The sequence below is a fragment of the Lycorma delicatula genome, chromosome 6 (genome assembly GCF_047948215.1).
Source record: "Lycorma delicatula isolate Av1 chromosome 6, ASM4794821v1, whole genome shotgun sequence".
In the NCBI taxonomy this organism is placed as follows: Eukaryota; Metazoa; Arthropoda; class Insecta; order Hemiptera; family Fulgoridae; genus Lycorma; species Lycorma delicatula.
This window is the reverse complement of record NC_134460.1, coordinates 102,302,471-102,446,649: the sequence shown is the minus strand read 5'-3', so window position 1 is coordinate 102,446,649 and position 144,179 is coordinate 102,302,471.

The following is a 144,179-nucleotide window of genomic DNA, read 5'->3' as shown; positions in this document are numbered from 1 at the left end:
ATTTTAAAGAATGTGACGAGGGCTCACCATAGAAGTCGATGCCCATGTAACAAAAAAAAAATAAAAAAATAATATTTACTAGTCAAAAGAATATTGTTATAGATAAATTTTAATAAAAATATGTTTTCTAGTTAATTTATTAATATTAAATCAAAATAAATTTTATTTTGGGACTTATCTAATAATATTGATATTGTATAAAAAAGTTCCGAAGAAACAGGAAACTGATTTTATAATTTAAATTGCGTATTTATGCAATGATGTTAAACGTTCCATGAAGAGTAAACACAAACGAAATCCTGGATATTACGTGTTTGCTTTGTTCTTGAGCACAGTAACGTTCTGATAAGACTGGACTTGGTTACGAATAAAAGAACACAAAAGCAGATAAACCTTTATGTTCTGTTCTGCTTTTGTTCTGTAACTACTCAAAATCGATTACACTGAGCTATATCATTCAGAATGTTTTGTATACGTTACAATCCAAGAATAATAATTATTGTAAAATATTTATTTTAAAGGAGATTTATTTATCATGATATGAAGCAACCTTTAAGATAAATAAATATTTTGGTTTATTGAACAATTTTATTTATATATATCTATGTATAAAATATATATTTTTTATATATACAGACATATATTTAAACATTTTAAACGCACACTTAGTTTGTATATATATATATTATATTTAATCGAGATAGAAATCAACAATCTTCCCACCAAAATCGATAGTAGAATAACGATTTAGACAAAAGTATAACAAATTCTGGGCATTTAAAATCTAGTTTATTTCGATCAACAATTGATTTAGTAATTTAAATTTCTTCCCATACAGAGATGAATGAATAATATAAATCGTTTCACAGTAAAAAAGAATACATTTAATTCATCAGCTTTTTTATAAGTTTAACGATTTGATGACGTATTAAACCGAAACTCCAGTTACTACTAAAATTCGTCATATTTCGTATGCCGTATAACAAATTGATTGACATGTTCATGTGCAGCAGTATACTTAACTCAATAAAGAAGACGCTGATAAACCACTTCATAATACTACACCTAAATAAGACTCGTATATTTGAGATCGGTTGTGCCATTTTTAGGAGTAAATGATGTGTCGAGTTATGTTGTCTATAATCATTTCTCTGTATTCTACATGAAAAATTTGTGATCAGGTAAACTTTATATTAAAATAACAATTTATTTTTTTATTTAAAAAATAAAAAAATAAATTTTTAATAGAAGGTTTTTTTTAATAGAAAATAATTAACTTACTAAGAATAACTTTTTATGTTATTTGGGGTCCAAAAAAGTAACTTTAATTTTTAAGATATTAAGACGTAGAATATTTTTTTAATATAACCTGTTGAAATATTAAAAAAAATTCTTTACTGAAAGCATGAGTGGGTAGAATACAAAAGGAAAAAAAATAAATTCAATTCTATTGACCATGAAATGTTGAAAAAGAATAAAGTTAATAATCAAATAGGAAAATTATTGAAAAAGATAAATTAATAAAAGTGTTTATTTATTTGGTTAGCAAAATTAAAAGAAGAAAAAAACTTTTGGGATAAATTTCTAGGTAAAATCCTGATTAGGGACGAATTTGTTAACAATTAACATCATTCAGAGAAGACATCATTACAAACCTAACTCTGAAATATAGCTCTCAACAAAAGCGAGATGTGGATAACAAGGATAAAAGAAAAAACTTTTCATCCTTTGAAATATTGTGCTATAAAAGGATGATAGGATAAAGCGGTATGATAAAATGTGTAGTAAGATTCTGAGAAGAATTAGAGAGGTAAAATAAATTTCCGAAAAGTTTAACAAAAAGGAGAAATTAATGTTTTAGACACATACTAAACAGAAAAGAAAAAATGTATTAAAATTAATTACAGAAGGATATGATGATGGAAGAGAAAATGCAGAGGGAAACCGTGTTTTAAAGATTTACAAGAAGTTATGAAAGGTACAGCTTGTGGAAATAAGGAATTCAAGGAAACATTATTAGAAAGAGCTATTTAGAGAAATGCTGCTAACCAATCTGTAAATTGAACACAAAAGAATAAAATAAGAAGATAAAAATATGCGCATACAGATTTTAAGTAAATTTTATTATATTGATGATCTTCAGTAAAGCACAGTAAACAGAAAAAAGATATGTTGGATTAAAAAATATAATAAACATGATATGTTTCAATTTCTGTATAAATATTTACAATTGGCGGATGTAAAAATTAGAAAGAGAAAATAAATAAAATTTTCATAAAAGATTACGGTAATTTTCTATCTATATGAATAAAATAGTTTCCCTTAGTTTACATAACAAATAATGGCGTGTGAATAAATTAAATAATTTATGTATTACGGTAAAGTTCATAGAATCCTTATTTTTATACACATATATTACTTTTTTTAAAAGCAATTTTTATAATAACCATAATCCTCTGCACCAATACAAATTAATTTATATTTAATAGATCAACCCTAAGTACAGAACAATTGAAATAAGATGATTTACCTTATTTCATTACATAACAGAAGCGCTTTCGGGAATTTGATTCAATCATCAGCTTCATACATTTTATATATATACAAAACCATCAAAAACTTGTAATCCTTGACTACATACTGTCCATTCACTAATAATTTTATGTTAAAATATTTTTAAACTAATTACATTTTTTTTTTAATTTTTAAATTAAATTTAACTTATACTTTAAAACCAAACAAAAATTTAATACCTTTTATTTAAATTAAAAATTATAACCCCAACAAGAATATAAAACTCCAAAATTATAACCCCAACTAAAATTAACCCCAATTTAAAACTTTTATAACCCCCAATATAAAATTTTTATAAAATATAATATAAAAAATTGTTTAAAATTACAAATATCAATTAATTAAAATTAACCAAGTCAAAATTAAAATATAACATTGTAATTAAAGCAAAGATAAAGTTACATAATTAAAAATTAAAACTTTTAAAATAAAAACAGAAACTTAAGCAAAGAAAAATCATGTGCTAGCCATTTCATTGATTTTACTTTACTCAAATATAACAATAACTATAATATTGAAGTAATATTATAATTATAATTTTTTAAATTAATATATAAATATATATATGTAATTAATATTAGAAAGAGTTTAGCCCGGGTCAGGGCTTACTTCATTGGCCCGAACGTGTAGTTAGACGGAGCCCCGACTCTTTTATTAAGTTAGTTGAGAGAATATTAAATATTTTACAGATATTCATTAAAGAAAAAATGATTAGTCATTTTACTTCATTATATTTCTGTTGCCATGGTGACAGAAATGTAGTGAAGTAAAAGATTTAATTTTGTTACATGAATGAATGTCTTTAATATATTTTGTATCCTAACACCCAAGGGAGCTAGACCCTCGATCTATGGCTTAAAACACTCCCTGGCATAACACGAATGTATTCTGAAAATTTGAAAGCAACCGGTCGGTTGGCTCCCACGTGATGCTGTTGCAAACAAATAGATAGATCCACAAACTTTCGCATTTATATATATATATATATATTGTTTTAGAAACAAGGAGAAAAATAAAGAAAAAGGTTTTAAATTTAACCTTGATGAAAGATAAAACTACATATTATGCGTTTAATTTGAAAATAAACCCTCATACTCTGCACAATTTATGGATTTTATAATATTTCTGATATTACTTATAACCGTAGTTATGTTGGCAGCATTTATTATTATCCTACTGGCAGAGGAGATGATTGTTAATATGATTTTATGGTGTTACTTTACGAGGGCGGATACAGACAGGATGCAAGGTTATAATGAATAGCAGTTGATCTTACGAACCAGCGGCATTTGAACACCCTAAGGTCTTAGAAGTTAAATACCTCAAGGCAAGAAAGGTCGGCAGCCTGCTTCCTACACAAACCAACTAATTGCTGTAACCGCTCAAAAGACTGAGGGGTACTATAGTACAGTCTTATTATTATAAAAGTCGTCCGCAGCTGTTCTATCTATCATTTAATTTTATACTCTGCAACTGCATAAAAGTAAATAAAAGATATCCTTAAATAAATTTTGTCACCCAATCTATATACAAGTGTAAAAGCAGTGTACAAACATCTTCTATGTTGATATATCCTTACAAAGCGTAAAATAAATTACATGCGGAACGTTCAGAGTATTATATATAAACAAGCAAAACGTTTATAAATTTCGTTGAGTTATATTTAAAATCCAATAACAATTTCACTTTTTAGTTTGAGTAAAGTCACCGAGCTGAATAAAGTTCATGAATATGTAAAAACTATGATTGTAAACGTACCTATTATAACCAATGAAATAGACAAGTAAATGAAATTTATATTTGTAAGTAATCGCTGTTTCCATTTTAGGTATATATTAATCGATGAAAATGATCTTTTCTAGTTTGTTGTGGTTGTGACATGCTTCTGAGGTAAATGCTTTCTCTAAAAGTAATGATGTTTACTACTCAAGTGTCTGTAATGAATAGAATGAAGTCGTCACTTGTAAGGTTGAGTATCATTTGTATTTTGGTATTCTTTGCATACAGATATGAATAAAATATTTGACTCAATTAACATGCCACAGGGAAATCACTTTTCCCATTGATTCTGGCATCGAATGCTTATTAAATTTTGGGTATGGCTATGTCATTTTTGAAATTTACTTATGTAAATGACTCTTGTCAGGCTATCTAAGACCGTTGTGGTTGCAACACTTAAAATATTAGATACCGTTTTAATGAATTTTATAAACTTACCTGTTACGATAGGGGAAATATTCAGGTAATAGAAGTGAAGGATATTTGAATCAATAGAGATTTCATATGAATATCTTATAAAATGATGCAAATATTTAATCAGAATCATTAATACAGCTATAAGTCTGCAACAGAATAATAAAGTAGAAAAACCCTGAACGAAAATAATGCGTTTTTCAACGTTATCTCATTTAAAACCTTAATATGGATTATAAGTACAAAGAAACGTAAGTAGACTGTATTATTTTAAAAATAATATTAAAAAAAATTTTCAAAATGTTTAAAAACTTGCTTTATACTTTTTAGTCATACCTTAATCAAATTATTATCATACATTGCATGAGTTTAATTAGTAAGTTAATTTGGATTTCCAAATTCCTGTACCAAGTTTTTGTCATTTTTTTATGTCAAACGGCTATCGGATTTGTCATCTGTGACCCCCAAAACACCGCATAGCCGATTTTGCAATTTTTTACACTCGCACCCTTAATCTTCACGCTTAATTTATTCCCGTACGGAGGGATGTTTACAAAAGTAATGGTGGAATGTATTATATTGTCACTCGACCTTGGTAACTGTGCAAAATTTCATCAACCGGCAATGTCAGGAAGTATGTTAAATTAAGGATACAAGATTTGAGGACAAATATGAAAAAAAACATTGTGAGTTAAAGAAAAGCAAGTAAATAATCGTTTCGCGTAAGTTATTTATTTTTGCCGTTAGGATTTTGCTTAATTCTGGAGGTTTCTAATTAATATCATTATTTTCTGATAGATTCGTACTAGTATATTTTAAGAGAGATTAGGCAAGCCGAGTTTATTTGATAAGCATTAAATCGTTAAGTTTGTCGTACAGCTACTAAAACAGAGGCTGAATTTCTGATGTTAGTCCACAGGCTCTCTCTGTACCAGATTACACTAAGGATGCACTGGATCGTGAGAACGTGGAATCTTCAACGTAGAGGGTTTATAGTGATCATTTATACACCTACGGAATGGAAGATTAAGAATAAGAGAATCAGAAAGAAGTATTGAGAATAAGGAAAAAAGAATAGAAGATAAGAAAAGGACAATCTGGATCTCTCTGTAAATATGCGCTGTTCCTTATGTAATACAGAAGATCAAGAGATGTTTTTCATTTTGTTGGTCGATACCCTGTCCTCACCAAGTGGAGGAGTCGCTGGCTAGGATCAATTGAGGGATTACGTATTTATTTAGAGACTTTTTGAAGGGAAAGGACTGGGATATAGCCTATTTCAGAAATGCGTGGCATTATAGATGGGAATTAATTCGAGAGTTCAATTGTTAACAGCTTATGGCTTCAACTGAAAATTATTATAATGTTATGTATGGTGGTGTAGCAATATATATCGCCTTTTTAGTTTCAATATAGATGTCGATTTTTTTAGATTACTTTCTGCCTAAGTTCCAGTTGTTTTAAGTTAAGGTGGATGAACTTGAATTTATTGAAGATATTGTCTTTGAATGTTTAAAAAGTAAATGTAATTGTAAATGAAAAGTAAAAGTAAATGTAATTTCTTAATTTTTATGTTCGTAGTTACTGTTATGTTATAACAATGAATTTAGTTAAATATGAACATTTGTTAAGTAAATTTTCTTTACAACACACCATGCTACTTTTTGAAATTTATTCTAATTTTGTTTGTTTCTGTTTTTTTTTTTTTTTTTTTTTTTTTTAATTGCATTAGATTATTTATAGTAAATGTGGTCGTTTTTGTATTAAAGGAAATTATTTCTTCTTATTAAGATAATTATAGCTAATAATATTATTATTTTTGTATTTACAGTAATATTTTACCTCAATTTATTATTCTATTACGATAACTAAGTAGTGTGTTCTTATTTCGCTGATAGTATTTTTAATCTTTTTTTTTTGATGAGTCGAAGGAACTAGAATTTAGGGGCAGAGTGTCAGGCTCGCTAACAGGTTCCGCAAGGTATTACTAAAAGTGCGTATGTATCCTGCGCCCTACCGACTAAACCTCCTATCTCACTGGACTACCCTCCCGGAGCTGGACTGCCAATTACAGCCCCGCATTACACAGCATTACGCATTACACAGCCCCGGGGGGGGGGTGCCTTCGGGCTCGAGGCGTCAGGAGTCTCCGTGCCTCATCACCGACGCCCATCCTCGCAAGCGTGGACGAACGGTGGCCCAGCAGAGGGCTGTCCGTCACTCCTTCGCCCTCCGACTTTGAACTTCTAAGGATTACCTTCAAGGTCACATCAATCAGCCTTTCATTCCCTGAGGTCCTGCACTTTGACTCTTAGAACTTCTTCGATGTACTTCTCACTATCTTCCCACTGTTTACGGCCGGAAAGCATGTAGCTGACAGCTGTCTCTGGTAATAACCTGCTTAGTCCTAGTCTTTCCTAGATCTGTACCCATCTTGGGCATCTAAAAAATGTGTGGGCAGCACTGACTTACTCCTCGTAGTAAAAATATGTCGATGAGTCTCTTCTCCAAAATCTATGAAGATACGAGCAGAACACCCCGTGCTCGGACAGGAACTAGGTAAGGTAAAATCTCACTTCCCCAAACCCCCTTCCGAGCCAGGGCCCTATTCAAGGTATCAACACCTTAGCCCATCTGCCCCAGCTAGTTGCTAGTATCTTATCTTAATACTCTAATTATCCAGCAGACGATTTTTAAATTAGGCTATAGAGTGTGTTTGTTGTATATTATGAAATTATAAGAATTATGCTGTAATAAATATTTATAAAAAAATTATTTTAAAACGAAAATAAAGCATTATTATTATTCTTATTAAATCTCTCTAAGAAAAATTCTCAAGACTATCCATCCAGACCACAATTCCTCGGGAGATCAGGGAATTTTACCCAGATGTAATCAGCAAATTCCTGATTAATTATTTTTAATTTACTAGCTTAAAAATATGCTGCAATAATTTTTTTCTTTTAGGATTTGAAAAGGCATTCCAGAACTGTACAGGATTTCTAAAGAACAAATTCTTTCACCCGGTGTTTTATATGAGAAAGTATCCAAATGTCCCATAAATCATTCAGTTAAAATTTACTGGAGGTTAATTGATAATATTACTTTTTTAATCAAACATTTTTTTTATAATTTACTTTATCTTCATGATCTTTTCACGTAAATGCTTGTTTAGAAAAATAAATCCGATAATTATAAAAAATTTTATTTTGTTCTTAATATTAGTACGTAATATTACACTTGTGCAGCTATGGATAAATAAAATTATATTTTTTCGAATCAGTCTGAATTAAGAAGTTGCTACAAACTTTTATCACAATAATATAGGGCTGTTAGAGGATGTACTGTCTTGAAACGGGCGGAAGCTTTTCGGCCGTAAATATAAGTATCAAAAAACCAACTCGTCTATTCTGAAATTAATTTAAAGATTTTGAAAGACAATATGGTAACCGGTAATTCATAAGTAGAAAAAAAAAACATTGCTTGAAAACTAGATTCGAGTAAGGTTTTTATTCAGCTGATTAAAGTCTTTATTCCTAATTAGTCCACTTTCTACTAGAACAATCTCTTAATTATTATACTGCATGAAATTGTAACTTAGAAGACAGATAGCACAACCTCATCTAATAGACAGCATACACATCTGGCAAGTAGCACGTGCAAGATCTCATTTTAATGAAGATAAGTAACTTATGCAGCTGGTTAGGAAGCGGATTCATCCATTTGGATGAATGTTTAAACCGGACTAATAATTTTAACGGAAACAAGATTTCCGATCTGTTTATATTAAATTAACCAGTACTATTAGGTTGTGTGAGAAATGAGCAGTAAAAATAAAATAAATATTTATCCCTTTTTTCTAAAAATTAACGATTTTTCGTGTGTTTTTGTTTATCACAATTTACTATTTTCTATTTTAGATAATATATATGTATTTTTAACATTTTCATAATTAATTTATATACTATCTACAACCGTCAGCGATTAATTTCATCCAAATTTTAACCGAAATGAAAAAGGGTTTTCAATTTCATCCCCCAAAATAATAAGAAGAGTCTTTTTAACGTGTTTATGCCTATCTTTATCAAATAGACTAAATGGTTCGTATTTTTTAAACAGAAAAGTAGGTGACTTGTAGTATGTGTACGATTTAAAGAATTGTTCAGTTTTGTTGGCATGATTCCTTAGTTTTGGATTTTTATAGCATAATTATGTATAATTTAATTTCATTCTGATATTCAGAAGAACAAGAAAATTAATTGTAAAACTTGAGATAAATAAAAAAATTATTTCGTAATAAATTCTAGCTCGTGCTCGGCAGTAGTTGCTTAATGTTCGTTTCCTTTTCACCCTTTATTTTTTACTTTTAGGATTTATCAATTTAAAATGTTTACTTTGTTTTGTTTTCTGTAGGTAGAAGAAAAATCTCTACCAGCCGCCTTCAGGCCACACTGACGGCAGTGCGGGGCTCTCACCCGCTAAAACCCTCCCCCTATTATCACGTAGGGGCTGGATCTAAACCATATGGTATGTACACAGCCCCTGAATTATCACCCGGGCACTCTACTATCCGAATCTAGATGACCGAAAGACGTCCCCAGGGGCGATCGACGAGTGACGACTCCGAGAAGTTCCCACCTCCAAAAGCTGGCCCTCCTTGATCACCCGTCATCGAACTCCATGTTTCTATCGATCCGCACCTCCTCAACTTGTCGTCGATCGCCGAATGTTCTTCAATCCGGCTCACTCACGAAGTAATTTCAGTACTCCGTCGAACAGTTATTTCCCAGTAGATATCCATAGCTCCGCTGCTTCTGTTCGCATTAAATTGAAAAACTCGCATTCAGGCGGATTTTTCATCACTGCAGTTCTCACCAACCCCTCCAACATGTGATTTCTCTTTGTTCTCTGTTGTAATTGGCCGTTGTTGACATCCACTGCTCTTATGACCCTCTCCATAAAATCTAAAACATAGTTTAGACCAGTATGGCTTTCTTTGCAGCTGTATGGCCATTCTGAAAAAGAATTAATAAGTAAAAAACAAACATATCTATTTTTAATTTCTGTATTGGGACCAAATTAAGATTAACTTATTTTAGATACTTTTAATCTGTGTGACTTCCAAAAATTTTAATTTAATGAATTTTGAAAGTATTATTTTTCGCTTTTAATGCTTTTTTAAGTCAGTTTTATATTTTTGTGTTTATTTTATAATATGCATTTTTAAAGAAAAAAATTATTATTGAGTTTATTTAATTTTAATTTGATTCAAATAGATGTTTGGAATCGTCTATGTTGAAGGCCAGAACTGTAATTTTTTATTAGTTTGATTTAAAAAAAATAAAGATTCTCTTTTTTAAAAAGGGACGATTCATTTGACCATCTTTCAATTCTGAAGAAATCTGCAGCATTGTGAAGTGAGTAAAATATATTTTTTTGTGAAAAGTATTTTTATTTAGTGGCTGCAGGTAGTCAACCTACCTAGATGTTCCAACTACTGTTGTGTTTTTTTTAACGGATGAAAAATGTTTAAAACTGTTATTATACAAATGATTGCAGATGAAAAGGGCGTTATTAGTAGCATAGAATGGATGGACTGAAGAGACGAGAAGATTTAGGTAGGGGTTTGATTCCTACCTGCTTTTTTCTTTTAATGACCATGCTCGTTGGTTCGGTTATGTCTTCAACCCCGCTGTGCCGCTATAACATACAACACATGGTGCCCTCGCCTAATTTACGATAAGGAACAGCTGCCTGAAACCTGAACATTAGGAATAATAACAACCCTCTGGACCTTACTTTTGAAGGAAGCTAGCTTGATATTCATTGTAAAAATTTACTACTCAATAATATAAATTGATTTTGAAGTACTATAAAAAAAACCCATAATTTATATATAGTTGAAGAACGTACAAGAAATTTTGTCTTTTATTTTAAGCTCTCGGGCATGAATTAAAGAAAAACAATGGTAGAATTGAAAAATAATTAGTATTAAGTTTAAAAGTTACGTATTTTTATTTATACATTTGTGAGCTCTACACACACACACACACACACACACACACACACACACACACACACACACACACACACACACACACACACACACACACACACACACACACACACACACACACACACACACACACACACACACACACACACACACACACACACAAACACACTCATTTAAAACGAATATAACGTTAAAAGAAATTTAATATAAAACAGAATCGGATATTTTATCCATTACTTTGAATGATACCGTTATTAAAATTTAATTTAAAAAATAATGATTTGTACAGGTTGATTCTATTTTAATTAAATATTAATTTAAAAAAATATTTTACATACAATTTTTTTTCTTTTGCACAAAGTTTTCAGTACCTGGGAGCGATTTTAAAGTTATTAAAAAAAAGTCTTTGATAGTTTAATTTGTATTATTTTTATCTATATTATCACATTCCTTTTATAATTTAATTGGTTATAATTATTAATTTTCTTCATTCAAATATTCCAATTTTTTTATTGGTGTAGTAATCTTAATATTAAGACTACTATTGTAATTGATGATGAGATTATTAATTGTTATGTTTATTATTTTCGTTAAGATCTTGGTATAATTATTGAAATTTTAATATCAAAAACTAAAAATTAGGTTTCAATTAAGAAAGAATGTATTGTAAAGGATTTTCTTGTTGATGATATTTTTGAGAATCCAAATTCATTTGGTGATTTTTACTCGTCTCATTTTTTTTGTTGAGATAGTTGTAATTAAAAAGTATAATTATGATAGTAGTAATTAGTATTATTCTGGTTAAATAGAGTTGCAGTTTAAAACTAAATCAATCCATAAAGAAAAGCTAAATTGCCATGTGAATAAATATATAAACACACGTGTACGCACATAGAAATTCATAACATTTTGCTTTTCTCTAACTGAAAAATCTTTCGTCGTTTTCATGACGTTATCAGTCAATAAATCATTTAAACACAAGTTATAGTATATAAAATTATAGTATTTTATATACTATTTATATTATAGTATAGTAATTATAAAAGTTATAGTATTTTTTTGCATGTTAAATTATTCTCTAGCTATTTGTTTGTGTGTTTTTTTTTTGAAGTAATATTGGAAATTATACCCAGCTTTAGGAATTATTTATTAAATTGTACTTTATTGATTAATTTAACGAATATTCCTTATATTTTTTTGAAAAATGAGTTTTTCTTGGTACACTAGTAACTCTTTTTATGATACATTTTTGAAATTTTACATATTTTATATTCTAAATAATTCAATAAAATCATTTTAACGGAACATGATCATGCTATCAATAGAAGAATAAATAAATAAATAAAAAAATGCGATTTTAATGTGTTTTTTTCTTTCCTGTTTAGCCTCCGGGAATGGCTGTTCATATATTACTTCAGAGGATGAATGAGAATAATATGAAAGAGTGTAAATGAAGTGTAGTCTTGTACAGTCTCAGTTCGACCATTCCTGAGATGTGTGGTTAATTGAAACCCAACCACCAAAGAAGTCTGGCATCCACGGTCTAGTATTCAAATCCGTATAAAAGTAACTGACGTTACTAGGACTTGAACGCTGGAACTCTCAACTTCCAAATCAGCTGATTTGGGAAGACGCGTTCACCACTAGATCAACCCGGTGGGTTTTTAATCTGGTTTGGATCTCGTTAATTATGATTAACGAGCTTTATTTTTTAAGAAAGTTAAAATTTTAATATTATAAAAGCACATAGTTTTCTCTGATTGGTACCTAAAAGATCGGTATCAAAAAGTACGATGTGATGTGCTACAATAAAGCTGCGTGAGATGTCACCAATAGCTAAAAGTAACATCTTTACATTTTTATATTAAAAGAGGTAAATACCCTGCGTTTTCACAATAAAAATGTAGAAGTCGGTACGTATTTAGATTTATGCACAACCATTTAATTTTTTGCATAATTTTAATAGAATGCTTATTGACCCGTTATCAGGAAACAAAATTTCCAAACAACATACTGTTTTATTTTACTTATGCATTTAAATTACTGTTTATATATTTTGAAATTGATTGCAAATACACTTTTCCTATTTGTTTACTAAATAATATAACACCAACTAACAAATAAGTAAACACTAAAAAAAAAAAAAAAAATATATATATTATAATTTATGTCGCTGAATTGTTCGTAAATGAATAACATAATTCCTGTAAAAATTTTTACAAGATGGAATTTTCTAAAGATGAAGTAGTAAATATCTTAAATATGCATAAAATAACAATGCATAAAGAAGAAGCGTAATAAGCATATATTCTATGAGATCTATCTTCTATATTGTTTAAAGAGAATATAAATAAAATAATAACTAATGATAAAACATTGTTTATTACAAAAGATTATTTTTTAATTATTTATTTTATTATTATAAAAGAATGAAAAATTAAACAAATATTAACATTATTATTATAATTGTTGTTATACGTAATTTGGAATTGATTTAATTAAAGTTAATGATTTTTACTTTACTGAATTGTAGTTACTATTTTTGTCGTATTATTTCCAGAGTACAGATTATTATTGTAAGAAAGAATTTTCTTTTTACGTGAAAACAAACCCTTTTCAACATTTAGTAACTAGTAGAGTTTTTTAACTGGTATGATAAAAGCTTTCATATGAAATAAATATAACAAAAAAAAATCTATTTCAAATAAAATAGTAATCACCTAGGTACACAAATACATAAAGCCAAATTTGAAATACTCAACATTGAAAGAGAAATCTAAATTTAATTAAGGTTAATTAAAGTGGAAAGCTGAAGCCAGTTGTGAGGTTATCTTGCAGATAAAATAGTTGATATTTTTGCAAAGATTTACTACGATAAAAACGATATGAAAAATACATTTTTGGTTGGTTATTGGGCGGTTGAATTGCTATTAAAAAAATTAAACAGTAATATTAATTATGCTGTAAGTTTTTTCTTTGCTTAATTTTGGCAAGGTTGCTATACATTTTTTAAGTTCATTGCCCAAATTTTATGAAGTAAAATGATCCGATGAAACATAATTTAACCATTTAAAAAATAAATATTAAATAGATAATTCCATATCCCCCTTATCTGAAAAACCTCAACAAAAATATTTATAAGATTATTTCATTATAACACTAATTTTAATTAAAAACAATTTATATATTATGTTTCATCTTTTTAGGAAATCGCGAAGTATTTTCATAGTTCCTTGAAAAGCAGACAAAGTATACAGGAAAGAGAAAAAAGAATGGTAATTACATAAAATATTATTAAATAATTTTAATAGATTCATACAATTTTAATAGACTATAATTTTATATAAAATTATATCGTGCAGTAGTAGCAGTAGTAGTAATAGTAGTAGTAGTAGTAATAATAACAGTAATAATTCTTAGTAGTCAATGCCCGTAAAAATTAAAAAAAAAAAAAAAAACAATAATAATAATAATACTGCAAAAGTTTATAATATGAATAATACAAAAAGCTTAAATATATACATTAAATTAACCAAAGAAATAGTTAAAATAAAGATAATTCTGAAAAAAAAAACATATTTATTGTTTTATTTTCCTGGCAAAATGATATTAAAAGAACGTATCATAGTGTATTTCTTGGTAAAAATGGAAATTTCATATAGCAGAGTTTATAAAATGTAATATTATACTAAGCCAACGGACATAAAATAAATAAAGTTTCTTTTATGATTGTTATTATTATAATAATAGTAAATATATACACATCTTTGCAAATTACTTATTTTACAGACAATTAAAATACAGACAGTTTTTATAATAAAAAAAAATATATATTTAAACAAAACAGATTTACCCGTTTTATATGAAACTAAATATCAAAGAAATATAAAGTATGTTAACATAAATAATAAAATTAATCTAAATTTAATTGTTTAAGGTTAGATAAATTAAGATTTTTGTTTAAGTATGATTTCTTATATTTAGAAGGAAAAACCTACCACCAAAAACTAAAATAGTTTAAACAATAATAACTTTTTTTTTACTAAGAGTGGGCATCAACAGCTATGGTCATTAGCCCGGTGGAAATTGGAAGCTTACGGAAAGATGCCATGCCTGTCCAGGATGGCATCTTTTAACATCCTACCAGTTTTAACCGGGATAATAACCATAACTGTTGTTGCCCGCTCTTTCATAAGAAAAAAAAAAAAATAATAACACATATATATGGATGAAAATTATTAAAAATATAATCTTAAGTTGTTATGCATTTTGAAAATAAAACGTTTTGATATATAAGAAAGCAATTAATTCATCTATTAACCGGAAGACAACGATTTTCCAATTTCCATCAGTGTCATGTATCATTACACTTTACACAACCACGAGAAACATCTTTCGTGCATAATTTTTAGGATACCAAAAATAAAACTTCCTTATCAGAAATTGAAAATAGTCAATTGAAAAACAGTTAGTTTAAATGAATGTATTGAATTTATTTATGAGATAATTTTTCATTAGATTGTTTTCTTTTTTATGGATTGATGTAGTAAAAATTCATTCAATATGAAATTTCTACAGTCAATATTTCTAAATTAGCAACTGAAAAAGTATTTTAATTTAAAAGTCATTGTTCCGTTCCACGTCGAGCGGTCCGGTGCTGCGATCTAGTGGGTGCTAGCGCTCACCGGTGAGTTAAGCCGTACGACTATTCTACGTTAGAATCCCGCTCGGTGTGATCGTGTTTTCATTTCAGTCCAAGAGGACTCATAGTTTCTTGATAATAGTCAAGTTCAATTATGACTAAAGTGTCATACATTCTTAAGTTTAATGTAACTATTGTAATTCAATCAAAATGTCAAGGGTGATAACAAATTAAATATAACGATTCAAGAAGAACATAGCGTTGCTTCATTTCATCAACTACCATCTCATCAAAAATACAGTCCACACTAGCTCTAAGTTCTACCAGCCATTGTTTTCAATAAATTGTGAAAAGTGCTTTGAGATGCTAAAAGTATCTTTAGAGTATTCCACACAGCATTAAATGCAATCAATTGCGAAATTTTATTTTATATTTTTTAATATAGTAGTAATGAGTTTTATAATCGACTTTGATCTATTATGAAGCAGATTTAAAAGCACTGTTTTAATTCTTAGTAGAGTTTGTTTGAGTCAAAATGTGGAATACATGTACGGTAATAGGATCGGTTAATGAAATTCCTCAAATATCCGGATAATCTAAGTAACAGACGACGTATATTAAAAAAAAATAAAACCGACATCAAGACCATGTAAAGATATGCACGTCTTTAAAATTATAAGAATTCCCCTGTCCCTATCGATGCTGTATATTATATATAATGTATATTGGGTCTGAAAGATTTAAGACGAGATATATCGATTTTTGAAGATTTTATTAACGGTGCTACATTTCTTGTGCAGAAATTTACATTATCTGTCCTACAGAAGACCACGTAACATCATTTAACGTGACACATACATATAGAATATCAGGATTCCAGTGTCCCTACCTATCAGCCGAACGACGAAAATCTTTTTTTGTCAATTTTCGCCAATTTTCTGTGTCTAAAAAATCTTTTCAACATCATGCTAGTCCACCGCGAAAAACAGCTGCGTCGATTGCAACAAAATTTATTTCAGTCGGATTAATAGGAAAATAGTTGTGGGTGAACGTACATTAAAAAAAATATACGGGTCGTATATATAATCTCCTCTTTTGAAGTCGGTTAAAAATATGTAATAGTGTATCTTCTTGAAAGTGAGAATCTTTTGCTCTTTTTTTTGGCAAATTACAGTATAGCAATTTAACCTTTCGATCTCTGTTCACGTACCCCATCAAAAATTAAGTCATTTATAGTCGTTACATAAGCAGCGGAACAAAGCAATATTCAAATCCAATGATTCTTTGTAAACCAACTACCTGTACTATATCTAATTAAAAAGGAAAAAATTAAAATTAAAAAATTAAATGGTCATTCAGGATCTTTTTTTATTAATACTAAAGTCAGTTTATTGGTATAAGAAGATAGAGTTCGATAAGATAAGAAGATAGACCAAATTCAGACTTCGGAATGAATTAGACGAGAGCATAAAGGTAAACTGTACAGACATGAAATCAAGTCATTTGCAGTAAACTTATAATTAACGCATTAATAATATACTTTGAAGAGACTGTACAGAACTATTGTAGTATCCAATTTATAATGGTATTGGTGAATAATTGTTTAACATTCGCGGCTTGCTAAACATCAATAATAATAATAATTATCTTTTAATCTGTTAACCGTGTCCATCGCAACATTAGCTGTTGTCAAGTTAGTCATGTTTTTCCAAAATGTAGCTGCAACGCTAATTAATTGGCTAAAGAGTATTATACAGTTTTTTAAAAATGTTTTTAAGTTAAACTACGTCTGATTTAAAATTGAACTGATATAATTTTAAGATACGTACTGATTAACCGTTCTTAGCGACAAAACTATTTCTGATTTATTTTAAGTTTCAGTGCTATTCTAATTTTAATAATACTACAGTTTAGTAAGTTTAAGGGAGATAGTATGTTATACAACACATGTATAATCATAGTTCAAATTTACTAAAGTACACTATAAAGATAAAGGGCGACTCAAATATAAAAAAAAATCCTGCAGTTCAAGGAAAATAAATAAAATCATGCTCAATAAAATGTTTTCGTTTCGTCATACGTTGGTATAATTACAAAAAGTATATTATAAACAGGTAAGCGTAGAATGGTTATTCACGGAGCTCAGATTCATTGTAGAAGAATCAAATGAATTATAAACAGAGAAGAATGCGTTCTTTCTAAAAATAGTATTTTTAAATAAGTTTTGGATATTTAACTATGAAACAAAACTTTATCAAGAGAACAACACAATTCATTTGGTAAAAACCACATTCAAACTGAAGAACCTGATTAGGAATTACAAGAGAATTTACATAAGAAAAATCAAACCAACATAATAAACAAATATACGCTCACCCTGAGCTAGCTTGGGATAAAAAATAAACAATGTTATGAATGAAACTGTTTAACAGTCTCCACGAATTTTTAACGAAGGAAAGAGACTTTCAACAAAAGGTAATTTACAATTATTCTCTGAAAAATCTAAAATGATGGTGAGAGTAATAATATCTACTGATTTATTTTCTAAGAAGATATTTTTCATGTTTAAATATGTACATTATATATTAACTAATAAAAAATGACACACACACACACACACACACACACACACACACACACACACACACACACACACACACACACACACACACACCTGAACCCAAGTAAACTAGATAACAGTACTTCACTAAATCAATAAAAGATAAATAAATATTAAAAAAACACGAGTGCCGGAAATAACATTCCTGACAAATATTACTCTTTAATGAAAGATAATTGAAAAGCGTGAGGAGACAATTTTGTATATATATATTTTTTTAAAATTTGTTAATCTATTTAACATATATTTATATGTATATATATATATACAAACACACACACACATATTTATATAGTCTATGACACTCCCGGTATCGTAAGGATTCCGACGCGTGATGGTACATCTAATTCGATTCAGCCGTTGAGCTGCAACGGTGAAACAAACTTTATCTGATAGATTTTTTCAATTTTTACTTCCTTGTGAAGAATTTCGGTTTCCAGATTTCAACTGAAATATCCATTTTGACTAGTTTCGGCGTGACGTCAGTACGTACGTATGTATGCATGTTTATACGTTTGTATCTCGCATAACTCAAAACCGATTATCCGTAGAATGTTGAAATCTTGGATTTAGGACTGTTGTACCTCCCAGTTTGATTGCAATCGACTGAACCAAAAGTGTCCAAAAAGCCGAAAATCCAAAAGAATTTGGATTTTGGACTTTTTCTAAACTGTAATAATAAGCCCTTATTGAGAGATTTTCAACGATATACCATAAGTGGAACTTATTTGCATTGGTTCCAGAGTTATAGCCAAATAAAATTTTAATTAATGAAATATTTGGATCTTAGGGGAAGGCAGATCGGTTCGAATTAAACTTCATCTCCTTTTCTTTTTTAACTGTTTTTTTTTTTTAATTTAAATATATTAATTTATTATAAACCTCTCATTGTAAAAAAAGAATACAATGAATAATAATTCAATAATAATAATAATAATAATAATAATAATAATAATAATAATAATAATAATAATAATAATAATAATAAAAAATATCAGAATTATTAATGAAATAAAATTTTATGTACTTTTAATTTAAAAATAAATGTGTAAATTTAATTTAATAGGCGTACAAGGAAGACATGTATTGTACACAACAGGTTTTTTAAAATCTATTTAAACATATACACGTATATACATATGTATCCAGCCTATAACACTACACGTAACGTAAGGATTCCAACGCGGGATCATACATCTAAATCGGTTCGGCCGTTGAGCTGCTGTGGTGGAACAAACATTTATACATACATACATCCCAAAAAAATTTTACTCCTTTTTAGGCAGTCGTGTAAAAAACTATCTCCGTGCGATAATACAAATATTCCAGATTAAGATTCCATAGAAGGTAGAATGCAATTAATTGGGGTCAAAGAAAATAATCCGCTTGAGTAAAGTGTTTATTACGTTATAATTTATAAATGCAAGAAAACTGAGTGTAAAGCAAACGGTTATTAAAATTTATTTGTATATATATATATATTTGTGTGTATATGCTTACACACGCGCGCGAAAAGGTTGATATGAGGATAAAAAATTAAATATAAACCGAAAAAGCTAAGAGTTAGGGGAATGTCAGCAAACGCATTGCTTCTCGCCGTTGATTGGTTGGCCTCGGGGGAATATCCACAAAAGTAAATACTCATGTAAATACTGTACAGGCTTGCGGCAACCCCTCAGATATTGTTAATAATATCACAGAAGTAGACCCTCTCTACTTCACTCACATCTTCCTCGTTTTCTCCCACAACGCTTGAGGCTGTTTTCTTTAGCCCTTTTGCAGTTCTAGAAATCATACAAACGCGTAAACTCTAACATTAAACACACTCATACAAATTTCAAACCATTTCATTATATATGAAAACAAAACAAATCTCGTCGGTTGTAACCCATTTGTAAATTAATTACAAATTGTCTATTTCCATTAACTAAAATAACAATTCCAGGAAATTCTAAACATTATTATTATTTAGAAATTATTCAAAATAACATACTAATTTAAATAAACAAATTACAAGATGTATAATTTTTATTTATTTCATGAATCAATGATGACCTTTTATACGACACTGTACATCATATTAAAGCTATATCATTTTGTATTCATTAAAATAGCTTCATTTACAAAATGTTTAGATGAAAAATGTTTTTCATATGTATATTTTATTATAAATTTTGAGGTGAATAATTTAAACTGCGTGTAAAACGTTTTTTCGTTATAGTAAAAATTATATATGTATGAAGAGCAGTTTATTACAAAAATTGAAGTAATTAAAAAAACACGTTTAGAAAGAAATTATTAAAAATAATTTTACGAAGTTTAGAATCTTCTATAAAATAGGAACAACAGAAAAGGCAGAACGAAGAAGAATGGAGGCTTGTAAAATAAAGAACTGTGTTCATAGGTCAGGTGTGTTGCACTCGTGTTAAATGCCATTACCGTAATGGTTGTGGAAATCTGAAATTAGCAATAAGTCATTCTAAGAATAACATTATTTATTATTTATATATTATTTAAGAATAACAAGCATTTCACACCGAGCTTACTAGAAACGCGTCGAGAGTATTGGTTTTCCATTTCCTCCCTCACTGCAACGAATATGATGAAGCCCACCGAATTCAACTCTACAAACAATAAATTTAGTTATTTATTGTCATTCATTTTTGCTTTGTCATTGTAAAAAATAGCTATATACACTGCTTCAATTCAGTAAGGAAAGTAAAGAAATGAGTATTTTGTACCAGAAGGTAAATAGAGTACAAATTTTTAAATGTACTGTTGCGCGAGGTGGAATTGAAGGAAAAATACCTGATGTAAAACAAAATAAAAAATATAAAAAAGTTTAAATAAAATCTGTGTTGTACTGGGTGAATATCAGATTGAATTTAGGAAAATAGAATTTGCGCAGAGAAAATCTTTAATCTCAAAAATATCATGTAATATTGTAAATGTCGAAATAGAACATATTTTATAACTTTCATTGACGTTTAAAAAGCATACGATTTGATAGGTAGACTAGGTTTAGATAAAAAAAAAAAAATGTATACTTAAAGCAACACTAACTAACACATCCCCAAAAATCAATTTTCTGAGAGAATTATCTGTTACTTTTCCCATTGAAACCAGGCATAAGACAAGGAGATGTACTTTCTCCACTACTTTTTAACTGTACTCTTGAAAAATTAGTTAGAGAACAGAACAAAAATTTAGTAAAAATAGTGGAGTAAGACTGGTACTAAAGGAGTAAAGATTAGATTTAAGATAAAGTGTAGCTTTAATGCTGGTGATATGGCATTATCAGCTAAAAATGGAAGAAACTGAACAACAAATTAAATAATTAGAAAAACAAGCTACCAAAATGGGACTAAAAAACGCGTTTGAGAAAACGAAAATTTTGACTAATGATAAAAACTACGCGAATTTCTTTGTATAAATAATAAAAAAATAGATAAAAAGGATAATTTAAAATATCTCAGAGAATGGATCAGTTGGAATTCTTTAAATAAAAAAGAATTAAGTTAGAGCTAATAAAATGGAATAAGCTAAACAAATTTACATATACAAGCAGTCTTTATCATGGAACTCAAACTTTCAACACTATAAAACTGTGATAAAGCCGGAAGCACTCTATGCGACAGAAACCCTAAGACGGTAGAACAAAGACCTACTAGAAAATTAAAAATATATAGGAAAATTATAAGAAAACCTTTAGGTCCTAAATTTCAAAATAATCAGGTAAATTTAGTTCCAAATAACAAACTTGTACTAAAACTAAAAACTGTCAGACACGATAAGGAAAAGATAAATTACATTTTACTCCCATTTATTTAGAATGAAAAACAGTAGATTGACCAAACAAATTTTTGATTTCTTGCAAAGTAAAAAAACTAAAGGCAAATGGTTAACACAAATCCAAGAAGACCTAAAAAACTGATGAAATAATTATAGGAGAAAGAGAAATTTTAAAGAGAATATTAAAAGATGAAAGATGTTTCTAAGTAGCGCCAAAACGCAAGAACGATAGAGCTGAACTTTCTGAAGAACGATGGAAAGAAATATCAGAAAGAATGAAGAGAAATACTGGGCAGATAAAAAAAAAAAAACATGAATAGAAAAGAAACAACCGCAAATAAATAAATTATATAACGTGTTCCAAGGTGAACTATTCGGAGAGAAAAAATCTGCGAATTGCAAATGTGACAGATGACAGATCTATGTATAAATAAAATAAAGTGTCTTAACTGAATGACTAATCAACACACAGGTCAATCATTCATCCTAAATAAATCAATTTTGAGGGTACATTGTTTTTGTAACGTAGGAACCCATTAAGGAAACATTTTGGAAAATTTCATCTGTAAGAGGGTGAAAAGGGAGACTAATATTTTAGTGAAAATTCTTTATCTCAAGAACTGAAGGTATTAAAATAATGAAAACTGGTATTTAAAATCTTCTTTAAAAATTAAATTGACACGTTTTTCATCATTTTTCAAAAATTTAATTTGGGGGTGAGGAAAAAAAGAAAACATTTCTCATGAAACTATATGAAGCCAAAGGTGTTATAATCGTGAAAATTTTTATTTATACTTTTCTTTAAAAGCAAAAAGGTACATGATTCACAATTTTTCTCAAATCCAATTCGGTGGGCAAAGTAATGGATCAAATTTTTGTTTGAAAATTCATTGAGTTCTAGGAGAATAACATGAACCACTTTCTTCATCGTTTTATAGTAAAAATTTGATGAAAAATAATGTTATTTTGTCGCTTAACCAATTTTTTGCGAGTACGCTTGTTTTAGTTTATTATTTTCTTAGTTTTTTCGTACGGTAAAATTTTCAATTCCACGGTACGATTTAAATTCATACATTTTTTTTTTATTTGCACACGAAAACAAATTATATTCGTTAAGTTACATGCTGTGCCATCTATGACTGTTCAAAACCTACATATTCGCACGATAAAAGATAATTTGTAGTAAAATTAATTTTAAATATATGATTAAATTTTTTTCTTTTTTTTAATGTTATTAAATCGATAATAATACGTTTTAAGTAGTAGTGACCAATGGGAGTCTATTTTTATTTTGTGAATACCTCTTTTAACATCAGAATTTCTTTTCGAGTTCAAACTTCATTTTTCTATAAAACTGTTTTGTCGTCATTACTATCAAGTCGTAGGGAGAGACTAGGAAGGTGACAGGAAGATACCTTAATCTAAGGAAACATTGCTTTTCTCATGTACAGTTTTATGTAGCTTGTTTCAGAGTGAATTCACCTAAATTAGATTTTTGAAGACTTTCCTACTTGCGTAAAAGAACTTATAGTCTGCAAAAACGCTAAACACGGTCGATCAATAAAGTCTGCAGTATACAAACATTCACAAGAACCCCAAAATGCTCGCTAAAGCAAATAAACAAGTTTGTAAATTTGCTCAGTAAAACGTCAACATTTAAATTGTAGAAGAATTTTAATTGCAATCTAATGTTTAATTTCTTTTAAAAACTTATACTAGATAAAAATCCAAAATTCACGGGAGCGAAGCCGCGGGCAACAGCTAGTGTATACACTTAAAAGTGAGAATAAATAATTTTGATGTTTTAATTAGAAAAAAACTATTGTTTTTTTTTTTTTTAATTGGAAAAATATCTGCAGAACAAGGAATTATACTCAGCATTAGAGTAATTAGTGCAATTACATAAAATATTCGCCTTGTATTGATTAGGTATTTTAAATACATTAAAATATTTCAACAAAAAATGTAAGAAATAGTTTGGAATTGGTGACGACGTGAAGTTAAAAAAGAAAAAATACTGAATAAAAATAAATGAATACAGTTTGAATATTATGTAAAGCAACTTTGAATTTTCAAGATAAAGTTATTAAAATTTCATTTCACCTTTTTAATTACAGCAGATAAAAGGTTATTTGAAAAAGATATAATTCTGTTTAGTATGTTATTAATTTTATAATTAATTATATTTCATAATTAATTTTATTTTGTATGTTATAAATTTTGTTTAAAAAAAAAACATGTTAAATATATGAAATAGACAATAAATATACAATAATAGATAGATAATATACAATGTTTAAGCGTTCCATATAATAAGAAAAAAAAATAGAAAAATCTGTAACAAAACTCTTACCGGCCCAATTTTGTTTTGTGTAAAACATATCTCATGTACAGAAATAATACAATTCTTATGATTATTCGTTGGTTAATAAATAAAATCGGGCCGGTAAGAGTTTTGTAACATTTTTTTTCAATTTTTTGCTTACTATATGGAACTCTTAAACATTGCTTATTGTCTATTATTGTATATCTATTGTCTATTACAAATATTTAACATCTATTTTATTTTAAACAAAATTGTAAATTAATAAGAGATTCTGATAATAGAAATGTAGTGTCTTACCTTTTTTTGATATCAGTATCATTTTGATAAAAACAGTTTTATTTATATTACAGAAGTTTTTGTTTTTTGAGCGAAAGAAATGATATCTGCGAGAATCTTGCTGTACGGTTTACAATTTCGCTGAAATATTTTTTGGATAACACTGCATTTTGTTAGATTATTCTTTTGTTTTTTATGAATTACTGATTGTACTCTTATGAATTTGTTATTAAAATTTATTGTATTTCTAGAACAACCAAATATACATTTTTTTATCTCTCGGCTAATTTTTTTTTGTTGATAGTCATATCATTCACTTCACAGCATATTTTTCTTTTTTTAATAAAACTAGTATGTATACCCTTCACGAATCAAAGATCCGTGACGTAATATTGCACTTATTACTTTGTAAGTATAACCCTCGATTTTTATCGTATCCGCGGACACACTTTTTATATTATTATTATTATTATATACATTTTTTTTATTTCTCCATCAATTAGTTCAAATAGTTCTAACTGTAGAATAAAAATTTTACCATTCGAATTTATTTCTGTTTTATGTAACAAATTTTTGTTGCCTCATTTTCCAACACAACACTTTCCTACTGTTCATATTTGTTGACTTTTATTATCAACTATAATCTCTTGTAAACTAATACTTTTATTTTTATTTTAGTCAAGGAAAAAGTAACATATTCGAGTCCCGCGGTTTATCATATGGAAGAAAAAACCTTTTCTGACAAAATTCGAGGTATCTTTTGAAAGTATTCTTTATTACAAATCTAACTGAACTGAAATACAATGTTTTCATGCTTATTTTTTAATTTTTTTCCAATTTTAATTTCACTTTTAGGTTAGGTCATGTTTGTAACTGTAAAAATAGTTCGTTGACTTGTCGTGCTGTCCAGTTCTGCGGACTCTTACCGGCGAAGTTCTAACGAACTTCTTGATCATTGTAAGTACACATTGAGGTCGAGCAAATATAAACATTCTCGTAATCAATTTTATTAATTCTTTCAACCAAGATTAGAAGAAATTTTCAAAATCCCGTGATTCATCAGCACTAAATAAGTATTTGGAGAATCAATATACCAAAAGTAACATAAAAAATTCAGTTTATTAGATATAAAGATCCAAATTACATTACAATTCAAATTATTATTTGACACTAGATTTATTTGAAAACAGAGAAACCAATTTTATAGATAAAAAAATTTTAAAGGTATTTCATACATTAATGTACGTGTATATTTATGCAATTTTTAAGTATTGTCGCATGTTTACTTAGTTTAAAAACAGAAGTAAAATAAGACAAATCAATAACAATGACAATAGTAATAATAATAAGCGACAATAACAAACAACTCACAATAGTAATTAGAATAATGACAATAATGGCAACAGTAAATAATAATAATAAACAGTAATTACATATAAAACAGAATTAATTGTCAGTAATTATCAGGATTTATTCACAGGTAGACAAATAATGATAACCAGAATTCAGTCCCACTGACAAAATACAATAGCATGACTGATAGTCTTAACACTTTTAACCACTACACTTGTATTAACAACAATAGCACTATAGATAAGACAAGTATAAAGGATCTTTGCATCGAGAAAATATAATTCACTAGGAATTCGTTTCTTCACTGACCTCCTAGCAGAATACTCTCGCTGACTGACATCTCGTAGACAATCATCATAACATCTCGCCTAGACTGATTTCGCAGAACTCTGTCGTTGCTCTTTCCCGCCGAACTGATTTCAACTGGTCTTCCCCGGAGTATTTATACTCCTATTCTCTTACCTGTCGGACCGGACGCAACTCGAAACGTGAGAACGATCGATCGAGCCCTTTTGTTCCCATGCATTTCTAACCTGGGTCCCGTAACTCTTCTCACGGAACAAACATTTGTTTAGGAGTGTCAGTGGGTAGTATTACAAAAGACGATTATTAAATGGTCCTGCTAACATCACTAAAAGGGTTTCTTTTAGCTCCTTTCTGGATTCTTCCCAATATTATATTTTCTACAACTTTCTTCTTAGTTGGCTCCGTTACTCAGGTCCGCTATACCGGTCGTGTTGCAGTATTTTAAAATATCTTGCGTGTATAGATTTTTTCTAGTTATATAAAACGATAAAGGTTACATTATCTTTGTTTAGTTAACCAGTAATTTAATCACTCTAGGATGGATAATTTTTAATGATTTGTTTTAATCATTTATCAATTACTTGCGATTCAATTTATCTCGGAACAGTTTATAGTTCTGTTTATTAAAAATATAAATAAATTAGTGTTTTTGAAGTCTTATAGCTAACTGTATATTTGAAAATCTAATTCATTTGACTAGAAAAGTTATAAGGGTTTCTTTTTTATCATCTTTCATAACAAAATTTATTGTCTTTTAATCGGCTGATGCTAAGATTGAATTAATTTAAAAACCATATTGCTAGTGGATTTTTTTGTTGTTGAATTTTTAACATTTTTCTTTTCAATAAATGGTTCATCCCTATTGAATAATAAATAATTATCAACCATATTTGTTTCAGAAATAATTAAATATAGTATAGTTATTCAGAAGTTACCTTACAGGGTTATTATAATGAAAATTCAGTCATTTTTCCAAAAAGTAAATGACGTTATTAAATTACTACAGAAACATGTAACCATAATTTTTTTCTCTGTATGAATCATTCATTGGATAATTATATTTTGCAAGACATTTCTCTTTCTCCTTTGATTTGCTTTGGTTTAATATGTTGCCAGCAGGCATAAAACTGCCTCTGTATGTACGGCTGTTCAACCCTCAAAAACCTTTCCCTTCTTTTCTATCATCATTTGTATATTTTTTTAAACAGCATTATACTTCCTCCCTATCAAAATACCACCAAAGAATAATTGAGATAAAATAACATCAATATTAAAAAAGAGGGAGAAACAAACGAACAGTTCATAATATTTTTGTTATTTGCAATAATTTTTTTTTTTTAACAAAAACTATTTAATTTAGAATTTTTTTAGTATTAAATGGTTAATTTAATAAAACGTTTTATCCAAATTATAAAAAATGAGCTATTTGTATATACAAAAATCAGTAAGTATAAAGGTAGATTAACAATTTAAATTTATCAGACTGATGTAGAATATTGAGTAAAATAAAATTTCCCTTTCCAAAAAAGATGAGTTAAGAATAGGGAAATAAAAATTTTAAATAATTTTGATCTTATTGTTGATGATGAATTTAATATTGTTGAATTTTATTACCAGTATTAAATAAGTGACTCACTTTAAAAATTTATTATAAAAACTGAAATAATAATTTTTGAGAACTCCTGATACCCTAGGGGAAGACACTGTCCAACTACCCTCTCCGTAACTAGCCCTGATGGGCTGATGGGTCATCTTATAAACCTCAGCATATGAGATGTCACAGTCGCCTCGGCCCAGGATACCACAGATGCGAGTGCCACAAGCAACATTCCCACCAGTGAAACGATTATTAAAACTAACAAAACACATCTCTAGTCTCAAGCAAGACTGAAAACTATAATCGTCGAAGGAACTGAAACACCTACCCGAAAGGTAAAGTGAGTTCACGTGCCACAAAAACGCGGAAAAACACCACAACAAAAACAAAGACACGAAAATAAAACTAATAACAAAACTACCTAAACCGATCTAACTAATAAAAAAAAAAAACAACACTAACAAGAAATCGTAAGCAGCACCCTAGATTCCCTCCGCAATCCGTTCCCTCCGCAGTTTTTAAGAACTATCCACTGATTATTTTCAGTACAAAATAATTCTGATTTAAGAAAGACTGTCCATAAGTCACCTGATCTTACGTCTCAATCCAACAGTATTGAGACAGTCAAATTATTGAAATCCAACGACAAAATAACACCATGTGTTGTTAAAAGTTTCCTTATATATATATATATATATATATATAAATAAAAAATATATATTATATATATATTTTTTTTCATTAAAAAAATCTAATTGTGTCTGTGATTATAGAATGTTACGATATTATAATCTCTAAATAAAAACTAAAAAAAAAATGCCCAAAGCGGTCTATTTGAACCAAAAAAGAAAAACTTCCTATATAATAGTCATATTTTTTTGTTTTAAATACTGCATAACGAAATACAAAAGAATTTGTACATTTTTTCAGAATTAAGTAGTAATAAAAAAAAGCTGACACTCAGTTGTAGGACTTTCCCGTCACGCGGATATTTTCTGATGCACGGCTTGAACACATACGCGCGCGCACACACACACACACACACACACACACACACACAAAACTTAATTAAAAATATTTACCATTATATTTAAATATAATTTTTTTTATTGTTTATTAGATTTAATGATTCTAACTAAAGCACGCGCGCATACCGTATTTAATTCCTGCGGGTGTGGCCGTACTAGCAGCCGCTTTAAATACTTTTTCCACATTAAATATTATCCATTTATTTAATTCTACTAGTCACTGGGAGAGTTATTATTTATTTAGTAATTAATTTTTTATTTAATTTTACGTCATAACATAGCAGACGACTACAGCAGCTATACGAGTATGTCAGTGCTACACTATCGCTACTTGTGGTGAGAATGGGTAATAATGAGACAGTATACCCACTTAGCCGCTAGTTTATTTTGAGAATTTTTTAGGGTGAGGGTGCCATTTTCTACATTTTTATTTTGAAATGTTTTTTTTTGTTAACAAATGTACCTAAGAAAATTAGACCTTAATTAGGCAAAATCTCGCGATACTGTAGGTGAGCTTGCTCTACAGCCTCACCCTCTTAATCTTTTAAGCTGAGAATTTAATTCCATAAATGCCCCATATATTAAAGTAATCTGGCCAAGTTTGGTTAATAACGGTGCAGTAGTTCTGGCGATATAAGGTGATTTAGGGTGACACAGAACACACATACATACAACATCTGGAAGATTTCAATCGAGTTTGAGTCCTTAGGTATCAAAACGTAAAGATTCGGTGAAAACTATATTTGCCAAAATTGGACTTTGAAACTGGAAAATGCTTTCTCTTCTAAACTATAGCGCTAGACGGGAAAGTAATAATAATTATTTTTTATAGATTAATGCATTATAAAATGATAATCTCAATAAATAAAAATTACGTGTTTTCGAAAAAAATCAACAAAATATTGTGAAAAGAAAGTAAATGGCTGAATTAGATTAGTGTATTAATTATAATGGTACTGCATAAATTTAACCAGACGATACATTCGGTTAGTATATTATTTTCTTCATTTTGTATATATTAGGTAATTACTGTGAATAATATACCTTTAAATCAGATAATTTATATGTTTTAAACACTGAAGTTAATTTAAAATAAAAAATATTTTTTCACCGAAATTAATCACTCATATAATTTTTTATTTAATGTCACGTCAACCTTATTGGTCATTAGTAACATCCAGTAGATCACATGTATATAATTTACACATATATATAATGCTGAAAATTCAAGTTCTTCAGATAATTTAGTGTTTTCTCACAATTTTTCACTGCTTTATATTCGTATTTTTTCAGGTATTTAGTGTTTCATTCTTGTCGTTTGGTAGTGTGGACAGTCTGTAATAACGTATTTTGTTGATATATAATCCTGGTAATATTCAGATAAATTTTGCTCCTTTTTCAATGTGAGATGTACGTGTCTGAAGTTAGCATGTTCTATTCTCAATCGAGTAAAAATGACTTAATGTTTCCTGCAATTGAGCGTGCAGGAGTTTCTTCAAAAATACTAGAAAATAGTTTCTTAAAATAAGTGAGATAATAAAATTAAAGGGAATGACGGTTATTTTAATTATTTAAAAACTGAAAACTTTTTATTCATCAAATTAATATATTTTATTTGGCGAGTTGTGATTAGCGAAAACTTAGAGAGCAACAGCCTACACATAATTACATTTTTCATGCAGAACCAAAATTTATAATCAGTTTCTCCTGATGAAATCATAAGTAAATAATATGATAAAAATATTACATAAGAAAGGGTTATCCAGTGATGACCCGTCCCGCAAAAACGAACAGTAAAAGATTGTAATAAAAAAAATGTTCATGTTAATAAACATACTTATAGTCCCAGGTAAGGGTCACTATTAGCACTAAATACTATACATTTTCCAATCTATAGACCACATGTCTTTTTTCGAATAGAAGATAAAAATAGGTAGTTAAATGAACGAAAGAAAAATTCTTAAACATTAATAAATAAACAGTAATACACACATCATACGTCGATCTAGGTGTAAGCTAAGGTATCTCACACCAGTTGTATGAGGAATTTCAACGTTATCCAAGTTGACTGAAGAGCAGCCTCCTTTCTTAGAGGTAAAGGTAACGTGGGTAGACTTCACCGGATTGAATTTAATATCCTACTAGTGTAGCCACTGACACGAGACGTCTCGGACGCGAGAACCGTCTGTCTAAGAAACTTGGCAGAATCAAATAAGGTTGAGGAAGGCAAGATTTCAATTTATTTTAAAAGATTTTAATTTTTTAAAAGCAGGGCTGATAGTGGTCGCAGTGGATAGTCGCATACAGTAATTTTTAGTATAACCATACTGTTGGCACCGCATTCACTGTACGCGGTATAAATCACAAGAGCATTGATAGTGCTCCTAACTTTATGACCTTTACTCTCAATATCTTCTTTCATTACCGTCAAAGAAATAAAATGGAGGTTTCTCACGACCACTCTAAATGCTTTCTCATCTCGCCTCGTGAAAATGTACCTATAAGATTATTTTCTCGGATCACCTGTATTTTCTATAGATTTCTATATTGTTATAGAAAAGCCGTAGCTGATTGCCATTTATAACTCGCACACTGATATTAACTTTTGTCACTTCGGATTCTAACAATCCATATAACTTTCTGGTATCAGTATTTCCGTACAGCACGATGAGAGGAGGTTTAACATGTTCTACCTGTTCAATGGTTGCGGAAGAATCTTCCTCGGTAGATGCTTGTAACGATTAATAGCGATAACGGATATTATCGCTAACATCATATAGCGACACGTTTGGATTCAGATTCATTTTCACTCCATGATGTTCCACTCATGTTGTCAACGATGTTATCCCTGATTAGTTTGCATCGAGTAATTTTCCTAAAATCCTTTGTAGAATAATTCAAGGACATGCGTTTCCTTGTGACTTGTGAAAAAGAGTTCACACACGCCATTTTGCAGTTAATCGGATCTACTCGAAGCCGTTCCATAGCAACAGTAGGCAATAGGTTATGTGGGGACCCTTTCAGGCATAAGGGGGGTCGCTTTGGTGCGTTGAGGACGTGGACTCCCGGTGCCTGAGGGCGTTACTCACGTTTTTAATGATTGTTGCTAATGGTTGCGTGGGTAAGTGATAAGTGGTAAGTAGTTGAGTTTTGTGTGTGTGTTAGTTGGTGGGTGTGTGTTTTGTGAGATCTGGGTGAGATTGTGGAAATTTAATAAACTTTTGATTGTACTTTGGTTAATAAGTTGTCTTGTAGCCATGTCTTCTTGATTGTGGTGCGCTTGTCTTGTGTTGAATTGATAGTATGAATATATAAACGTGTGTGGTACGTCTTAGTATCTGTTAGTTCTAATTTTTTTCCCTGAATGTTTTCCTCTTTAGGTATTTGTAGTGTGCAGTATGTGCGTGTAGTAATCTAGTATGGATGATGTTTGCTAGTGGAGACCGAATGTGTGTGTGGGCGCTTACCCCCCTCCTGAATTAATGCTTTATTAGCGGTTTCCCAGGAGGTGGAGTCGCCAGGGGAGGATGTTTAGTCGGTAGTGCGCAGGAATACATACGCATTTTCTGAAACAGCTTGCGGAACCTGTTAGCGAGTCCAACACTGCTTCGGAGCCCGTAAATGGGATTCCTCCATCTCAAAAAAAAAGGCAGTAGGTTATTTAACCAAAGGTTAACTCAATAAAAAAGAACTTACCTATATATTACAAATTAATTAACAGAGAAGATAAAATTGTTTATAATACAGTAGATAGTGGATAAAAAAAATTGTCCACAATTAAATTGAAATTAAATTAAAAATTAAATCTACTAGAAATGAAAGAACATATCAATCATAAAAATCAACAGATAATTGCTAAAAAAATATTTCAAATTTTTGAAGTTCTATAGGCGCACAACAGAGACGAGCCTCGATGTGGAATGCTGGTTTATAATAAAATAATAATTTCGAATAACATTTAATTTCGATCAACATTTGTATTATTCGTCAAAGTTTAGAAAACGTAATCACATAGTAGTTCTACCTGGAGTGTTTGAAGTCGTCTTGGAATTGCTAGAAATGTAGTAGAGGGGTTAGTGTTCCCCCGTAGGACGTCTTAGGTAGCAAGAAGCCTGTAGTCGGACTAGCAATCCATCCCTAACCTGTATATAAACTGAGCTTTATAAATTTTGATGAGAAATATGTTTTTGTTAAAATCCTTATGAAAGCATTCACCTGTCTGTTTCCCTTTTTCTATTCGATAGAAATTATTACTGAACCGATTTGCCTTGGAAAACGAATTTGGTATATTAATAAAATTATCATGTAAAAATTCACAAATAATTTCAAACACTAGAAATTCAAGAATATTGATCTCTAACTGATGGAATTTAAAATATTACAATATTATTTTTTAAGTAAATACATTTTTAACTAAATAAAAATAAAATTCTTATGTTTTTTATTATTAAATAATTTTCTATCATTCGTACATGGTTTTACAATGAAATTATTTTTTATCCTTAATTCACTTTTTGAAAAAAATAAATCTGTTAATAAAATTGGAAGTTACAGATGATTCCTTTTAAAACTCAATTTTTTAAGATCACATATGAACTTGATCTACCGGAGTTTTATATCCGTAATATAACTTTCTATTTAATCATTTTATCACGTTAATATTTTTTTAATAAACTAATGTTCAAAGATCATCTCTCAACACGAAGAGTTGCATTACACTAAATATTTATTTTTTAATTAGTAATGTTAAATATAGTAATTTAAAACAATAAACACCGAATGAAAAATGCTAATATTTTTTTCTTTTAGAACAGACACAAAAAAGATTACATGAACCTAAACGATGTTTGTTACCCACTACGAAGTTTCATTGCAAGCTATACAGTCAGTTACTAAAGTGTTATGTACTGTCTACCACTTAGTATGCCTTATGTATTGATCGTAATCATGTTGCCATATGTACTGTGTAGTTTTGGTTATAATGGTACAGATACTATCAAAACTAAGCCACCAAAAACTATTATTAGAAGAGTGTTAAAATTAAATTATCTTTATAAATGAACTTTGTAAAATGTTTTATTTTTAAATAAAATAAAAATAAATGTAATGTATTAAAAATAAATTGTAAATATCTTTATTTTTAATTACTTTTTTAAATATATATTAGTTTACGTACTTAAAGAAACTCAATTAATTGTATAAATTAAATTTCCACTTACCAAAAATTTAAAATGTGTAAATCCTAATACTTTCAGAGCTGTTACTTCATCTTTTTCAGAGCTGTAACATCTTTTAGAAAATCAGAGGGATTTTCTAAAAGATGTTTATGTAATTTCAAATCAATAATCATTTTTAAATTAAACTGATATGTTCACAATAGTCAGTCGTCAAGAACAAAATTATTATGAACCGATCGACTATTATAAACATAACAGTTTAATTTAAAAACGATTATTGATTTGAATTTAAATTAACATCTTTTAGAAAATCCCTGAAGATGGAGTAACAACTCCGAAGGTATTACGATTTACACTTTTTAAATTATTGATAAATGGAAATTTAACTTACAATTGTATTAATATCAAAGGTGTCAAATGCTTAGTAAATTAAAACAAAATCAATTAATGTCGAATTATAAATATATGAGATAATAGTTTTATATATATATTTTTTTATAACTGTATTAATTTCTATTTAATGTATACATTAAGCGCCATAAATATATTAATTATAAATGAGACCTGATTTGAGTCGCAATTAATGCACGAAATTATATAATCATTTCTCAAGAACGTTATTATTAATATAAGAATTTTATTCTCAAGAATAACAAATATCCCATGCCAGGTCTGCCGGGGAGAAATGAATAGAGCAATGATTTCCAGTAGTCTTCATTACTGAATCAATTTTACAGATATATATCAGCCACCCAATCCTCAAAATGTATATGGTATTGAACCACGAGTGAATATCTTTATACCATTGCTTTGATCACCCCAGAGATTGACTGCAGACTGAATTTTATTAATCTCAGAGAAAGCAAATCTTACTTGTGTCTCATTAGTTTTACATACGGTATAGCCCTTAAACGATAGCATAAAGCAATAAATTAACGTAAATATTCTATGTTGTGAAATGTGTTAAAAAAATTGTTTCAACTCAGCAGGGAATGCTATATAATATAGCAGTCTAATCTTTATTTGATGTTGCGTATAACATATTAAATTATACACAGATAAATAAATAAAAACATTTGTATATTTGTTTTAAAAACAGAGAAACCTTTACTAGTTCACGTTTTGTTATATGCTTTTGTTATTCAAAGTTTATATTTTAACTTTAGTCTAGAGAGAACTATTGATCTATAAAACATTAGGTCATTTTATAAAATATGAAAATGGTTAATAATTCAATGTGGAGTTGACACTATGGATAAAAAATGGGAAATTCTCAGCAATTAAAATGCATAAAGCCTTAGAAAAAAAATGTTTTTCAACTAAAAAGGAAGTTAATTTTTATGAAAAATGTATTAGGATTAAAAACAACTAAATTCATGATACAAAGTGGCATCGGTAAGATGTGGGAAATTATTAAATAATAAAAATTATGATATTTTCAACTTCATCCGCTTTATTCATTTAAGAAAGTTTTCAAAATTCGGTTGATGAGAATTCTAAATACATAGAAAAAAGTTATTTACGAATTCCATCACATCGAAGTGCATAAAGTAGTAACAGATTTCAGTTGCCTGAGATAAAAAATGAAATAAAACTTCCAAGTTTTATTTCAAAAGTTTAATCTTTAAATAAATGTTTAATATTTAATTTGCAACATATCCAGATATTAAACAAAAGACATTAATGAAAAAAATGAAATCTGTATGTAATCTGAATAATAGATAGAACTTTACCTTGTAAGATCTTTAATTGTTAATCAATATTTTTGACTTATCCCAACGTATTTAAGGAGATTTCACCAATAACCGAAATAAAATTACAATAGTAATATTAAATTTAATCCTGAAACTTTCAGAATTACAGAATAAAACGATGTTTAACACATCAACGAACGGTGGAATTATAAATTAGAGATGATGATGTGAACTGCTAATCAGAATTAGTATATTATTACACATTATCGATTTATCATTCTATGCATGTACCTGCACGTATGTATATATATATGAATTCGCTAGATTTGGAAAAAATTTATATGGACCTACATCCATATTAATATTTCATTTTTATCTTATGTAAGCTATTGTGAATACAAATCTAACCAAAGTTAATTGATATGTAGAAAAAAAAATGTGTTTAAGTTGTAAATAGGAAAAATCGTGTAGTTTTAATTAAGGGAGAAAATCAAAGTATTTTAATGCGGAAAGGAACCAAAATTGTTAAATTTTTATCCCACTGATGTTTTGCAAATTAATTCTGTTGTTCTTTAAGCTAAAAATAAAAATGATAGGATATACTAAATAAGTAAAATTAACTAATAACAATTAGTTAAATAATAATGTTTTACTATTATGTTTGGTTATATATGTTTTAATATTAAAACAAGAATAATAATAAACCAAATTATACCATAAATCAAAAAATTGTATTACACTTAAACAGAAAAATCACAAAGGACAGTGGATATAAGGAAAATATTAAACACACGTAAATATAAGGAAGAAGAATATGCAAACAGGAAAGAGATTTGAGAATATTTTCAAATATTTTGCTTAAAATATTTGTGTAGAATGTAGCATCAAAATGGAACGTATGGAATGTCACATTATGACAATGAAACATGAATTGTAGGAATACCAGAATGGCAAAGAATAACGGCCTTTAAGTAAGTAATAATTTTGAAAAATTTTGAAAATTAAATAATTCTAAAGCTTTAGAAATAAATAGATTCTAATACAAATTTGACAAAAAATTAGCCAGTGGAAAATTATTATAAGAAGGAATATTTTTGTAACGTCTTCTAGATTAATTAATTTAATTATGGAACGAAATGCTAAGTAAATGATGAAAGCTGTAATAAATAATAATTTAACAAATTCTGTTACGGTATGACAAAAAAAAATTAGAAAAAGCCCTATCATTAATATTTACTCAAAAAAAATGTAATAAATAAAAATCTAAATGATGATAAAATTAAAGAAAATAAAACGTATTTATTTTCGTATATATATATATATATATATATATACACATGTATTTTTTTAAAGTATTTTTTATTTATGTATTTTTTTATATATACATGGAAGTTAAATTTTTTTAAAGAAGCAGAGATCTCTGAGAAAGTACTACACGGATTCGAAAAAGAAAACAAAACAATTAAAAATAAATTTTTGTATCTTATTTCGAAAGAGAATACGTTATTTAATTTTCATTTCTGAAATACTAATATCGTCAAATAAATTATTTAAGGAGCAAGTAAAGATATAATAAATTGCTAACGTTTATCTTATTTGTAGTTGTAGAAATTATATTTCAACCGTCTTAACATATCGTAGTTATGTAGTTCGCTGTTTACTGTTCGGTGCAGTCAATTATTTCAATTGTTTCTGTGTGTACTACAATTTTAAAAAAATTCTAGATGCATAGAAATGTTTCTTACAGGTACATGCACATCAGGTTCTTGAAATGTCTCTTTCGTTAAGCAGTGGAAGATAAATGGCGTTGTACAAAGGCGAGTAGTTTCAATTCTGCCCGTTTAAGGAGCGGTACGTGGCTACAATCCAGCACACTGAAATTGGAAGTTAATGTTTATTTTTGTACGCAGGGAGAAGGGAATGTACCGGTTTTAAGCTTTGTAAAGAAGAATTTGGTACGAGTAGTATAACTATAACTTATTGGACTAATTTTGTACGGGAGTGTGTGCGGATTACTCCGTAACCCAGTAATGATAGTCACAAATGGTCTGAATATGGAAATAGATAGACAAATCTCTTTTTTCAAGACGAAAATATAATGGGGAAAAGGTTTCCTCTCAGCAGTGGGTGTTTGCGGAAATTTGCAAAGAAATAAAAGAATGTTTCATATAGCGGTTCCCGATCGAACGAAAGGCACGTTGCTGTGTTGTAAAAGAATGTGCTAGACTGGGAGTAGCATAATTTCTGACTGTTGGTGAAATTACGATGATATATATATAACCATCAAGGTTGCAATTTTAGACATAAAACTGTTAATAACTAGGCTAACTTTCGATTTCCAGTTACCTTTCGATTACCAGTTTCCAGTTAGACGCGTACAAACACAGTGGAAAGCTTATGGGCATCAGCGGAAAGACGGAATCGCAAGGAGTGCGATACATCGAAATCTAAACTAGACTCCCTTTTATGAGATTTCTTGTGGCGCCAATGTAATAACTACAGGGATCCATCCGATCAAATTGTTCAGCTTATCACCAAGTTTTGGTCTAAATAGTGAATGTAAGTGATATTCTTTATTACTTTTATTTATAGTCACTTCAACAATTAAAATCATTAGCGATTTATCTAGTAGCCGAATGGCACGTGGCACTTAATAACCTTGAAGTAGCCCTGAGAAGGGCTGTTGTCGTCGATTGGCTTCAACGGCTCGTTGTAATTAATAACCTTGTGGTAGCTCTGAAGAGGGCCGTTTTTGTTGTTAGCTCTGAGAAGAGCTGTTGGGTCCGGAAGCTGGTCTCTGACGAAGTCGACTTGTCTGTAGTCGGGGAGTTGCGGCTCGTCCATTGAAATCAGACCGGGCTTCCCCTCAGCGGCATTTGGGTCCCACGACAGCATGGCAGTGGTGGCCCCCAGAGCCCCGCAGTGTCGGGTCGGCGTCGGTCGTCTTTCGCCGGCGCAGCAGAGGCGGTTATCCCCAAGAGATCCCACTCTAGACCGGTTCCTATTGCTCAGTCCGTCGGCCAGGGCGATTGAAGCCCGGCGAGCTAGAGCGGGAAGGTAGGGTTCGTGTCCAACGGCTCCCTCACCGGGCTGGCCAGGCCTGCTGCTCCGGCGGGAATGTTGGCATCCGCCGGGAGGTCCTACGTTGAGGCGGCCAGGGAACTTCTGTCTTTTTCCATCATCTTCTGCTTCTTGGTCTTCTCCAGGTGGTGGTCAACGATGAATTAAAAATTCACTCTCGTGCACGCTCTTTAATTGAGCCTGAGAGTGGTGGGGCCTGTCGCTATGGTGGGAGAACTGCGCGGTCATCTGCGTGACAGGAGTGACGCTTGTACCGGCGCGTACGTGTATTGTGCTCCCACTGACATCTGAGCTGCTACCGTTTGCGTCCGCCGATATTAAGTTAGACATATATGTGGTAACAATCTGTGCAATGTAACTTTACCGTAAAATTATAGTCATGAACAAGCTCAGGCCGAACATTCCTGAGACGAATGGTTAATTGAAACCCAACTGCCAAAGAACACCGGTATCCACGAACTAATATTCAAATACGAATAAAAGCAACTACCTTTATTAGAATTTGAACTTGAGAACTTCGAAATCAGCTGATTTAAGTAAGACTAGTTTTTACTATTATAATTATAATATAGGAAGAAAGGTGTCCGCTTTCAAATTAAGACACAAATTTTTATTAATTTTAATAAATTAGTATGTAATAAAAATGTTGAAATTAAAAATTAGCAAACAATACTAAGGAATAGTGGAGAAAATCAAACTAATCAAATGCCACAGAAAACAACTAAGCTGATAAAAAATGAAAGGATTCACACAAACAATCGATTATCGAAACCTACCTGCATTACATTTCAATAATAACATAATAAAATTTTATATATTTATAATTAAAGATATACTTATCAAATTATATCATTTATCTTAAAGCGGTTTAACAACATCTAAATCACCAGTAAGTATATACTTTGTTCAGTTTTCATTTAAAGGGATCATTGTTTTTACCATTTATTCTCTCTATTACTGATACTGTTTTCCTTCAGTTAGAGGAAAAAATATCAAATAAACGTATTACACAAAGAGTAACGTGATGAATTGTATTGTTAAAATTATTCTACATAAATTAATGCAAAAAGATAAATCAGTAAAATAGATAGAAAAAAATTCTGATTAAAATTATAAGTTGTTAGTTAAACTTATTAAAATAATATGAGTAAATTCTATACACGGTTCTGAATGATGAATTAAAAATGGTAAGAATTTAATTATGAGGTTTTCTTTCATTTAATTTTATTAGGTGTTCACTTATTTTTTATGTATTAGAACAGTATCTCAAGAATAGCTGAAAGGGATTCATCTCAAAGTTGGCAAACGCTCATTTCAGGTACCTTTCTCGTGCCAGCAGGATTTCTAGTTTTTGGGGAGTATTAGATACATACAGTGTGGGGGAATATTAAACAAGAGTTAGTGATTGATATCATTCTATGATAAAATTCCAACAACTAAGCAAGATTATATATTCCAAAATCACCATGAATGTTGATAAAACATTCATGGTGACTAATTAGACTAACTTGACTAACTTGAATTAGACTAACTTGAAAACTAACCAAGTTTAATAAATTGAACTTTGAGGGATTGTGTGTGGGGACCATACTAGGTAGCTTGTAAAATTAATTAGTTCAATTTAAATAAAAATTAAAAAAAATAAAACGGGGAAGACTTAAACCGAGTGGAAATTGTTGAAAATAATAGAAATCTTTCTAATTATTATTAATAATATACAAAAAAAACTGACAACACAATCGTAAGACTTTCCCGTCACTTGGATTTTTTCTGATGCATGGCTTACACGTACAGCTTAGTTTAAAATATTTATCATTTTTAAATACGAATATATAATTAAAAAAATACGAATACATTTTTAAAATACGAATTTTTCTGTTTATTTAATTCAATGATTCTAACTAAAGCCCGCGTGCATACCGGTATTTCATTCGCGCTGGTGTGGCGATACTAGCGGTCACTTTAAATACTTTTTTACGTTTTAAATATTATTCATTTATTGAATTCTACCGCTCACCTGTACGTAGCAATATAGACGACTACAACAGTTGTACGTCAGTGCAACACTAGCGCTCCTTGTGGTGAAAGAAGGTACTATTGAGGCAGTATACCCACATAGCCTTTAGTTTATTTAGAGCATTTTTGAGGTGGAGGTGCCGATTTTGTAAAATTGTTTTGTGCAAATATTACTTTTTAATTATTAACAAATGTGCCTAAAAAAAGTAAGACCTTAATTAGGAAAAATCTGGAGATACTGAGGGTGGCTTGGTCTACACCGACATCCCCTGGATTTTTTAAGTTGAAAATTTAATGACATCAATAGACCCAGTATAAAACTTTGACCAAATTCGGTCGGGTAGTTCTGGAGATATAAGGTGATTGAGGGTGACTGAACAAACATACATATAAACATCCGGAAAATTTCCATCCAGTTTTTTGGGTTCATTAGGTGTCAAAACAAAAATCCGGTGAAAACTATACATGCCAAAATTGGTCGAATTACAATACTTTCCCTTTAAAGCTATAGCGCTAGACGGAAAGTAAAATAATTTGTTTATTTGAACCAATAAAATAAATTTATGTATAAGTATATATATATATATATATATATATATATATATATATATATATATATACACGAGTACATATACATACACTTTTTTTAGGCACATTTGTTAATAATCAAAAAGTAATATTTGCACAAAAAAAATTTACAAAATCGGCACCTCCACCTCAAAAAATGCTCTAAATAAACTAAATGCTATGTGGGTATACTGCCTCAATAGTACCTTCTTTCACCACAAGTAGCGATATTGTAGCACTGACATACTCGTATAGCTGCTGTAGTCGTCTGCTATGTTATGACGTAAAATTAAATAAAAAATTAATTACTAAATAAATAATAACTCTCCCAGTGACTAGTAGAATTAAATAAATGGATAATATTTAATGTGGAAAAAGTATTTAAAGCGGCCGCTAGTACGGCCACACCCGCAGGAATTAAATACGGTATGCGCGCGTGCTTTAGTTAGAATCATTAAATCTAATAAACAATAAAAAAAAATTATATTTAAATATAATGGTAAATATTTTAAATTAAGTTTTTGTGTATGTGTGTGTGTGTTTGTGAACTTTTATGTTCCGTTTTTTTTCTTCAAAAGAAAAATTATTAATTAGAAATAATAAAACGTCTGCCTTTATACCTTCTGTTGTCTCTTTTATTTTTATATTCTATTAGAGAGCCGAAATTATGAAGATGAGTGCAAAAGTAAAAAGGTATGTACAATTTTTCAATAGAAAAAGACAAAATTTGGAAGCAAAATTTTAAATTTGAAAAATCTTATATTTTTCCAGAAAATTATAATTATATTTGGGAATATATCTTAACTTCCCTACAATTAAATGAGAAGCCGTAACTACGAAGAAGAAGAATGTAAAATAGGATTAGAAGTAAAGAAATTATATTAAATTAAAAATAAGGGAACATTCCCAATTGAGCCCATATGCATTTTAAAAAAAAATTCTTCAAACCTAAAGTTTTTTGATTGTTTTATTTTTTTTAGATGAATATCTTTAGATAGTTTCCAAAGGAAATTTCTCCTAAATAGCCTAAGTAGAAACTAAAAATAAATTAAAAAAATTACATAGGTTACATAAATGATTTGAAGAACATTTTATTACTCTTTTTTTTCTGTTTAGCCTCCAGAACCACCGTAAGGTATTACTTCAGAGGATGAATGAGATGAATGTAAATGAAGTGTAATCTTGTACAGTCTCAGATCGACCATTCCTGAGATGTGTGGTTAATTGAAACCCAACCACCAAAGAACACCGGTATCCACGATCTAGTATTCAAATCCGTATAAAAGAACATTTTTATTATTTTTTTTAATCATCACGGGTATAAAATTTTGTGGGCCAAGGTAAACTAGCAAAAATATTGATTGGCAGTTTAATGTTTTTTTCACTTTTAAACATGCGCGCGCGCATGCTCACGCGCGCGCACACACACACACTTTGCAACAATGAATTATTTCATATTGTTACCCCCCGCTGTTACGGGTACCGTGCAGCGGTCATCAGTGAAAACATCTTTCTGCAGTTCCGCTTTATAATTTCTCAGGTATATTAAACTGTGGTGATGAGGGTAACTTTTGATACACTCATTTTACAAGCACTTGAGTATGAAATTAAATCAAAGTTCTTTTTGTTTATCTGTCTATTTAACCCCGAATTTACATATCCTTCTATTCCAGAGAGCCTTAGCTCACACTCGGTATAAATCTATCTTTTCTCTTGTTCGTTTTCTTGTTTATATTAAGACGCAGGTTTCTTTTCGTTTGGAATTTTACGAACAATTTTTTTCATACAGAGTGTTTTTGTAAAATAAACTTTTAGTATAACAATTAAGGAAAAAATAATTTCAATTCATTAAATTTCGACTTTTGAACATTTTTACGGAGTAAAAAAGTAAATATATTATTGATAGTTAATTATTTTCAATCTGTGATTTAGTTCAAAAAGATGAAATTGAGCCAGATATTGTGTATGTAGCACAATATGTTAAAAATATCTTTAAACATAGTGAACATAATTTTAAATAACGAAGGTCTCCGTAGCGGTGTGGCAGCGTTTTTGCCATTCATTCGGAAGATTCTTAACTCGAATCCCGGTAAGACTTGGCATTTTTCACAAGTACCGAAATTCATCACATGTCATCCTGAAACTATAACTGTACGTAAGAGACTGTAATTGTGAGAGTTAACGTTAATAAATAAATTTTATAGGAATATTATTACTGTTTGAGTGATATTTTAAATAATATGAATTGAAATAAAGACGATACTAATTCTATTTAATTATAAACATGTTTTATAATTAAGGTAATTGCTTGGAGATGCTACTTTCTAAAATAAAATAATAAAAGTATATAATAAATCTATTACTATGTCATTTTTATATGGTAACATTAAGGGATGTATAATCAATCAGAATGAGAGCAAAACCATAGACTTCATTCCACTTCTAAAATTATTGAACTGCTCTTGAACAGTCATAGAATCCTTTCCAACGTTTTCATCAATCTTGTACTATCTTTTCTTGGCAAAGCCTCAAATAAGCTTGTCAGTTACTTACTTTACTCGCTTTTCTATACTATTCTCTATCTTCATTTACCTTTACTGGATGTAATGAAAGACTTGGTAATCATGAAACTGAACGCTTTTACAGAAAACTAAACGTAACCTTATTCCTGTTTATTTAAACATCCTTTCGACAGTACGGTTTCCTAGGATACATTTGAATAGCTTTTACAGTAAAAATTTTAATGTATATTACATATATTTTGTATTAATTTTTAGTTCTTTGATCATTAATTACTTTCATGAGTAGAATTAGGTAATAAATTATTAAACTTGAACAGATTTATAAAAACATAGAACTGTAATCTATTTCTACAGCGAGTTCTACACATTCGTTTTCCTTTTTTCTTTTTCCTCAATCTTAATTGTAATCTTTTATATTAAATCATTCTATTTTTTTTCATTTTAATAATTTTGTTAAGTTTTGACATATTTGATATTTTAAAGAAATTGACACTAATATTAAATTATGAAACGGCTTCATACTTAAAATTGAAGAATACTAGGAATTAGAAACAAGGGTAGATCTACATAATCACAAAATTACTACTTTATGGTGCGTTTGAAATTACTGTCTGCTATCTTTGATAGACCGTATTGAATCAAACTTACTTTTTAAGTAGGAAGGTGGACATAAATGATGTATGATTTTTAATGTAAAAATTTCCAAAAAATACGAATACTAAAACCATTTCTCGATAAACACCTTCATCTTCGCGTTATAAGCAATTAAATTTATAAAATTTTCAATAACTATGCCAGAGAAATCGCGGTAGTAATAAAAGAAAATAAACGCCAAATAGTAACTTATACTTTCCTGGCATGATAGCTCTAGAACTATGCTGCAAGAAGGAATGTACTTGATTCCTACTTGCTTGAAACTACTTGATTCAAGTAGGAATCAATCAAAGAATAGGGTAGGGGATTTTAGCATTCCTTGGAACCTCCTTTAGCACCCTCCTGGGTTTCATGACCTAGGGAATCCAAAAAAACAGAATAAAGGTGGGGGCTAATGTAGCGAGATCGTAGATATACATACGTATGTATGTTCATATGTTGGCGTATTCGAAGCCAACACTTAATAACTTTTGACTGGATAAACCAATTTTAATGAAATTTTGTTGGTAAAATGTTGGGGTCAATATAGTAGGTCGGATAGATAGTTTCTTTGGAATGAATTTCCTCAAACTTTTGCAAACATAACTTCACTTTGTATTAAGCTCGGTACATGGGTGCACACTTATCTACCACTTTTTAAAAAAAATTGCCCGAAACTTTGCCCCTTCCCCAAAGATCGAAAAATATATCTTTTTATTTATCGCATATTTTTTAACTGAATTTCTTTTTATGACTTCCTAGGCGCAATAGTAGTGCAAGTAATCCAAAACAACTACTTTGAGTTCAATATTGGAGGTGGGGAAGCCGATAAAAGTTTAAACATATCAATTTCTTGAATCTGTTATAACGTTTATTTTCAAGAATCGTTATTTTTCCACTACATAAGAATAAATGCCAATAAAGAATAAATACCAGTAAAATATTACAACTTTGTCGTTGGTTTTTATTTATTTCGTATTTACGTTTGTTGTTACATGCAATAACAAACTTTAAACAGTTAATATTGGAATTAATGGCCCAAACAATAATGATAGCTTTCACAATAACAATTAATAATAATACACAAAAGCTAATATTATGCAAAACTATTACAAATTAAATAGCTAGGTCAACATATTATTTACTTTATAAATAACTTTTTAATTATCATAATATTTAATTTTAAAATGTCGTTAAACGTTTTAAGCCCTAAATGTGAAAGAATAAGTTTAGATTTCTACCTCCTAATATTCCTCAATTTTAAATATGAAGCCGTTTTCATACGTTGATATCACTATATATTATACAGAAGTTGATTTTTCTTGACAGTACTTAATTATTGTTTTGGATGGTTTTCATTAAAGTTATACGGTTTGTACTTGAATAACGAAATGACGATGAAATTACGTTGGGTAATTAAAACAACCGTATTTAACTGAAAGTTAACCACTGTCATCAATCGATCGAATAAATAGTTAGAAATGTAGATAAAGTAAAAAATTATAGCAAATAAATAAATATAAATAAAGCCGATCTCCTTGGCGAAGTGGTAGAGTCTCGGGGCCTTTCAATCGGAGGTCTCGGGTTCTCTTACTTATCAGAACAGAAGCAGAAATTTCTGCGAAAGTATTGAACTTAGAGAAGAATTTGAGCAATAAGCGGAAAAATTATTATAGGTAAATTGTATTCTATTACTAGGATTCAATTTGCTGAATTATATATAAATATATAGAAATTCAAGAAATAAGAATATTCCTAAAATATTTTTATTGTAATTATCATATTTAATAATTTTTTTTTTTGTAATCTACAAGTTTTTTAAGTCAATTTTATCTTTTTAAATAATAACCACCATTTTATTTTCACTGTATTCTGGCTTACATTAAGATATTGTTTTTTGAATATTTTTTTACTAAGCTTATAATTTTAAAAGTTTACAAACCTAGTTTACAAGTATTCTTTCAACGATTAAACCAGAATAATAAAAACTACATAATAACATTAATAAATATTAAAAAAAAATTGTCAAATATTATGATACCTATATATATAAAAAAAACAAACTTACCTTAATATAACTTTGGAAATGACCACCAAATTGAAATTTAATACGGTCATTTTCTTTTTCTTTTAAAACAAAACTACTTTTCTCGGTAAAATATTTTCCTTAATTATGAAACTTTGAATACTAGATTTGAATACTAGATCGTGGATACCGGTGTTCTTTGGTGGTTGGGTTTCAATTAATCATACATCTCAGGAATGGTCGAACTGAGAATATACAAGACTACATTTCATTTACACTCATACATATCATCCTTTGAAGAATTATCTAAACGGTAGTTACCGGAGGCTAAACAGGAAAAAAGAAAGAGAATTATGAAACTTTGAAAACATCATCTTGTGCTATTATAAATTCTTAAAGAAAATAATATATTAATCATCTCATCAGTTCAAAATAATTATTTTTTGTCTATTTATAATTATTTCAATTTAATGAAATAGAATTTATTAATCAAACGCTCTATAATAATTTTAAAATTTTTTCCTTAACTATTTTTACAGTTATTGATATAAATTTTCATCCATTACATCGATCAATATTTAAAACTCCATGTTTCATTCTTTTATTAAAAAATATCAACGTTGAACTGCATCTAACCGAAATAATAAATGCAAAAAATCAGCTCTAAAAAATAAAATAAAAAATGTAAATTTGATAATCCTCATAAATCCACATTACGTAATGGATTTTACAATCTATATGTTAATACTCGTAAAAATTATTGAAAATAAAGTAACATACATTAACCTAGATATATCAAGCTAATAATAATCAGAAATGATAAACGATTACAATAACAAACTATATCAAAAATAATTTTTTTGTTGTATAAATATGATTTTAGAAGTTTATACGTACCTTAAGTAAATAAATTATATATATATATATATATATATATATATATGTAAAGTTAAGGTTTATGTGAAAAAAATGTTTTTTTTAATACATCTCTTTTTTAGTAAAATAATATTGCTCTATTACAAGACTATTCATACTTTAACTTTTTACAATATCAAGAAATAATAGGTAAATTGATTCTGGGTAGTTTTTCCAAACGTTAGATCTAACCTGATTCCTTGTACGAGAGTAGGCATTTTCTTTTACTGTAATTTGATTCTGTATTGTATATTAAAATATCTGCGTTGAAAGAATCCTATTAAGTAATCTATCATCAAATAAACTTAATTAAATTGTAGAAAAAAATGAAATAAATAAAAAATACCACTAAAACTCTATAATAATGTAGAAGAAGGGGACAATAATTTTATATAAAACATCTCGTAAAAATTGTCTATTATTATTAAAATGATGTTTAGTGACTAATGATGACAGAACATCTTTTTTAATGCTTATAAATTAACAAAAGAGGTACGTTACTTTTCTTAACCATCTATTATTTAAATAATTACGTATCTTTCTAATAGATATATATTGCTGCAACGACATCAAAAAATGGGAACATATATTTTTATTAAGGCTTCTTCATTAAGAAAATACGTTATTGTTAATATATATTTAATAGAAAAGGATTTGTACTCGTTTATAGATGTATCTAAAACAATACAATTTATCCTGTTCAAAATGGACGTTCAATAGCTATACACTCAAGTTCAGAACACAATATGTAACATTTGAAAAAGCATACAAATACCTTATCACGTAACGCTGTGCTTATAATTTTTTTTTTTTTTACAAATAATTCATACTTCTAGTTAAAATATAACAATAATATTCTTTTTCCCCGCATGAGTTCTGGCAAATTACCACTTGATTTAGAAATTGTATAGACTTATATAGGACGTATTAAAAACTAAGGTTTTTGTGTTATTAAAACATGAAAATAAAAAAAAAAAAACAGAAGATATACTGTCAAACAAAAATTAATAAGAAGCACCCCAAAACACAACAAAATCGTTATTTACTGTGCCATGAAATTACTAAGTACTCTTTTTATATGTAAATAAAACAAAAGGCTAGCAACCAAGTTTTTTCTTGCTTCGCCGGTCGTACATACCTGGCACAGGTTTTGCATGGCAAAATCTTTCCGGTTTCGATGGAGAATCTTTCTGCTTCAATCATTAAGTCTTATTTTTATTTCCATAATAAAAAAATTTCCGAATTTTTAAAAACATTTAATCCCTCCCTTATCAATGAGGCTTTTTTTTATAATGATTACCAAAATAAGATTTAAGTATCAAATTTTCCAGATTTCAAATACAAAGATTTTTGGCTCTCTCTTATCTGTGGAGAGAATTTAGAAAAAAAAAATTTACAAAGAAAGTGATCCTTAATTAAAAATATTTTTGAACTATTTTGGTCCAGTCGATTGCAACCAAATGGGAAGGTGCACAACCAGATGTTACAACAGTCCCAGATCAAAAATTTCAACATCTTACGGCTAATCGTTTTTGAGTTATGCGAGATATATAAGTACACACGTACGTACATACAGACGTCACGCCGAAACTAGTCAAAATAGATTCAGGGATGGTCAAAATGGATATTTCTGTTGAAACTTGAAAACCGGAATTTTTTTACTTCCTAATAAGTAAAAAAAATTTAAAAGTAAATACAAGGAAGGTATCCTCTTCCCTGCAATAAATGCACGATGGGGTGCTTCTTCTTCCAAACCTATAAAGGTATGTGGTGCACAAGCTATGCCCAGACAGGAGTTGGGTGAAATGGAACCCCCACCTCACAATGGCCTCTTTCCAGCCAGGGTTCTTTCCTGGGAATAAGCACTCTTGTCCATCGACCTCTGCTTATACCATCCCATTCTTCTTACCACTAATGCATCAGCTGTTCTTTGGCCTTGATTGAGTTAGGCCTTCGTACACCCTCCGCAGTTGGTTCACATGAATATGCATTGTAGGGAACCCCGCAATCACCTCCACTGCCACAGGCGAGATGGTCCTGCATGCAGCCGTTATTTTAATTGCCGCCCTTCTCTGCAGCGCAGCCATCCGTCTAACATTTGGCTTGATACTGAAGGCTTCAGCCCAGGCTGTACTGCTGTTCTTAATCGAGAAGTTCTTATTACCATTGTTCTTAGTCGATTAGAACGGAGCAATATGACATAAACATACAAAACCAGTTTGTAATGGACAAACTGTACTATAACAATGTGTATAAATAAATATAGAAATAGTGTATTGTATTACAAAATTATGAAGGGACTGTGGCCTTTCAGTATTTTCCGCCTGTTTTAAATAGAGTTATCCTTAATTAAAAATATTTTTGAACTATTTTGGTCCAGTCATTTCATTGGTCCAGTCAATTCATCCTCTACGAAAAACATTCGACGATGGTTTCGATAGTTTGAGTAGACTGGTTATCTATAAAGGTAAAATTCCAGGACGACTACGGGTTTCGTGGGGACAAGTGAAGAGAATTCTGATGGGTTTCAACGTAGCCTATATACAAAACGAGCAAGCCACCAGCTTGCAATTCCTCAACCAGCTATCTGGCTTGTGCTGAGAAGAAATCTGCATATGAAAGAATAGAGACTGCAGCACGTTCAAGCACGTCCCTATAACGACAAAAGAAGGCGATTGGAATTTTGCAAATCGATGCTGGAAAAAATGGAAGACGAAACCCTCATTTCACGTTTAATTTTCACTGATAAACTGACCTTCACATAAATGGCACAGTCAATCATCATAATGTTCGAATTTGGGGATTTGAATCCCCATGTAGCAGATGAGCTTGAGAGTCATTTCCTAAAGTGAATGTGTTCTGTGCAGTATGTAAGGACAAGATTTAGGTCCTTTTTTATTCGAGGAAAACACCGTTATAGGACAAATCTTTCTCGACATGCTCCAAAACTGGCTCATCCCGTTACTGCAATCAGATTCAGATGACTTAATTTTACAACTAGATTGAGCACGCCTCATTGGCACCTGATCGTACGAGCTTTTTTAAATAAAAAAGTATCCCGACGAAGGACTGATCGAAACGGTGCCCTAGATCTTACTCTTTGTGTTTAGCCTGCGAGATCTCCAGATTTAATCGATTGTAATATTTTCTTGTGGGGATATGATAAAGATACTTTCTTTCGTTCACTGCTACCCACAAATATCGATGACCTTAAACATCGAATATCAACTGCGACCAACTGCTAAAGCTCAGTGATTGACATTTTACTACGCGTCTTGGAGGAAGAATTCTCTTATCGCCTTGATGTTGTCCGTGCTGCTTCTGGTGGTCACATTGAACACTTGTAAGATAGGAAATGAAACTTTATTTTGAGTAGATACATATGTTTTGGCAAGAATTTTATGTTATTTTTCCTTAATAAAATATTCAGTTATGAAATCGGTTTGTCTTTTTGAATAACCTAAAAGTCTTATAAATAAAACGAAAAGTAAGAAGGTTATTATAGTGTAGACTAAATATTTTCTATTAAGTGTTTGGTGTATGATCGTCACGAATACTATAACATAATAATAAGAAAATTGCTAAGTATCTGTTTGAACGCGATTTTTATTTTAGAATAAAACATCAAAATCAATCAAAACCTTAAATAATATGTATTATAATTCATAAATTGTATACAAATTATACAGACTACTTCAATTCGTTGGAGAGAAAAATAATTTCATGTTTTATGTTAATTTTATAATCTATTTAAAATTAAAGGGATTGGTTTAGCTTTACACCTGAAACGTTTAAAAAACAACGAATTTCTTTCTTTTTAGAATCATTGTACATTATTTAATAGATGGAAAAGTATAATAATTTATACGTACTCAACCGTGTGCGTATAAATGGCATGTAAAAATAATGCAGTACTATACAGTATGTAATCTTATGATATATATTTTAAGACAGATTATTTAACGTGTTAATGAAATTATTAAGGGTAACTGAAAATGGAAGTTAGGGATGGATTGGAAAAGCAGATGTTCTGTTATTTCGTTGGTATTACGTCTCTTTATGATGGAGCTAAGTTGAATTCTGTGTATCTCACAGGAAAAAGACTGGAAAGATTCATCATAACCGCGGACATTGAAATGGTACCATCACTATCACGTGCCCCCCGGAGGCAGACAATAAAACTAACCTTGTTACAGCTGGATTTATTCCCTCCTGCATTCATATCAGTCTAACATCAGCTGAGCGTAATGCAGGGATGAAAAGTGAAATACCGTATATAAGGATGAACGTACAGTACCCCATTTCTCCTCCATCATAATCTTCTTCTTCTTCCTCTCCTTTTTCCTTTTCTACTTATTACCCGGTCTTATTCACAATTTTTCTTTTCTACCCTTCTTTATTCATCTGAATGAACACTCCAGTTTTCCCTTTATCAAAACCCTCCAAAAACAATCAACATCCCTACCGTTTTTCAGAATAAATCAAAATCCCCTAACCCATAAAATTAACTCCTATTCTGTGTAAAGATGTGATTAAGCAGTGCATTATTCACTCCGTTGTTTTTAAATGAAATTACGATTTTAAAACTACTATGAATTGTGATCTTACAGCAAAAAAAAAAAAAACACGAAAAACTTGCATTACAAAAAAAATGAGTTTACATATCTGATTTAATTAATAAGTACGTAAGTTAAGGAAGTTCTATAAATCACGAAGATCGTTAGAACTTCGTCGGTAAAAGAAGACGAAGTCAACGAACTACGTTTACTGTACTATTTCTTTCTTTTTCCTGTTTAGTCTCCGGTAACTACCGTTTAGATAATTCTTCAGAGGATGAATGAGCATGATATGTATCAGTGTTAATGAAGTGTAGTCTTGTACATTCTCAGTTCGACCATTCCTGAGATGTGTGGTTAATTGAAACCCAACCACCAAAGAACACCGGTATCTAGGATCTAGTATTCAAATCCGTGTAAATATAACTGGCTTTACTAGGACTTGAACGCTGTAACTTTTGACTTCCAAATCAGCTGATTTGGGAATACGCGTTAACCACTAGACCAACCCGGTGGGTTACGTTTACAGTACTAAACATCACCTAACATAACAGTGAAATGAAAATGGGGAAAAAATAAGCGTGAAAACATTATATTTTAGTTTAATTAAATTAGTAAGAAAGAATACTTTCAAAAAATACCTCGAATTTAGTTCGATTTGATGAACCGCGGGTCTCGAATATATCATTTTATTCATTTTTTAAATTTATCTTTACGAATCGCGCCGCTAGATAGCAGTACTTGGTAGTACTAGGTAGCGTACAAAAACTTTATAATGTACTTGAAATTATAAAATTTAAAAGAAAATATACAATAGCTTGTTTTAATAGTAAATGCTGTTAAGTAAATGAAAGTACTGAAGATGAGACAATTTCTTTTAATTCTCATCAATTTAAAAAAAAAACAATAAAAGTATTAATTTACAAGAGATTATAATAGTTTTATTAAAAAAGGAATAAATAAAACAGAAATAAATTCGATTGATAAAATCGAGTTTAATGATAAAAATCGAGGGTTACACTTACAAAGTAATGAGTGCAATATTACGTCACCGATTTTCGATTCGTAGAGTTCATTATATTAGTTCTATTAAAAAAGGAAAAATATGTTATGAAGTGTCATGTATAATATGACTATCAATAAAAAAAGTGGCCGTGAAATTCAATTTCTTTGTCCTAAGGCAATAAATTTTAATAATAAATCCATAAGATAACAATCAGTAATTCATAAAAAATAAAAGAATAATCTAACAAAACGCAGAAATATATAAAAAAAAAAAAAATACATTGATATTGTAAACCATAAGGTAAGAGTATAAAAAATAAAAATTTCTGTAATATAAATAAAACTGTTTTTAATAAAACGATACTGATATTAAAAAAGGTAATACACACTACATTTCTATTATCAAAATCTGTTATTTATTTAGAATTTTCTTAAATATAAGTAATATAAGTAACATATTAAATATAAGTAATATAGAATAATATAAGCGTTCCATATAATAAGCAAAAGAAAGAAAAATTTGTAACAAAACTCTTACTGACCCGATTTTATTTATGTGTAATACATATCACATTTACAGAAATAATACAATTCTTATGACTATTCGTTGTTTAATAAATGAAATCTGGCCTGCAAGAGTTTTGTAACAAATGTTTCGTTTTTTGTTTTTTGTATGGAACGCTAAAACATTGTTTATTATCTGTTATTGTATATCTATTGTCTATTACATATGTTTAACACGTATTTTTTTTAAACAAAATTCTAAATTAATAACAGATTTTGATAATTGAAATGTAATGTGTTACCTTTTTTTTATATTAGTATTATTTTGTTAAAAACAGTTTTATTTATATTACATTTTTGATTTTTGAGCGGAAGAAATGATATCTGTGAGACTCTTACCGTACGATTGTATAAATTAAATTTCCACTTACCAACAATTTAAAAAGTGTAAATCCTAGTACTTTTGGAGTTGTTACTCCATCTTTAGGGATTTTCTAAAAGATGTTAATTTAAATTCAAATCAATACTCGTTTTTAAATTAAACTGTTATGTTCATAATAGGTCGTCAAGAATAAAATTAATTTGTACGTCAATAAAACAGTAACGTATTGTTTGTAAGATGTTTGTGACTATTATCCACTTTCAGCTATTTTAGCAGATATCTTTATGAATGAGCTAGAAAACACCCTGATATCCAATACAATTAATAAACATCAAATTTTTTTATATAAAAGGTATGTGGATGACATGTTGATAATATATAACCAACAATTTAACAACGAAGAAAATAAAGTAATTAAAGAAATTACTTCTTTAATTACTTCTTCTTCAATTAGAAAAAATAATAACAGTATTGATTACCTGGACATAATATCTAACAAAGATTTGATCACTAATAAAATCTATATAGACATTTATAGAAATCCAGCAAAACAGAATACCTTAATTCATTCTAAATCCTTTTATCCTTGAAGTCAAAAAATGGCAACCTTTAATTCATTTATTTATAGAGCATTAAAATACTTAAAATATGATTACATAAAACTGAATAATATTAAATATATATCTCTGAATAATGGACATGATACTAAATTTATAAATAAATTATACACCAGAATAAAAAATAAAAGACAAAATTAAGCTAAGGAACAATAATATAATAAATGAATACGCTAAAATTGAATATAATATAAATTATAATAAATTTAATAAAATATTTAAAACTTTTAAATTAAAAACAGCGTATACAACAAATAATAAAATACATAAATAATGAGGACCCTTCTATTACAATAAATCAAGATAATAATTTTAATTTAGAAAAACAAGGATCATATAGTCGTAGTTGCGAAAATTGTGACTTAAAGGATATTGCAATGACAAATCGTTCATTCGCTATAAGAATTAATGAAATAATAATGAAAAATCTTATTTCACTAAACACTTTTATAAACTGGACGTAATTATAACCCCAAAGTTTATATTAAAATACAATAATAATTATTATAAAACCATCTTAGAAAATTTCATATATATTTAAATAATAATAATATTGATGAATGAACAGGTCAGATTCGATAATGATATCCTTTATAAACAAATTATATAATAATTAATTACTAATAGGTTGGTAAACATTTCATTTAATATTAAATCTATTTCATAATAGTCGCAAAAAATAAAAAAAATAAAAAATAGTCCCAAACATCATACAAACATGAGGTTATTGTCTTATTGACGTACGAATTAATTTTATTCTTGACGACCTACTATTATGAACATAACAGTTTATTTAAAAAAATTATTGATTTGAATTTAAATTAACATCTTTTAGAAAATTCCTGAAGATGGAGTAACAGCTCCGAAAGTACTAAGATTTACAGTTTTTAAATTGTTGGTAAGTGGAAATTTAATTTATGTTGTATTAATACCAAAGGTGCCAAATGCTTAGTAAATTAAATCTTACCGTACGATTTACAATTTCATTATAATATTTTTGGATCTGATTTAATGATTTTATTTCAAAATTATAATTACAGGGAAAAAATTATTTTAATAAAATAAACTGCTCGATAAACTTTCTCGTACATGAAATTACAGAATATTAATTATGTTACAGATTTAACTGCAAAGTTATGAGCATGGACAGATAAAATTTGTTGTAAAGTATTTTAATAAATAAAGAAATGATTTATAAGAAGATAAAATCAAATATAAACAAAAATCCAATATTTTTTTAAATAGCTTTGTTTAATAAAATATTTAAAATTTATTTTTATAAGCAAATTTTTATCCATTTAACGTACATTTAACTGTAAATGCGATGCCATGTAAATACGATGATAACAAAAGTAATTGTAATAAAAATTACATCTACAATTTAAAGAAACGTTTTCAGAATATGAACAAAGCTGTATTATACTGGTACTTAAACGTTTCATTTTGCTTTATAGTTCCTTGATTATTTTCTGTTTTCTTCGAAAAATACTCAAGGTTTGAATTGGTTAGAATATAGGAAGAAAAACGTGATTCCTCTATTTTTCTATCTTGGGAAGTAATAAAGAAGACATTGTGTACCTCACAATAAATCTTTATATTAGTAAGTCATTCATGTATCATTATTTTTAGCATTTCGCATAGAGAATAGAAAAAGTTTTTCTACAATAAATACCAATATTTTTTTTTTTAGACAGAAATAATGCTCATTATTGTGACAATTCCGACAATCATTTCGCAGAGATCATTTAGTAGTCAAATAACAATAATTATTAATTAATTATTATTAATAATTAATACAGCGAATATAAAAAAGAATGATCCGATTTTAAAACACGTGTTTCATACCAAAAATATGTTACTATTGCAAGAAAAATTACATACTACTCAAAAACGTTTAAAATTTCACTTACCAAGTTATAAATGTTCTGAATGCCCTTCATCTTTGCACGGATAACGTCAATACAATAGCTGAATTCTTCTGCAATGCACTGGAAACAGCCTTGTTACAGATGTTACTGCTGTTGTGATGTTGGTTTTCAGCTCATCTAAATCAACAGATAAGGGTGGAACATAAACACTTTGTTTCACATATCCCCACATGGAAAAGTTAAAAGGTGTAATTTCTGGGGATCCTGGAGACAAAATAAGTATTTTGGCTCCGGTACGCCTTATCCAGCACTGAGGAAATGTTTCATTTCGAAACTGACGAATTTGGTTGTGCCGATGTGGCCGAGCCTCAACTTGTTGAAAAAAAAATTCTTCAGAGTTTTCAGTCGTGAGAAACTTGTATTTATGAAAAAAGACAATCCTGAACCATATCAAGATAAGAATGCTCTATTACCTTCTTCCTTTAAAAAAAAAAAAAGGCCAACCGTTTTAGCAAACGAAACCGAACAAAAAACATTAACTTTTGATGAATCTCGCTCATGTTGTACAATCTCGTGAGGATTCTTAAGTCCCCAAATAAGAACATTGTAGCATGAATTTTTACCGTTTAAATGAAATTTTGCTTAATTACCAAAAATTAACCACGGTAAGAACCTATCATATTTAATATCAACTACGATCATAAAAATATTTATCTTTTTGTTTGTTACTTTCACAAAGAGTTTGTTCCACTTACAATCGGTACGGCCTGAAATCGAAGCGTCATCTTAACACACACCAAACATTCATATGAGGGATCACAAGTTCTCATCTAGCGCGACGAAAGGACATTTTTGAGCTTCGCTGAAAAGCCTTTTGAATTCCTTGTAAATTTTCTTCTGAAGTGCGTCGTCGTCCCGGATTCTTTTCTTACACAAACACCCCGATTGTTCAAACTGTTTAGACTGATGAAAAATATTGTTAGCCGTTGGTGGATCAATCCTGAAACGCTGTCGAAGCGCACACTGACCCGTTATTATGGACTAGGGTTGCTGAATTATAGAACACAAAACGCTTTCTGTTGTATAGACGCCATGTTGTTTATGACTGAGGTTGGTGTACGTTTGAGCACTAGTACTGCAATCTGGTCGCCGGTTTTTGAAACTCTAGGACGCGCAGTTTCAAAAGATGAAAATTTCATTCACTAGCCATGCGTAATTGTACAGGTGTATGGTTTTGAAGTCGTGTTATTCTTTTTAATATATGCCGTAATATTAAATAATAGATATAGATTTATTAGGCATTGTATGCTATTATATTTCATATCTTATGAATACATAATAATAATTCAGCCAAAATTAGTCTAATGATGTATAATTATTATATTATCTGACATAGTAGTAATAGAACAATTTAATAAATAAAGATACATTTATGTTAAAAATATATATATTTTTATAACAATAAATATACATTTTAATATATGAATAAAAGTTTTCCTAATTTAGTTTTATTATGTGTGTGATTCATAATAATAATTTTACGCTTACGATGAGAGAACTTCTCATAATCGATAAGTGTTCTTAATTTCTATAATTCTGTATCTGATGTTAAGACATTTTACACACACACGCCTGCAATAACATACACACACAAACACACACACACACATACCTGTAATTCTTAACGAAAGCATAGTTCCTTTGATAACGATAATGAAATTTTAGGCAAAATTAAATTAGGTTTTAGATCCTAGACTGCCGGAAAATTCACATGTGTATTACTTATGAACTTGATTATAAATTCTAAGTAATCTTATCGGAATTGAGAATCTTCAGTAACAAGTCTTTCAAAATATCAAAATTTAATTTTTCCACAATTAAGAAAGTTGTTTTATATATGCAAAAATAATGTAATATCTTTTAAATTGAAATATATATATTTTGTTTTAATCTGTGATAAATTAAATAAATTATTTTTGTTGATAATTAGTTTCTTTTAAAGATTCTGTTTCAAAATTTTCCTCATTTTCTTGAGATTTCTTCATGTTGAAATTTATCAGTTCACTAAATTTTCAACATCTGATTTTAAAACGATCCTTTTTCTTTCTAATTTTCCTGTTACTCATTTTTCTTTGTCATAAACTTCTATTTTATATATGCGGACGTCTTTTCTGTATGAATTCTCTTATTAGATGTGCCAGTATACATTACGTCTCTATCTTGTTTCGATCATACATCGTAAATCAAAATATAAAAATACATATGAAAAATAATATCAAAATATACAAATTTTACAAAATATTATGGTTCTTCTACTTTAATATTTATTATAATTATTTTAATATTTAATTTCTCTCTGTCCTTCTTTCTGTCACATTTCGTTTTGCTAATTTTTAAACTGAATTTTCTCATACCAAAAGATTTAGGTTATGCACCACTTCTCTCACTCATATTTGGCTTCTGGTGTAAGAACAGTGTTATCAATTTCCTTTAACATCTTTAGTTTGCTTCTTGGGTTGTTAATCCACTATCACGTTCATACTTTCTACATTGCTTCTTTTATATTCAAATTAAAAATCATTATGGAGAGACTTCATCTTTCTCTCACATCCCCTCTTTTGTATATATTTTGATCTTCTCTACTCGTATCACTACTATTTCTTTTTATACATTTTTTAAATAACTTTTTTTTTTAAATCACTTTTAATCTAATTTTATTTGAGATTTTAAACATTTAATTCTATATTACATTAACAATTGCTTTCTTCATATATGCAAGTGACATCGATGAGTTTACTCTTCTTAAGCTCATCTTATAAAAATAGACTGAAAGAAGCTCTCTTACACCTCTGATTTTTATGTCATTACACTTTCAAATTTTACAATTTTGTTTAATCGTTCATATCATTCATAGTTAATAATACAAGTATAAATAAACAATAATATTCCAAAAATTATTACAAAAATATGATTTATTATAATCTCTGGCTTAAATTAGATTTACTATTAATTATTTCTTATTGTTACATTTAATTTAAGTTATGATATTAAAACCAGAAAACAGAGTAAATTATAGCTCTATACGTACCGAGTCATAGATTTCAGTATTAAAGTTCAAAACAGACTTGAAGATGTCAATTTGAATTAGAATAGGTATGATAATATAATAAAAATTACAGAAACGTTTCTTTATGCATATTATAACAATGAATTAGGAAGAAAAGAATATAATTAAGGAAATAATAATAACAATAAGAAAGAGTAAACGTCGACTGGTAGGATGTTCTTTATAGAGAAGGATATAATTTATTTATGAGGACAATTTGGTGGAAACGAAGTAAAAAAGGATGCAAATTTTATACGGGTTGAAGGAGAAGGAATAATACAAAAGCTGAAGAAATGCATACAATAGATAAGCAGAGTAAGAAATAGTCAGTAGAATAAAGAAATACTGAGAAAAGAAAGGTAAAGAATAATAATAAAATAAAATGATTTTGGAAAGAGAGAGTAGAATAGTTGGTGGCTGTAGAAATGAAGTAATAAATTGGTAATTAAATTAATATTAATATTTATATGAAATAACACTAGTATAATATTCAAATCCATATAAGGTTAAGACATAATTTTATAAACGAGTCTATCTTGAATTTATTATTTGGAAATGAAATGACGTTCAATTATTTGAATTTAACAGTCTTTGAAGCAGATGGAACTTTATCCTTTGTGTAAAATAGGTGGATGAAACTGCTAACAAGTAAACTAATATAAAAGATAATCTTCTTTAATAGGCTATTGTTCTTCCTGCCCCCTAATAAAATGTGTAATAAATTAAAATTATGTCAGAGTAAAAGTAAAAATTTTTCTTTAGTTCAGAATGAATCATTTTGCACTTCCGTCTTAAGCGCTATAATTTTTATCATGTTTAATTTTTCTCAAACAGCGCCACATTTATTTTCTATCCCTGATCCTTATAATATTAATTTTTTTTACCCTATTTTTTTCATCACTTCATTATTCCTTCCTATTCATCGATTATTATACATATATTATACCATACATGCATTAATCTAATCCTTTTTTTAATCCATAGGACATCGCTCTCATTATTTTACGATATATAAACAAATTTATTCAAAAATAATGTTTAACTCAAAAGCTATTGCGTTCCAAATATTGATATAAATTTTACTTCAGGAGTTTTGGATCTTAATAAATGAAGACAATAAATAATAGCACTTAATTAATTTTATTTTGCGACATTCTGATATAAGACTATTTTTTAAAGATTATTTATGTTTAAAAAAAATAATAAAATGAACTTTGTTAAAATTTGACAGTTAGTCACTAGAGAAAATCATGTTAACTTAATAAATACAAAAATTAACGGTAATATTTTGACATAATTCTTTTTATATTTGTTGGTAGTTCGAAGGATATAATAAGCATCTGGTAAAGATAAAAATATATTATCATTGGTATTTTAAATTACAGTTAGTGTCTTAAAAACTTCACAAAATAATTATGATAATAGATTTGTGTAAATATGACAACTAATAATCTTAAAATGGGTTAATTTTTCCTTTTTTGTTTTTCCCTTAGAGATACACAGGGAATCAGACTCGATCTTCCTTCTTCACATCTTTCTGAAAACATATTATCCGAATTTCAGAAATTAGATCAAGGCTGTGAGCCTGTTATTTCTGAAGATCTGTTTTCAGAATCTTCCTTTAAGTATATAGTTATATTATAGGCTCATGAATCTTCTTATCTTTAACGAACAAATCTTCTGAGTTTACCAGCAGAAAGAATAAGTAAAAAAAAAAAATATAAAGCGGTGATGCCTTAAAAAGGACGTACCAGAATAAAAAAGAATATGTTATTACAGAAAGGATATTTAAGGTAAGATTCTAACAGGATATGGGTTTGATATAGAAATAGATAGATGTAGAAGGAGTAAGGAATACACTTGACCTAGCTCAAAATCTGGAGTTGCACCTCCAGATTTATGTTTGTTTATTTGTTTGTTCCGTATGTGTTCCTATACTATTCATCCGATTGCAAGAAACTTTCGTGAGCTGTTGTGAACACGCCCGCAAAGGTTTCTGAATTAGCTTGGACCCGCTAGGTAGCGCTGGGGGTCAAGATATTTTGAAAAATTGTATTTATGGTCCGATTTGGTCCACATTCAGAATATGTATTAGTTTCGTAAAAAGAAATATTTTTGCGAAAAATGAAAAAACGGAAAGGTTAAATTTTGTGATGTTCCGTAATGTTCAGGTTTTTAATGTTTTATGAGACTTTCATTTAATCTTTATATATACTCAAATGTAGCAATAGCAAAGCATTGCCAGGCCTTCAAGTATCTATATAAAAATGAATATTTTTGTTTGTTTGTCCCATATGCATTCCTATACCATTCATCCGATTACGATGAAACTTTGGTTAGTTGGGCGCCCGCCCGCAAATGTTTCTGTATTAGTTTGGACCCGCTAGTTGGGTCTGGGATTGAAATATTTGGAAAAATTGCATTTATGGTCCGATTTTTGGCTCATATTCAGAATATATATTAGTTACGTGAAAAGAAATATTTTCGCGAAAAATGGAAATAGGGAGAAAGGGAATATGGGAAAAACGGAAAGTTTAAATTTTGTAAAATTACGTAATATTCAGTTTTGAATGTTTTATCAAACTTTCCTTTGTGTTCATTTAATCTACATATAACTCAACTCTTGCAATGGCGAAGGATTGCCGGGTCAGCTAGTATTTTACGAAATTTAGACTACTACGTTTCCAGTGAGATTGGTTGGTTACTTTGCCCTCTTCCAAAATGGAGGGAGAAAGATATAGAATTCTTATGATTACTTTTTGAGAGAAAATGTGATTATAAAACTTGATGAAGATGATATAACTTCTTATATAAGAATTTTTCTTAAATTATAGTTTATGATTCTGTTTCAAAACTCAAAACGTCAATAGATCAACTCACAGGCCATATAAAAACAACAACGCTTAAATGCACGCTCGAATACAAACAATAGTAATTGTCTGAATTGGAAAAGGTAAATTTTTACTACTTGTTAACTTCTTATTTTTACTACTACTTAACCTGCATTTCTTTAGTAATTTCAGTGATGATATTCTAAAACAATAGGTACTTGATTTATATGATAACTGTTTTTTTTCAACAAATAATTACTGAACAAAAACATACCTCGTATTTGTTGGTAAAAATAAAATGCACAAGCATTTAAATTTACTATAGGAAAAGTTAACTGATATTTGTAATAATTAAAAGTACCATATATGTAAAGATTGTTTATTTTTAATTCGAATAACTAGAAGAGCAACGTTCAAACAATGATATGTTATTAAATTTAATGATACTCTCTATTTGTAAAACAGATGAATATTTTGTTATAAAATCGCAGACGTAAACGATATGTTCAGTTCTGATGGAAATCGTGCATCATTGACTTCAATATTAACCTAGTTTCTAACTCTTTCTGTCTGTTAATTAAGAGGTATTATAATAATAATAATAATAATTGATATAGTTCAATACAGTAATCTTTATTATTAATATTACTGTCAACTGTGTTCTATTCAGTTTATTGAAATTCAATTATATTTACAAAGAGGAAATATTATTTCTATTAGTATTATTATACTATTCCTTTTAAACATTTTATAATTTTAATTAAATCAATACATGTAGAAAACTTAAGCAGAAAGTTTTAATTACTATCTTTTTTAGTTTATAAAAGATCTTAATCTGATTTATTTAATTTTAAAAGACCCTATTTAAAAAAAAAAAAAATAATAAAAATTAAAGGGTACAATTAAATTTAAATAATTTATAATAAAATTCGTATCAAAGGGTAATACATTTTAATTAAAAAAGCTATGTCTGGAGTATAGAATCATGAATTTTAAAGCTCAAAGGAAACCAGGTCAATTTTTTCTACATTTTTTTTATTTATTGCCATTCATAAAAAAATTATCTATATCGAATATTATTTCTTGTGTAATTTCACATTATACAGGTTATATTATAGTTAAGTTAACAGTTTTAAAAATCTCCAATTTTTTGTATGACTATTAGATAGTAGTCATACAAAGAACCTAAACACTTTTAAGAAAATTTTAGACATATCTCTTAATTATTATAATACATCTAATTTAGAAAAATACCACATTTACAGCAAACAAAAAAATCTAATTAATGAGCAAAAAGGTTTTAAAGATGATCAATTATTTTCATAGTGTGACTATTTAATTAATTGGGCTTCCATAACATTAATGTTAATGTGGATATAAAAGTATATATATATATATATATATATATATAGGTATACTTTTATATCCACATTAACGATTTTATTTTCCCGGCATCATATCTCTAGAGCTATACTGTAAGAAGGAAAAATGGTAATCAGTCAAAAAATGGAGTATGGATTTTTTAAAATTTCTTGATGTTTCATGAGCCAGAAATTCAAAAAAATAAAGAAAGGGAAGTAATGTTCGTACGGAGGTGTATTTGAAACTTAATAAATTTTAACTGGATAAACCGATTTTGATGAAATTTTGTACAGAGACTCGAAAATTCGTTGGTGAAGTTATGGGATCAATTTTCTCAAACTTTTACTAACATAACCCGACTTTATATTAAGATCAGTATATGCGTAAATGCTTATCTTATCATTTTTACAAACATTTCCTAAAATTTTCAACCTTCTTAAAATTCCTAAAAATTATTTCCAAAATTTAACCTTCCTCAAAGATCGAAAGAAAAATCTTTGTATTTATTGAATATTTTGAAACAAATTTTTTTTTGTTTTCCTTAGGCATAGTAGTGGTGTAAGCGACCCAAAAGATACTTTGGGACAATATTGGTGGTTGGGGAGTCCATCAAAGTTCAAAAATATCAATTTTTTTAATTTTTGAAAACGTTTTTGCTTTATTTAAACTTTTAAGAGCATTAAAAATATAAATAATAATCTTTTAGTAATATTTCTTTTATTAATATTACATTAAAATTCATCATAATTCCCCTTCACAACCGACAAAAAAAATAAATTTAAGGTAACCTTTTATTAGTTGTACATTTTTCAGTACAATTTTTTTTAGTTTCTTCCATTTATCATAGTAAATGTAGAAAAATCAAAAACAATTCTCGTATGTTAATTATGGAGGTGGGGGAGTAGAGAAAAGTTAAAAAATACGATTTTTTTAATTTTTAAAACTTTTTTGATTTATTTAAACATATAATGATAATTTTACAATAAAACTTCATCTTAAATTACCCGCACCCCAAAAAAGAAATCTCAGGAATTTTTTTTTACGTATAATTATTTTTCCATTATATCAGAATAAATAACCAATGCCAGAAAAGTATTATAACTTTGTTGACAGATTATTTATTTGTATTAAGACAACTAATTTGTAGATATTTTCTTCTAACTTCAAAGTTTTTTGGTGTATAGAAGTATTTAAGTGATACTAAGACTAATTAATAGTAATTTATTACTAGTATGAACCATACTTCAAGAATTTAACTGCGAGTGGAAGATCTTAATAAAATTAATAATTGATTAAATGACAAAGAATGAATCTTTGTCATTCATTTCGATGTGATGTTCTATAAGCTTAATTTAAAAAAAATATATATATATGTGTATTCTTTACTAAAAGTAATCTATTTATATTGTTGTAATTTTTAAAAAATATAAATTAAAACGTTTGATATTACAATTTTTAACATTAAAAGGGATAAAAATTCTATATAATATCATTTATTTTATATTCAAAGAAAAATTTCCACAATTCATTTGAAATATCATTATAATTTCTATGGAAGTATTTATTTTAATTTTAATCTCCTATATCCTATAAATGATTTCCAAATAAATGAATAAAAGTCATTAAAATATGCATTTCGTTCTTCGTTAAATAAAATTAAAATCTCTTTCTAGACAAGTATAATAAAATGTAAAAAAAAAGATTGTAATCCAGTTTTTAATAAAATAATATAAAATAAACAAACTTGAAAATTAAAGAAATTAGTTGGTAAAGACGAGTTTTTAGTAAAATAATATTAAAATAAACAAACTTGAAAATGAAAGAAATTAGTTGTGAAAGAGAAAATTATATGTTATCAAAATGTTTCTTTACGTTTTTAACAAATAATTTACTACAGTAACAATTTCATATGAAAATAATTGAATTGTAAAGTGAACAAAAATTACCGCAGAAAATCTGTTTCTAGAATATAATAATGGGTATCCTTTTGTAGGTAATAGCCTATGGGCATTGAATCTTTTATTGCAGCTGTTGTAACACGGATAACATTTTAGTCCAAAAGCAAACATTACTCTTGTGATGCAGAAATAATTATCAGAACAAAGCTGGCCCTGCAAGCGATGTCATAAACAAGGAGTTGTTGTTCATGGTTCACTTGTATGAGATTTAGAAGGGAAACAGACGCCACAGCCGTATTGTCCTTTTTTGATAACTCTCCCCCAAATGTTTTTGTCCCTTGTTTTTTCTCTAACTTTTTATAGCCTAATATGATAAATTCTTCTCCCCTCAGTTGTGATAGTTGAAACTTAACTATTACGATTTATAGTATTTTTATGTTTAAAAATAAATAGGTTAATAGAAAATATAAATTTTATTACTTAAGTTAAAATATCAAAGTAATATTATTACCTAGTTATATTTAAATAAAAGAAGAAATGTACGACGGTGCATCTAATAAATCCATATTTAACAACTCATAAAACATTTAGGTTTTTATTTCATTTCTGAAAATAGTCAACTATAGATTTTTGAATAACTATGATAATAGATTTTTTTTGTCTCAAAATAAAGTTTACTATCGGTTACATTATAAAAGAAACCATAAGTAAATATGATGGCATATAATTACATGCAGAGAGGCTTCCATCGAAACTCCTCAAAAATTACATACTAATATTCCTATACAGAACATAGTAAACACATTGATTCATTAAACAGATTCAATGTAAGTAAAGTTAAGTAAGAGATCAGTACCAACGGTGATTTAACAATAAACAAATAACAATCAAAGGATTAATAAGGAAGAGATGAAACACTGAGAGATAAATACATGAAAATAAAACTAAAATTAATAAGGAGAATACAATAACTAACACTGAATGAAGTGAAATAATGAATTGATGGGTTACACTTAGTTAATGCAGTTCAAACTCAAATCATATAAAGTCACCAAGGTACAATACGTAGACTTGTTTTAGCCTTCTAAAGTCTTCACTATTGTCTAGAAGTTGTATTTCACTGAATCGCTGTATTTCTTCTCGAATATACAGTAAACCAAGGTAATCATTTATTTCACTGTTTCTTACGAACCAAGGCGCTTTTGTTATCCACCTCAGTTAATTTTTTTTGGAATCGCTGTAATATCTTGACGTTGCTGCTGCTTGTAGTATCCCGAAGCTGAATCCCAAGCGTCAATATTGATTTCAGAATAGTGGTTCTTAGATAGAGAAAGTTGTTATCTACTTCTCAGCATGTTTTAAGGAAATATAATATTTCCTATTTTAAGGAAATATATTTCCTTAAAATTAATATTCAGTTGTTTTATTTTTTCCCACACATGGACCCACCATGTCAGACGACGGTCAAGATGAAAACCAAGGTACCATGCATTTTGAGCAAGCGGTATGAAAACACCATCGAGGTCTTCTCGTGGGCAGTCTCTTCTCCTCACTGCGAATGTCACATGACTCGAATTTGTTTGATTAACCTTAATCTTCCAATTCCTTGGTCCAATTGAGATTGTAGTTTACTTGAAGATAGAGTTGGGTCAACACCGACAGCCAGGATAGCCGTGTTATCGGCAACTGAAGCGATAATGACATAGTCCAGTTCAGAAGGTCCACTGTGAAGTAGGGATATAAGAAAGGTTCTAAAACCGAGCCTTTTGGAACTCCCGACTTAGTGTCAAAGAACACAGATAACTTCTAATTATACTTCACCTGCGAAAAATGTCCATCCACGTTAATACGCATAATCAAGTTATACAGTTGAGGTAGGCTCTTTTTTACCTTGTATAACAGGCGAGTCAATCAGACCTTGTCAAAGGCCTGCTGAACATCCGAGAAGGCAACCGAACAGTATTTACTTTATTCAAGGCACTTTCTTATAACCTTAATAAGTCTATTCGTCTGCTCAGTAGTGGAGCGACCACATCAGAAGCCGAACTGAAGATCAGGAATAACATGATCATGCTAAAGATCAGACCAAAGCCTTCGAAGAAAAAGTCTCTCAAACATTAAAAGTTTATCGTCCTGTACGAGGTATCTCACGTACCGGTTACTAGGTTTCCGGGCTTTAACCATTTGTGAAACCTACCACTCCGTCTTGGAAGCACTTAGGATACCGTTAAAGAAATGTATTATGTACCGGTGGCTTTGTATGAAAGCAACATAGTATTTTGTTAGTAACTAAGTTAAAGCATGGAGCCTTCTGTGACTCTTGCTTCTTCCTAATTATTTTCAAAACCTCTGATGTTGAAAATGGTTAACAGGAAGACTCAGAGGAATCGGCCTGCTAAAGAATTCGAGAATCTCCTTCTCACCAATCCTCCGTATGTAAAGTAATTCAAAGACCTTACTCAGATGAGTAGCAAATTGGTTAGTCTGGGATCTTTGTTGAATCCGACAGCCAGCAAGTTGGTTGCAACTCAGAGATCACATCGGGTGGCGATCACATTGCATCATGGCGTTAACATCCAAAATATCTTAGGTAATATTGCATCGATGTTTTTTAATGTATTACGATTTTTAAGGCCGTGCATCTGGATTCAAATATTTTATTAAAACTGTAATATGTTTTTACCATTTAATGCACGGCAATTTTGTTGTTATATGTTAGATTTTTAATATTATTTTTACTTTGGTTATATTTTGCAACTTAGCATACCGCATAGGTGTTTTACATCCTTTTAATTTTAAGTTAAATTTTAATTGATCATTTTAAATCATTTACTATAGCAATTTTGCGCCCGGAAGCTGATAATGACACCTCGTTGTGCGCCCAGGAAAAAAAATGAAAAAAGGTCTAGGTCAATTATTGAAAATTAATTCTACCTATTATTTATAAAATCCCGTTTTACAAAACCAAATGATCAGTATCCATTTTTTGTACGGCATTAAAATCAAACATCGTGAAGAAATTCAACGTTTAAGTTGGAAATACTTATCTAAATTAAACGAACACGTGAACAACCTAGCGGTGACTATTGGACAACAGTAGGAGTATTAGACGTTTAGAGAAGCGACACGTGTTGGACATGGATTATTCTGCGTAGCGATGGATTTTACCTTTTTGGACTTTATGATTTTCCTTTGAGGACTAAAATATTAATTATTTCTGACTAGTTTGTTATACTGGATTTACATTTTTACATTCTTATATTATTATTATTATGTTTCTACTACGAGAGAGAATTCAGCCGCCGATTGGAATTGTTTGAGAATTATTGATTTATTGGTTATTGTGGTGGTCAATGGTGCTCTCAACTGATATTATTAAATTATTAATGTTCTACTGTCTGTTATTTGTGTTCAGTTTAGTTATTTACATAACTTGTTTATTGAACTTTAATAATTTGTTTCCTACTGTAATCTGTTATCATTGTTTTCTTTTTTCATTGTGATTACTTTTATGTGTTTTGTTATAACGCTTGTGTTGGCAAATATTCGTTACGAAGAAAAATGATGTAACCAATTGATGTCGTTTTTTTAACGAGGTGTATGTCTGGGTTCTCTTCATTAGTATCAATTTATCAATTCATTAATTTACGGTTTCGATTGAAAAATAATATGAGACCGATTGTAAATAAAGTACAGCAGCAAAAGAAAAATCATACTAAAATTTCAATTCAACTTTCAGCCGAATATAAATCAGTAAAAACACACTCACACACACACACACACACACACACACACACACACACACACACACACACACACACACACACACACACACACACACACACACACACACACACACACACACACACACACACACACACACACACACACACACACACATATATATATATATATAATAATAATAATAATGAAGTGACAACAATTAAGTTTTAGTTGATCATTCTTCGTTTGACTGTCGTACAGGCCAAGCAGTTATGAGCCCGGGCTTCAGTATCATGGCGTCGCCATAAGAGAAAGTAAAGTGAATGTACTGGTTAGCAGAAACAAAAACCAGTGACTCTTACAAATAAATAATATGCGAGTGGTGACGTAGAAATTCTCCTAGTAACAAAATCATAGTAGTTAACTGATGTGAACAGTTTTTGGAAACCGGAAGCATTTAGAAAGGACACTCACCAGATAGGCCTAAAACAAGTGCCAAATACACAAAAAGAACTCACTTGTCTTCCCAACAAAGTCCCAAATGTTCAGTTCGTTGCATTCTTCATTGACTAAACATTCCTAAAAGCTCTGTACAAGATGTTCACCGCGATTAAAACCTCGTGCTTATAAATAACAGCTACTATATGTAATTAAACCATACGATAAGTCACAAACAGTTCAATTCGTAATGACCATGTTCAATTTTTCATGACCATGTCTTTATTTGTGATGATGAAAACTACCTACAGTGAGTTTTATTTCTGATGAAGCATGGAGTTATGAATCACGATAATTACTGAGTATGAGGCTCAGAAAATACAGACGTATCGTAGAATTTGTCTGCAACTGTCCGAAAACGGATGGGGGTTATCAAGTATAATTGAATTTTTGGGCCATTTTTTCCATGAGTCCTTTTTTACGAGCAGAATGTACTTCGATATACTAGAGAAGTTTGTGTTTCTCCAGATTGAAAACATGGAGGGCCTAATTTTATAAAAGGATGGAGCCCCCTCTGCACCATTTCGTTGAGCACAGTGCCCAGAAGGTTGGATAGGCAGAGAAGATCCCATCGCTTGGCCATCGGCATCAGTACCGATTTGATATCGATGAATTTTTTCTTTTAGGGCTATGTAAAAGACATCACATATCAAGAAAAATCCAGTCACAATCACTTGTGCCAAAGAATAAAAGTATCCTTGGAAGTGATTCTTGCATACTTGGTCACCAGAATGTGGAATTGAGGTGATTGTTTGATGTCTGCAGGGCTGTTAAATTATATTAAGAGAAAAAACTTTAGAGATTGTACTTTCGTATAATAAAACATAGATTTTTAATTTGAATGTAATAAAATAAATCTAATTTTAAACCGTCGAGTTCTCTTTCGTACACCCGATATTTACATATATATATATATATATATATATATGTGTGTGTGTGTGTGTGTGTGTGTGTGTGATCCGTTACAATTTTTCTGAGATACTTAGTATGTTTTTAAGTTGATAAATAAATATGTTTAAATTGCTGATCTCCGTGGTGTAGCGGTAGCGTCTTAACCGTTCATCCGGGGGTCTCAGGTTTGATTTCTGATCTGGCATGGCATTTTTCATTCGCTACAAAATTCAATTTCCATATTTACACGTACAAGCTTCAAATATTCGGGAGATTAATTATTTCATCAAGTAAATATATATATATTGAATATTACTTTTTTAAATCGTACATGAGTTTAGGAATCTTTATTTAATTACAGCATATAACATTACTTTTATTTTTCACGTTATTAATTAGGAAGCATTGTTTATCAAAATAAATATTACATAAAAGAGAACACAAAAAAATAAATTGATTAAATCTCTATTAGATTGTATATAGGGATAAAATACTTGAATATTATGGCACGAACTAAAATGGGATTTATTGAAAATTATGAACGAAAAATTCGTGGGAAATGAAAGACTGGCAAGGATATATAAAACCAAATTCAGTAGATCACAGTTTACATTAAAAACAAACACGCCAAATAAACTAGTTCAGCATTTCCTACTCTCTTTTTAAATCGTGACTGTATACTCTGAAAATATTTTCTTCTCATTTTTATTCCTCTTTCTAGTTTTCAATATTTTTTTTCTTATACCGAGTTTATACAACGGTTAACGAGCGATGTGCGGAAAAAAGGAAATTGGAATAACATCAGACACTGCACTACATACCCGAGGGATTTTCTTAATGTAGCATCTACTTCGAACAGTAGCGACTGGATTTTCTTTATAAAATGAAGCACGTATCATGTAATGTTAAAGGAAATCGTTACGAGATGTCTTATAACTTCTGGTTTGAAAAACCTCATATTGATTTTTCATTTTATCAAGTACTTTTGTTTTAGTGCCAAGCCACATAACCTAAGGTTGTAAAATATATTTTAATGATGATGCTTAACTAAAAATTTTATTCTAATACAATTTCATCAGTAGTTTTGATTCGAATTTTTTAGGAATGCAAAACTATTGTAGATGGTACATAATAAAACTTCCAGCTTACTACATTAATTCATCTCAGGTTTACCAGGAATTACTGTTCTGCTACTGAAATACCGAAATACTGAAATACTGAAATACTGTTTACCAGGAATTACTGTATATAAAAATCTACTATTCTCCATTTTCATCTCCATCTTTCATCTTCCATTATTCCAATATGTTTCGTTTATTTCCATTTATTATTAAGAAGTCTCCTTTCTATATTTTCTATTCTCATTCTATTTTACTTCTAGCTATTTTTTTTTTTTAATTTTATTGCTTTACATAAAATTATTTTAGAAATTAATAAAAGTTGTAATTTAAAGAAAAAACTCTGCTATAGAAATTAAAAATACAGTTTCGAATGTTTAACGAATTGGAAAATCTTTATTAGAAATATCTATTCATGTGACTTATTATGGTACTGTGCTACTTATAAATATAAGATTATTTCTCTAAGCTTTAAACTGTATAAAGAGTTTTAAAAATATATTTCATTATAATAAAATAACTGTTGCATTTAAATTTATGTAGTTCCTTAATGTTTTACAATTTCCTTTAAATTGTATTTATTATTTTAAGTAATACCATTCATTTATTTATAGGTTACTTTCTTAATGTAAAATTAAGTATTATATTAATAATAAATATTATTAATGTATCTAAATCAAATTTCTTAGACTTTTTATTTTTATTTTTTTAACAAATTAGAAAAATGATGTATTTTAATTATTTTTAATATAAAAATATTTTATAAATACGAGAAATATAAAATTTCACTTGGAAAAGTTAATAGCAAAAAGTAAAACATCATGCTACATAAAATAATACATTAATTATTTTTAATATTGGTTAAGAATAACTTCGATAAATTACCCTAATGAATCTTTTGAAAAGAAAGTATCAAAATCATGTAACTTTTTCTTTTATAGATTTTGAATAAATATTTAAAGTTAATAATTTCCTAGTTTATAAACCAGTATTCTCAAATAATTTCATTTTAATTTATAAGTTGATGAATCCAAATTCTGCCAAATGCACGTCATACAGTACGTTCATTGATACACTGCATAGTTCTAAGAGCAAATTTTAACTAATTTAACAATAAATTGGAAACACTCAGAAATAATTATCATTAAGTAAATTATTATACGGTATAAAAAAGGTACATTAGTTATAAATTGTATTATTATTTTTATTATTGTTATGCTAGTAAATTATATTCATAATATAATTTTTAAGTAAGAAAATAACAAAACACATAGATTAATATAATTAAAATATTAAAAATTATAATAATGCAATTGTTTTTTTAGTTAATACAAACTCTTAAAAATAAAATCATCTTTGCATGAAAATTTACTCTTCTTTGTATCTAGAAAAAAACAACAAAAAAATAAACCAAATATTAAAAAAAGGAAATTTTTTTTGGATCTGTACGATATATCAATGAATGAACTATATAAGAAGTACATTTGGTAGAATTTACATTCATCAAATTACAAAATAAAACGAAATTCTTTGACAACATTGGTTTTTAAATTCGGAAATTATTATCTATAATCATTAATCTAAAATCCAAAAACTATTATAAATATAAAAGTGTTCTTATTTTCTCTTTCATTGTCATTATATATATATATATATAAGAGATAACCAAACTTAAAGAACTGATTTAGAAGATTTTAAATGTCCATCATTTTAGAATTTCCAAAGGTAAAATTTTTAATTTATTAATTTTATAGATTTTTTTGAGTAAAGGTAGAAAAGATTTCGTTAAAATATCTCAATCCGTTCTTAAAAATAGATTTTTATTTAAAAAAACAACATTAAGTGGCGGACAGAGGGAAAATAAAGCAAGGTAGAACATTGTCCACATAAAACGTTTTGCTTATTTTATATCCTGAAACAGTTTCTAAAGTTTGGCCAACATCTCCCAGGACATGCTAAATATGTGAGAACCGTATCTATAATATATTTAATGCAAGATAAAAACGTACAATTTCGAGCAATTCAGAATGTCACGCAGGTGTAACTTAGAATATCATTCAGATAGGCTCAAATCAATCTCCTAATTATAGGTTGTATATTCTCGATAATATAGTTTGCGCACTTTGGTAATTTTATGTAACGATTACACTTTATTCTTAAAAATATTTAATAACTAGCCATTTCGTGTATTATCAAATTCGAAGGTATACTAATGAAAATTTTCCCAAATTATACATCCATAGTAATTACAGGCTGTATTTTCAAATTGAATACCAGGTGAAATGTATTCATTAATTTTATTTGCCGGACTTTATAATGGCCTACGCACAGTTTATGTCAAACAAGTTAACATATTTAAAACAAGATATAAATATTAAAAATTAAAAAACACAAGAGTCAAAAAAAAACATTGCTCTTTAATATAGGACAATTAAAGAGCGTGCGGGTGACAATTTTTTATATAGTATAACTTTTTTCAAATATTTAAATTTATTTAAATATACATATAAAATATATATATTTATATGCCTATGAAATTCCCGGTAACATAAGGATTCCAATCTGGGGTCATACATCTAAATCGTTTCAGTTGTTGAGCTACTACGGTGGAACAAACTTAATACGCCCTAAATGCACTACCTCCTTTTTAGGCAGTCATGTAAAAAGATGGTAACATTTATAAAATCTAACAAATATACCTCCAAAAATTTTATAATACCAAAATATCGTTTATGCTCTGTAGACACATAACATGTAAGATCTATAAATATCTGAGAAAAATTGTAATTACTCTCTTGGTGAATTTAGATAGAATAGCTATATTAAAGGAGAAAGTAAGGTGATCATGTCAAAAAATGGCTTTTTTCAAATCTTTACATTTTGAGCCCAAAAAAGCTATGGATGTATGTGCTTACATTTGTACGTAGGTGAGTCGTACTTCTTTTGGCCTTTTATCTCAAGATTGACTAAATCAATTTTCTTCAAATTTCGCTCAAATATTTCTATATATGCATATCATTTCCATATCATTTTTTTTTATTTTGTTAAGGGCGTGGGGGAATATTGCAAAAAATTCGATTTCGATTTTTTTCAGATGCCTTTTAGAGAAAAATTTATTAAAGTAGATTTGTTAAGCTTAATTTATATATGAATATATTTAGAGTTTTTTTTAATAAATAATTAAAAAATACTTAAAAAGTATATATTCTGTGTTTTGTTTTTGTTTTCTGGCTCTAATTCTTTTAATTTCTATTACTAAAAAAAAATTTTGTTTCTTCATCACTTACATGGTTACTAAAATTAAAATAGCTTTGACATCTAGTATTGAGTAATTCCGGACCCAAAATGAGAAACAAAGGTTCCATTAATTTCATGAAAATTAACATTTTATTTCTCAATATTTTTAAACAATTCTCTTTTAAATAAGATGAAATTACTTTATAATAAATATAAAAGTCAGATCCTTAATATATAAAATTGAAGGGATTAAGATTTTGCAATGAAAAAATTGTACAAGGTTTGGTACGACTTGACCAGCGTAGGCGAAGAAGTTATGCAATAATTTGACAGTTTTTTTTTTATTGTAAAAATTAATCGCTATATTTGTAGGTAATAAAATTTATTATAATCTAACGTTACATCCATTAAATAAATCTTCTATTCCGTTCGGAATAATAATATATAGATCACTTCAGGAATAGGTAGGTGAGGTAACACAAGGATAAAAAAGGAATTATAGCAGCATTTGTGTGGATGAATCAGAAGAAACCGAGGTAAAATCAATCGAAGCAGCGATATAAAATACACAATTACAAAATAAAAAAAGAGGTAACTAAAATCAAATTAATTACTTAAAGTATAAATAATAAAATACTATTTGGATAAATACATGAAAATACCAAATATACAAAATAATTCATAATTCAGAAGGCGTAATGAATATTTTTTGAGCATATATTTATGTGTACGTTGAGGGTAATTAATAACCACTTCCTTTATTTACTTTCAAAATTAACATTTCATTAATTAAACATTGCAATGAGTTATAATAATTTATGGTTTTAGTTAAGTTCACATTTATTCACATTTTAAATATATATTAAATATGTCTAGCAAGAGCAATAAGAATTTAGTGATGTTGCTGCGAATACATTTTAAAGGAAAGTAAATTCATATAATTAATTCTAACAATAATTAAGATTAGCTGGTTCTTTAACAAATAAGAAGAAAAAAACGATTGCAGGAGATGTTTACATTAAACAAGAGGACAAAGAAAACAAATGAATCTGAACAGTAAATTTCCACTACATTTTCCAGTTATTCCACCTTCTTTTGTTCATCCATAAAAAACGATCGAATGTTCTACTGTCCTCTACTGATAACATTTTAATGAAAAATAAAATGTAAATAGTTAAAAAAAAACGTTAATGCCTACTTATTAAACCTATTGTTACGAAAAAATAATGTATTTTTTTAATTAGTTAATTACAAGTTTTTTATTGAACAGTCTTTAAAACTCAAGAAAATTTGGCTTTAATTATAAAGTTTATTAAGTTTCAGATATACTATTCTCATTTCATAAATGCCATCTGAATCCGAAAGTAATTATTTTCGACGATAAATGTATCAATCTTGTTAATCTAGAAAAATGAATTTCGTTTAAAAAGCCCTATTTAAAAATATTCAAATGTAAAAAAAAATTCAGCATAGGGTAGTAAAAAAAATGACAACAAAGTTTTAATACTTTTCTGGCATTGGTTATTTATTCTTATGTAGTGAAAAAAGTTATCTAAGATTTTTTGTTTTCGTGGGATAATCTATGATGAAGTTTTATTGTAGAATTTTCATTATGTGTGTAAATAAATCAAAACTGTTCTAAAAATTACAAAAATCTGTATTTTTTTTTCTGCTCCCCATCTCCAAAATAATCTTTTAAGAAATTTTTTTTTGATTTTTCTGCGTTTACTATGTTAAATGGAAGAAACTAAAAAAATTCCAATAGAAAATATACAACCTATAAAAGTTATCTAAGATTTTTTTTTTGGGGTGGAAAGTGAATTATGATGAAATATTATTGTTATACCAATAAAAGTAACACTATTGAAAAAAGTTAAGTATTTTAATATTTAATATTACTAAAAGTTTAAATAAACCCAAAAAAGTTTTAAAAAATTAAAAAAAAAATTGATAACTTTGATCGGCTCTCCCATCCCCAATATTGCCTTCAAAGTATTTTTTTTTTGGCCGCTTGCACTACGAAAAAGTAATCGGTTTGCAATAAAAAAAAAATTTTTTTTTTTTTTTTTTTTTTTTTGGGGAAGGTGAATTCAGAGGCAAGTTTGTTTTAAATTGTGAGATAAGCATGCGCGCATGTAGCGTGATTAATATAAAGTGGGTTATGGTTGAAAAATTTTGAGATAATTGACTACAAAAACTTTCCCCGCATACACGAGTTTCAGTACAAAATTTCCTCAAAATTGGTTTATCCAGTCAAAAGTTATTAAGCTTCAAAAAAGCTAACACCCCTACATACGTACATAGTACGAATATTAACCCTCACTTGTTTTTTTGAGGTCCCTGGGTCATGAAATTTCAAGAAATGCATTTTTCTTCTTGCAGGATAGCTCTAGGGCAATGATCCCAGCAAAGTAAAATGAATCTCATCAAAAGCCAAACAAGTATAAAAAGAACCAATTGCAGTAAAACTGAATGAAATAGTATTATTAAAAAATAATGGTATTTTTATTTTAAAGTAAAATAGTACCCTTCTCAAACTAAACATTTTTAAGTATTTTTCAGTTGTTTATAAATTTAAAAATATTTTATCTTAGATTTAATTAAAATATCTGTCTTAACCTATTTTCATATGTTTTGTATTGTCGTCCTCCTTTAGATCAATCGAGTAGAAAGGATGTAGTGACAATGAAAATTCTTCATATTTTAATGTAGACATCTTTATTTTAGGGGGTCTTACCTACATCCATTGAACGCGAAATAAGAAAAAAGGAATCAAGAATTTCGAAAAGAATGTGGTTGATATAAAAGGATGATATACTCGTAATTAAGGAAAATTGCATCAAGTATCGAAAGAACTCTATCCAGACGGTGTTTGCAAGAATATCGATAATAAGAAACATGTTTTCTCAAATCCTCTTTTTATCGCGAAATTTTTACCGTGAACGGATTAGCTAAATACCGATTAACGATTTTAGGTCGACCAATGTGAAGATTTTCTACAAAAAAATTGCATTTCTTTCAGAAATTAACCAGATAACCGAATATTTTACTGAAATCACGAGTTCGCAACATTTTCTAAATTACCTCCTAAAATATATAAATGCCACCTTAATTAGTTGATCAAATAGAATGTAAAAATATATTTATACAGTATTTTTCTCGAATAGTATTGAAATTAAGTAGGATTTTGAATTACACTCTTTTTTCATTCAATAGTTTTCTTAACCTAAATACACAAAATTACCAAGATTTTATCCGAATTCTAATGTCCTAAAATGGTCAACAATCAATCGAAAAATTATCTGAGCTACGACTTAAACACATAAAACGTATACGACACATAAAATGTACAAATAGCCATTGCATTAAATCAATCGATAATACTCAAACTAGCACCGGCTAGCTTTCCTTCATGTAAGGCGCATGGACATGCCCCCGGAGGCTGGGGTTGCAAGATTATCCATGCGCCGTGAGGTTTGAGTGCAGTTGCACTCAGACACTCGGCGGTTCCGTGTGGTAGTCCGGGAGGGGTGGGATGCTCCGGTGTCTCACCTTCGGTGATCGGGCGGGAACTCTTCCCGGAATCGCGGTGGGGAAGTAAAGACCGAATTCCCGGCGAGGGATCCTTTCGGGAGTTCCTCATTTGAGGCAAGGTACCGGAAGACCATAGTCCCGGTCGGGATTCTCTTGGGGTTCCCCGCTTGAGGCCAGACACTGTAAGACCGTAGTGCCGGTAGGGGGACTCCTTTTTGGGGTCTCCTTATTAGAGGCATGGCACAAAAGACCGAGACCCGGCTGTTAGGGTGGGGACCTTGGGAACTGTATAGCGGGTCCGGGGCTGCTGCCCAGGCAGTTTAAGGCGACGGCACTTTCTAGAGTTGTGTTTATACTTAAATCTGGGTCCGGCTCTGGGAGGCAGGACAAAAGAAAGACGAGAAGAAAAAAGACTTTTCATTAAAAATTGGGTAATCATACAGAGTGTTGTAATGGCATAAGTACAGTAAAGATAAACAACCAGTTACAGAAAGACGATAAAAAGTGTGGTAATAAATAGATACATATAAAAATATTTATTTCGTCTGTGTAGAAGATTTATAAAATGATTCTCTAAAGTGCATCTGCACATGTAATTTAAGTATCATTGAAAAATCAAAGGCTATATATAAAATAAACGATATAAAATTAATTATTACGTTCACTTCTGCTTCATTTATATTACGTACTTATTAGTTTAATATTTAAGCTTTTTATTAATTAACTAATTTATTAAATTAATTAATATTATATAAAAGTATTTATCAACTATAGTATTATTTATCAAACAATAAATTAATTTCATTAACTTAATTACTTACTAAAATAAAAATTAAAAACATTTATTGTTTGTTTGATCATTGGTTGACATATTTACTTCTAGTATAAACAGAGTATGTTATTTTTCCAATAAATTTTAAAAACATTTATTAGGAAATAACTAAATGTTTTTTTGTTGGGTACAAAGTAAATTATCCTCTACACCTACAAATTGTTTCTTTTTTTTAAGTTGTGATATATATTTTTGCCATAACATGAAAAATAACATTACTAAAACAGAAAGTAAAAAAATAAGTAAAATTTACAAAATACTTACAACTTAAAAAGAAATTAAAAAAAAAAACACCACTCAAATCTTTTCCGTAATTGATTATAAAGTCACTATTAAAAATAAAGTACATGGACTTATGTTGTTATTATTAAGAAGATAATCTAAATAAAAGAAATGGATTCTTTGCAATACTTCCAAACAATACATTGTTAATTTAAAAACACATTAACTGCAATAAGTTAATTTAAAAATTTCATAATTACATAAAGTTTTCTATATTTACGTAAGGTAATAGTTAAATAACATTTCTATAATTTTTTAATAGCATATTATTGGTACGATTCTATCAACTATGGGTGGTGGATGAGAATTTCATAAATACTTAGATAACAGAATGGCAAAGCACTCAAAAGAAAAATAATTAAAAGAAGAAAAACATTAAGAGATTTTTTGTCATAGTTATTAAGAAATTGTGAAATTTTTATTTTTAAGTTATATTACATAGATAAAAATTTTACTGGTATTTCAAACTAATTCACACACGCGCACACACACAATTAAAGACCTTTTAACTACAGAAATTATCGTTTTCATATTAGATAAATTTATTTATAAAAATAATGAAAATCTACTACTTATGACTTACTGTATGACATTACTTGGACCGATGCCTATTATTAGGTAAAATAGCAAGGTTAAGGAGAATTTCTTACCTTTTATTTAAAATATAATTAATAACTACTGAAGTTAATTTTCTCTTTCCTTTCCACTCTTTTCTATTATGATTTATTATTCAACCTTCTCATAAATATTTTTATTATATATTCTAATAAATAACTACTTCGATGAAAAGAAGAAAAAACTAAGAAAGAAGAAGAGATGATAAAGGAAAAGAAAATGATGATGATGATGATGATGACAACGTTAAGAAGGAAGAGTAAGCGAGATGCTTAGAGGAGGAGTAAGTAATTTAAAGTCATTAACGATGAAGAAAGAAAAAAAATCGTCCTTTTTTCCATCATTTCGTAAGTGGTTGAAATACATTAAAAACTGTCCTATTCCACTAATATTTAATAGCTTTTATATTACGCGTAGAGCCTAAATATACATATTTTTTTAAATTAAATAAATAAATAAAAGATAACCACAGTACTAGAGAGAATGTTCAAGGAAATTTATCTCTAAATTTATCCATTTCATTTATTTTTTCTTTTTAAAGATTAACTTAGAAAAAGTATATTTTTACTTTATACGTGGTACTTATTTATTTTTGAGAATGAATTAAAATTACAACCCGTTATTAATATAAAATAATTTTATAATGAGGCAAAGATTTTTCAGTTCCGTTTAATACGAAAAGTATGCAAATTAGTGAACGCTTTCATGAAAACGAAGTTTTTATGGTGATTGTGCTTGTTAATTTTAAATATATTGTATGCGAATTACGTACACACGTAAATATACGGAGGGTTATTAAACTGAACACAAACGCACATTTTACCACATAAATCTCTTCATCATTTTAAAGCTATTTTTTACCTAATAATATAGAAAGTCCGTTAAAGAATATCGAAGAGATAAAGTTAACTTACATTAATAGATTCAGTACTTTAAAAAATTTTATTATAATCTTTTTTAATTAAAAAATATATATATTAAAACATTTACATGTATTTAAGAGAAAATTTTTTTGCAAAATATTTCCGTGTGCTGGTACTACAACACGCAGGATTGCATTCCAACGGCAGTTCGACTAAGATAAAAACTTACAATTCAATTTATTACAATATTGATAAATAAACAGTTAAAGGATTTAGGCTTTATAGAAACCTGAAAAATAAACTAAATTAGATAAGGCAGAATAGTAGTAACTATGGTAACTAAGGTACACAGGTACAAATCACTTGACGAGGTAAACTTCACTACTCATTTCTACTGCTACGGTAACAAAAATATAACAATGACGTAAAATGATTACCATTTTTTCCTTTAATCTTAATTGACAACTTCACTCCCAACCTTAGTCCTTGATCTTGGATCTTGATCTATGGGTAAATATTTTCCCTGAAATAACACGAACGTAAATTTGAAAGCAGTCGGTCGGTTGGATCTAGCGTGATGCCAGAACAAACAAACTTTTGGCAATATATATACATACGTATATACACACACATATTCATAGGGAGTGATATTATTAAAGTACAGAAACGTCTTCATATTTCAAAACTGAGGGTTAGTAGGAAGTAGAAACAAGTGCGGATCTACATAGTTACAAAACGAATAAATAATTAATGTATTGTTTGGAAGTATTGCAAAGAATCCATTTCTTTTATTTAATTATCTTCTTAATAATAACATAAGTCCATGTACTTTATTTTTAATAGTGACTTTATAATCAATTACGGAAAAGATTTGAGTGGTGTTTTTTTTTTTTAATTTCTTTTTAAGTTGTAAGTATTTTGTAAATTTTACTTATTTGTTTACTTTCTGTTTTAGTAATGTTATTTTTCATGTTATGAACTTTGATTGCTTATAACTTGAAAACGAAGACATATCGAGAAACAGATTTCATCATCGTTTTCCTCATAAAACTTTACATTAAAATTATTAACAGATGTCCATCTTCCTATTTATAAAAAAAAGTTTGATTCAATGTGGTGGATCAAATATGGAAGACAAATAATTTTAAACACATCATAAAGTAGTAATTTTTTAATTAGTTCTTTGTTATGTTACTACCGCACTTATTTTTATCTCTTAGTATCTCTCAGTTTTTAAATATGAAGCCATTTCCGTACTGTACTATCACTCTGTTATATGAAGTTACTAAAAACTATTTTATTGGGATAATAAGAGTGGAAATATAAACAGCATCAGTTATTACTTTTTTTTTTATGAATTTCATACTTTTACTCAAAATAATACAAATTATTTTTACAATTTAATCGATGATAGCTTTAAATATATATATTATGAATTGTTTATTTTTTTTACATGAAATTACTGAACTATAACGTCTTCTTTCCATCAAAAGTTACATTTATTTTATAGGAACTTTTAAACGAAATGGGATGTATCTTGAAAAACTTTGCTCTTTTACTTTAAAAGAAGCGTTAGTTAGAATCGATTCTAAAAGTATAAGCATCAGCTTGTCAATTACGAAAGAAACTTTCAATTTTGGAAGCCCTGTAAATGTCTTCTGACACGTGTTTAAGATCAAAGCCGATCGACCACCTATTGCGAATTTTGTTAAATATTTTTTTATTTCCTACAAAACTCTAAGCAATTACATTTTCATAAAATAAATCACGATTTCAGTCCGATTTTCCAATTTTAAATATAAATATTTATATGCAAAACGATTTTAAACAATTTTACTTTCCTTAAAATTATTATTTTTATTATTGTATGTAGTTATTTTGAAAAAAAATATTTAAATTACTTTGGTTCCTTTAATAATTAAAAAAAAAATTATTGATAAAAAATAATCAAAAATTCTGATGTATAATTAATTAAGTCATTCTTCTACCGATATTTATCTAAAAAAAAAAAAAATGATAAGACAAAAACTTTATAAGTATATTTCAGGAAATAAACAACCGGAAAAAATTTCCTAATAGCAAAAAGGAAAGATTTATTAAAAATGAGGCATATATTATATAACTTAAACACATCTTCACTATGATAATTATATAAATTTATACACTATTCGTATAACGTATTTTCACAATAGACACAAAGAATCATTCTCAATTTTCTGTATCCCTTAGGAACAGAATTGTTTTATTTATAATTATATGAAATTAAAAAAAAAACTTATAGTGGGTAATTTATTATTATAACTGTAAAATTAATACTATATTTTTATGTAAATTTCCTTTGAAAAGTAGATGCCATTTCATAAGGAATAATATTGATGCAAATTTTATTAATGTTATGGTAAATTTTCTATGTAGTATAATCACCCCAGTATATCTTTCGACGTTAAATGACAATGGGACTTAATATCCACATATCTAATTCAGTAAATATTTGATTACCAGCTATTTCTTTAGTTTGTTATATTGAATCATTTTCAGTATTAATTCATAATGAAGCTATTTTTAATGATACGAAGAATGTTTATAAAAATAATATTCCAGAATGTTAATTATATTAAATATGCTGTTAAATTTTCTTTACATTATTTATTAATTTAAAAGAAAATTCTGTGAAAATAGATACTATATAAGATTGCTATTTCGCGATAACTAAGTTTATGGTGTCAAAGAAAACAATGTGAGAAAAAAATGGGGGTAATTATAATGAAATTAATAAATTGAGATTTATAAATTTTTAATTTTTTATAAATTAATAAATTAATAAATTAATGAATTTATTGTAATATTATTAAAAGTAATATCACTAAAATTTATTTAAACTTTTAATAATGTTAAAAGTGTAAATAAAAATACATTTTTAAAACTTAAAAAAATTGTAATTTTTAAAACTTTGATCGGCTACCCCACCCAAATACTGCCCACATAGTACTTTTTTTGGATGACCCTTGCACTACTACTATTCTTAGGAAGAAAATTAAATAAATCTATTAAAAAAATATGCGGCAAATAAAAAGATAGCTTTTTGTGATTTTTGGGAAGGGGGAATTTTTTTGGGGGAAATTCTTTTAAAAAATGATAAGAGAAGTTTGCACCTCTGTACTGAGCTTATTATAAAAAGGGATTATGTTTACAGCATTTTGAGAAAATTTATCTCAAAGAAATTATCTATCCCACCCCATGGAGTTTACTGACTCCAAAATTTTACCAAAAATTGCCCCACATACACGAGTCTCTGTACCAAATTTCATCAAAATCAGTTTATCCACTCAAAAGTTATTAAGCTTCAAACATGCCAACGCACGTACATACGAACATTACCCTCCGTTTTTTTTTTGTTTTTGGGATCCCTGGGTCGAGAAATGAAAAAAACAGTATCCCATTTTTTGACTGTTGCCATACTTTCCTTCTTGCAGCGTAGCTCTTTTCTACAGCTACGATATCAGGAAAGTAAAACGATGTCAGGGTCAGAAAAGCCGGGAAATAAGAAAAGGTGTAGAATACGATAAGGTTTATAAAGTTATTTAGTCAAATACATGCGGCGATCAGGCCTAAGTTAATACATTTATATTAAAATTTTTCAAGGTGCTGGTATCTTTTTCTTTTGGAATATTGTAAAAAAACTGTAATTATTAATGATGATATCTCTTTCGTGAAATCTCACTTTTGCTAAATTATTAATTTTTTTGTTTAACTTCCGGGACCACCGTAGGTTGGCTTCAGAGAATGAGATAAATGATTTGTAGCGTGTTGAAAATGCCATGCCTGACCGGGATTCGAACTCGTGACCTCTGGATGAAAGGCCGAGGTGCTACCACTCGCGCCACGGAGGCCAGCTATTATTTTTTTTTTTTATTAATTTTATTAACCTACATTAAAATAAATTATTAAGATTTTATTAGGTTAATTTAAATTATTAAAATCCGTTAATAAAATACAATACAATCCATTATTACTTATTCAATACAATCATTTACTTCCGAAACGAAATGTAATCAAAAAATCAGCTGTAATACGTAAGGATCGTTAGTTTATTGTCTGTGCCAACCCTTATAGCAATATTAATGGATATAAAGCTGTAATTCTGATTTAAGAGAAATAAACCAAGTTTACTTTCTATAGAGAATAATGATGTTAAGCGTATAATAAAAGTATAAAAGCGTCTTTAGTAAAAGTACAATTTAAAGACATTATTAGACGGGTTGACTGTTAAAAAAATTGAATGTTAATATATTTTGGGAAACAGAAAGTTCGCGTACCTAACTTATCATTGAGTAAAAAATTATTTATTTTTTTAAGTGTTTAACTACAATTATTTTACATTTTGTGTACTACAACTTGCAACAGAAAAAACAGAATTAGTTCTTATGTAATTTCTAATGATTTATTTAATTAAAGATTTCCATTAAAGAAAATTTATTTGTATCGAACCAAAAATACAATCATGAGAAAAATTGAAATCGTGGAGAAATTACATAATAATAAAATTATACACGTAATAAAAATATTTAAAAACTGAAAATTTTCCACGTCTTACAGACTGATTAATAGCCTTTTACTGATTTCGTATGAACTCGTAAATTAACCGAAATTAGCCATGATTTGTAAATGATGGTTTGACAGTTTTCATTTTAGTCAAGAAAACCGAAATGTTTGAAAACAGAAATACAGAAATGTTCGTTACAAAGTTTGTAATTAAGAAGACTTATGTATTACTTCATTAATAATAGATATATTGAATTTGTTGTTTTTATTTAAATTTCCTGTTATTAATTCCTTGTGAATCAGGACAAACCTTATGAATTATTAAGTGGAAATACTGTTATTAATTCGTGTTCACAAACTATTGATACGACCAGCTTCACGGTTTTTTAATGTCTGAAACTAATTCATACATGATTACGTAAACATTATTGATTAAAAATAATTGAGTGTGTCAAAGCAGTTTTAGATTCAAATCTAGTTAAATTATTTAAATTGAACTGTATTTTGGTAATTTTGTGATGGTCGGCTCCTGTCTTTTCATGTTGGAGAAGAGAATTCAGGCTCTAGCAAGATATGTATTTTAAAGGGGACGGCTTTTCAATATTGCTTCCAGGCACAATACTAGCGTTTAGTTCTAATTCATAACATTCGTGAGTGGCAATTAATGAATATAACAAGTTATACTCACCATGTGATCAAGGGATGCAATTACCTACAATGCTCGATTCTTGAAATTACCGAAATTTTACATTAATCAAACTTTTAATTAAATTTGAATACCAATTTTATTTTATTCGGTTTATTTTATTTCTTCATTCGGGCTCAAATAAAGAAATCTATAGGAGAAAACTAGATTAAAACTTTCAAAAGTCGCTGGTCACATTATAATAGGTACTATAAAAAGTATGCAGCCGTTTGGGCACGAGATAGCGTTAGTATATTCTGACAAAATTCAAATAAGATCGGCATTTAAGCAGTCATGACATCGCAAATGACTTAAACAACCATTACCAAATAGCGTTAAACAACTGGGAAAAAACTGGCTACAAAAATAAGCTCGAGGTTTAGGTGCTACATGATCTGACTCAGAAAATTTACTCGATCGAGTTTCTATCCGCAAATTTCTACTGAACGTAACGAAATCGAGCCATTTCTGAAGCGGCTAGTTACAAGTGACAAAAGTGAAAAACCTACGATAAACATGTGTGAAAAAGACCGTGATCGCAGCAAGGAGAAGCTCTGCTAGCTGTGGCAAAGCCCACTCGACGCCCAGCAAGGTTGTGCTGTGCGTTTGGTTGGATTGGAAGGGCATCGTGCACTACGATCTGTTGCCGCCATGTAGAACGATAGACATAGACTTGTACTGTCGACCACTAACGCGATTGCACCTAGCAATTCAAAAGAAATGGTCTTAACTGATCAACAGAAAGGATGTAGTATACCAACCTGACAACACCATACCGCATACATCTCTAATCACTCATTAGAAATTAAGAGGACCTGACTGGGAGGTTTTAATATAGCCACCGTATAGCCCGGCCTACCCCATCAGACTATCGTTTGTTTCGGTCTCTGTAGAACTCCCTGAATGGTGTTAAGTTAGTTTCAAAAGAGGCCTGTGAAAAAAACCACATGTCAAAAGTTTTTGACTGGAAACCAAAGAAGTTCTATAGCGACGGGATTATGATGCTGCCGGAAAAATGAATGAAGATCATTTGAAAAAAGTTACATACGTGATCTAATAATGTTATTTTCAAGTAACAGTGATTGCAATCTCAAGTTTGGCTACCAAAGGAACAATTCTTTTTAGACAACCTGATATTCTTTAGTAAAGTATTAAATTACAGGTATATTTGAAATATTTAATTTCAAAATTATAACTGCTATTCACTTTTATAAATCGATGTATGAATCCATCTCCGAGGTTTCGAACAAACTTCAGAATTGTAAAAAAAAAAAAATTAAGATACATGCAAAAAATGAAAAACTAAACTTAACGACAACAAATTAAAATATGTACATGCACTTTAAGGAAGGTCTTCATGTCCACAGATAAGTTAAACAACATGCTAGTATCTCATCTGATCACCACCAGACTTGGACTTAATATACCTGAAATCTACAGAAAAATTAAAAATTGAAATTGTGAGATCTATTTTGTGTGTTGGAAAAAGATTACATTTATCATTGCAGAAAAAGCTACTGCTTAACAACTCATACAAGACGTGCTTGTGCTAACAAACAGCTTTAGGACCAGTCAGAAACTAGATAAAATACGTTACAATTAGCCAACTGCTTCAGTCAGAAATCTAAAGAATGATCATGTTCGCATATGATGTGTTATTACAAACAACACACTTTTTAAAAATACATGCAGTTAACTATAAAATAAAAAAAAATTAACTAAAATATGAAATACTGCGAAATAAACTGGAAAACGTTTCTAAGTTTACAACTCTAACTTTATTGGACAAAAATGATGACCAAGTTAATGTCAAGTGTTAAGTTACAGTAAGTCAAAGTCTTGTAAGCGTGATTTTCGCGCAGGTTGGAAGGGTATTTTTAGATTTAGGTATAGAAGTACACTGTTGTAGCGTCTGAGTGGGGCTTAATACACTCATGCGATTCACTGAAGACTGGGGCATTGTTTTATACCGCGTAACGGTTCATTACCTTCACCATCTTATGTACTCGCACTAAATCCGCTTATCAAAACCAATACATATCCAGAGGCAAATAAAATGAACTTCTCCGCATCAAACTACGCTACAAAACTTAGACTTATTGTAACCTTGAACTTCCGTTAAGATATGGTGAATTACTCATTAATTAAAATTCGTTGAAATATAACTAAAATATTTTTTATGTTCTGTTTAATTCATAATAATTTTATAATAGATAATTATTATTATCGTGACTAATCGTTACTTTTAATTATTTTTATCGTTCATTGATTCATTATTTTAATTTTACATATCTGTAAACCTTTTGTAAATAAAATTTTATAAAAATTGTTGGATTAATTATATTAAAATACGTTAAATTCAGGCCAATAATAAAAAAATTCAATTTCTTAAGATGCAGATAGAAAAGCAATGAAAAAATTTATTGATATTACATTTATTTAAACATCGCTTACAAATACATTAATTGTTTATTAATTCTTTATTTAAATGTTAATAAAATTATTAGATAAACAGCTTATCATAAACAGAGACCTCCAAGCATGGGAGGAGTCACGAAGCAATAGGCGGCGTCGTCGGAGAGTGTGGGGGCGGACAGGTTCGCGAGTGAGCAACTAGGGGGTCCCCCGTCCATATGGGGGATAGCCTTGACGTGAAGAGGCCGCGGACACCCGTATCTGATGGCGTCCGCAGGTAGTATGTATAAGGGGTATGCTTGTGTGCCTGGTTAGTTTATGACGTAAGTTTGCTGTACTGATATTATGATGTAATGTTTTTTTTTTTTTTTTTTACGTATATATTTGAGTATTTTGCTTCTGATGTATATTATGTCTTTCTGATCTTGGGCTAATTTCCTTTTTCTTGCGGCCTTATTGTAGTATGTAGTATTTTGTATCTTTTGCATTCTGTGAAATGTGAAAACCGTTACGTATTGCTTCAGAGGATGGGATGAATGACAATTTCTGTAGCATGTGAAAATGCCATGCCAGACCGGGATTCGAACCCGGGACCTCCAAATGAAAGCCCGAGACGCTACCACTCGCGCTTAGATAAATACCAAAAAATTGTTTTCGGATTTTTTCGAATTTCGATTTTTTAAGGGGGTGCAAAGGTTCAAACAACCCAGCCACTGCCACTATTATTGTACTCGTATGTGCGACGCGATTGCCTCCAGTTACTTGACTAAAAAACATAAAATAAAAATAAAAATTGATTGCGACGGGAAACCCAAGTAACCATTACCGCGCGGGCGAAGCCTTGTCGATGATTTTAGGTTTTGTCGATGATTTTTATTTATATATATGAAACAAATTTATTATGTATTTTCGAAAAAATATGTGATACCATTGATTTTATCTACAATTTATACAGTGTATAAAAAAAAATTTGTTTAAAAAACACTATATAAATGTTTTTTAAGTATGTATAAATTATGTGATAAGTAATATGTGTAACTACCTCCCCGCCACAGCTTCGCCTACGCTATACGATACTTGCGTTTCCGTAGCGGTTAATCTATCTATTTTATGTTTTTTATTCAAGTAACCGGGGGCAGGTGCAGCCAGTCACACATACTGTAACAGTGGCTGTGGCTGGGGTGGTTGAGCCACAGCGCCTTATAACTTTGCACCCCGTAAAAAAAAATCGGAATCAAAAAAAAACTCGAAAATGGTTTTCAAATATTTATCTGAAGAATATTTGTAAGCCCAAATCTACTGAATATCTCGTTTACTACAGTCGAGATTGGGAAAATTTACAATCTCTGTTCAAAATATTTTTTACCATTCTTTCCCGGTTTCAACACGAATTTAAAAAAAATTAGAAGTTGGTTTACTGTGAAGTTGGTTTTTTGCGAAGATTACCCTCGCAAAAAAATCAGGTTAATTCCTTCATTTATTACAGAGAAATTAAAAAAAAAAATAACAGGGTTTCAAAAAAAATTATGAATCAATTTCAACCTTTGAAACTCGGAATGAAACTCAAAAAATCTAGAAATAGGTTTTTAGATATTCACAATCAATCAGTTCAAAACCAGCTCGACACAATGATAGACACTTACAGTTCACAATTTATTAAAATTTTTGCTTCAACCGGTAAACCTTCACTACTATGTATTTATTTTTGTTTTTTTTTTTCGAGACGAATATACTCTAAAACCTTCTCAGTTATGCCAAAAAACATGGGTAAAACATTAGTAGCGATAGATCGTGTAGTCTTTGTTTATCCCGAATAAAAAAACCCTCTTCCTCTTTTTGTAATAGTATAGATATGTAATAAGTAATTACATATTAGTGATAAGTAATAAAACTAAAAATTAACAAAAATAATAAATTAAAAAAATTAAACGGAACTAATTCATCATTTTAATTTCTATACGCTTTTATTACGTTATTTATATATTAAAATCTATTAAAATATAAGAACAAAAGAGAGAGATATCTTAAGAAATTAACGAGTAATAAATTTATAGAAAATAGAAATGTTGAACATGTAATCAAAATAGAGAACCTAAATCAATAGAAAGTCTTACTTGAGTTATGACTTGCAAGTTATTCATCTTAACAAGATTGTACAATTTCATTTACGTATATAAGAAAATACAATGTAGATTTACACGTATAAATACATCACAAAAAGAAATAAGTAAATCAGTGATGGTGTTCCACATGCAAGTTGACCCAAATAAGATTTGAATAAACTATTTTATAAACATATAATAGTTATACACTGATACATATAAAGATTACATGAATGAACTTCTATTATAAAAAGCAAGATGTATTTTATTTTATTTGTCAAGTGATGATTTTTAGCAATAAGAAATAAACATACATACAATTTTACCAAGTTGCATTTATCTTTCTGTCGTCTGTATGTATAAATATAATAAATGTATATATATATATTAAATGTTTTCTTTAGCTCGTACAAGCGCATATCGCCTCATATGTCGGTTGTTTGTCAAAATCATTTCTTCATAGACGAGATGAAAAATATGTTGAAAATTGAAATGTTTACTTCAGTAAATACGAGTAACAGATAATATTTCTGCTCCGTTTACTGTATTTACAAGAAATGCATTGTGTGCATCATCGAATAAAATACGCTCCTCTATCCCACATTTGTGCTTATATAAACAATAAATGACAAATACTAGTTAGAATATACCAAGGTATATTCACAAAAACTAATTTAATATGAACACTTTTAAATTTAAAATTCTTATCGACGAAGAAGTATTTATTTCCATTACTTTTGTGATGTATACTATTTATAAATTGAATAAAATCGAACAAATACAATACCAACCTTAATGAATGAAAGTTAAACAATTAAAATAAACATCTATTCTAGGAAAAAAATAATTAAAAACTCAAGAATTGCTTGTAAAGTATTCTAATGGTTCTTTTATTTTATAAAAAATTTTTTTGTTGTAAAATAGAAAATGGGTTCCTAATCACGGATAATTACAAAAAAATAAAAAAAATAGGTAAAATCGTTATATAAGTACATTAAAGTTAATTTTATATCCAAAGTTCTGAGTAGCAGATCTTTTGAGAAACAAAAATTAAATAAAAAGTAATCTTTTAACCTTTTGATTAGTTCTTACTATTTTTCAAAGTACCTCAAAAGTAATCCTTTTGAGGTAGAAGTTTAGAGGTGACATTCCATCTCTTCAACTATAATAAAAACGTAAAAATGTTTAAATGGTTTAACAAAATAAGGGTAATATAATTTTTTTTTCAAATTATAGAAACTGATAGAAAATAATCAATCAAAAAAAATTCAAGAACCTTCTGTACCTTTTGGTATACCTTCTGTATAAACATAACGGATAACCAATGAGAAATTAAGGTCATTAGGATATATCTAGGAAAGTGTTAAAAGTAATAATTTGGGTCGAAAAAATCTATTTTTTTTTTTTTTAAATGATATTACTATTGCTAGACTTTTTCTTGCCATATTTATTTCATAACATATTTCCTATTATAGTAGAAAGTATCCAATGAATGTTTTATTAAGGAAAACCTTTCTTCATACGAACTGGCCATCAACAATTAAAGCAAGCATTTAATGTAGTTTCATATTAAATTATACCAGGAGTATAAATCAATCCAAGGTATCTATTTTTAGTAAAGGATTTTTTTTTTTTAAAGAATCAGATAAAGAAAATCTGAAACATTTAAACATAAGTTCCTAAAAAATGCATTTCCTTTAAAAATTTCTAAAAATCTTTTAGAATGAATTTACAATAAGTAAATCAGATTATAAACTTTCCGACTGACATAGATGTCCTTTTTAAGACATAGATAACATAAATGTTATTTTTATACGGGTTTGAATACTAGATCGTGGATACCGGTGTTCGTTGGTGGTTGGGTTTCAATTAACCACACAACTCAGAAATGGACGATCTGAGGCAGTACAAGACTACACTTCACTTACACTCATACATATCAACCTCATTCATTTCTGCTGTAATACCAGATGGTAATTCCCGGAGGCTAAACAGGGTAAAAGTGTCCTTTTAAATATTTTAACTTTTGTCAAAATCGAAGGATCATTTATAATTTTTACAAAATCCTTAAAATCGATAAAGTAGTTTTTATCGAAATTCTTGGACAAATCGATAAAAATTCATATGTGAAATAATGAAATAACTTTTTTCACTTAGGTATGAAACATCGATAACAATAAAAGGTATTTTAAGCAATGGAATAAAAAAAATTACAATACAGTTTTTAATAATTTGAAGTTAACACTTCCATTCCATTAAAATTCATTGCATGAATTTAAGTAGGGTACATTAATTTCATGTAAAGGATTTTAATGAATTTATTGCTTGATCACTTTCAGTAGTTATGCATTAACTACCCTCATAAAGTTTACGATGTTATAACTGTTCCCGCAAACCCTTTTGTTGGTTATGAACTGATGGACCCAGTCCAGCAAATGACAATTATTTCTATGAGAGTGACTAAATCCTGTTATAAATTAACATATTAAATAAGTAGGCTAATCCTAGCACGTAACAAACAAATTTTTTGGCCTATTTCATAAAACAATACCTTCTAGGATATTAACTGAAGATTTTATCATTAATTTGAATAAAAGAAAGATTTAAGATAATAATTCTGGTCGAAAAAATTTATTTTCTTTTTAAAAATGAGAATTTCTGTTGCTAGATTTTTTCTTACTACATTTATATCATAACACATTTTATTACAATAGTTTATTATTTTAAAAAGAAATTTGTAACTAAACGATTTTAATAGAACTTTAATAGAACGATTTGTAGTCCGATAGATAACATTTTTAGAAATATATTATAAAATAATAATTTTTTAGTTCCTTTTTTGAAGGAGTAAAATCCTTTGAGTAAACTCTTTAGACTTCAAGCTAACTGGAAGTCCGTCAGTGAACAGGGAATATTTTATTTTTTAGTTTAGTTCTGTTCAAGTAGGATATTCATTGCTTTCGGGAAAAAATATTTATGTACTTTGAAAAATAAATGTTATTCTCAAGAATAAAAAGTATTCAATGAATTTTTTACGAAGGAAAGAGAGAAGTTAAGTCGTTTCTTGTTGCCTTCTTCACTGAGTCAAATATACTGTTGTATATCGACATGACAAATCCACAAAAATTTAGGTGATTGGTCGTACAAGTGACACTTTCTTACTATTTATCCCGGGGGTAAGTGAATAGTTAAAATCATTATTATCAGAGAAAGCAACGCAACTGGTTCTATTTGTGTCTCAGTTGTACGTGCATAATCTCAACAAAAAAAAATTCGAATAGGTCCATTAATTATACATTTTCTCTTGAGAAAAAATTCATTATATATATTGCTTTAAAGCGTGGGACAGAACAAAAATTTGTAAGAAAATCGAAAAAAAATCAGGATTCAAAATTTCTTTCTTTTTTATAATCTAGATTATATCAAGTTAAATGAGATAAATCTGTGGAAAGAAGTCAGTAATAAATTTTGTTTTAACGTGGATTTCATACTTGTTTAAAAATCGCATTCATTTTGTAGCTAATCCAAAACCTACGCCTACAGTAGAATTTTAACTTACTAATTTTTACACTGATTTACGTCTCTTGCCATTATTTAAACTTTTATTTTTTACCTTAATTTAGCTTCTCTGTTATTTTAACTTTCTTTTTCAGAGTTTTCCATAATTTTAATGGTTGTTTTCCAATAAATGTACGTGATTTATTCTGCAAACTCATTAAGTTAGTGTTATTTTCATTCATTTGTATTTATTTCTTATATGTTGCATATTTAAAATAATCCGAATTTTTACTTGCATTGCAGTGTTCTCTTTTATTTTTTTAAAATTTACATCAGATTTTATCATCAGATTATTAGATTTAACACATCAGTATACCAGTTTTTTTAATAAAATATATTATTTATCAAATTATAGATGAAATTTTCTCCTAACAAAAAAATAAAAATTATTTTAGTTCATTAAACAGAGACTATTTCTAATAGACTAGATTAAAAAGGGTATTAACACAAAATATGTGTTAATAATATTTTGGGAATATACAATATTATCCATGAAAAATTCTAATAAAAATAATTAAGCATGTATAAAATTTATTTAACTGTGTTTATATCTCAAACAATGATTGAAAATTTAAGTAAATTAATTTATACAAATATTCTTTTTGAAATAAATGAGTACGTTTCATTTATGTATTCTAATTTAGAAATAGCGACCACATTGAAATTAGATGATCAGCGATATCTTTGTAAATATCTCGCTGTAAAGTAATAAAGTTAAGTATTTATAGTGAAAAAAAAAAAATATATATATATATAACAAGTTTTCACATTAAGTAATTATAATTTAAAATATATTTCAACCTTTTCTCCGTGAACAAGTTTAATAATATCTTTTTTAGTAGAAAAATAATTTTCCATTTTCTATTTACGTTTTTTTTTATTAAAAAAATTCTATTAGCAGCTTTAGATTTAACTAGTTCTTTTAAACTGTCCTTTTATATATATTTGTTTCAGCGAGCTTAAACTTTCTTTGACAAAGTTTTAGCCACAAAACTAGCCGGAAGTTCTGTTACTCAGTCTTGGGAATTTAGCCTACGGTAACATCTTCTGATAAATTCCAATACTCTACAGTCTTAAACAAGTAAAAGTTGTAAAGATAAATCTCGCTTGAAGAAGAAAAAAGTTAAATAAAATTTGTTACACTTATAAAGTAAGTATTTGTTTTATTAAAGCAAATACATGTATAAGCTTATACGATCGTGAGTGGAAAAGTTGTGTCAAACTTTAGTTATAGTAGAATAATAACATATGCAGAGAACACGTAGACAACAGAAAATTATACATTACTTATAAATTTAATATTGAACAAAAGTAACTATAACCTTCACACAATACATTAATATCATAGCTGTTGTAATAATCGTTTAATGTATGAAGTAGCTTCGTTAAAAGAAATTAAGAGTGTTTACTAAAACAGAAGATTGAGTATACTCATACGTAAGAAAATGTTAATATAGAAATAGGTCTACAAAGTAAAGGAAAATTGTGCGTGATAGTATTACCAACGAATACTGCTTATATACGTCTATATATTGATATTGCCTTAGTTTTTGCGGAGTGGTCGATGATATGAAAAACGAGGTTAGGTTGAGGATTTATAAAAATGCTATCCTAAAAACATTCGTTTCCTTCTACTTTGCATGATTGTAGATTCACACTATCACTTTGTTTATTACAAAACATTCCAATTTTATTAATTAATATTTATGTAAAAATATTTTACACTCTTTATTATTATTAATATTATGTAAAATAATATTAATAATAATAAAGAGATTTAATAAAAGATATTTGTTTAAAAGGTGTTTATTATTATTATTATTATTATTATTATTATTATTATTATTATTATTATTATTATTATTATTATTATTATTATTATTTTTTTTTTTTTTTTTTCTTGAGGTTTTTAGGGGCATCGACTACTTTGGTCATTAGCCCCGTCCCACTTCAAAAAAAAAATAAAAAAAAAAGGTTCAAAATTTCACAAAATGATCAAAATTTTGCTTTTCCTTATAATTTCTGGTCCAATTATATCACTTTCTAGGCTTTCCTTTCGGCCAACCCTTTTTACACCGCTTTTCCATTCTGCGAACGGCCTCAACTTCCGACGACAGAGTGTCTGAGGCTTCGGACATGGCTTCGTCTTCTCTTTCTGACGCCAATGACGTTCGCCGGCTTACATCAGGTGATGAAAGCTTCAATGGTGCTGTGAGCATCGTTGCAATTGAGTCTAAACTTGCAACCGATGCACTTTCGGCGGCTGATGAACTCGATTCGATATCTAAGGCTGTGCTTGGGCCGGCTGATACAGATGCTCTCGCCACAGTTGTTCTCTGAGCTTTTGGGGCCTCTGTAGGTACGGTTTTAATATCGTCTGTGTCTGGTGCTTTTTCGATAGTTACTTGCACCTCCATTTTGGTTGACGCAGATTTTTCCTGTACTCTTGTCACAGTATCCTTAGCTATATGACTCGTCGTCGGGGTGATCTTTAGATCTTTGTCGAATAAATCAAGGTTTTTCTTCATTACGTCTATTGCTGGAGTTATAATCGAGGATTTTGCCGGTTTTTTAAACTGCGCTGGTGCGGGTCTTCTGTCGGCGACGTCAGTCCGGGATTGAGCCTTCTCATGTTTACTTTGTTGTATCTGTTGAGTAGACTCGATCTTGGAATCAATGATTCTTTCTATTATTGTCGCGAGACTTGGCGCCATCGTATTAAGCAACTGCTCCACGTTGATTTTAGGTGTGGGGGGAGCAGCAGCTGCTTCTGCGTATGAAGTCGATGGTCTAGGTGTACGTAGGTTAACAATCTTCTTCGCTTCAGGGTAGCTGACTTTTTGAAGCGTTTTAACCTCCTGAATGGCTGTTTCTGATTTGTATACTGGGCAGTTCCTGGATCGACAGTTATGGTGCCCTTTACAATTAATGCAGACTGGAGGGTCTTTACATGGATCACCCTCATGTATCTTCGATCCGCATATACAAATTTCCTGCGCTTCACATCTAGCGGCAGTGTGTCCGAAACGTTGACATCTAAAACATCTCATCGGCTGCGGAATAAATGCCCGTACATCAAGCCGATGGATGCCAGCTCGTACCTTTTCAGGAAGACTTGGCCTATTGAATGTCAATACATGAGAGGCCGAAGGAAGAATCTCACCATTTCGTCTCATAGAAAGTCTGCGACAATGTGTCACTCCCTGACTAGACATTTCCTGCACTATTTCTTCTTCAGTACAGTTAAGAAGATCACGGCAAACAACAACTCCTCTAGATGAATTAAGGGTACTATGCGGTTGGACAGTAACCGCAAATTCGCCGATCTTCTTCAACGCCTGGACTTTCTGACTTTGCATGTCGTTTATAGTTTCGACATGTAATCCGTTAAACGTCTTACGGATATCCTTGACAGGACCACCAGCACAATTTGTAATCTCTCTAGCAATTAAGAATGGGCTTACCTTTTGAAAGTTACCATTCTCTTTTGTAATGACCAAAAATCTTGGTTTGGGAACATTATTACCAAACAAAGCTTTTCTCAAATCTTTACTGATTTTATCAGCATCTTTTCTTAACTTATCACTCTCCTTGCTTTTTTTCCGCTTCGCTTGTGGCGAATCGGCGGTTTCTAAACGAGGGTGTTTACGTGCACCCTCTGCCACGTTAGATTGTTCAGGAAAATTCATGAACATTGATCCCTTCTGTAGCAAGGCTAGCCGCCGGGGTACACCCCCACTCCAGGGCTACTAACCTTGGAGGTCCGATCCGGTACTCCGGTGGAACCGGCATATGTCCTGGCAGAGAGCGGATGCGCAGTCTCTGCACTGACTCCAGGCCCCTACACACCGAAGCTTTCAGGGCTCCCATGCACCGACATACATGGGCACCATTGCTACATGCTTGCCATCGCAGGGGGCATGTGGACAACGGAAGGGTCTCCGTTACACCTGCAATAACATTGACCCTGGCCGCCACATCGCCAGCTCTAAGAATGGTATGAATCCATTTCCAAAATCATATGTTGCTCCATTTCCTGCAGGTAGCCAAAAATCCAGTCCGTTTGGTGACCTGAAGTTGGAACCAGGTCAAACTTAGCAAAGCATAACCGAGGAATTTACTCGGAACCCCGTTAGCCAGCTATATGTGATGTACAAAGGTACAGCTGTTGCCGCCCTGGACGTGGAACATAGATGTTGTGTTCCGGACGTGGGGATTATCTACCTCAGGGCATTATTATTATTATTATTATTATTATTATTATTATTATTATTATTATTATTATTATTATTATTATTATTATTATTATTATTATTATTATTATTATTATTATTATTATTATTATTATTATTATTATTATTATTATTATTATTATTATTATTATTATTATTATTATTATTATTATTATTATTATTATTATTATTATTATTATTATTATTATTATTATTATTATTATTATTATTATTATTATTATTATTATTACTGTCGATGGGCGGACTATTTCTGATCCTCGGTTGAGTTGTCAGCATTTTGGTGAATTTTTTCAATCAGTATACCAGGACTTTCCTACGCAGACTACGTCTGGTGGCGCCTGTATCAACAACCAGCGGATTCTTGACATTCCGATGGTTTCATCTTCTGACGTATCCGGTGCTATAGGAATTCTTAACGCTAGATCGGCGGTCGGCTTGGATCGGATTCCTGCGTTTGTTGTCAAGGGTTTGAATGAGATTGTTTCTCCTATCCTTGCTTCCCTGTTTAATTGGAGCTTGTCGTCTTCTTCTTTTCCGTCCCTATGGAAACACGCAGTTGTTACTCCTATACCTAAGCCTGGTGTCCCTTCCCTGGATAATTTCAGGCCTATTTCTATCATCGGTACTTTTTCCAAAGTCTTCGAGAGGATTCTATTTAGACATGTTTATGACCATGTTCTCCCGATGTTGTCGTCATTTCAGCATGGATTTATTAAAGGTCGTTCACCAGCTTCTAATTTGGCCGCCTTTTTGCAGGATTCAGTTAATGCAATTGAGCATAGGGGTCAAGTGGATGTGATATATTTTGATTTTACCAAAGCTTTTGACAAGATACCCCATCATTTGTTGTTAGCAAAGACCAAGGGCTTCGGCTTCAGCGATCGTTTTAATGATTGGCTATCCTCTTATCTTCGTGACAGGCGTTTTTCGGTTCGTTTTGGTGGACAGATGTCTGAGGAATCCTTCTTGGCTAAGTCTGGAGTGCCGCAAGGCTCGGTTTTGGGTCCCCTTCTTTTTATTATTTTTATAAATGATATCGGGCAACTTTTGACGTGCAATTTTCAGATGTTTGCGGATGACGTCAAAATATATTGTCCGATCAGAAATAGTATGGATCACCTGTTGCTACAATGGAATATTAACAAGGTTGTTGAGTGGGCTGACCGCAATTGTATGCCCTTGAATTTTCGGAAGACCAAACATTTGACTTTGTCTCGTAAGACGTCGAGCTCTGTTTTCAGCTATAGGATTGGTACGCACGTTATTGTCGCTGAGACATTGGTTGAGGACCTCGGGGTTTTATTTGATGCGAAGTTGTATTTTCACGAATACGTTGCTCGGATTGTCAGTAAAGCACGCCGGGACCTTGGTCTTGTCCTTTGGATTTGTGGACGGTTTAGCAATATTTCCACTTGTAACCTGCTGTACAAGTCTTTGGTGAGGAGTCGCTTGGAGTACTCGACCGTGGTGTGGAATAGTACACGACGTTTTGCCTCTGATCTGGTTGAGGGTGTTCAGGATAGGTTCTTGAACTGGATGCGTTTTAAGTTTGGAGATTGTTTTGTTGGTGCTAATAGAGAGGATATGTTGAGGCAATTAGGCCTTTCCAGGTTATCTGATAGAAGAACGTACTTTGACTTGGTTTTCTTTTATAAAGCTCTGCACAACAGACTTCCGACGCGTTATCATGTTGTCTTGCGGAACCAGGCCAGGTCAGTGAGGTCTTTTAGGCAGTTTGTGACGCCGGTTGGTTCCACCGTGTCTCCGATTGAGCGGTGTACCAGTGTTGCAGTGGAGTTCCAGGATAAGCTAAGCTTTTGGGAAGATGAGGCAGCCTTCGTTAAAAATTTGAGAGGGTTACGTGGCGATGGATCATTGTCCTTGGTGTGATGCTCACTTTCATGATTTTAAAATTATTGTTGTTTTTTTTTAAGGATTATTGCTTATAACTTGTTTTACTTGGAATGTATTAGTAATGTTGTCTTTTTGTTTTTGGATGTTCTTTATGTGATATTGTGTGGCATACAAAGGTTTTGTAACTGTTCTGTTGCACAATAAAAAAAAAAAAAAAAAAAAAAAAAAAAAAAAAAAAAAAAAAAAAAAAAAAAAAATTATTATTATTATTATTATTATTATTATTATTATTATTATTATTATTATTATTATTATTTTTTTTTTTTTTTTTTTTTAACTGAATTTTTACGGGCATCGACTGCTAAGGTCATTAGCCCTCGTCACATTCTTTAAAAGAAATTATTATCTCCATCAGGATCGTCATATGTAAGGGTGTAAAGGGCCCTTACATTTTATTTAAAAAACACAAACTTCACAGTAAACATTAAAACATGAAAGACAAGGACAATCACAAACACTTACGGGGTGTAAAGGGCCCCAATATTAAAATTTGAGATAGGTTCTCAAAAGACCATGAACTTAAAATTATAATTAATCTTCTCAATACCATATCTTTCCTCTTTCTTCTATATGTATATATATATAACTACCACTTAGAGTATCTTTTTCCACAGCTTTAAACTTCCATTTTACAGACTTTTAAGAAGTCCACTGGCGTGTAAAAATGCAACTATATTTTCTTCATTCCCATTATCCAGATCAGCACTAATATTATTTGTAAAACAGAACCTCTTTCTGAGGTCCTCATATATGGTACACTCTTCTATTAGATGCTTGGTTGTCAGTGTTTTATTGCAAACACCGCACATTGGTCTCACTTCGCCGGTTAACAAATATAAATTTGTTAATCGCGTGTGACCGATTCTAAGTCTGGTCACCGCTACTTGTTCACGGCGAGTCAATTTAAAGTCGCTTTTCCATTTATAAGGAGAAGTTTTAACTGAGTTTAATTTTGTATTTAAACTCCTCCATTCAGCGTTCCACTTGTTTCTTACTATATTTGTTAGACGGTTTTTAATATCTGCCACTCTTACAGGAAATGCATCCAAATCATCGCAGACTGTTGCCTTTCTGGCAGCTTCGTCTGCGATTTCATTACCTGTAATACCAGCATGCCCCGGAGTCCATACAAATACGCATCGCTGTCCTCGTTGTTTTAGAACGTATAAAATGGACAGGATGTTTGCAATTAGGACATCCTTAATGTTCTTGTTCCGAATTGCGACAAGTGCACTTAATGAGTCGGAACATATTAGCACTCTCTCTTCGCAATAGTGTTCAGTGTAGCGAAGAGCTTGCTGAATTGCAGTGAGTTCTGCCGTGTAGACACTGGCCACATCTGGCAGTCTCCAAGAGTGGGCTTCTTCATTTACATATATCGAGCATCCAACACCATGTTCGGTTTTAGAACCGTCAGTATAAATTCTAATATGTTCTTCGTAACTACTGACGGTTGCTAAAAATTCCTGCTGGATGATCACTGCTGGTTTCTTTTTTATTTCTCCTTGAGAGAGATCCAAACTTGTATTTACCGCTGGCAAGAGCCATGGCGGTATTTCTCTAGTAGAAATTGCTAGTGTCTCTGGTATAGCAATTTCATATTTCCTTCTTAATTCGTGATACCTAATTCCGGCTGGTCTGGAATAGGTAGCACGACGTTCGTATAATGCAGCCATGGGATGATTCATAATCAATTTATTATTTATATGGTCAGGGAAAGCCCATATATTTGCTGCATATCTTAACAAGAGGATCTCTCTTCTATAATGTAGTGGCATTATTCCGGCTTCAGACATCAGACTAGCCGCCGGACTTGTGCGGAAAGTACCTGTTGCGTATCTTATTCCGCTATTATGAACTACGTCTAACTTTCTTAAGTGCGACTTTCTAGCGGATGAATATACGATACATCCGTAGTCTAGTTTAGATTGAACCAATGCTTTATACAGTCTCAATAATGTCTCTTTTCCTGAGCCCCAATTTAGGTTCGATAAACATTTTATAATGTTTAGGGCTCTTTTGCATCTATCACTCAAGTCCTGTATATGTAATCCCCATGTGAGGGATTTATCCAATACTAGTCCTAAATACCTTACGCTGTCTTTATATTGTATTGGATTATCATCAATTGTCAGAGCAGGACTTTGATGAGGAATTCTCTTCCTACAAAAGTGTACACAGCACGTTTTTTCTGGTGAGAATTGGAATCCTGTATTCCTTGCAACTTCATTTAGAGCATTGATCGCTCGTTGCAATTTGTACCTCACTATAGCAGTCTTGTTGCTGGCATATACGATTGCCAGATCATCAACATAGACGCTTTTGCTGATTTCTACTGGAATGGCTAATATCAATTTATTAATGGCAATGGTAAACAAGGTACCGCTCAACGGCGAACCTTGCGGTATGCCATTTTCCAAGATTCTTTCACGTGAATATTCGTTGTTGACGCGTACTTGGAAGGTACGATCATTCATGTAGTTGCTGAGTAGTATAGGCAAATTGCCACGAATGCCCCATTCATGTAACTGGAGCATTATACCATGACGCCAGGTCATATCGAAAGCCTTCTGAAGATCAAAGAAGACTCCGACACAATGTTTCCTTGTAATAAAGCTGTTATATATAATGTCCTCTAAGCTGATCATTTGATCAGTGGTAGAATGGTATTGTCGAAAACCTGCTTGATACGGTGATATCAGGTTTTCTTTTTCCAAAACCCAGACGAGTCGATTATTAATCATTTTTTCCAAAATTTTCCCCATAGCACACGTCAAAGAAATAGGACGGTAGCTATTGGGGTCTGTTAAATTTTTATTTTTCTTTGGTACTGGAACAACATGAGCTTTTTTCCACTGCTGCGGGTACGTTCCATCCCGCCATATTTTATTATAAAGTTCTAATAATCTACACTTTGCAGTGGTATTCAGCTGCCTGATCATATTATAGTGGATTTCATCCGGACCAGCAGCTGTGTTACCTGATTTTTCCAACGCCTTCGCGAATTCTTCCATTTTAAATGGTACATTATATGAGTAATTATACTCAGTTCCAAAATTTAGTAGACTTTCGTGTTCTTCTTTTTTGGTTCGAAAACCTTCCTCGTAGTTGGCCGTTTTGCTGGCCTTTTCGAAATGATTGGATAACAGCTCTGCAATTTCATATGGAGTATCTTTTATTTCATCTTCATCTTGAAGGCTAGTTATGGGAGTAAAATCATTACGCCCACAAATCGCCTTCACTTTCCTCCAAACATCTGATGCAGTAGTAGTTTTGTCAATGGATGACACGTATTGCTGCCAGGATCGTTTTTTCGAATCTATCATAACACGTTTTGCATACGCCCTGTATTTCTTAAAGGCAACAAGATTTTCTATACTAGGACGCTTCTTAAAGGCATTATACGCCCTTTTCTTTCTTTTTATAGCTTCACTTATTTCATCGTTCCACCATGGAACGGGTTTCTTTGTAAGTTTCCCAGATGTTTTGGGAATATATCTCGATGCCGACTCGATTATTGCATTTGTTATGGCGTCGACATCGTCTCCGATAACTCCGGTTGTTTCTGGGAGCATCGTTCTAGCTGTGAAGCTCGTCCAGTCTGCCTTTTCAAATAACCATCTTTTAGGGATGGGATATATTGTTCTAGTAACATCAGTTACAATTTGCACCGGGAAATGATCGCTTCCATGCAGATCGTCTATAACATGGAAGCTGTACCTCGGTGCTATCGATCCGCTTATGAGTGCAAGATCTATACAGGACGTCGATCCATCTCTGGCATTGAAAAAGGTTCCTGATCCGTCATTTAAAATAATAAGTTCAGAATTCATCAGGAACCCTTCCAGTTCTCTTCCACGGGGATCTACTCGATCCGATCCCCAGAGAGAATTATGAGCGTTAAAATCACCCACCAGTAAAACAGGTGGGGGAAGCTCGGAAATTAATCTTTCTATGTCATCCTTATTCCAATCGTAATTCGGTAAGTATATGCTGCACACAGTGATCTTAAGCGGTCGCTTCATTCTAACGGCGACCGCTTGTAGGTTGGTGTTTAGAACAACCGCTTCGGTGGTAGCTCTAGTCGATGTTAATATAGCTACTCCACCTCTAACTCTTACATTTGGCGGTTGATCTCGCCGAAATATATCGAATCCTTTTAATTTAAAATTTTCATTTCGGCGGAAATGCGTTTCTTGCAGACATATACAAATCGGGTCTACGTCATGTACCAAGCGTTGGAGCTCATGGATGTTTGAAAAACATCCATTGATGTTCCATTGTACAATCGACTCGCTAATTTTTAATTTTTAATTAAATTATTGCCTGGGTTTTCCTGTCGGCCATCCCTTTTTTCTTTTCTTCTCCATCCTGCGAACAGCATCGTGTTCGCGGAGAAGGTCGTCGCCTGTAAGGCTTCCGGTCTCCGTATCGGAGACCACTGAAGCCGCCGACGACGACGGGCATGGATCGGCGCCGGTTTCAGGCGCCGATTGAGAGGCGACAACCTGCCCGCTCCCCAACACGGGGGTCGCACCGGTCACCGCCTGTGGGAGGGGGGACACTCGCCCCCCCTGTGTGATTTTTTGTGGCCTCTGAGGCTTAGAGGCCACTTCAGTTACAGGAGGCTTGGGAGCCTCCATAACAGACTCTGTAGGTATCGGCTTTTTCTTTTCATCGAGGATCTCGCTGAGACGGACTTGACATTCAGGTTTGTTGTCCGTTTTCTTTTCTGGAGGAGCAACTTTCACTTTTATCGACTTATCTTCAGCAGGCTGTATCACTATCTTTGGCTTAACAAGTTCTTTATTGCCAAGAGGTTTCATCTTGTTTTCGATGATCCTCTCAATCATGTTAGCCAAAGTGGGAGCAAGTTTATTTATAATTTGTACCTCATCTACAGCAATCGGAGCAGGAGCAGGAACAGTAGCCGCAGCCTGAGCATAAGATATTGCTGCTCTAGGCTTACGGGCGTTAACTATTTTTTTTGCATCGAAGTAGCTGACTTTTTGCAGGGTTTTTACTTCCTGCACAGCTACCTCATCTTTGTAGACAGGACAATTCCTTGATCTACAAGAATGCGCTCCTTTGCAGTTTATACATGTAGGAGGCTCTTTACATGGCTCTCCCTCATGCACCTCTTCACCGCACACGCATATTTGCGGTCTTTCGCATCTAAGAGCGGTGTGGCCAAAGCGTTGGCACTTGAAGCACCTCATCGGCTGTGGGACAAATGCCCGCACATCCAAACGGTGAATCCCCGCTCTTATCTTTTCTGGCAAAGTAGGCCGGTTGAAAGTAAGGACATGAGAAGCCGAGGGTAAGACCTCACCGTTCCTTCTCATGTTTAACCGACGGCACTCTATTACTCCTTGTGCTGCCAGCTCCTCTACAATCTCTTGCTCCGAACAGTTTTAAAAGATCCCGACAGACCACAACACCCCTTGAGGTGTTGAGCGTGCCGTGGGGATCAACGCGTACCGCTAGCTCTCCAATTTTCTTCAGCCCTAAAATCTTCTGAGACTGTATATCATTAACAGTCTCTACATGAAGTCCCGTAAAAGTTTTCCGTATTTCCTTTACAGGGCCTCCAGCACATTTGTTTATTTCTCGAGCGATGAGAAAAGGACTCACCCTCGAGAAATTTCCATCCTCCTTTGTAATGACCAAATATTTAGGTTTCGGTACATTACTACTTTTAAAAAAAGTCTTCTGTAAGCTTTTTCTAGCCTCAATCTCTATCTTCTTACTCTCCGTACTCTTCCTCCGTTTTGCCTCAGGCGAAACGGCTGGTTCTAAACGAGGGTGTTTACGTGCACCCTCTGCCACGTTGGTTTGTTCAGGAAAATTCATGAACAAGTAATCCCTTCTGTAGTAAGGCTAGCCGCCGGGGTACACCCCCACTCCAGGGCTACCAACCCTGGAGGTCCGTTCCGGTACTCCGGTGGAACCGGCATATGTCATGGCAGAGAGCGGATGCGCAGTCTCTGCACTGACTCCAGGCCCCTACACACCGAAGCTTTCAGGGCTCCCATGCTCCGAACATGGGCACCTTAACTACATGCTTGCCATCGCAGGGGGCATGTGGACGACGAAAGGTCTCCGTTACACCTGCAAATAACTTTGACCGTGGCCGCCACATCGCCAGCTCTAACGGCGGTATTAATCCATTTCCGTAATCGTTAATAATGTCATATCTGCAGGTGGCCGTAAAGTCCAGTCCTGTAATTCGGCCTATAGATGTAAATCGACCGAAAAAAGTATATCCGAGAAACAACACTCGGAACCCCGTTAGCCAGCTATATGTAATGTACTTGAGTACAGCTGTTACCGCCCTGGACGTGGAACGTAGATGTTGTGTTCCGGACGTGGGGAATATCTACCTCAGGGCATTATTATTATTATTATTATTATTATTATTATTATTATTATTATTATTATTATTATTATTATTATAACCGCGGTCTCATTTACGAGACCGCAGCAGGCTGGCGTAGGACTACGATCACGTCAGGGGCGGCGCAGGGGTCGATTCTCGGCCCCGACCTTTGGAACGCCGTCTACGATGGCTTGCTGAGGCTGGAGATGCCTGAAGAATCTGCCTTGGTTGGGTACGCTGACGACGTTGCGCTACTTGTCGCAGATCGCGACGTGGAGCGCGCCCAACTGAGGCTCAGTCGGGCCATGCACAGAGTCGGTGCCTGGCTGGACGATCATGGATTGTCTCTAGCTCTCAGCAAAACGGAGATCGTAGTTCTCACGAAGAAACGTATCGACACCCTTCTTTCCCTGCGGGTCGGGGTAGAGGTTGTCGAGACCAAGCCGGCCGCAAAGTACCTCGGTATGATGATTGACCGGAAACTCAGCTTTGCTGAGCAGCTTCGTACAGCCGCCGACAAAGCTGCGAGAGCCGTAACTGCTCTCAGCCGGCTGATGGCGAATGTCGGCGGACCGAAGGCCAGCAGACGGCGATTGCTGATGTCCACGGTACATTCCATCCTGCTATACGGGTCGGAAGTGTGGGCCCAGGCATTAAGAGTTGCGAGAAACCGGAAGCGGCTCGCGCAGGTGCAACGCACCGCAGCCTTGCGAGTCGCTTCCGCGTATCGGACGGTCTCCGAGCCTGCAGTACTTGTGGTCGCCGGCGTCATACCCATTGCTACTTTAGCAAGGGAGCGCCAGGCGATCTACGGGAGGCGGCGGGCAGGCGGAGACCGGGTGACCATTGCCAACGAGGAACGCACTCGCACATTCCTCGCATGGCAAGAGACCTGGGACCACGAGACCAGAGGACGATGGACCGCAAGGCTTATTCCTCTGGTCAGACCGTGGACGGAGCGACGGCATGGAGAAGTGGAGTACTACATGACCCAATTTTTAACGGGTCACGGGTACTTCCGCGCTTACCTCCATGTCATAGGGAAAGCGCCGTCCCCCGACTGCCTGTATTGTCCCGGTGTACGGGACGACGCCGAGCACACCTTTTTCAAATGTGCTCGGTGGGCGGCAGATCGAGGGACATTAGAGGCGGATCACGGAGCACTGAGTCCCCACAACGTGGTTGCGATGATGCTCCGTGACCTGGGCAGCTGGGAAAGCGTAGCCCGATTCGTCGGCAACATACTCAGGGCCAAAAAGGCTGACCTGGACAGTCCTGAAAATTAGGTAGCACCAAACAGGCTAGTATAGGAGGACTCGACCGGAAGTAATGTGATAAACGGTTCCGGGTCGAGCCCTGGTAGAAAGGGGGGTGGTTTTAGTCGGTAGTCCGCTGATGGTGATTGGATAATACCATCAGCGGGAGCCCGACACTCCGTGCGTAAATGCATTTCCACCTCCCTCCTCAAAAAAAAAAAAAAATTATTATTATTATTATTATTATTATTATTATTATTATTATTATTATTATTATTATTATTATTTTTTTTTTTTTTTTTTTAACTGAATTTTTACGGGCATCGACTGCTATGGTCATTAGCCCTCGTCACATTCTTTAAAAGAAATTATTATCTCCATCAGGATCGTCATATGTAAGGGTGTAAAGGGCCCTTACATTTTATTTAAAAAACACAAACTTCACAGTAAACATTAAAACATGAAAGACAAGGACAATCACAAACACTTACGGGGTGTAAAGGGCCCCAATATTAAAATTTGAGATAGGTTCTCAAAAGACCATGAACTTAAAATTATAATTAATCTTCTCAATACCATATCTTTCCTCTTTCTTCTATATGTATATATATATATATATAACTACCACTTAGAGTATCTTTTTCCACAGCTTTAAACTTCCATTTTACAGACTTTTAAGAAGTCCACTGGCGTGTAAAAATGCAACTATATTTTCTTCATTTCCATTATCCAGATCAGCACTAATATTATTTGTAAAACAGAACCTCTTTCTGAGGTCCTCATATATGGTACACTCTTCTATTAGATGCTTGGTTGTCAGTGTTTTATTGCAAACACCGCACATTGGTCTCACTTCGCCGGTTAACAAATATAAATTTGTTAATCGCGTGTGACCGATTCTAAGTCTGGTCACCGCTACTTGTTCACGGCGAGTCAATTTAAAGTCGCTTTTCCATTTATAAGGAGAAGTTTTAACTGAGTTTAATTTTGTATTTAAACTCCTCCATTCAGCGTTCCACTTGTTTCTTACTATATTTGTTAGACGGTTTTTAATATCTGCCACTCTTACAGGAAATGCATCCAAATCATCGCAGACTGTTGCCTTTCTGGCAGCTTCGTCTGCGATTTCATTACCTGTAATACCAGCATGCCCCGGAGTCCATACAAATACGCATCGCTGTCCTCGTTGTTTTAGAACGTATAAAATGGACAGGATGTTTGCAATTAGGACATCCTTAATGTTCTTGTTCCGAATTGCGACAAGTGCACTTAATGAGTCGGAACATATTAGCACTCTCTCTTCGCAATAGTGTTCAGTGTAGCGAAGAGCTTGCTGAATTGCAGTGAGCTCTGCCGTGTAGACACTGGCCACATCTGGCAGTCTCCAAGAGTGGGCTTCTTCATTTACATATATCGAGCATCCAACACCATGTTCAGTTTTAGAACCGTCAGTATAAATTCTAATATGTTCTTCGTAACTACTGACGGTTGCTAAAAAATCTTGCTGGATGATCACTGCTGGTTTCTTTTTTATTTCTCCTTGAGAGAGATCCAAACTTGTATTTACCGCTGGCAAGAGCCATGGCGGTATTTCTCTAGTAGAAATTGCTAGTGTCTCTGGTATAGCAATTTCATATTTCCTTCTTAATTCGTGATACCTAATTCCAGCTGGTCTGGAATAGGTAGCACGACGTTCGTATAATGCAGCCATGGGATGATTCATAATCAATTTATTATTTATATGGTCAGGGAAAGCCCATATATTTGCTGCATATCTTAACAAGAGGATCTCTCTTCTATAATGAAGTGGCATTATTCCGGCTTCAGACATCAGACTAGCCGCCGGACTTGTGCGGAAAGCACCTGTTGCGTATCTTATTCCGCTATTATGAACTACGTCTAACTTTCTTAAGTGCGACTTTCTAGCGGATGAATATACGATACATCCGTAGTCTAGTTTAGATTGAACCAATGCTTTATACAGTCTCAATAATGTCTCTTTTCCTGAGCCCCAATTTAGGTTCGATAAACATTTTACAAAGTTTAGGGCTCTTTTGCATCTATCACTCAAGTCCTGTATATGTAATCCCCATGTGAGGGATTTATCCAATACTAGTCCTAAATACCTTACGCTGTCTTTATATTGTATTGGATTATCATCAATTGTCAGAGCAGGACTTTGATGAGGAATTCTCTTCCTACAAAAGTGTACACAGCACGTTTTTTCTGGTGAGAATTGGAATCCTGTATTCCTTGCAACTTCATTTAGAGCATTGATCGCTCGTTGCAATTTGTACCTCACTATAGCAGTCTTGTTGCTGGCATATACGATTGCCAGATCATCAACATAGACGCTTTTGCTGATTTCTACTGGAATGGCTAATATCAATTTATTAATGGCAATGGTAAACAAGGTACCGCTCAACGGCGAACCTTGCGGTATGCCATTTTCCAAGATTCTTTCACGTGAATATTCGTTGTTGACGCGTACTTGGAAGGTACGATCATTCATGTAGTTGCTGAGTAGTATAGGCAAATTGCCACGAATGCCCCATTCATGTAACTGGAGCATTATACCATGACGCCAGGTCATATCGAAAGCCTTCTGAAGATCAAAGAAGACTCCGACACAATGTTTCCTTGTAATAAAGCTGTTATATATAATGTCCTCTAAGCTGATCATTTGATCAGTGGTAGAATGGTATTGTCGAAAACCTGCTTGATACGGTGATATCAGGTTTTCTTTTTCCAAAACCCAGACGAGTCGATTATTAATCATTTTTTCCAAAATTTTCCCCATAGCACACGTCAAAGAAATAGGACGGTAGCTATTGGGGTCTGTTAAATTTTTATTTTTCTTTGGTACTGGAACAACATGAGCTTTTTTCCACTGCTGCGGGTACGTTCCATCCCGCCATATTTTATTATAAAGTTCTAATAATCTACACTTTGCAGTGGTATTCAGCTGCCTGATCATATTATAGTGGATTTCATCCGGACCAGCAGCTGTGTTACCTGATTTTTCCAACGCCTTCGCGAATTCTTCCATTTTAAATGGTACATTATATGAGTAATTATACTCAGTTCCAAAATTTAGTAGACCTTCGTGTTCTTCTTTTTTGGTTCGAAAACCTTCCTCGTAGTTGGCCGTTTTGCTGGCCTTTTCGAAATGATTGGATAACAGCTCTGCAATTTCATATGGAGTATCTTTTATTTCATCTTCATCTTGAAGGCTAGTTATGGGAGTAAAATCATTACGCCCACAAATCGCCTTCACTTTCCTCCAAACATCTGATGCAGTAGTAGTTTTGTCAATGGATGACACGTATTGCTGCCAGGATCGTTTTTTCGAATCTATCATAACACGTTTTGCATACGCCCTGTATTTCTTAAAGGCAACAAGATTTTCTATACTAGGACGCTTCTTAAAGGCATTATACGCCCTTTTCTTTCTTTTTATAGCTTCACTTATTTCATCGTTCCACCATGGAACGGGTTTCTTTGTAAGTTTCCCAGATGTTTTGGGAATATATCTCGATGCCGACTCGATTATTGCATTTGTTATGGCGTCGACATCGTCTCCGATAACTCCGGTTGTTTCTGGGAGCATCGTTCTAGCTGTGAAGCTCGTCCAGTCTGCCTTTTCAAATAACCATCTTTTAGGGATGGGATATATTGTTCTAGTAACATCAGTTACAATTTGCACCGGGAAATGATCGCTTCCATGCAGATCGTCTATAACATGGAAGCTGTACCTCGGTGCTATCGATCCGCTTATGAGTGCAAGATCTATACAGGACGTCGATCCATCTCTGGCATTGAAAAAGGTTCCTGATCCGTCATTTAAAATAATAAGTTCAGAATTCATCAGGAACCCTTCCAGTTCTCTTCCACGGGGATCTACTCGATCCGATCCCCAGAGAGAATTATGAGCGTTAAAATCACCCACCAGTAAAACAGGTGGGGGAAGCTCGGAAATTAATCTTTCTATGTCATCCTTATTCCAATCGTAATTCGGTAAGTATATGCTGCACACAGTGATCTTAAGCGGTCGCTTCATTCTAACGGCGACCGCTTGTAGGTTGGTGTTTAGAACAACCGCTTCGGTGGTAGCTCTAGTCGATGTTAATATAGCTACTCCACCTCTAACTCTTACATTTGGCGGTTGATCTCGCCGAAATATATCAAATCCTTTTAATTTAAAATTTTCATTTCGGCGGAAATGCGTTTCTTGCAGACATATACAAATCGGGTCTACGTCATGTACCAAGCGTTGGAGCTCATGGATGTTTGAAAAACATCCATTGATGTTCCATTGTACAATCGACTCGCTAATTTTTAATTTTTAATTAAATTATTGCCTGGGTTTTCCTTTCGGCCATCCTTTTTTCCTTTTCTTCTCCATCCTGCGAACAGCATCGTGTTCGCGGAGAAGGTCGTCGCCTGTAAGGCTTCCGGTCTCCGTATCGGAGACCACCGAAGCCGCCGACGACGACGGGCATGGATCGGCGCCGGTTTCAGGCGCCGATTGAGAGGCGACAACCTGCCCGCTCCCCAACACGGGGGTCGCACCGGTCACCGCCTGTGGGAGGGGGGACACTCGCCCCCCCTGTGTGATTTTTTGTGGCCTCTGAGGCTTAGAGGCCACTTCAGTTACAGGAGGCTTGGGAGCCTCCATAACAGACTCTGTAGGTATCGCCTTTTTCTTTTCATCGAGGATCTCGCTGAGACGGACTTGACATTCAGGTTTGTTGTCCGTTTTCTTTTCTGGAGGAGCAACTTTCACTTTTATCGACTTATCTTCAGCAGGCTGTATCACTATCTTTGGCTTAACAAGTTCTTTATTGCCAAGAGGTTTCATCTTGTTTTCGATGATCCTCTCAATCATGTTAGCCAAAGTGGGAGCAAGTTTATTTATAATTTGTACCTCATCTACAGCAATCGGAGCAGGAGCAGGAACAGTAGCCGCAGCCTGAGCATAAGATGTTGCTGCTCTAGGCTTACGGGCGTTAACTATTTTCTTTGCATCGAAGTAGCTGACTTTTTGCAGGGTTTTTACTTCCTGCACAGCTACCTCATCTTTGTAGACAGGACAATTCCTTGATCTACAAGAATGCGCTCCTTTGCAGTTTATACATGTAGGAGGCTCTTTACATGGCTCTCCCTCATGCACCTCTTCACCGCACACGCATATTTGCGGTCTTTCGCATCTAACAGCGGTGTGGCCAAAGCGTTGGCACTTGAAGCACCTCATCGGCTGTGGGACAAATGCCCGCACATCCAAACGGTGAATCCCCGCTCTTATCTTTTCTGGCAAAGTAGGCCGGTTGAAAGTAAGGACATGAGAAGCCGAGGGTAAGACCTCACCGTTCCTTCTCATGTTCAACCGACGGCACTCTATTACTCCTTGTGCTGCCAGCTCCTCTACAATCTCTTGCTCCGAACAGTTTAAAAGATCCCGACAGACCACAACACCCCTTGAGGTGTTGAGCGTGCCGTGGGGATCAACGCGTACCGCTAGCTCTCCAATTTTCTTCAGCCCTAAAATCTTCTGAGACTGTATATCATTAACAGTCTCTACATGAAGTCCCGTAAAAGTTTTCCGTATTTCCTTTACAGGGCCTCCAGCACATTTGTTTATTTCTCGAGCGATGAGAAAAGGACTCACCCTCGAGAAATTTCCATCCTCCTTTGTAATGACCAAATATTTAGGTTTCGGTACATTACTACTTTAAAAAAAAGCCTTTTGTAAGCTTTTTCTAGCCTCAATTTCTATCTTCTTACTCTCCGTACTCTTTCGGCGTTTCGCTTCAGGCGAAACAGCCGGCTCTAAACGAGGGTGTTTACGTGCACCCTCTGCCACGTTGGTTTGTTCAGGAAAATTCATGAACAAGTAATCCCTTCTGTAGTAAGGCTAGCCGCCGGGGTACACCCCCACTCCAGGGCTACCAACCCTGGAGGTCCGTTCCGGTACTCCGGTGGAACCGGCATATGTCCTGGCAGAGAGCGGATGCGCAGTCTCTGCACTGACTCCAGGCCCCTACACACCGAAGCTTTCAGGGCTCCCATGCTCCGAACATGGGCACCTTAACTACATGCTTGCCATCGCAGGGGGCATGTGGACGACGAAAGGTCTCCGTTACACCTGCAAATAACTTTGACCGTGGCCGCCACATCGCCAGCTCTAAAGGCGGTATAAATCCATTTCCTTTCCGTAATCGTTAAAAATGTCATATCTGCAGGTGGCCGTAAAGTCCAGTCCTGTAATTCGGCCTATGGATGTAAATCGACCGAAGAAAGTATATCCGAGAAACAACACTCGGAACCCCGTTAGCCAGCTATATGTAATGTACTTGAGTACAGCTGTTACCGCCCTGGACGTGGAACGTAGATGTTGTGTTCCGGACGTGGGGAATATCTACCTCAGGGCATTATTATTATTATTATTATTATTATTATTATTATTATTATTATTATTATTATTATTATTATTATTATTATTATTATTATTATTATTATTATTATTATTATTATTATTATTATTATTATTATTATTATTATTATTATTATTATTATTATTATTATTATTATTATTATTATTATTATTATTATTATTATTATTATTATTATTATTATTATTATTATTATTATTATTATTATTATTATTATTATTATTATTATTATTATTATTATTATTATTATTATTATTATTATTATTATTATTATTATTATTATTATTATTATTATTATTATTATTATTATTATTATTATTATTATTATTATTATTATTATTATTATTATTATTATTATTATTATTATTATTATTATTATTATTATTATTATTATTATTATTATTATTATTATTATTATTATTATTATTATTATTATTATTATTATTATTATTATTATTATTATTATTATTATTATTATTATTATTATTATTATTATTATTATTATTATTATTATTATTATTATTATTATTATTATTATTATTATTATTATTATTATTATTATTATTATTATTATTATTATTATTATTATTATTATTATTATTATTATTATTATTATTATTATTATTATTATTATTATTATTATTATTATTATTATTATTATTATTATTATTATTATTATTATTATTATTATTATTATTATTATTATTATTATTATTATTATTATTATTATTATTATTATTATTATTATTATTATTATTATTATTATTATTATTATTATTATTATTATTATTATTATTATTATTATTATTATTATTATTATTATTATTATTATTATTATTATTATTATTATTATTATTATTATTATTATTATTATTATTATTATTATTATTATTATTATTATTATTATTATTATTATTATTATTATTATTATTATTATTATTATTATTATTATTATTATTATTATTATTATTATTATTATTATTATTATTATTATTATTATTATTATTATTATTATTATTTTTTTTTTTTTTTTTTTTTTTTTTTTTTTATCTGAATTTTTACGGGCATCGACTGCTAAGGTCATTAGCCCTCGTCACATTCTTTAAAAGAAATTATTATCTCCATCAGGATCGTCATATGTAAGGGTGTAAAGGGCCCTTACATTTTATTTAAAAACACAAACTTCACAATAAACATTAAAACATGAAAGACAAGGACAATCACAAACACTTACGGGGTGTAAAGGGCCCCAATATTAAAATTTGAGATAGGTTCTCAAAAGACCATGATCTTAAAATTATAATTAATCTTCTCAATACCATATCTTTCCTCTTTCTTCTATATGTATATATATATATATAACTACCGCTTAGAGTATCTTTTACCACAGCTTTAAACTCCCATTTTACAGACTTTTAAGAAGTCCACTGGCGTGTAAAAATGCAACTATATTTTCTTCATTTCCATTATCCAGATCAGCACTAATATTTTTTGTAAAACAGAACCTCTTTCTGAGGTCCTCATATATGGTACACTCTTCTATTAGATGCTTGATTGTCAGTGTTTTATTGCAAACACCGCACATTGGTCTCACTTCGCCGGTTAACAAATATAAATTTGTTAATCGCGTGTGACCGATTCTAAGTCTGGTCACCGCTACTTGTTCACGGCGAGTCAATTTAAAGTCGCTTTTCCATTTATAAGGAGAAGTTTTAACTGAGTTTAATTTTGTATTTAAACTCCTCCATTCAGTGTTCCACTTGTTTCTTACTATATTTGTTAGACGGTTTTTAATATCTGCCACTCTTACAGGAAATGCATCCAAATCATCGCAGACTGTTGCCTTTCTGGCAGCTTCGTCTGCGATTTCATTACCTGTAATACCAGCATGCCCCGGAGTCCATACAAATACGCATCGCTGTCCTCGTTGTTTTAGAACGTATAAAATGGACAGGATGTTTGCAATTAGGACATCCTTAATGTTCTTGTTCCGAATTGCGACGAGTGCACTTAATGAATCGGAACATATTAGCACTCTCTCTTCGCAATAGTGTTCAGTGTAGCGAAGAGCTTGCTGAATCGCAGTGAGTTCTGCCGTGTAGACACTGGCCATATCTGGCAGTCTCCAAGAGTGGGCTACTTCATTTACATATATCGAGCATCCAACACCATGTTCAGTTTTAGAACCGTCAGTATAAATTCTAATATGTTCTTCGTAACTACCGACGGTTGCTAAAAAATCTTGCTGGATGATCACTGCTGGTTTCTTTTTTATTTCTCCTTGAGAGATATCCAAACTTGTATTTACCGCTGGCAAGAGCCATGGCGGTATTTCTCTAGTAGAAATTGCTAGTGTCTCTGGTATAGCAATTTCATATTTCCTTCTTAATTCGTGGTACCTAATTCCGGCTGGTCTGGAATAGGTAGCACGACGTTCGTATAATGCAGCCATGGGATGATTCATAAACAATTTATTATTTATATGGGCAGGGAAAGCCCATATATTTGCTGCATATCTTAACAAGAGGATCTCTCTTCTATAATGTAGTGGCATTATTCCGGCTTCAGACATCAGACTAGCCGCCGGACTTGTGCGGAAAGCACCTGTTGCGTATCTTATTCCGCTATTATGAACTACGTCTAACTTTCTTAAGTGCGACTTTCTAGCGGATGAATATACGATACATCCGTAGTCTAGTTTAGATTGAACCAATGCTTTATACAATCTCAATAATGTCTCTTTTTCTGAGCCCCAATTTAGGTTCGATAAACATTTTATAATGTTTAGGGCTCTTTTGCATCTATCACTCAAGTCCTGTATATGTAATCCCCATGTGAGGGATTTATCCAATACTAGTCCTAAATACCTTACGCTGTCTTTATATTGTATTGGATTATCATCAATTGTCAGAGCAGGACTTTGATGAGGAATTCTCTTCCTACAAAAGTGTACACAGCACGTTTTTTCTGGTGAGAATTGGAATCCTGTATTCCTTGCAACTTCATTTAGAGCATTGATCGCTCGTTGCAATTTGTACCTCACTATAGCAGTCTTGTTGCTGGCATATATGATTGCCAGATCATCAACATAGACGCTTTTGCTGATTTCTACTGGAATGGCTAATATCAATTTATTAATGGCAATGGTAAACAAGGTACCGCTCAACGGCGAACCTTGCGGTATGCCATTTTCCATGATTCTTTCACGTGAATATTCGTTGTTGACGCGTACTTGGAAGGTACGGTCATTCATGTAGTTGCTGAGCAGTATAGGCAAATTGCCACGAATGCCCCATTCATGTAACTGGAGCATTATACCATGACGCCAGGTCATATCGAAAGCCTTCTGAAGATCAAAGAAGACTCCGACACAATGTTTCCTTGTAATAAAGCTGTTATATATAATGTCCTCTAAGCTGACCATTTGATCAGTGGTAGAATGGTATTGTCGAAAACCTGCTTGATACGGAGATATCAGGTTTTCTTTTTCCAAAACCCAGACGAGTCGATTATTAATCATTTTTTCCAATATTTTTCCCATAGCACACGTCAAAGAAATAGGACGGTAGCTATTGGGGTCTGTTAAATTTTTATTTTTCTTAGGTACTGGAACAACATAAGCTTTTTTCCACTGCTGCGGGTACGTTCCATCCCGCCATATTTTATTATAAAGTTCTAATAATCTACACTTTGCAGTGGTATTCAGCTGCCTGATCATATTGTAGTGGATTTCATCCGGACCAGCAGCTGTGTTACCTGATTTTTCCAACGCTTTCGTGAATTCTTCCATTTTAAATGGTACATTATATGAGTAATTATACTCAGTTCCAAAATTTAGTAGACCGTCGTGTTCTTCTTTTTTGGTTCGAAAACCTTCCTCGTAGTTGGCCGTTTTGCTGGCCTTTTCGAAATGATTGGATAAGAGCTCTGCAATTTCATATGGAGTATCTTTTATTTCATCTTCATCTTGAAGGCTAGTTATGGGAGCAAAATCATTACGCCCACAAATCGCCTTCACTTTCCTCCAAACATCTGCTGCAGTAGTGGTTTTGTCGATGGATGACACGTATTGCTGCCAGGATCGTTTCTTTGAATCTATCATAAGACGTTTTGCATACGCCCTGTATTTCTTAAAGGCAACAAGATTTTCTATACTAGGACGCTTCTTAAAGGCATTATACGCCCTTTTCTTTCTTTTTATAGCTTCACTTATTTCATCGTTCCACCATGGAACGGGTTTCTTTGTAAGTTTCCCAGATGTTTTGGGAATATATCTCGATGCCGACTCAATTATTGCATTTGTTATGGCGTCGACATCTTCTCCGATAACTCCAGTTGTTTTCGGGAGCATCGTTCTAGCTGTGAAGCTCGTCCAGTCTGCCTTTTCAAATAACCATCTTTTAGGGATGGGATATATTGTTCTAGTAACATCAGTTACAATTTGCACCGGGAAATGATCGCTTCCATGCAGATCGTCTATAACATGGAAGCTGTACCTCGGTGCTATCGATCCGCTTATAAGTGCAAGATCTATACAGGACGTCGATCCATCTCTGGCATTGAAAAAGGTTCCTGATCCGTCATTTAAAATAATAAGTTCAGAATTCATCAGGAACCCTTCCAGTTCTCTTCCACGGGGATCTACTCGATCCGATCCCCAGAGAGAATTATGAGCGTTAAAATCACCCACCAGTAAAACAGGTGGGGGAAGCTCGGAAATTAATCTTTCTATGTCATCCTTAATCCAATCGTAATTCGGTAAGTATATGCTGCACACAGTGATCTTAAGCGGTCGCTTCATTCTGACGGCGACCGCTTGTAGGTTGGTGTTTAGAACAACCGCTTCGGTGGTAGCTCTAGTCGATGTTAATATAGCTACTCCACCTCTAACTCTTACATTTGGCGGTTGATCTCGCCGAAATATATCGAATCCTTTTATTTTAAAATATTCATTTCGGCGGAAATGCGTTTCTTGCAGACATATACAAATCGGGTCTACGTCATGTACCAAGCGTTGGAGCTCATGGATGTTTGAAAAACATCCATTGATGTTCCATTGTACAATCGACTCGCTAATTTTTAATTTTTAATTAAATTATTGCCTGGGTTTTCCTTTCGGCCATCCCTTTTTCCTTTTCTTCTCCATCCTACGAACAGCATCGTGTTCGCGGAGAAGGTCGTCGCCTGTAAGGCTTCCGGTCTCCGTATCGGAGACCACCGAAGCCGCCGACGACGACGGGCATGGATCGGCGCCGGTTTCAGGCGCCGATTGAGAGGCGGCAACCTGGCCGCTCCCCAACACGGGGGTCGCACCGGTCACCGCCTGTGGGAGGGGGGACACTCGCCCCCCCTGTGTGATTTTTTGTGGCCTCTGAGGCTTAGAGGCCACTTCAGTTACAGGAGGCTTGGGAGCCTCCATAACAGACTCTATAGGTATCACCTTTTTCTTTTCATCGAGGATCTCGCTGAGACGGACTTGACAGGCTGGTTTGGTGTCCGTTTTCTTTTCTGGAGGAGCAACTTTCACTTTTATCGTCTTATCTTCAGCAGGCTGTACCACTATCTTTGGCTTAACAAGTTCTTTATTACCAAAAGGTTTCATCTTATTTTCGATGATCCTCTCAATCATGTTAGCCAAAGTGGGAGCAAGTTTATTTATGATTTGTGCCTCATCTACAGCAATCGGAGCAGGAGCAGGAACAGTAGCCGCAGCCTGAGCATAAGATGTTGCTGCTCTAGGCTTACGGGCGTTAACTATTTTTTTTGCATCGAAGTAGCTGACCTTTTGCAGGGTTTTTACTTCCTGCACAGCTACCTCATCTTTGTAGACAGGACAATTCCTTGATCTACAAGAATGCGCTCCTTTGCAGTTTATGCATGTAGGAGGCTCTTTACATGGCTCTCCCTCATGCACCTCTTCACCGCACACGCATATTTGCGGTCTTTCGCATCTAAGAGCGGTGTGGCCAAAGCGTTGGCACTTGAAGCACCTCATCGGCTGTGGGACAAATGCCCGCACAATTATTATTATTATTATTATTATTATTATTATTATTATTATTATTATTATTATTATTATTATTATTATTATTATTATTATTATTATTATTATTATTATTATTATTATTATTATTATTATTATTATTATTATTATTATTATTATTATTATTATTATTATTATTATTATTATTATTATTATTATTATTATTATTATTATTATTATTATTATTATTATTATTATTATTATTATTATTATTATTATTATTATTATTATTATTATTATTATTATTATTATTATTATTATTATTATTATTATTATTATTATTATTATTATTATTATTATTATTATTATTATTATTATTATTATTATTATTATTATTATTATTATTATTATTATTATTATTATTATTATTATTATTATTATTATTATTATTATTATTATTATTATTATTATTATTATTATTATTATTATTATTATTATTATTATTATTATTATTATTATTATTATTATTATTATTATTATTATTATTATTATTATTATTATTATTATTATTATTATTATTATTATTATTATTATTATTATTATTATTATTATTATTATTATTATTATTATTATTATTATTATTATTATTATTATTATTATTATTATTATTATTATTATTATTATTATTATTATTATTATTATTATTATTATTATTATTATTATTATTATTATTATTATTATTATTATTATTATTATTATTATTATTATTATTATTATTATTATTATTATTATTATTATTATTATTATTATTATTATTATTATTATTATTATTATTATTATTATTATTATTATTATTATTATTATTATTATTATTATTATTATTATTATTATTATTATTATTATTATTATTATTATTATTATTATTATTATTATTATTATTATTATTATTATTATTATTATTATTATTATTATTATTATTATTATTATTATTATTATTATTATTATTATTATTATTATTATTATTATTATTATTATTATTATTATTATTATTATTATTATTATTATTATTATTATTATTATTATTATTATTATTATTATTATTATTATTATTATTATTATTATTATTATTATTATTATTATTATTATTATTATTATTATTATTATTATTATTATTTTTTTTTTTTTTTTTTTTTTTTTTTTTTGAGGTTTTTAGGGGCATCGACTACTTTGGTCATTAGCCCCATCCCACTTCAAAAAAAAAAATAAAAAAAGGTTCTTTAATTCATATTTCCATGAAGAAAATAAGTGAACAAAATTTCAATCTTCTAATTTAAAATCCACAAATTACCGCCTAGGCTTTCCTTTCGGCCAACCTTTTTTACACCGCTTTTCCATCCTGCGAACGGCCTCAACTTCCGACGACAGAGTGTCTGAGGCTTCGGACATGGCTTCGTCTTCTCTTTCTGACGCCAATGACGTTCGCCGGCTTACATCAGGTGATGAAAGCTTCAATGGTGCTGTGAGCATCGTTGCAATTGAGTCTAAACTTGCAATCGATGCACTTTCGGCGGCTGATGAACTCGATTCGATATCTAAGGCTGTGCTTGGGCCGGCTGATACAGATGCTCTCGCCACAGTTGTTCTCTGAGCTTTTGGGGCCTCTGTAGGTACGGTTTTAATATCGTCTGTGTCTGGTGCTTTTTCGATAGTTACTTGCACCTCCATTTTGGTTGACGCAGATTTCTCCTGTACTCTTGTCACAGTATCCTTAGCTATATGACTCGTCGTCGGGGTGATCTTTAGATCTTTGTTGGATAAATCAAGATTTTTCTTCATTATGTCTATTGCTGGAGTTACAATCGAGGATTTTGCCGGTTTTTTAAACTGCGCTGGTGCGGGTCTTCTGTCGGCAACGTCAGTCCGGGATTGAGCCTTCTCATGTTTACTTTGTTGTATCTGTTGAGTAGACTCGATCTTGGAATCAATGATTCTTTCTATTATTGTCGCGAGACTTGGCGCCATCGTATTAAGCAACTGCTCCACGTTGATTTTAGGTGTGGGGGGAGCAGCAGCTGCTTCTGCGTATGAAGTCGATGGTCTAGGTGTACGTAGGTTAACAATCTTCTTCGCTTCAGGGTAGCTGACTTTTTGAAGCGTTTTAACCTCCTGAATGGCTGTTTCTGATTTGTATACTGGGCAGTTCCTGGATCGACAGTTATGATGCCCTTTACAATTAATGCAGACTGGAGGGTCTTTACATGGATCACCCTCATGTATCTTCGATCCGCATATACAAATTTCCTGCGCTTCACATCTAGCGGCAGTGTGTCCGAAACGTTGACATCTAAAACATCTCATCGGCTGCGGAATAAATGCCCGTACATCAAGCCGATGGATGCCAGCTCGTACCTTTTCAGGAAGACTTGGCCTATTGAATGTCAATACATGAGAGGCCGAAGGAAGAATCTCACCATTTCGTCTCATAGAAAGTCTGCGACAATGTGTCACTCCCTGACTAGACATTTCCTGCACTATTTCTTCTTCAGTACAGTTAAGAAGATCACGGCAAACAACAACTCCTCTAGATGAATTAAGGGTACTATGCGGTTGGACAGTAACCGCAAATTCGCCGATCTTCTTCAACGCCTGGACTTTCTGACTTTGCATGTCGTTTATAGTTTCGACATGTAATCCGTTAAACGTCTTACGGATATCCTTGACAGGACCACCAGCACAATTTGTAATCTCTCTAGCAATTAAGAATGGACTTACCTTTTGGAAGTTACCATTCTCATTTGTAATGACCAAAAATCTTGGTTTGGGAACATTATTACCAAACAAAGCTTTTCTCAAATCTTTACTGATTTTATCAGCATCTTTTCTTAACTTATCACTCTCCTTGCTTTTTTTCCGCTTCGCTTGTGGCGAATCGGCGGTTTCTAAACGAGGGTGTTTACGTGCACCCTCTGCCACGTTAGATTGTTCAGGAAAATTCATGAACATTGATCCCTTCTGTAGCAAGGCTAGCCGCCGGGGTACACCCCCACTCCAGGGCTACTAACCTTGGAGGTCCGATCCGGTACTCCGGTGGAACCGGCATATGTCCTGGCAGAGAGCGGATGCGCAGTCTCTGCACTGACTCCAGGCTCCTACTCACCGAAGCTTTCAGAGCTCCCATGCACCGACATACATGGGCACCATTGCTACATGCTTGCCATCGCAGGGGGCATGTGGACAACGGAAGGGTCTCCGTTACACCTGCAATAACATTGACCCTGGCCGCCACATCGCCAGCTCTAAGAATGGTATAAATCCATTTCCAAAATCATATGTTACTCCATTTCCTGCAGGTAGCCAAAAATCCAGTCCGTTTAGTGACCTGAAGTTGGAACCAGGTCAAACTCAACAATGCATAACCGAGGAATTTACTCGGAACCCCGTTAGCCAGCTATATGTGATGTACAAAGGTACAGCTGTTGCCGCCCTGGACGTGGAACATAGATGTTGTGTTCCGGACGTGGGGATTATCTACCTCAGGGCATTATTATTATTATTATTATTATTATTATTATTATTATTATTATTATTATTATTATTATTATTATTATTATTATTATTATTATTATTATTATTATTATTATTATTATTATTATTATTATTATTATTATTATTATTATTATTATTATTATTATTATTATTATTATTATTATTATTATTATTATTATTATTATTATTATTATTATTATTATTATTATTATTATTATTATTATTATTATTATTATTATTATTATTATTATTATTATTATTATTATTATTATTATTATTATTATTATTATTATTATTATTATTATTATTATTTATTATTATTATTATTATTATTATTATTATTATTATTATTATTATTATTATTATTATTATTATTATTATTATTATTATTATTATTATTATTATTATTATTATTATTATTATTATTATTATTATTATTATTATTATTATTATTATTATTATTATTATTATTATTATTATTATTATTATTATTATTATTATTATTATTATTATTATTATTATTATTATTATTATTATTATTATTATTATTATTATTATTATTATTATTATTATTATTATTATTATTATTATTATTATTATTATTATTATTATTATTATTATTATTATTATTATTATTATTATTATTATTATTATTATTATTATTATTATTATTATTATTATTATTATTATTATTATTATTTTTTTTTTTTTTTTTTTTTTTTTAACTGAATTTTTACGGGCATCGACTGCTAAGGTCATTAGCCCTCGTCACTTTCTTTAAAAGAAATTTTTATCTCCATCAGGATCGTCATATGTAAGGGTGTAAAGGGCCCTTACATTTTATTTAAAAACACAAACTTCACAGTAAACATTAAAACATGAAAGACAAGGACAATCACAAACACTTACGGGGTGTAAAGGGCCCCAATATTAAAATTTGAGATAGGTTCTCAAAAGACCATGAACTTAAAATTATAATTAATCTTCTCAATACCATATCTTTCCTCTTTCTTCTATATGTATATATATATATATATAACTACCACTTAGAGTATCTTTTTCCACAGCTTTAAACTTCCATTTTACAGACTTTTAAGAAGTCCACTGGCGTGTAAAAATGCAACTATATTTTCTTCATTTCCATTATCCAGATCAGCACTAATATTATTTGTAAAACAGAACCTCTTTCTGAGGTCCTCATATATGGTACACTCTTCTATTAGATGCTTGGTTGTCAGTGTTTTATTGCAAACACCGCACATTGGTCTCACTTCGCCGGTTAACAAATATAAATTTGTTAATCGCGTGTGACCGATTCTAAGTCTGGTCACCGCTACTTGTTCACGGCGAGTCAATTTAAAGTCGCTTTTCCATTTATAAGGAGAAGTTTTAACTGAGTTTAATTTTGTATTTAAACTCCTCCATTCAGCGTTCCACTTGTTTCTTACTATATTTGTTAGACGGTTTTTAATATCTGCCACTCTTACAGGAAATGCATCCAAATCATCGCAGACTGTTGCCTTTCTGGCAGCTTCGTCTGCGATTTCATTACCTGTAATACCAGCATGCCCCGGAGTCCATACAAATACGCATCGCTGTCCTCGTTGTTTTAGAACGTATAAAATGGACAGGATGTTTGCAATTAGGACATCCTTAATGTTCTTGTTCCGAATTGCGACAAGTGCACTTAATGAGTCGGAACATATTAGCACTCTCTCTTCGCAATAGTGTTCAGTGTAGCGAAGAGCTTGCTGAATTGCAGTGAGTTCTGCCGTGTAGACACTGGCCACATCTGGCAGTCTCCAAGAGTGGGCTTCTTCATTTACATATATCGAGCATCCAACACCATGTTCGGTTTTAGAACCGTCAGTATAAATTCTAATATGTTCTTCGTAACTACTGACGGTTGCTAAAAATTCCTGCTGGATGATCACTGCTGGTTTCTTTTTTATTTCTCCTTGAGAGAGATCCAAACTTGTATTTACCGCTGGCAAGAGCCATGGCGGTATTTCTCTAGTAGAAATTGCTAGTGTCTCTGGTATAGCAATTTCATATTTCCTTCTTAATTCGTGGTACCTAATTCCGGCTGGTCTGGAATAGGTAGCACGACGTTCGTATAATGCAGCCATGGGATGATTCATAAACAATTTATTATTTATATGGGCAGGGAAAGCCCATATATTTGCTGCATATCTTAACAAGAGGATCTCTCTTCTATAATGTAGTGGCATTATTCCGGCTTCAGACATCAGACTAGCCGCCGGACTCGTGCGGAAAGCACCTGTTGCGTATCTTATTCCGCTATTATGAACTACGTCTAACTTTCTTAAGTGCGACTTTCTAGCGGATGAATATACGATACATCCGTAGTCTAGTTTAGATTGAACCAATGCTTTATACAGTCTTAATAATGTCTCTTTTCCTGAGCCCCAATTTAGGTTCGATAAACATTTTATAATGTTTAGGGCTCTTTTGCATCTATCACTCAAGTCCTGTATATGTAATCCCCATGTGAGGGATTTATCCAATACTAGTCCTAAATACCTTACGCTGTCTTTATATTGTATTGGATTATCATCAATTGTCAGAGCAGGACTTTGATGAGGAATTCTCTTCCTACAAAAGTGTACACAGCACGTTTTTTCTGGTGAGAATTGGAATCCTGTATTCCTTGCAACTTCGTTTAGAGCATTGATCGCTCGTTGCAATTTGTACCTCACTATAGCAGTCTTGTTGCTGGCATATACGATTGCCAGATCATCAACATAGACGCTTTTGCTGATTTCTACTGGAATGGCTAATATCAATTTATTAATGGCAATGGTAAACAAGGTACCGCTCAACGGCGAACCTTGCGGTATGCCATTTTCCAAGATTCTTTCACATGAATATTCGTTGTTGACGCGTACTTGGAAGGTACGGTCATTCATGTAGTTGCTGAGCAGTATAGGCAAATTGCCACGAATGCCCCATTCATGTAACTGGAGCATTATACCATGACGCCAGGTCATATCGAAAGCCTTCTGAAGATCAAAGAAGACTCCGACACAATGTTTCCTTGTAATAAAGCTGTTATATATAATGTCCTCTAAGCTGATCATTTGATCAGTGGTAGAATGGTATTGTCGAAAACCTGCTTGATACGATGATATCAGGTTTTCTTTTTCCAAAACCCAGACGAGTCGATTATTAATCATTTTTTCCAATATTTTCCCCATAGCACACGTCAAAGAAATAGGACGGTAGCTATTGGGGTCTGTTAAATTTTTATTTTTCTTTGGTACTGGAACAACATGAGCTTTTTTCCACTGCTGCGGGTACGTTCCATCCCGCCATATTTTATTATAAAGTTCTAATAGTCTACACTTTGCAGTGGTATTCAGCTGCCTGATCATATTATAGTGGATTTCATCCGGACCAGCAGCTGTGTTACCTGATTTTTCCAACGCCTTCGCGAATTCTTCCATTTTAAATGGTACATTATATGAGTAATTATACTCAGTTCCAAAATTTAGTAGACCTTCGTGTTCTTCTTTTTTGGTTCGAAAACCTTCCTCGTAGTTGGCCGTTTTGCTGGCCTTTTCGAAATGATTGGATAACAGCTCTGCAATTTCATATGGAGTATCTTTTATTTCATCTTCATCTTGAAGGCTAGTTATGGGAGTAAAATCATTACGCCCACAAATCGCCTTCACTTTCCTCCAAACATCTGATGCAGTAGTAGTTTTGTCAATGGATGACACGTATTGCTGCCAGGATCGTTTTTTCGAATCTATCATAACACGTTTTGCATACGCCCTGTATTTCTTAAAGGCAACAAGATTTTCTATACTAGGACGCTTCTTAAAGGCATTATACGCCCTTTTCTTTCTTTTTATAGCTTCACTTATTTCATCGTTCCACCATGGAACGGGTTTCTTTGTAAGTTTCCCAGATGTTTTGGGAATATATCTCGATGCCGACTCGATTATTGCATTTGTTATGGCGTCGACATCGTCTCCGATAACTCCGGTTGTTTCTGGGAGCATCGTTCTAGCTGTGAAGCTCGTCCAGTCTGCCTTTTCAAATAACCATCTTTTAGGGATGGGATATATTGTTCTAGTAACATCAGTTACAATTTGCACCGGGAAATGATCGCTTCCATGCAGATCGTCTATAACATGGAAGCTGTACCTCGGTGCTATCGATCCGCTTATGAGTGCAAGATCTATACAGGACGTCGATCCATCTCTGGCATTGAAAAAGGTTCCTGATCCGTCATTTAAAATAATAAGATCAGAATTCATCAGGAACCCTTCCAGTTCTCTTCCACGGGGATCTACTCGATCCGATCCCCAGAGAGAATTATGAGCGTTAAAATCACCCACCAGTAAAACAGGTGGGGGAAGCTCGGAAATTAATCTTTCTATGTCATCCTTATTCCAATCGTAATTCGGTAAGTATATGCTGCACACAGTGATCTTAAGCGGTCGCTTCATTCTAACGGCGACCGCTTGTAGGTTGGTGTTTAGAACAACCGCTTCGGTGGTAGCTCTAGTCGATGTTAATATAGCTACTCCACCTCTAACTCTTACATTTGGCGGTTGATCTCGCCGAAATATATGGAATCCTTTTAATTTAAAATTTTCATTTCGGCGGAAATGCGTTTCTTGCAGACATATACAAATCGGGTCTACGTCATGTACCAAGCGTTGGAGCTCATGGATGTTTGAAAAACATCCATTGATGTTCCATTGTACAATCGACTCGCTAATTTTTAATTTTTAATTAAATTATTGCCTGGGTTTTCCTTTCGGCCATCCCTTTTTCCTTTTCTTCTCCATCCTGCGAACAGCATCGTGTTCGCGGAGAAGGTCGTCGCCTGTAAGGCTTCCGGTCTCCGTATCGGAGACCACCGAAGCCGCCGACGACGACGGGCATGGATCGGCGCCGGTTTCAGGCGCCGATTGAGAGGCGACAACCTGCCCGCTCCCCAACACGGGGGTCGCACCGGTCACCGCCTGTGGGAGGGGGGACACTCGCCCCCCCTGTGTGATTTTTTGTGGCCTCTGAGGCTTAGAGGCCACTTCAGTTACAGGAGGCTTGGGAGCCTCCATAACAGACTCTGTAGGTATCGCCTTTTTCTTTTCATCGAGGATCTCGCTGAGACGGACTTGACATTCAGGTTTATTGTCCGTTTTCTTTTCTGGAGGAGCAACTTTCACTTTTATCGACTTATCTTCAGCAGGCTGTATCACTATCTTTGGCTTAACAAGTTCTTTATTGCCAAGAGGTTTCATCTTGTTTTCGATGATCCTCTCAATCATGTTAGCCAAAGTGGGAGCAAGTTTATTTATAATTTGTACCTCATCTACAGCAATCGGAGCAGGAGCAGGAACAGTAGCCGCAGCCTGAGCATAAGATGTTGCTGCTCTAGGCTTACGGGCGTTAACTATTTTTTTTGCATCGAAGTAGCTGACTTTTTGCAGGGTTTTTACTTCCTGCACAGCTACCTCATCTTTGTAGACAGGACAATTCCTTGATCTACAAGAATGCGCTCCTTTGCAGTTTATGCATGTAGGAGGCTCTTTACATGGCTCTCCCTCATGCACCTCTTCACCGCACACGCATATTTGCGGTCTTTCGCATCTAAGAGCGGTGTGGCCAAAGCGTTGGCACTTGAAGCACCTCATCGGCTGTGGGACAAATGCCCGCACATCCAAACGGTGAATCCCCGCTCTTATCTTTTCTGGCAAAGTAGGCCGGTTGAAAGTAAGGACATGAGAAGCCGAGGGTAAGACCTCACCGTTCCTTCTCATGTTTAACCGACGGCACTCTATTACTCCTTGTGCTGCCAGCTCCTCTACAATCTCTTGCTCCGAACAGTTTAAAAGATCCCGACAGACCACAACACCCCTTCGTGGGGATCAACGCGTACCGCTAGCTCTCCAATTTTCTTCAGCCCTAAAATCTTCTGAGACTGTATATCATTAACAGTCTCTACATGAAGTCCCGTAAAAGTTTTCCGTATTTCCTTTACAGGGCCTCCAGCACATTTGTTTATCTCTCGAGCGATGAGAAAAGGACTCACCCTCGAGAAATTTCCATCCTCCTTTGTAATGACCAAATATTTAGGTTTCGGTACATTACTACTTTTAAAAAAAGCCTTCTGTAAGCTTTTTCTAGCCTCAATCTCTATCTTCTTACTCTCCGTACTCTTCCTCCGTTTTGCCTCAGGCGAAACGGCTGGTTCTAAACGAGGGTGTTTACGTGCACCCTCTGCCACGTTGGTTTGTTCAGGAAAATTCATGAACAAAAAATCCCTTCTGTAGTAAGGCTAGCCGCCGGGGTACACCCCCACTCCAGGGCTACCAACCCTGGAGGTCCGTTCCGGTACTCCGGTGGAACCGGCATATGTCCTGGCAGAGAGCGGATGCGCAGTCTCTGCACTGACTCCAGGCCCCTACACACCGAAGCTTTCAGGGCTCCCATGCTCCGAACATGGGCACCTTAACTACATGCTTGCCATCGCAGGGGGCATGTGGACGACGAAAGGTCTCCGTTACACCTGCAAATAACTTTGACCGTGGCCGCCACATCGCCAGCTCTAAAGGCGGTATAAATCCATTTCCGTAATCGTTAAAAATGTCATATCTGCAGGTGGCCGTAAAGTCCAGTCCTGTAATTCGGCCTATGGATGTAAATCGACCGAAGAAAGTATATCCGAGAAACAACACTCGGAACCCCGTTAGCCAGCTATATGTAATGTACTTGAGTACAGCTGTTACCGCCCTGGACGTGGAACGTAGATGTTGTGTTCCGGACGTGGGGAATATCTACCTCAGGGCATTATTATTATTATTACCTCAGGGCATTATTATTATTATTATTATTATTATTATTATTATTATTATTATTATTATTATTATATTATTATTATTATTATTTATTATTATTATTATTATTATTATTATTATTATTATTATTATTATTATTATTATTATTATTATTATTATTATTATTATTATTATTATTATTATTATTATTATTATTATTATTATTATTATTATTATTATTATTATTATTATTATTATTATTATTATTATTATTATTATTATTTATTATTATTATTATTATTATTATATTATTATTATTATTATTATTATTATTATTATTATTATTATTATTATATTATTATTATTATTATTATTATTATTATTATTATTATTATTATTATTATTATTATTATTATTATTATTATTATTATTATTATTATTATTATTATTATTATTATTTATTATTATTATTATTATTATTATTATTATTATTATTATTATTATTATTATTATTATTATTATTATTATTATTATTATTATTATTATTATTATTATTATTATTATTATTATTATTATTATTATTATTATTATTATTATTATTATTATTATTATTATTATTATTATTATTATTATTATTATTATTATTATTATTATTATTATATTTATTATTATTATTATATTATTATTATTATTATTATTATTATTATTAATAATTAATTATTATTATTATTATTATTATTATTATTATTATTATTATTATTATTATTATTATTATTATTATTATTATTATTATTATTATTATTATTATTATTATTATTATTATTATTATTATTATTATTATTATTATTATTATTATTATTATTATTATTATTATTATTATTATTATTATTATTATTATTATTATTATTATTATTATTATTATTATTATTATTATTATTATTATTATTATTATTATTATTATTATATATTATTATTATTATTATTATTAATTATTATTATTATTATTATTATTATTATTATTATTATTATTATTTATTATTATTATTATTATTATTATTATTATTATTATTATTATATTATTATTATTATTATTATTATTTATTATTATTATTATTATATTATTATTATTATTATTATTATTATTATTATTATTATTATTATTATTATATTATTATTATTATTATTATTATTATTATTATTATTATTATTATTATTATTATTATTATTATTATTATTATTATTATTATTATTATTATTATTATTATTATTATTATTATTATTATTATTATTATTATTATTATTATTATTATTATTTTTTTTTTTTTTTTTTTTTTTTATCTGAATTTTTACGGGCATCGACTGCTAAGGTCATTAGCCCTCGTCACATTCTTTAAAAGAATTATTATCTCCATCAGGATCGTCATATGTAAGGGTGTAAAGGGCCCTTACATTTTATTTAAAAACACAAACTTCACAATAAACATTAAAACATGAAAGACAAGGACAATCACAAACACTTACGGGGTGTAAAGGGCCCCAATATTAAAATTTGAGATAGGTTCTCAAAAGACCATGAACTTAAAATTATAAATAATCTTCTCAATACCATATCTTTCCTCTTTCTTCTATATGTATATATAACTACCGCTTAGAGTATCTTTTTCCACAGCTTTAAACTCCCATTTTACAGACTTTTAAGAAGTCCACTGGCGTGTAAAAATGCAACTATATTTTCTTCATTTCCATTATCCAGATCAGCACTAATATTATTTGTAAAACAGAACCTCTTTCTGAGGTCCTCATATATGGTACACTCTTCTATTAGATGCTTGATTGTCAGTGTTTTATTGCAAACACCGCACATTGGTCTCACTTCGCCGGTTAACAAATATAAATTTGTTAATCGCGTGTGGCCGATTCTAAGTCTGGTCACCGCTACTTGTTCACGGCGAGTCAATTTAAAGTCGCTTTTCCATTTATAAGGAGAAGTTTTAACTGAGTTTAATTTTGTATTTAAACTCCTCCATTCAGCGTTCCACTTGTTTCTTACTATATTTGTTAGACGGTTTTTAATATCTGCCACTCTTACAGGAAATGCATCCAAATCATCGCAGACTGTTGCCTTTCTGGCAGCTTCGTCTGCGATTTCATTACCTGTAATACCAGCATGCCCTGGAGTCCATACAAATACGCATCGCTGTCCTCGTTGTTTTAGAACGTATAAAATGGACAGGATGTTTGCAATTAGGACATCCTTAATGTTCTTGTTCCGAATTGCGACGAGTGCACTTAATGAATCGGAACATATTAGCACTCTCTCTTCGCAATAGTGTTCAGTGTAGCGAAGAGCTTGCTGAATCGCAGTGAGTTCTGCCGTGTAGACACTGGCCACATCTGGCAGTCTCCAAGAGTGGGCTTCTTCATTTACATATATCGAGCATCCAACACCATGTTCAGTTTTAGAACCGTCAGTATAAATTCTAATATGTTCTTCGTAACTACTGACGGTTGCTACAAATTCCTGCTGGATGATCACTGCTGGTTTCTTTTTTATTTCTCCTTGAGAGAGATCCAAACTTGTATTTACCGCTGGCAAGAGCCATGGCGGTATTTCTCTAGTAGAAATTGCTAGTGTCTCTGGTATAGCAATTTCATATTTCCTTCTTAATTCGTGGTACCTAATTCCGGCTGGTCTGGAATAGGTAGCACGACGTTCGTATAATGCAGCCATGGGATGATTCATAAACAATTTATTATTTATATGGGCAGGGAAAGCCCATATATTTGCTGCATATCTTAACAAGAGGATCTCTCTTCTATAATGTAGTGGCATTATTCCGGCTTCAGACATCAGACTAGCCGCCGGACTTGTGCGGAAAGCACCTGTTGCGTATCTTATTCCGCTATTATGAACTACGTCTAACTTTCTTAAGTGCGACTTTCTAGCGGATGAATATACGATACATCCGTAGTCTAGTTTAGATTGAACCAATGCTTTATACAATCTCAATAATGTCTCTTTTTCTGAGCCCCAATTTAGGTTCGATAAACATTTTATAATGTTTAGGGCTCTTTTGCATCTATCACTCAAGTCCTGTATATGTAATCCCCATGTGAGGGATTTATCCAATACTAGTCCTAAATACCTTACGCTGTCTTTATATTGTATTGGATTATCATCAATTGTCAGAGCAGGACTTTGATGAGGAATTCTCTTCCTACAAAAGTGTACACAGCACGTTTTTTCTGGTGAGAATTGGAATCCTGTATTCCTTGCACTTCATTTAGAGCATTGATCGCTCGTTGCAATTTGTACCTCACTATAGCAGTCTTGTTGCTGGCATGTATGATTGCCAGATCATCAACATAGACGCTTTTGCTGATTTCTACTGGAATGGCTAATATCAATTTATTAATGGCAATGGTAAACAAGGTACCGCTCAACGGCGAACCTTGCGGTATGCCATTTTCCATGATTCTTTCGCATGAATATTCGTTGTTGACGCGTACTTGGAAGGTACGGTCATTCATGTAGTTGCTGAGCAGTATAGGCAAATTGCCACGAATGCCCCATTCATGTAACTGGAGCATTATACCATGACGCCAGGTCATATCGAAAGCCTTCTGAAGATCAAAGAAGACTCCGACACAATGTTTCCTTGTAATAAAGCTGTTATATATAATGTCCTCTAAGCTGATCATTTGATCAGTGGTAGAATGGTATTGTCGAAAACCTGCTTGATACGGTGATATCAGGTTTTCTTTTTCCAAAACCCAGACGAGTCGATTATTAATCATTTTTTCCAATATTTTTCCCATAGCACACGTCAAAGAAATAGGACGGTAGCTATTGGGGTCTGTTAAATTTTTATTTTTCTTAGGTACTGGAACAACATAAGCTTTTTTCCACTGCTGCGGGTACGTTCCATCCCGCCATATTTTATTATAAAGTTCTAATAATCTACACTTTGCAGTGGTATTCAGCTGCCTGATCATATTGTAGTGGATTTCATCCGGACCAGCAGCTGTGTTACCTGATTTTTCCAACGCTTTCGTGAATTCTTCCATTTTAAATGGTACATTATATGAGTAATTATACTCAGTTCCAAAATTTAGTAGACCTTCGTGTTCTTCTTTTTTGGTTCGAAAACCTTCCTCGTAGTTGGCCGTTTTGCTGGCCTTTTCGAAATGATTGGATAAGAGCTCTGCAATTTCATATGGAGTATCTTTTATTTCATCTTCATCTTGAAGGCTAGTTATGGGAGCAAAATCATTACGCCCACAAATCGCCTTCACTTTCCTCCAAACATCTGCTGCAGTAGTGGTTTTGTCGATGGATGACACGTATTGCTGCCAGGATCGTTTCTTTGAATCTATCATAAGACGTTTTGCATACGCCCTGTATTTCTTAAAGGCAACAAGATTTTCTATACTAGGACGCTTCTTAAAGGTATTATACGCCCTTTTCTTTCTTTTTATAGCTTCACTTATTTCATCGTTCCACCATGGAACGGGTTTCTTTGTAAGTTTCCCAGATGTTTTGGGAATATATCTCGATGCCGACTCAATTATTGCATTTGTTATGGCGTCGACATCTTCTCCGATAACTCCAGTTGTTTTCGGGAGCATCGTTCTAGCTGTGAAGCTCGTCCAGTCTGCCTTTTCAAATATCCATCTTTTAGGGATGGGATATATTGTTCTAGTAACATCAGTTACAATTTGCACCGGGAAATGATCGCTTCCATGCAGATCGTCTATAACATGGAAGCTGTACCTCGGTGCTATCGATCCGCTTATAAGTGCAAGATCTATACAGGACGTCGATCCATCTCTGGCATTGAAAAAGGTTCCTGATCCGTCATTTAAAATAATAAGTTCAGAATTCATCAGGAACCCTTCCAGTTCTCTTCCACGGGGATCTACTCGATCCGATCCCCAGAGAGAATTATGAGCGTTAAAATCACCCACCAGTAAAACAGGTGGGGGAAGCTCGGAAATTAATCTTTCTATGTCATCCTTAATCCAATCGTAATTCGGTAAGTATATGCTGCACACAGTGATCTTAAGCGGCCGCTTCATTCTGACGGCGACCGCTTGTAGGTTGGTGTTTAGAACAACCGCTTCGGTGGTAGCTCTAGTCGATGTTAATATAGCTACTCCACCTCTAACTCTTACATTTGGCGGTTGATCTCGCCGAAATATATCGAATCCTTTTATTTTAAAATATTCATTTCGGCGGAAATGCGTTTCTTGCAGACATATACAAATCGGGTCTACGTCATGTACCAAGCGTTGGAGCTCATGGATGTTTGAAAAACATCCATTGATGTTCCATTGTACAATCGACTCGCTAATTTTTAATTTTTAATTAAATTATTGCCTGGGTTTTCCTTTCGGCCATCCCTTTTTCCTTTTCTTCTCCATCCTACGAACAGCATCGTGTTCGCGGAGAAGGTCGTCGCCTGTAAGGCTTCCGGTCTCCGTATCGGAGACCACCGAAGCCGCCGACGACGACGGGCATGGATCGGCGCCGGTTTCAGGCGCCAATTGAGAGGCGGCAACCTGGCCGCTCCCCAACACGGGGGTCGCACCGGTCACCGCCTGTGGGAGGGGGGACACTCGCCCCCCCTGTAAGATTTTTTGTGGCCTCTGAGGCTTAGAGGCCACTTCAGTTACAGGAGGCTTGGGAGCCTCCATAACAGACTCTGTAGGTATCACCTTTTTCTTTTCATCGAGGATCTCGCTGAGACGGACTTGACATTCAGGTTTGTTGTCCGTTTTCTTTTCTGGAGGAGCAACTTTCACTTTTATCGTCTTATCTTCAGCAGGCTGTACCACTATCTTTGGCTTAACAAGTTCTTTATTACCAAAAGGTTTCATCTTATTTTCGATGATCCTCTCAATCATGTTAGCCAAAGTGGGAGCAAGTTTATTTATGATTTGTGCCTCATCTACAGCAATCGGAGCAGGAGCAGGAACAGTAGCCGCAGCCTGAGCATAAGATGTTGCTGCTCTAGGCTTACGAGCGTTAACTATTTTTTTTGCATCGAAGTAGCTGACCTTTTGCAGGGTTTTTACTTCCTGCACAGCTACCTCATCTTTGTAGACAGGACAATTCCTTGATCTACAAGAATGCGCTCCTTTGCAGTTTATGCATGTAGGAGGCTCTTTACATGGCTCTCCCTCATGCACCTCTTCACCGCACACGCATATTTGCGGTCTTTCGCATCTAAGAGCGGTGTGGCCAAAGCGTTGGCACTTGAAGCACCGCATCGGCTGTGGGACAAATGCCCGCACATCCAAACGGTGAATCCCCGCTCTTATCTTTTCTGGCAAAGTAGGCCGATTGAAAGTGAGGACATGAGAAGCTGAGGGTAAGACCTCACCGTTCCCTCTCATGTTCAATCGACGGCACTCTATTACTCCTTGTGCTGCCAGCTCCTCTACAATCTCTTGCTCCGAACAATTCAAAAGATCCCGACAGACCACAACACCCCTTGAGGTGTTGAGCGTGCCGTGGGGATCTACACGTACCGCTAGCTCTCCAATTTTCTTCAGCCCTAAAATCTTCTGAGACTGTATATCATTAACAGTCTCTACATGGAGTCCCGTAAAAGTTTTCCTGATTTCTTTAACAGGGCCTCCAGCACATTTGTTTATTTCTCGAGCGATGAGAAAAGGACTCACCCTCGAGAAATTTCCATCCTCCTTTGTAATGACCAAATATTTGGGTTTCGGTACATTACTACTTTTAAAAAAAGCCTTTTGTAAGCTTTTTCTAGCCTCAATTTCTATCTTCTTACTCTCCGTACTCTTTCGGCGTTTCGCTTCAGGCGAAACAGCCGGCTCTAAACGAGGGTGTTTACGTGCACCCTCTGCCACGTTGGTTTGTTCAGGAAAATTCATGAACAAGTAATCCCTTCTGTAGTAAGGCTAGCCGCCGGGGTACACCCCCACTCCAGGGCTACCAACCCTGGAGGTCCGTTCCGGTACTCCGGTGGAACCGGCATATGTCCTGGCAGAGAGCGGATGCGCAGTCTCTGCACTGACTCCAGGCCCCTACACACCGAAGCTTTCAGGGCTCCCATGCTCCGAACATGGGCACCTTAACTACATGCTTGCCATCGCAGGGGGCATGTGGACGACGAAAGGTCTCCGTTACACCTGCAAATAACTTTGACCGTGGCCGCCACATCGCCAGCTCTAACGGCGGTATTAATCCATTTCCGTAATCGTTAATAATGTCATATCTGCAGGTGGCCGTAAAGTCCAGTCCTGTAATTCGGCCTATAGATGTAAATCGACCGAAAAAAGTATATCCGAGAAACAACACTCGGAACCCCGTTAGCCAGCTATATGTAATGTACTTGAGTACAGCTGTTACCGCCCTGGACGTGGAACGTAGATGTTGTGTTCCGGACGTGGGGAATATCTACCTCAGGGCATTATTATTATTATTATTATTATTATTATTATTATTATTATTATTATTATTATTATTATTATTATTATTATTATTATTATTATTATTATTATTATTATTATTATTATTATTATTATTATTATTATTATTATTATTATTATTATTATTATTATTATTATTATTATTATTATTATTATTATTATTATTATTATTATTATTATTATTATTATTATTATTATTATTATTATTATTATTATTATTATTATTATTATTATTATTATTATTATTATTATTATTATTATTATTATTATTATTATTATTATTATTATTATTATTATTATTATTATTATTATTATTATTATTATTATTATTATTATTATTATTATTATTATTATTATTATTATTATTATTATTATTATTATTATTATTATTATTATTATTATTATTATTATTATTATTATTATTATTATTATTATTATTATTATTATTATTATTATTATTATTATTATTATTATTATTATTATTATTATTATTATTATTATTATTATTATTATTATTATTATTATTATTATTATTATTATTATTATTATTATTATTATTATTATTATTATTATTATTATTATTATTATTATTATTATTATTATTATTATTATTATTATTATTATTATTATTATTATTATTATTATTATTATTATTATTATTATTATTATTATTATTATTATTATTATTATTATTATTATTATTATTATTATTATTATTATTATTATTATTATTATTATTATTATTATTATTATTATTATTATTATTATTATTATTATTATTATTATTATTATTATTATTATTATTATTATTATTATTATTATTATTATTATTATTATTATTATTATTATTATTATTATTATTATTATTATTATTATTATTATTATTATTATTATTATTATTATTATTATTATTATTATTATTATTATTATTATTATTATTATTATTATTATTATTATTATTATTATTATTATTATTATTATTATTATTATTATTATTATTATTATTATTATTATTATTATTATTATTATTATTATTATTATTATTATTATTATTATTATTATTATTATTATTATTATTATTATTATTATTATTATTATTATTATTATTATTATTATTATTATTATTATTATTATTATTATTATTATTATTATTATTATTATTATTATTATTATTATTATTATTATTATTATTATTATTATTATTATTATTATTATTATTATTATTATTATTATTATTATTATTATTATTATTATTATTATTATTATTATTATTATTATTATTATTATTATTATTATTATTATTATTATTATTATTATTATTATTATTATTATTATTATTATTATTATTATTATTATTATTATTATTATTATTATTATTATTATTCAATAATAATACATTCAATAATGATACAATCCATGGCTGGACGATCATGGATTGTCTCTAGCTCTCAGCAAAACGGAGATCGTAGTTCTCACGAAGAAACGTATCGACACCCTTCTTTCCCTGCGGGTCGGGGTAGAGGTTGTCGAGACCAAGCCGGCCGCAAAGTACCTCGGTATGATGATTGACCGGAAACTCAGCTTTGCTGAGCAGCTTCGTACAGCCGCCGACAAAGCTGCGAGAGCCGTAACTGCTCTCAGCCGGCTGATGGCGAATGTCGGCGGACCGAAGGCCAGCAGACGGCGATTGCTGATGTCCACGGTACATTCCATCCTGCTATACGGGTCGGAAGTGTGGGCCCAGGCATTAAGAGTTGCGAGAAACCGGAAGCGGCTCGCGCAGGTGCAACGCACCGCAGCCTTGCGAGTCGCTTCCGCGTATCGGACGGTCTCCGAGCCTGCAGTACTTGTGGTCGCCGGCGTCATACCCATTGCTACTTTAGCAAGGGAGCGCCAGGCGATCTACGGGAGGCGGCGGGCAGGCGGAGACCGGGTGACCATTGCCAACGAGGAACGCACTCGCACATTCCTCGCATGGCAAGAGACCTGGGACCACGAGACCAGAGGACGATGGACCGCAAGGCTTATTCCTCTGGTCAGACCGTGGACGGAGCGACGGCATGGAGAAGTGGAGTACTACATGACCCAATTTTTAACGGGTCACGGGTACTTCCGCGCTTACCTCTATGTCATAGGGAAAGCGCCGTCCCCCGACTGCCTGTATTGTCCCGGTGTACATATTGTCCCGGGGGTGGTTTTAGTCGGTAGTCCGCTGATGATGATTGGATAATACCATCAACGGGAGCCCGACACTCCGTGCGTAAATGCATTTCCACCTCCCTCCTCAAAAAAAAAAAAAAAAAAAAAAAAATATTATTATTATTATTATTATTATTATTATTATTATTATTATTATTATTACATCCGTGGACACTAGTAGGAAATAAGAACGGAAAAAAGAAGGGCCAGACCTCTGATAAAGATGTTGCAAAGGAGCCACAAAAATCTCCCAGAGGCAGCAGACAAAAGAAAAATCAGAAAAAGAGGAAGAATCTTAGAGAAGCGATTCTCATTAAAAAGACCGAGGGGAAATCGTGTGCCGAAACGCTCAGTCAAATTCGGAAGGGGGTGAATCTGGAGGAGACTGAAGCAGAAGTAGCGGCAATAAGGAAAACTAGGGCGGGAGATGTCCTGATTGAACTCGGCAGGGCTACCAAAGACAAAAAGACCTTTAGCGCTGTCCTAAAGTCTGTCCTCGGAGAAGGAGCCGTAGTCCACAGTCTGGAACCGAGGGAGACCCTCGAAATCCGAGACCTAGACTGTGTCACAGAGAAGGAGGACGTGGAAGCAGCACTGAAAAGAGAGCTCGGAGATATAGGAGACTGCCGAGTTAGTGTTACCAGTGCTAATTACAGGGGGCAGAAAGCAGCATTAATACAAATTGGAGAGAAGGCTGCTTCCAGACTACTCAGCCAATCAAAGATAAGGATTGGCTGGTTGTACTGCCAAATCAGATCCAGGGCACAGGTCCCACGGTGTTTCAGGTGCCATGGGTATGGGCATCTGGCTCGTGTATGCAAGGGGCCTGACAGAAGCCGGCTCTGCCATAAGTGCGGGTTAGGGGAGCACAAGGCTAAGGAGTGTTCGGCCCCCCTTCGGTGCATGCTCTGCCAAGAAAAAGGGGTGAACGCTTCGCAGCTGGCTCACGTACCTGGAACAAGGGAGTGTCAGGTCTTCCGGGCAGCCCTGGAGCAGGCGAAGAGAAGGCTCCGTTAAAATGCTGAACATAATACAGGCCAACCTTAACAGGAGCCGGCTAGCTGATGACTTGCTGCTGCAGCTAGCCAGAGACAGGGAGGCCGATTTGGTGCTGATCAGCGAGCAGTACCGGGACCGTGACGACTCCCAATGGTTCCGAGACTCGCTCGGGACTGCCGCGATATGGATTCCGTATCGCAGCAGAGCCCAAGTTCGGAGGCACGGCGCAGGCGAGGGTTTCGTTTGGATCTGCTGCGGTGAGGTGACGATTTTTAGCTGTTACCTCACCCCAAATGATTCGATAGCGGACTTTCGCCGGAAAGTTGACGCGCTGGAGGATGTCATCCTCGCTGCCACTGGTGAGATGGTGGTAGCTGGGGACTTCAACTCCAGGGCGGTAGACTGGGGTATGGCGCATACCAACTCCAGAGGGAAATACATTCTGGACATGGCGGCACGTACTGGACTCGTGATTCTCAATACAGGGAACACGACGACGTTCCGCCGCCCAGGATATTTGGAAACCATTCCTGATATTTCCCTCGCCTCCGAAGAGTTGGTCACGCTCGTCCAGGACTGGAGAGTCCTCGAGGATTATACCGGTAGCGACCACCAATACATCTCATTTAGAGTCCTAGATGGTACACGAGAGCGCCCGGGGTCCCCACAGCAGGCGAAAAGATATAACATCAACAAAATTGAAGAGAATAAATTCTCCTCAAAGATCTCCTCAGGGGTGATAGCCCCTGAAAACTTCGCCAACGGGGGGGACGCTGGCGCTGAAGCCGTAGTTGCTGCGACTATGCGGCTGATCGCTTCTGCATGCGACGCCTCCATGCCCCACGGGGGGCCGAGGCACCAGAAGCGACCCGTGTACTGGTGGACACCGGAGATTGCGGGGCTTCGCCGGGAGTGTCTTCGACTAAGACGAGTGGCGCAACGTGCGAGGAATCGCATAGACGCGAACGCCAGGTCAGCCGAGTACAAGACGGCAAAGAAGCGGCTCCGTCGAGCCATCAACGTGAGCAAGGCACGCTGCTGGAGAGAACTGACGGAGACCGTGGATGCAGACCCTTGGGGGCTAGGTTACAAGATAGTAACTCGGCGATTGGGGGTCTCGCGGTCACCAGCTCCACTAGACGAAGCTAAAGCGGAACACGTCGTTAAGACGTTGTTCCCGGCGCACTCGGTCCGTGCCGAGCGGGACTTCAGCGACGTGGGCGACTTTTCGCTCTTCTCGATGGAGGAATTGGAAGGAGTCCTACGGTCGCTGAAATGTAGAAAAGCCCCTGGTCCCGACGGTATACCGGCCGAGGTGCTCAAACTAGTGGGGCGCTGCAGGCCCCGTCTTCTACTAGACATGTATAATGCATGTCTGAAGGCTGGGTCTTTTAGCGCCAGGTGGAAGACCGCGCGTCTTGTGCTAATTCCCAAAGGAAAAGAAAACCCAGAGTCGCCGTCCTCCTACCGCCCATTGTGTATGCTTGACACAGCTGGGAAGGTATTGGAGAAGCTGTTAAAGAAAAGACTGGTTACGGCGATGAATCAGGCAGGTGGCCTGTCACCTAACCAGTACGGTTTCCGGCAGGGTCGATCGACCCTAGACGCAATTCAGGAGGTTGTTGAGGCGGTGCGGCGAGCAGAGGACCACAATCATTTTTCGCGACGTGTGGTCCTTCTCGTTACGTTGGACGTAAAAAACGCGTTCAACTCCGCACGATGGAGCGATATGATTCGGGCCCTGGAGCATTCGTTCCATGTGCCTCAATACCTTCTGAGAATGGTAGACGCATACCTGAGGAACCGCGGTCTCATTTACGAGACCGCAGCAGGCTGGCGTAGGACTACGATCACGTCAGGGGCGGCGCAGGGGTCGATTCTCGGCCCCGACCTTTGGAACGCCGTCTACGATGGCTTGCTGAGGCTGGAGATGCCTGAAGAATCTGCCTTGGTTGCGACGTTGCGCTACTTGTAGCAGATCGCGACGTGGAGCGCGCCCAACTGAGGCTCAGTCGGGCCATGCACAGAGTCGGTGCCTGGCTGGACGATCATGGATTGTCTCTAGCTCTCAGCAAAACGGAGATCGTAGTTCTCACGAAGAAACGTATCGACACCCTTCTTTCCCTGCGGGTCGGGGTAGAGGTTGTCGAGACCAAGCCGGCCGCAAAGTACCTCGGTATGATGATTGACCGGAAACTCAGCTTTGCTGAGCAGCTTCGTACAGCCGCCGACAAAGCTGCGAGAGCCGTAACTGCTCTCAGCCGGCTGATGGCGAATGTCGGCGGACCGAAGGCCAGCAGACGGCGATTGCTGATGTCCACGGTACATTCCATCCTGCTATACGGGTCGGAAGTGTGGGCCCAGGCATTAAGAGTTGCGAGAAACCGGAAGCGGCTCGCGCAGGTGCAACGCACCGCAGCCTTGCGAGTCGCTTCCGCGTATCGGACGGTCTCCGAGCCTGCAGTACTTGTGGTCGCCGGCGTCATACCCATTGCTACTTTAGCAAGGGAGCGCCAGGCGATCTACGGGAGGCGGCGGGCA